Source organism: Opisthocomus hoazin, chromosome 1, assembly GCF_030867145.1.
Source record: "Opisthocomus hoazin isolate bOpiHoa1 chromosome 1, bOpiHoa1.hap1, whole genome shotgun sequence".
NCBI lineage: Eukaryota > Metazoa > Chordata > Aves > Opisthocomiformes > Opisthocomidae > Opisthocomus > Opisthocomus hoazin.
This window is the reverse complement of record NC_134414.1, coordinates 142,505,633-142,630,727: the sequence shown is the minus strand read 5'-3', so window position 1 is coordinate 142,630,727 and position 125,095 is coordinate 142,505,633. Positions and strand designations below refer to the sequence as shown.

The 125,095-nt window shown below is 42.1% G+C and overlaps 4 protein-coding genes across 15 annotated transcripts; 2 read left to right on the top strand and 2 right to left on the bottom strand.

The window, feature by feature from the left end:
• Window positions 1–9,287: 9,287 nt before the first annotated feature.
• Window positions 9,288–49,255, top strand: IRAG2 (inositol 1,4,5-triphosphate receptor associated 2). The gene is made up of 39 exons (XM_075416249.1): window positions 9,288–9,882; window positions 10,657–10,767; window positions 11,526–11,706; window positions 11,927–12,003; window positions 12,083–12,161; window positions 13,071–13,229; window positions 14,413–14,530; window positions 15,990–16,040; window positions 17,153–17,230; window positions 17,763–17,819; window positions 19,966–20,025; window positions 20,134–20,198; window positions 20,287–20,386; window positions 22,215–22,346; window positions 22,648–22,749; window positions 26,081–26,244; window positions 27,861–27,975; window positions 28,401–28,563; window positions 31,374–31,435; window positions 32,356–32,421; window positions 33,404–33,512; window positions 34,600–34,747; window positions 35,549–35,630; window positions 39,089–39,126; window positions 39,212–39,276; window positions 39,403–39,519; window positions 41,662–41,744; window positions 41,884–41,956; window positions 42,745–42,799; window positions 42,886–42,913; window positions 43,473–43,613; window positions 44,054–44,188; window positions 45,020–45,167; window positions 46,038–46,081; window positions 46,747–46,824; window positions 46,929–46,993; window positions 47,434–47,535; window positions 47,721–47,825; window positions 48,477–49,255. The coding sequence occupies exons 1-39, from the start codon at window positions 9,288–9,290 to the stop codon at window positions 48,718–48,720; spliced, it is 4,395 nt and encodes a 1,464-aa protein (XP_075272364.1). The 3' UTR covers window positions 48,721–49,255.
• Window positions 49,114–74,076, bottom strand: DNAI7 (dynein axonemal intermediate chain 7). 7 transcript variants are annotated; one of them, XM_075439499.1, is made up of 16 exons: window positions 74,008–74,076; window positions 72,621–72,641; window positions 69,129–69,213; window positions 67,307–67,392; window positions 65,974–66,075; window positions 62,937–63,074; window positions 60,895–61,041; window positions 59,621–59,724; window positions 57,884–58,163; window positions 56,036–56,138; window positions 53,677–53,843; window positions 52,556–52,700; window positions 51,590–51,804; window positions 50,741–50,908; window positions 50,422–50,535; window positions 49,114–49,458 (listed from the first exon to the last, which is right to left on the bottom strand). In XM_075439499.1, exons 1-16 carry the CDS (start codon window positions 74,008–74,010, stop codon window positions 49,183–49,185), a joined length of 2,154 nt encoding a protein of 717 aa, XP_075295614.1. In that variant the 5' UTR covers window positions 74,011–74,076; the 3' UTR covers window positions 49,114–49,182. The 7 variants fall into 7 exon arrangements, with proteins under 7 accessions (XP_075295614.1, XP_075295649.1, XP_075295632.1 ...); XM_075439534.1 differs by having other exon boundaries at window positions 58,103–58,163; XM_075439517.1 differs by lacking the exon at window positions 74,008–74,076 and adding an exon at window positions 73,578–73,732.
• Window positions 74,077–74,135: 59 nt separating this feature from the next.
• On the top strand, window positions 74,136–75,118 carry ETFRF1 (electron transfer flavoprotein regulatory factor 1). 3 transcript variants are annotated; one of them, XM_075439470.1, is made up of 3 exons: window positions 74,136–74,223; window positions 74,623–74,726; window positions 74,833–75,118. In XM_075439470.1, the coding sequence occupies exons 2-3, from the start codon at window positions 74,682–74,684 to the stop codon at window positions 75,043–75,045; spliced, it is 258 nt and encodes an 85-aa protein (XP_075295585.1). In that variant the 5' UTR covers window positions 74,136–74,223; window positions 74,623–74,681; the 3' UTR covers window positions 75,046–75,118. The 3 variants fall into 3 exon arrangements, with proteins under 3 accessions (XP_075295585.1, XP_075295594.1, XP_075295602.1); XM_075439479.1 differs by having other exon boundaries at window positions 74,221–74,309; XM_075439487.1 differs by lacking the exon at window positions 74,136–74,223 and adding an exon at window positions 74,326–74,349.
• A 1,667-nt stretch (window positions 75,119–76,785) lies between these two features.
• KRAS (KRAS proto-oncogene, GTPase) lies at window positions 76,786–106,144 on the bottom strand. 4 transcript variants are annotated; one of them, XM_075439435.1, is made up of 5 exons: window positions 105,996–106,144; window positions 104,787–105,029; window positions 98,443–98,621; window positions 95,972–96,131; window positions 76,786–80,347 (listed from the first exon to the last, which is right to left on the bottom strand). In XM_075439435.1, the coding sequence occupies exons 2-5, from the start codon at window positions 104,895–104,897 to the stop codon at window positions 80,231–80,233; spliced, it is 567 nt and encodes a 188-aa protein (XP_075295550.1). In that variant the 5' UTR covers window positions 104,898–105,029; window positions 105,996–106,144; the 3' UTR covers window positions 76,786–80,230. The 4 variants fall into 4 exon arrangements, with proteins under 4 accessions (XP_075295550.1, XP_075295556.1, XP_075295565.1 ...); XM_075439441.1 differs by having other exon boundaries at window positions 104,787–105,025; XM_075439450.1 differs by having other exon boundaries at window positions 104,787–104,909.
• Between the last annotated feature and the right edge of the window lie 18,951 nt (window positions 106,145–125,095).

Below are 125,095 nucleotides of genomic sequence, written 5' to 3'. Positions count from 1 at the left end.
TCTCACTCTCCCAAACCAAGCTGCATTGCCAGAGACCCACTCACCTCCTCGTAGAGACTGGGGCTTGTTTGAGGCTGCCCAGAGGGCAGCAGGAAGCTGAGCTGGACAGGTCAAAACCTAAACTGGCTTATTGCAGCATCATGTGGTCGTCAGCTCAAAAGCAAATGCAGGGCCTTGACAGCATCCTCTTAGAACAGAATAGAATGGTTTGGGTTGGAAGGGACCTTAAAGATCATCTGGTTCCAAACCCCTTGCCATGAGCAGGGACATCTTCCTTCAGACCAGGGTGCTCAGAGCTCCATCCAACCTGGCTTTGAACACTTCCAGGAAATGGGCAGCCACAGCTTCTCTGGGCAACCTGTGCCAGTGTTTCACCACCCTCATGGTGAAGTATTTCTTCCTAATATCTAATCAAAATCTGCCCTCTTTTAGTTTAGAGCCGTTCCCCCTTGTCCTATCACTACACACCCCTGTGAAAAGTCCCTCTCCATCCTTCCTGTAGGCCCCTTCAGGTACTGGAAGGCTGCTGTAAGGTCACCCCGGAGCCTTCTCTTCTCCAGGCTGAACAGCCCCAACTTTCTTAGCCTGTCCTCATAGGAGAGGTGCTCCAGCCCTTGGATCATCTTCGTGGCCCTCCTCTGGACCCGCTCCAACACATCCATGTCCTTCCTGTGTTGGGGGCTCCAGAGCTAGATGCAGGACTCCAGGTGGAGTCTCACAAGAGCGGAGTAAAGGGGCAGAATCACCTCCCTCGACCTGCTGGCCACGCTTCTCTTGATGCAGCCCAGGATATGGTTGGCCTGCTGGGCTGCAAGCGCACATTGCTGGCTCATGTTGAGCTTCTCATCCACCAGTACCCCCAAGTCCTTCTCCTCTTAAATTACATGGTTTTAATGCAGTACCACCAGATGTCTCAATGACAGTAAGGTGTCCGGAAGTGAAATGTTTAGTTTCAAGCAGTAGCAAGAGACAGGCTGCCTTGCCCAAACATCATCCAGGGCACCTGAGATATGCCACATGGGACTGCCAGCTGTGGCACAGGGCCTGCAAGAGACATGAGACTTGTGGAGAAGCAGCTGAATGATCCCTAGGGCATCTAAAATGTTACTAATTGATTTTGAATAGGAAATAATCACAGTTCTGTGAACTACAGAGTGGAGGGAAATGGGCTTCAAAGAGCACCCTCTGGCCGCAGAGTGTAGAGCATTAAAAGAGTAGGACTGAATTCCCCTCTTGAGATGTCCATGTCTGTTCACTGGCTTCAGACAGCATTTTACACAGACAACATCAGGTGAAATGAACCCAATCCCAAATTGAATTTATATGATTTTTTTTCCAAAAGGTTTTTATTTTTCCCTTAAATTCTCTGTGCCTTTTTGAGTTAGGGCCCTAAATTCATTTATTTCTATTATGACCAAGGATTCTAAGTTTCACAAAAAGGAAAAACAAATTCTAAACCACCTCCCTGGAAAAATGTATGCAGAACAAAGACCTCCAGGTTTGTCAATTCTACTTTAGTGATTGAAACTTAAAAGACTCCTCCCTTCATAGCTCTTTCTTGTCATGATCCTATGAGAAGGTGGTGATCTCACTCTTCCCAGAAACCTAACCACTTCTAGGATGGCATGTGGGACATGATTTATTTGCAAACAGTAACAGGAGGCAATACTTTGGGAAGGAAATGCGTGTACTGAGAGTTTTTGCATTCACAAGAAACCATGTGGATATGTAAGGGCATATGTAAGTTTCTACTCTTGAAAAATGAAGCAGCCTATAATTGGGTTATGGATCATAACACACCAAAAAACTACAGCACTTCAGGATGATGAGCTGTACTTGAAACACTCATTGTCAATCCTGCCATTTCTCAGGTGATTCACGTAAATGAGGAAGCAGCTTTGGCATGTAATCAATACCCTAAAGTGAGGGAAGTAGAGTGAAGCTTGCTCTAGCAGCAGGACCCCTTATTAGAAAGAACATAACCTATGCTTATACTTAAAGATGATCTAAAGGGCAGAGACAGCTTATCCTGACATTGTAAATGATAAAAAGCCAATTTCTGGAATTGAAGTTCAGTGCTGAGGTGGGTGAAAAAGTTCTCGTGTGATGGAGTTTTACCTGGTGAGGTCAAACATACATCACTGACTTGCGTCATGACCATGCACTTTCCAAAATCTTTCCCTGAAAATAAAGGCTACACTCACTGTGCCTATCTATTTTAAACTGCTGGTCAGGATACCAGTGATCCATTGCTTGCTCCTGAGTAAAAGGTGTAGCTGTTGTGTGTAGGTGGACAACGGGTACGTCAGCAAATACGGTATTCTGATGGTGTCGGATTATGAATCTCCTGAGATTTATGATCTTTGACTCTTGTGCTTATTTTCATTTCCTTTGTGCTTTCCTGCTAGTTTGTTCACTCTTTGGGAAATATTTCTCTCTGGCATCCGAACAGCAAATAGCACAGTGGAGTTCTGGCTCGTACATGCCAACCAGAGCATCTTAAAAGGCTGTGAACTATCATGGCAGAGTCTGACAAACAGGAAACTGCAAACAAAAAATTTGGTGTTTAATTCATAGTAAGGGAATTTAAGTTAGGTAGTAATGCAAGCTTTCTAACATAGCATAGTGAAATATAGATTGCCTTAAAAGGCTGTGGATCTATTTCCACTGAGAAACTCAGAGAATAGATTAGCCAAGCTCCTCTTAGGACTTGTTGGTAAACTGATCTTGCCCAGGGACAGGATGATGAACTCTATGACCTCTGAATATCTTCTTTTGGGCCTGTTTTTATATTTCTGTGATCTTTCAAACCTGACTCTGGACTTTAACCCCATACATCCCACTCAGACTGGGGGGAACTTTGTGCCAAGTTTCATATCTGCCTTGTAAGAACAGTTAACTAAGCAAACCTCATCTACAATCCATCAACACATTTTGTGCCATCCATTTTATGTCACACAAACATGGTTTTCGTGTTATTTTTCAGAATAGACTCTAACTTCTCTGGGAAGCTGCATTTTCGTGGTGCAGTTGTGAATGGAAGAGATGCTCTCTGATGTAAGCCAGACGTGTGATTACAGAGGCGATTAGTTGCTGTCCCAAAATTTCTCTCAATACTCTGTTGCACATTCAGCACCGTAATACCGGTGGGCCTGATTTCAGCACTGCTGCATAGTTACTAGAGTAATTTTTCTGCTTTTCTCTAGGCTTTATGAGAAGAACTGAACTAAAAACTATTAGAGGTACAGGACAAGCTGTAGAAAAGCCAGTCTGCCAGGGATCATGTAAATGCCTCACACGACAGAGATAACAGAGCCTTTGCTGAGGACTGTGGTGTGATCAATGCTACGTTCAGATCCAGGCACTACTGTTCTCAGACGAGTATTGATAAAAGAGGAGCAATTTCAAGGGACAATTATAGGTAAGAGTAGAAGTTAAATATGCTATGTGAGATGCGGGATGCCTAAAAGTAGCAGGAAAGAGTAGAAATGTATAAATATTTCAAAGGTGTAAACATCACAGAAAGAGGTATCACTTCTGAACTTCAGTGACCCATTGGATGGTACAATGTTTTTTTCAGTACTGGAAGAGTCTGGGGCAAATACCAGGAAAAAAAGAGCAACTGAAAGACAGTTTTCTCCAGTTTGCAAGCTGGAAAAGAGATGTGACCATCTAAGTACAGGCATTTATGAAGTACGTTAGGAAAGCTGTACAGCCCTTCAGACAGGCAAATACTACTGAACATATGTCACAGAACATACCCTTCTGTAATGACAGAAGCACCAAAGGCCAAGGAGTCATCTGACCTTTTCTTCCACCCCCATGAACTTGGCAAAGAGGATTTTTGTCTTTGTCAAGAAGCTACCTAGCAGGCTACAAACTATGCTGAGCATTATGGATGCAGTTGTCTCCTCTTGGCTGAGCAGTACGTTTGTTGCACAGTCTCACCCACAGAGCTGGGCAAGAAATACATGCTGTTGCTGAGCAGCTGGATGCCCACGTTTCGTTGTAAATAGTGGATGGAATCGGGAGAGATGAAAAAAGGCAAGCTACATTGAGAGACTGCACGGTAACCAGACAGTCAGGTGTCAGAGACTGAAACAGCCTGCTCCATGTTCTTGACAGAAAAAGTGCCCAGCCTCTGCGAGCATGGTCCATAAAAAGTGCAGCCTCTTGGGCTTGTTTTCCTTACCCATGCATATGGTGAGTGGTGGGGAGAGGTTGATACATTTATATAGAAATACACATATTTATATGCAAAATACATAACTTCTGTAAAGAAAATGTTGTTAAAGGCAGAACAGGAAACCCTAGGGAGCATTTTCAAGACAAACCAAGTAAGTTAGGAACTCTGCTGCATTAACATTTGTTAAAGTTTGAAAACATTTGTCAAAGTTTGAAAACATTTGTCCTCAGTATTTGCCTATGCATACTGAACCCGAGACACACATTACCCTTAAATAGCATGTATTTTAATCCCACCATGCAGAGAACAGGAATCCTACTAAAATAAGAGTATGTTTTTGTGCTACACTGTTGTAACAACAAACATCATTGTTTGAAACAAAGCTTTGTTCTAAAGGTAGAAGTCCAGTTTAGGGGAGAATAAATAGCTGTACCTGATGCACCAGGTCATCAGAACCGACAGGCATTTCAGATGCTCCCAAAGTGGGTGGGAAACCACTTCAGCCAGGTCTGTCTGTGCTTACCTGTCTCAGTCCACAGTGGAGCTCTAAGCAAAACACCGTGTAGCTCAACAAAGATGGTCCGTGAGCCACATGCACTTGAACTGCACACCGGGCAAACGGGGAGGGTGGGAATTTCCTGCTGTGGGATCTCTCTCACATCACTGACGTTACACATACTTCTTTTTCTGCAGAGCTGAATAAAAGGGCACAAAACCCACCAGTTGATTCAGTTGTGATTCCACCTGTCCTGAAGGAATACAAAGGAAATAGGCTTTATTCTGAATTTTATATGACAAGAGTTTGTGCTCATGTAGTTAAACTGTTACACGGTTACACTTAATTCTTTACAAGGTCCCATGTCATTTGTCATCTGAAGCAATGTGAAGAGCAGGCAGACTACGTCGACTGGACATTTAGGAGTGTATCAGGCACCTAGTTTATATCTCAGACCCTGTGAATGAAGCACTGCTTCCTGTGCCCCTGCTTTTCTCTCCATCTTTCTCAGTCTAGATTGCAAGGTCTATAGGCAAGTATCATTTGCTCTGGCACCTGAAACAGTGCCTACTCTGCTAGCTGTACAGCACCACAAATAACATTGGCGTCTGGAGGAACTTCCCTGAGTAGATGTCACTTGTTCCTGTCAAGGTATGACAAAATACGGGTTCTTTTTTTACGTGGGAGGTTTTCTCTTCAAACCAATGAGTTAAAAATCTTCCCATACACCTAAACCTCTGAAAGATAAGAGAAGAGAGAACAGCTCCTCACCTGGACTGGTTTGATCTCAGAACTGTTACGTCTGTATGACTATCAGCTTTACTCCTGGGAGAAAGAATGTCCAGTCAAAAATACTCATCTGCTAGTCAAACCAAAACTGACTGCATCAGCGCCATGGTCTTTGTTAGTGCTGCTGGATGATAATGCCAAGTTTTCATTTTCATTTAACAGTTTTCCCACGAAACAAGGAACAGCAATGTCAGCTCACTTCCACATTTCGGATTTTAACCACAGAGCATCTGTGAGAGCACTTCTTACATTCTTTCCATGAGTGCTGAAATAGCCTGCGGTAGATTAGGAAGTGTCATTTCTCCAGGTGTTTGTAGCAGTCTGATGAGCTGTGCAGTTAGTAGGTTACTGGGCAGGCAGTAGTATTCCCTCAACAATATTATTTCCAACTATTTCCATTTATTTTTACAGCATATACCTAAAGGTCCACAGTGTTAAACTGCAAATCTTGGTTGAGAATTTAAGAATAAAAGGAGGACTTGGTTAACAGTCCTAAAGAAAAAACTCTTTTTTTTTGCTCACAGAACCAAATGCAAAGCAGACAGTAAGATGGAGACTCTTTAATACCCCATCAGCCCAAGACATTTCAACTTTTGCCTTCCTTTAAAAAGTGGTAAGAGCTATGAAATTTATGCAGTTCCTGGATTCTCTGCTGAAACTGTCACAGGAGAAAATAGGAGAGATCTGCTCCTGCTGAAAGTTTGCAGCAGGTGGGAAAAGTAAGAAAGAACTGCCAACAGAAGTGAGAAACATCCCAGGTACCTGACTTCAGATACAGCAGTGAGCTCTATCAGTATTTTCCTCACTGTTTAAAAAATAAGGGTAAGGTAGTAGGGAGACTTCAGGATGCCTTAAAATTCTAGTCAATTCATTTAACAGCTGCAGGAGAGATGTGAGAAAACAAGTAGAAGGGCCAGAAAGCTGGAGACTGAGGGTTGATTTGCACCTCCTTGTCCCCGCAGCCTGAGAGCTGAGTGGCAGGCAGCACCAGGTGGACCTTGTAAAGCTGATGTTCCAGCTCTTTCCTCTGCTAATTGGAGTGCCAAAGGTCATTTAGCAAGTCCTCCTCAGAGGAACAGCTAAAATAGCTTTTGTCATCCTGTGCTTTCTCTACCAGAGAGGACTAGAAGGTATTTTTCCATATGTTGTTGTAAGTATAAGGTCTTGAACTGTTTTTTTTTTTTAATGGGGAATTACAAGCAACATTCGATTCTTTAATGAAGGGTTACTTATATCTGCTTGAAAGCTCTTGTGCGCTTGGAGAACATGCTTAACTGCAATGTTATTAAGTTTTTCTTCTGAAAGGCATTCTGTATCTCTAACATGGGAGAGTGCTTCAACTCCCTGGAATTTATTTTTAAGAAGAAAATCTTTTAAATCAGCCATAATAATAAAACATAGCTTCTTCTCTAAAATTATTCTGAGATTATTACTATAGTTTTTAATTATTTTTTAAGTATTCCTGTGTCTAAGGACATATTCATTAAGGTAAATATTACTACTCACAGAAACAATGGTAGAAAAATAACCTTGGAGATCTTGACTCTGCATATATAAAACCAAGCTGCTGGTATGGAGGAAGCTTGTAATAAACCCCTTTACGTAAAACATTGACTATTGCAATCTGGACTAATAAATACTTACATGTGATTTTCCTCTTCACAAGATTATGCAAGTGGTAGATCTTATGTTAAATGCTAATGAGTCATATTTAGAGAAAAGAACTAATTTTTCTACCTAAAAGAAAAGCAGGGAGCTTACTTCTTGGGGAACTTGCTTCATTTTGTTTCTTGCTGCACAGTTTGAGTAAAAGGACACAGTTCAGTGAAGTCTACATCCTTCTGGGGCAAGCTGGTATTTGTACTGTGCAGGGGGAAATCCCTTCAGGGTCAAGCATTCTGGTGCTTTGCTCCTGAATGGGCAACTGTGTCAGTCCCTCTCACATGCATGCACCATATTGTGAGCTCTAGGTATAAAGCTGTTGTTTAAGTTTCCTCTCCCTCTACTCCTAACAGAAGTCTGATCTGTGATGGTGCTACTCTGGTAGGCTGGCTACAACTAAAACCCAATCTTGGAGGCTCTGAGGATGGCTGTTGCCAGTCATGTAGTTATACAGTTAACATACACTGGACTTCTCATTGCTTCCCTGCTGCTTACTTTAAAGCAAGTGTTGTCTTTTCTGCCTATTTTGGGTTTTGTTTTTGGACGTTGTATATGACCTTGTGGAGAGAAGCAATACAGTGTATCTTCAGAGCTGAGGAGTTGAAAGTGATATAGTGGTGGAAGGTAGGTTTGTAGCTGCAATATTGGGTGTTACTAAATGTCGCTTAAAATCTGATTCTTGGGAGCTTTAGCTAGCTTATCTAGTAGATTATTTATTTATTGTTTAATAATATATCACTTATAATCATCTAACTGTCACAGCTAATTTCCAGTAGTATTGCTTGTTTCCCTCTTGTTTTTGTCCAATGACAACAATTCAGTCCAGCTGCTGATCCCTGTCACAGAGCTCTGTTCAGGTCCAGTTGCATTCACTGAGTGACACTGGCTGGTGGACGGCCTTTCCCAGTGCTGTTTCAGCAGATGCTTTTTTTGGGGTGAGAAACTGTGAGTGAAGTCCACAGTGGGACAGTGTCAGATAAAAGCTCCCAAATACTCAGATCATAGAAGGTGGTTGCAAATTGTAGGGTAGAGATGGATACCTTACTTGAAATATGGCTTTATCCCTGCAAAATGCATCTCCACTGCCTTGGTCACACGCACGTGGTTATCTTATTGGAAATAGCTTTTAAAATATTGACTTGGACAATAGATAAGAATACAAGTGAAGTGCCTCTGTAGAGCATGTTTCTTGGGTAAGCCCCTGTGTGGTAGAATGACAGCTGTAGTTGTGGCTAATTAGTAAAAGAAACAAGTGGAGTTTGTTTTTTTGTTCTTGTACACTCACTTAAATGCTGAAACTCTTGTTGCGCTTGCTTTTCCTGCCTCCCCACACGCCCCCAGCTTGGTGCCCACAAAGAGCAAGCCCAGAAAGACAAACTAATATTTTTCTGAAAGTAAGCTTCGATTAAAACCTGGCTTCTGAAACCTGTCACGAGATGGTGTCAAGAAAGCTGCATGCTCAGAATACTTCAACTGGCTTGTGTAGCTGTGGCTGCAGGGTTTTTAACTGGGAGGCCACAGAAAGAGATTAGAAACTGATAATGTCCACAGCTGTAGGAGATACATTCGGTAAATAGCTCAATTATTGTTGGTGTTGGACCTAAGCAAAAAGCCATGGAACCAGGGAAGGAAGTACATGCTACAGAAGTAATCAGAAGTAATAGCTACGAGAGTTATGTGAGGTTTTTGTTTCTTTTTAATGAACGCTTTTTATATAAAAAAAAGAAATACCCTATTTGGGATAAATTAGTCGAAGTAATATTGCTTAGTTCTTCCTTTAATCTAAAAAGATGGTCAGCTGCTAGTTTGCAGAGAGTTCTTCAGCTTTTATTTTTGTTCCACCCCCCACCCCAACATGGCTGTTGTATTTAAGAATAAGCAATGAGATTTCAGAAAGTATTTATTTCTTTTTTCCCCACCTTTACCAAATCCATATCACTTCTATTTCCCTGGAGAACTAAACATCATGATTGAAGGTTTCTGTCGCAGCTAGTATGTGGACCAAGGATTTTCAAACCACTTGATACCAAAGCTCCAAGTTCTCTGCTGAACAGAAAAATTGGTGATGCAAAGAATGTGTGCATGTTGATCATCCTGACTCTTATATCTTGTCCCTATTCTTTCCAGGTACTTTGTGAGAGAGGGTAATTGATAATGTCTTCAGAACATGGAGCTAACAAACGGCATCATAACCCAGTGGACAGTATATGCAGAAAGATCAAATCTATCCAAATGATGGACCAAGTTTCTAACCCTGCTTTGCAGATACCAAAATTTCAGTCCCGGAACTTTGACAGTCCACAATGCAATATCAAAAAAAATCTAGAAGAAATACTGAAGAAAAGAACTTTTAAAAGTCATGATAGTACTGGTCCACACTTAACCAGTTCCAGCAGTGACAATGTTTTTTCTGGAGACTTGCAGTTGCTGTCGCCTTATCCCAGGCGTATATCTGACTCCTGCTCAGCACATGCCACCTATTCAATTATCAAAAGTGATGAGAGATCCAGCAACCCATGGATGCCAGTATACCCCATGGAGAACTGTTCTCCACCCTACTTCAGATCTAGAGAGGCTAATACCCAGAATAAACTGTGTGCTTTATCAAATATTGAATATAAAGACATGCCTCGTGAACAGAAGTATCTTACCTCAAGTCCAAATTTATATTTCTTCACATCTGATAAAAGGCCAGAAAGTGCTGTGATCCAATCTCCTGTGCCAAAGAGATTATCTTTGAGTGAAAGAGGTAAAAATACTGGAAAAAAACCCCTCCCAATTCAAAATTGTAGACATCTGAACATTCAGCCTACATGGATGACATTTATTTACTACTTGAACTAGTAGCAATACGTTTTGGAATCACTCAAGTCTAATAAGACTGCAAAAAGAGCTGAGTAACACCTTAAATTTTCTCTAAAAAAACTTATTTTGAATGTAAAAAGCGAGGAAGTAACCTGTCAAGTCAAACTTTTTCGAATTTGACAATTCCTTTTTGTGGATAAGAGATTTGGCTATTAATTTAGTCTGCCTTTAATATAAAAAGATCTATGCATTTGGGTATGTTTTTTGTGGTGGTGGATTTTTTTAAGGATTTTTTTCTTGAAAACATAATCTGACTCTGATGATTTCGCTATATTCTATCTGGAGGGGGAGGGAAGAAATAGCTGGCCTTTTAAAATATTCTAATATGTTTTAATATGTCCACTTCATGTGAAAGAACAACCAGAGTTCCTAAACCTGCATATGTAGAAGTAGATGCATGAGCTGGTTCCCCTCAACGTGGAGGGTCCAGCTATGAACACTTCCTGGCATTATCTGGTAGTAAAGGCTCTGGTTCTATTTGGGGGAGGAAGCAAGGTTTGGTTAGGTTTGGGTTTTTTAGTCACCCTGGAAGGAAAAGAAGTGTGTCATTCAAGCTGTGGTGTGCTATTACAAACCTAATGTTGTAGTTAGAAGCTGTGGTGTGTGAAAGTTACTATGAGCAAATAAAGATGGACAATAACAAACTTATTCTTTGTAGGATGGAAGCAGTCGCTGGGGCACAAAGCTGACAAAATGTATGATGTGAGCTTGATCTGTGAAGAAGACTTACTCACCACTATCTTCTGTGCATGTGACGTAGAGCATACAGGTTTGCCAGTGGCTTTTCGTTGCCCTATTTTATTCCCCTCTCAACAAATTTTCAAGGTTGAGATCATGTTGCGATTCCTGAGACTAATAGCTAGTTTCCGAATCCATAATATGCTTAGACTGACTAGCTCCCTTAGCTGGGTGGCTCTGTGTGTGGCAGATGCAGAATAAACATCTGTGCCTCTTGCATGGTGCCTGTCTCTTCTCTCCTCCCTGCCCCAGCTGATCTCCACTGTATGTTAGGAAAACAGAGGAAGCAGAGGAGCAGCATGCTTCTAACAATCAACCTCATTGGAAATTACTATTTCTTTTAGGTTTTTTCCTCTTAGAAATTGAGACTTTTGGGAAACATCAGAGCAAGAGATAATTCTTCTGAGTTCCACCTCAAACATGACTAGAAGTGGTAGAAAAAAGGAGCAGTCCAGCAGAATACAATAATGGTAGTCACAGGGTTTGCTCAATTTGACGAGAGGCCTGAAAGTGGTAGCATAGCAAATGTGGTGAGATTGAAAGTCCAGTTTACTGGTTTGACAGACTTCAGTTTGAAAAGAACATACTTCTGTGTTAGAAAAAACAAACAAAAGGTCTAAACCGTTCCTTTCCAGGTCACATTAGAACTGCAGGGGCCAGTGGCTTGTCTACAGCTTTTGAGGGCAATCAAATATGTCCTAGTGCAGATCAGTAGTGTGCCCTTTCACAGCTTTTTATGGTGGCCTACTAGATATCAGCCTGGTGTGTGGAAACCTGTATCTGTTTTAGGAAAAGTAGCTGTTTCCAAGATCGTTGATTATCTCAGACACACAACTAGTCGGGGATCGGAAGACAGTGGTCTTGAAGAGTTGTGCAACATGCTTGACCCAGATCAGAAAGATGTCTCTGTGGACCTGGAAACATATCATGCCATCATGAGAGAGTGGATTGAAGACTGTAAGAGAAAATGGTAATTACGTTTTATCAATTTGTGTCATAAAAGCTTATGTGAAAACAGGAGAGTAGAAAGTTGTTCTGTGGCTTGTGCTTTCTATACTCTGGAACAAAGATGGTGTCAGGACACTGTGACCACAGTGTGGGTTTTGGCTGACAGCTTTTGAATGTTACAAAGTTGGTAAGCAATCCAGCGTCATACTGATTTTGTGGTTCTTGATGCTTCCTTGTTTCAGGGAAGATGGTGCCCCCGAGGAACCAACAGCAAGCATGGAAGACGTGGAATTTAAAGTGCCTAAAAACACCCCTGAAGGTGGAGACCCCTTTATTCTCTTTTTATTTGGGAAAACTCCACTCTCTTACTCTATAACCAAAATCCCCACCTTTTTCAGCGAAAAAGACGCATGTCCGGATGAATGTTACATCAGGAAGTTTGGAGGCCTTTGGGGGTGATGTGTCTAAAGGAGACATGTAAGTCCATTTAAGCAGTTCTTTCTCAGAATTTAGTACTCCTAGGTTTGAAATACTTGAGAGCAGTTCCTAGAACCGCTGTTTCAGACAACTATCTTGGCAGAGTTTCTAATGCTGACCTCAGTCTGCACTAGCTGTTGATGCTATCATGTTCTTTCTCACAGCTTCTGCTCAGACTTAAAAACACACTAGTAATTTTTCCTACTGATATGTTGGTCCTTCTGTGTCCATTTGCCTTTTTAATTTCCTGTGGTCAGAGTTTTGCTATGTGTTTCTTTTCCTTTTTAAACTGGTTCCTTCCCTCCCCCAAGTTCTTCAGTTATGACAATAGAAGACATTATCTTCTGAAAATCTGGTCTTTGGTTTTGTTTGGATTTTTACATTTTTTTTTTATAGTCATGACTCTGACTTGGATTCTGTTAATAGCAAATCACATAACAAACATGAGAAGTTTCAAAGATAATTTTTGCATTTTATGCATAGTCAAAAATCTAAAGATCTGCTTTCTGGTGCTTCCCTATTGTTTCTCAGGATCTCAAAAGGGTGATCCTTGTTCAAGTTGTAGTTGAAAGCGTAAGCGGGGGATGTTTTAGGGGAAAAGAAAGGATGCAGAAATTGCGGAGCTAATACAAAAGTATTAGTGGTGGCCTAAGAGGCAATTAGCAAAGGCTTAAGATACTGTCATGCAGACATCTAGGTGTGGCATTTGTCTGGTGGCATACTTTAATTGCAGAGAGCGTACGAAGTGTTTCAAACAGTTCCTCTGACTGTACGCAGCAGTGTTACAAATCCTCTGTGGGCTCTCCTCTCACCTCTCTAATCAGTCCAGCACAACATCAGAATTTTTAAAAAGTCTAAATTAGATCCAATCACATTTTTCAGTCTTTCCTGGCTTTGTTACTGGAACAGGGAGACTTCTGACTTGATAACCTGTGTTGCGGACCTACAGTACAACAACCAGAAGCTTCAGGAAGAGAACAACAAGCTAAAGATCACACTGGAAGCTGTAGATGAGACCAACAACAAGCTATTGGCAGATAATGAGAATCTACGTCAACAAATAAAAAGGTGGGAGACCCTGATGGCACCAGGTTTACAGTGTAATGGACATTGGCAGACCTATCTGCTTCAAAGTGGTCCACCCTTGCTTTCTGCTTTTAGCCTCACCAGTGCTTCATGGCAGCAACTTTCTTGACTTAATGTAGTATCTGTAAGGTTGAACGCTCTTGCCCAATTGCTCTGCTCCATACCTCCTGGTTCTTATAAAATCAGTCATTCATCTTACAGCCTGGCTCTTGCAGCATGAGGTGCTGTGGGTGCACACAGGCAAAATGTCAGGGTAAAGTGAAATCAAACAAAGCAAATTACCAAAGGAAAAAAAAAAGGCTTAATGTTACCAAAAGAGCAGCCAAGCACTGGAAGGTTCCAATCCTAGACCGCACGCTTGCTGCCAAGCAGAAGGGAAATGAGCATGTAAGACCTATTTTTCTAGTCCCTTGAGGAACGAAAGTGAGTGGTCTCTAGCTTAGTATTGCTGCAGTCTGGGGACACATCAGTACCACGAATATGACTCTTTCTTTACAGTGAGTTCATAATGCTTATCTGTTGTAATTAATTCCAATGTGATACAGTTATGTCAACTACCAAGCCACTCCCAGTATTTTCTGGGGATATTAAGGCAAGAGTCCTGCAGCGTAGCTGGCACAGGACATGTGCCCTCATGTTGGACCATGTGCTCTGGGGTGCTCTGCAGCCTAGAGCTAGCCAGGAAAAGGGCCTTGCCCCCATTCAGTAAATATATGATGTTTGGGTTATCAGATCTGGACAAGAAAATGATGCAGAGCTTATCCTTGAAAACTGAACTGAAATTGTTTACTTAACTGCTAACAATGAAATACTGTGAAGATGAGTGCTCAGGTAGCCTGATAGATTTGACTGTAACAAGCTAGATTGTTAGGTGGATGCAAAGAAAAGCATACTGTCTTGGATAATAGGTTTGCCTGGGGTTTCATCCCTTACTAGGGCAGTGGAAGGAGGTGATAAACAGAGGGTAAGTCCATGAGCCTTTTCTTACTGGACAAAAATGATGGACTTGAACTTGATTGTTGATCTTCTGTCTCTTCTGTTAAGTATCTGTGCCAAAGAATAAGTCCCTGGTGGCTTCTAAAAATACTGTTCTTGGTATTTCAAGCCTCTCTAACGACCAACAGTAACTCACTAAGTTTCCCTGGATTTACTTCCCGCAACACAGCATCCAGCATTCTGTGCTGAAAGCCAGATCACTGGAAGAACAACTAGAAGAAGCAAAAAACAACCTGAACCTGTCAGAAGAGAAGAGACAACAGATTCTGTGCCAGAATAAACAGCTAGTAGGTGCTCTTATTTCTTGGCTTACATCGTACAGCATCTTATACCTTGCTGTAACAATAGCATGACCACTTACACTGTAAAAATCAGCAGTATGACCTTCACTGTACCAGTAGGTACTGAAGCTTTTTGAGGATGTTTGAAATGTGATTTATTAGTGTTACAAAAATGCTGTGAAGTTCTTGCGTGGAAGTTTCTTTAAACTGCTGTCAGTAATAATAAAGAAAATAATTAAAAGGGCCTGTCTTGCATATAATTATGCTTAAAGACAACAGCTCTCATGCTGCCATTATTGAGCCCTGTCTGTTTTCAAGTTGGTGATGTCCTGCCAGAAATTCACTTGACTTTTCTAGAACCAGCAGGGACAGGAGACTTGGCTCAGATGTCCACACAAAAGAGTCATTTTCCAAAACACCCCTAGGTTATTGTCAATGTCCATATGGGCTGGCAGATGACAAAGGCCTATCAGAAACCTGTCCATTCTGGACTGATAGCTGAAAGCCAGTCAGCACACCTTGGTGTGTCTCAAAGGGCACGAGCTGCCTGCATGAGAGCATCTGAATTGCAACCCAGGTGTCTGAGTAGCAAAGCCTGTGTGACTGTAAGCAGTGTAAAGCAGCCTGGTAACAAGGCTGATGTGTCTGCAGCTTTAGCAGGTGTTGCCTGACACCAGAGCATGTTTGCGTCGCCGCTATGCGTGTTCACACTGCAGTGGCATCTCTGCGTCTTGCTATGTGGGCATAGCTGTGAACTGGTGTTCCTTAGCTCTATGCGCTGCTGATGCTGGGTATTTAGAAATCAAAAAAAGTCTTCTGTGCTGAGCAAGAACACAAGATTTTTTTGGTGCTATCCTGCTGCAGTGTGCATGTATTTTTGTTTTAATTTCAGATTACATACATATTTTCATATAATTTTTACATTTCAGATTACATACATAATTTGCCTTGTGAGAAGGAGATGGGGTGGGAGAAATATTATTGGAAGTTTTGTAGTTGTGCTTGTAAGTCCCTGAGTTACTGTTCCCTGTGCACTGGAGGCATGAGTGGAATACTACTATCTTTCTTCACGTCCAATGTGAAAAAGTGTAGTGTGGCACATAAAGCTTTCCAGATTTGTCTTAACTCTAGCATGAGCACAACTAGACTTGCTCACTCTGGCCTTGAATACCTCCTTCCTGTCATCTCGTGGTCAGAGTTGTACTCCGATTTGAAATGCCTGTGCCAAGCCCTTCAGTTAGGGTTGATGAACTTGGACCAGCCTCAGCATGCTCCTTTTTGCTGTGCTCTCTGAAGCAAAGGAATGCAACGCTACAGCTTCATATTGGACCCTGGATGTGTCTGTTGCTTTTTGGCTTAGTTTGGCTTTGAATGTTGAACTTCACATACTAAAAACAACCATTTTGGTTTTCTCTCTCCCCCCCCCCCCCCCTTTTTTTTTTTTTTCTCAAATGAACCTGATCAGGAAAAAGAAAATCAGTCTCTCATCATCAAAATTACTTCTCTCCAGGAAGAGGTAAAATAAATAATGACTTTGCAAGTACATGTTCTTTGCTAGTTAAAAGCTCACCATTAAGAAATTAAATGTTTGTCAGACTTTGAAGCCTGACATGCTAATTAGATTATCAATATATTTTATCTTTTACAAGGATGACTTATCATAAAACATTTAGATCTTGAAGTTGCACTGTGTTTCAGACTTTCCATTTGCTGGGTAAGCAAGGATACGAAGTTGGAGAAGCATGGTGAACAGGCACAAACAGCTTTTTTCCCTCTCTTTTGAAAGCATTATAGACAAATACAAAAGATTTCTGGTAATAACAGCTATAAATATACTAATTCTATACTGAAACAATCTCCATCTAACATTTTTTTATTTGATTTTCACTTATGTTTCCCTCCTTTAAGTTCCAAAGGAGGAGCCCTGTATAGAGCTCCAAAAAAACCCAGTGGCTGTGGGCTCCGCTCACAGGTGGATCCATTGACCTAGAGGAGGCTTGTAGGGAATATACTGCTAACAGATCTGTATCTCTAGGCACCTTTTTTTTTTTTTTACAGAGGAGAGCTCTTCATTCTTACTTTGTTTCATTTATTTCATTAAAGTAAATATTTTATGAAACAGTTTTTATCAGGTGATAAAATGTTTTAAAAATTGCTTACAGCCTGTATTTTAGACTATTTAGGATGAAATAGGGAAACAGGCTAAATATACATAGTAATGAAAAGAAGCACCTCATGGATTCAGGAATCTATTATCATAGCATGGCAGTCATTGTTCTTCGCATGTTTACTGTGCTCAAGATTAGTCTTTCCGAAAAGCTTGTAAATCCAAATAACTATTAAACTGCATCTTTCAAAAACTAATTCTCATGATGCAGGCCTGAATGCTTTTCTCTAGCTTTCTAGGTCTGGTAGTGCTTATAAATCACGTTTTGAGGTTTTCTTTTTTAACAGTGCTGTGGAGAAACAGTTTCAGTGGGGCAAGCACATAGAATGTATGTGCATAAATGCTGGTAGTGTTTTACAGAAGGCAGTAGCTTGGGGGTGGAGATGTCATTTTGCCTAGTTTCTTCAAGGAGCAGCTGTCAATCTATTCAGATGTGCCTAAACACTCTGTATCTTGCTCAGAATATTAAGAATAGCATGGACATCGATGAACTTCAAAAGAAGATTTTGGAGCTGTCTAAAAATGCAGCAGAGCTTCAAGTAAGCATCTCAACTCTGCGAGAAACCAAAAGACAGCCTATAGTTTACTCGGGGTCTAGTGAGGGGAGTTTCTGCCTCTGTAAGGTAGACAGCCCTGGACCTGTCTTTATTAAAGAACTGCAGTACAATCATAGCTTGGACAGTGCAACAGCTTTGACTAAGAAAGTTGCTGTCTGGAGGCTAAAAAGTGGCCTAATAGAAATAATCCACAATTTCATTCTTTTTTCTAAGCTAAACTTGTAGGAAACCTTTTCCCCACAATTTGAGAAAATATGTTAGAAAGTCATGCTCTGGCTGATGTTGCTGAAACTGTCAGCCTGGACAGACAAGAGGAAACAAAGGTGACTGAAAGCTGAGAACGCTTTCACTTTAACTGGGTGCAAGATGAAGAATTTGATTTTTTTTTTTTTTTTTTTTTTCCTAAGCAAGAAATCTTGACACCCTTTTTCCCTTCCAGCTAAGAGATAGGAGCAGACTTGTATTATAGTGAAAACTGACGGCTGGAATTATTTTTGATCTTTTCATTCTTTAGATCCAAGCACACATCTGTGAGACCACTGTGGTGAATAAAGAGGCAAGCTTGATCCAGGTTAGTTGCTTTTGCTTCACTACTGTCTGGACTGAAAATACTGACTATAGGATGACTTGTAAAAAATCAAGGCAATTATCTTCACTGTGGCACTTTTGTTCCTACTGTTCCCACACTACAGAACCTGATCCTATAAATGGCTTCAAAGTAGGCGAGATCTGCTTTAGGACCTGGTTATGAGTCAGCATAATTAAAGGTTTCAGGATTTTGCTTTTATTTGAAAAAAATTAAGAAAAACACCAAAACCCACAACCTATTAAAATAAAACAAACTTGCAAACTTCAGAAAAATGTACAGAAACTTCTAAAGGTTACTTCCTTCAACAGTTGGTAGAAGAATATACCTGCATAAAATCCTTCCCTTCGTGTCTTTAATTGCTTAATTTTTCTGTCAAACTAGAAATTGTGATTTAGAGTCCAATGGAAAAGCAGATTTGTCCTTTCTCATTACTGACGTGTAATTATCTAGGCTTTGCTGAAGAATAAAAATTTCTGATGTTGTTTTTGAATTTGTATTTTGTTTTCTAAAATAAAGACATAAGACTACATAAGGGTGTTGACATTCTCTGGATTCGTGAATTATGCAAATAGCCTTCTAGGCTAATGAAGTTTCTATTTCGCAGAACATGTTCCAAACTGATGAAATATTTGACTGTTAGGCTGTCTGCAAAAATGAGTGTAGGTAAATTCAAACAGTGACAAGAGAGAACCCAACTTCAATGTGATCCAGCTGATAACTTTGTAGCCAAGTGGTTTTTAATAGCTTTTTTTGCCAGAAACAGCTTAAGGGCACAAATGAATTAATTTTTTTTTTTTCCAAAGCTTTCACTTTCTCCTGCTTGAATGATTCAAAGCTTTTGTGGCCTCTGTAGTATCCTTTTATTTTAAAAAGGCTTTTTCAGTCTATTGACTAAATGGCAATTTTGAAAGCAGGCTGCTAGATTATATGTTCTTGTAGCTAAAGGTGACTCTTCTATACAATTGTGAAGAAACTGGTGTGGAAAACTGACTTTTCTTGTTGGCATTAGGATCTGTGCGATAAGGCTTTACCTATAAGCTAAAAAAAACCTCTCATAGCTCTTTGTCCAAAAGCAGATTGGATAGGATTAATGGTGACTGAAAATTATTATTTTTTTCCAGGCCTGCAGAAGGTATGTGATGATAGAAAACACTTTAACTGTTTTTCCTTCAGTGGTTGTTTGTTTTGGTGTGTTTTGTGTTTTTGGTTTTTTTTTTGCGGGGGGGGGGGGGGAGTCGAGGAAGGTAGTTTTAGTTTAAAATCTTCAGCACCATACATCAGTTGTCTACGCCAAGGCTGGAAACCTGGTTCTTAACCTCATTTCTCCTGTTTCACTTTCTGTGTATTTCATGTTTATCAAAAACCTCAGCTCTTTTTAAAGAGGAAGAGTAGGAAGAAGTCCTAAAAGGGGTGAGAGAACCAGAGCTCCTGCCTGAAGTTCCTGTTTTCTCTAAGAGATGCTCTGCATGTCTGTGCAGCATCTTCTGTTGTAATGGCATAACATGACCAAAGCCTATTGCTAGTTTGTGATGCTAAGAAAGCTACAATTTCTTTTAACTCCTTAGTTTTACCCTGAGGGTTAATACATTCTCTATCAGCCTTTCCATTAGGCGGTGTTTAATCCACAAAGTGCTGCGCTCTATGCCTTTAATCATGAAAACTGAGAGTAAACTCAGAACATTGCAAGTTGTTTTAAGGGTCAGTCAGGGTTAAAATTCATGCCAGGCATAATATAGTCCAGGTTTTCAGCTAAAACTAGACTGCTTCAGTCTAGCTTAATCTGCTACTGCTGGTACAGAAACTAGGTAAGTAATAAATTAAAACACAGCACCTGGGAAGAGTTGTTCTATCTCCTTAATTCCAGGAGTTACATAGAAAAGGTCCTCTGAGTGCTTTCTGTTAGTCAATATGCAAGGTAATTGTATTCTTTCAAATTTGCAATTATTTATGTTACATAATCAGATTGCTACTCACACCTAAATCATACAGCTTACTACTAAGCTGTAGGGTTGAGTACAGTGTTATTTTGGTTACAAAGCATCATTGCCATAAGTATTACAAATGCGCTTCAGTGTGCTAGGTGTTGGGATGTGTGCTTGAAAGGTTCTTTTCTCCCCAATCTCTGCAGAAGGAGCAGGACATCAAAGAACTGAAGTTAACCATTGTGGAGTGTTCCTCAGTAATAGAGGTATGCGGCTGAGTTTAGTTTTTCACTATGTGAGGAGAAAGCATGCATATCCTATGTCTGTTCTGCATGGCAAACTGACACGCTAACCAGGTCTGATGTATGTTTTAGACTTTGCGGGCAGAAAAAAATAAGCTACTGGAGAGCATGCAACACATGCAGCAAGAGCTAATCTCGTGAGTATTGTGAACAAGTCCCAGGAAATGCAGCTCATCAAAAGTCAAAAAGGCCTTGTGCATACTTTTTTTTCTCCTTTTCTTTTAGAAACGGGTTGAGTTTCCCATTGTGGTGTAAATTTAACAGTAATATTCCTGAAGGGATGGATTCACTGCACTGTGAACTGGAACTTGCTCAATCTTCTGAGGTATGAATCAAATCTTTATTGAATCTCATCCCAGTTGCCTTGCGTCAGTAAAGGAAGAATAAAGCTCATTCCCTGTAGATCATTAGATAACACTGGAATTCAAAGCCAATTAATCCTAGCATGCAAGCATAGAATGTGAAGGTTACAATATCACACAGAATCACAGAATGGTAGGAGTTGGAAGGGACCTCTGTGGGTCATCTAGTCCAACCCTCCTGCCAAAGCAGGGTCACCTACAGTAGGTTGCAGAGGACCTTGTCCAGGTGGGTCTTGAATATCTCCAGAGAAGGAGACTCCACAACCTCCCTGGGCAGCCTGTTCCAGTGCTCAATCACCCTCAGAGTGAAGAAGTTCTTGCTCATGTTCAGACAGAAGAAAGTCCAAAGAAAAGCAAAAAAAACCCTCAAATCTGAAAAATCAGACCTGCAGAGTGAATCTGGAAGAGCTAGGGTCATTCATTTAGCTGGCAGAACAACAGCCTGGGAGGAGGAGATACAAGTTTTCAAGTGTATAAAGGCTAGTACACTGAAGAAAGTAACAGTCTGTTTCTTCTTGTACTGCCTACACCAGACACGAACAATGATTTTTCAATTGCAGGAGGGGAGACTTTCACTACACTAGATCTCAAGGAAAAAGAAAAGAAAATTAAATATTAGAATAAGCAGCTTCACAGTGTTGTAGAGTCTTCATCTAATTTATTCGTTAGAAACTCTGATATGCATCTGTCTGGAGGTACCGTTCCCTTGCCCCTCAGCAGGTACAATGGAGACTGATCTGCAGAAGTCCTGTCCAGCCTTTTTTTTTTTTCTTTTTTTTTTTTCCCCCCTCTACTTTGAGATCTTTGGATAGTGACTCGGAGTAGGAGAGGCATCCTCCTGATGAGTCTGGTACAGGTTGACAAAACCTTAGGACTGCAGCTGAGCCTGTTGGCTTGGAGTTATAGTGTCCCTATGTCCTCTGCAGAACACCTGGCAGGTAGTTTGGTGACTTTTGGGAGCTATGTTTTTGATCAGACACACTTCATATAACACTGGAACTTTGGTCTCTAATTTGCTATTCTTGTAGCTTTCCAGCACTTCAGTGCTAGTGGAAAAAAAAAAAAAAAACCAAACAAATTTACATGTACATTATGGATTTGGTTCACATTTTTCAGAGCTGTTCTGTACTCATTTCCCTAAAGACATTCTATGGAGTCCTGTCCTTCCCTATAGTGCTGTCTACCCTTCAGAGGCAAGCTGTGCAGCAGAGCTGATAACAGATTATTACAGTGATTCTTCTTGTAGGACTTCACCGTGCTGCTACTTGCTTTTGTGTGTGGTGCATTTGCAACAGAAAAATCTACTAATGAACTAAAACTACGGGCCTAGAAATGAGAGATATACTTGGCTAGGCAGGCAGCTCTATGTCAAAAGTAACATATTGTCCCCTGTTGCAGCTCCCCACAGCCACAGTGAGTCACTGTGTTTACCTCTCAAATGCTGTAATGAGAGACAATTCCACCAAATCATCTGTAAAGCAAGTAAGGGCTCTGCTTGTTCATCACTTGATAAAGGCTCTTCTGAATAAAGATAAATAGTTATTCACTTCCTCTTGCGTACTCCTGACATGAAAATTTACATTGGATCACTCGGAAGCTTAGCTGGCTTACTTTTTTTGAAATCCCTGTGACACGATGGTTTTGAAAAGCTTTTACAAGCTTCCAGTTTCAGTAGCTCTGACCTTCTGGTAAATACAATGCAGGGATGCTTTTGAAAAGTCTAAATGTCACTGCTGGTTTGTAATAAGGAGAAGTCAAAATAAGCTAGCTGGCTCTTCCATCTCTTCAAAGATTCCCAAGACTGAATGGATGTCCCTGGATGAAACACTGGACCGCGAAGTGCTTTTTTTACTTCAGGGACCTGAATATGCAGGAGAAAAATTTAAGACTATCATGAAAAACCTGGTCAGTGGCACAGCTTATGTGAATAAGGATGTAGTCTTCTATCAGCCTTTAAATTAGGATTTCTCCAAGCATTGCTAATCAGATCATGTTTACTCCTTTTGAAAAAGTAAGAATAGCTTATTTGGGGGTGGAAGGAGGGGAGGGGGGTACTTACTGTAACAATATTACTTCGCACCTACTCGAACACTAACTTATAACCTGGGTAACTCTGGGCAGCATTGTGTCGGACTAGTACTAGAAATGCCAGGGTTTGACTCTTTTGTTCCATACCGCCCCCCCCCCCCCCCCCCCCCCCCCCCCCCCCCGCCCCGGCCTTCAGCAAGAAGAAGCCTCTGAAGCAGAGGAGCTTGTCATTACTTCTTTACAATGGATAAAAGGTTCTGATGTGGACATGCAACTGTCTTGGGAAAGAAAACTTGTGGTAAGTCACTGTTTCTCTGAAGCTATTATATGAAATAGTGGTCTGTGCAGAAACTTCAGGTGGGTATCTTTCTGCTGTATGCTATGTATATTAATTACTTGAGATCATAGCAGTCCATTTGGGGTTACAGATGACTGTATGGAGAGAAGTATCTTTTGTAACTTTTTTGAGGAAGGGGATGATTGCTTTTTACTTAAAGGCCATGCTTTTCCTGACTTGTCTTGTGCAAGATCTCGCTGCTTTGAAACTATGCTTGAAGGAAAGGGTAGATGAAGCAAATCAATATGAAGAGGAAAATGAGGTTAGACGACAAACTATATTGTGTGAACTACGAAGCTTTTCTTCTCACTTCATGTTTCTGTGTGCCTTGAGCACCTATTTTTCCCTGTGCTATGAATCTGACTACGGTAGTGTATGGTTTCACCATCAAGAGGAGGAGGGAGGTAGCTTTATAAGCAGACTTACAAATCAAAACCTTCATAAGATTTGCATTCTTTCAAAAGGAAAAATGTTCTGCTTTTGCTGGACACAGTCCACAGGAAAAGTCTCCTCAAAAACATATTTTACAACCTAATCTTACATGTATTTTTACTATTCCTCATACCTCTTGTGAGGCTTGAAATTAAAGACTTTTTCTCAAGGTAATGGGCAAAAATAACTTCCCTGTGTGGTAGCACCAGTTTGTGGACACAGGTCAACTCTCTTGTTCCTTCTTCCTCTCCTGTGCAACAGTGCCGTCTCTGAAATTTTTGCCTTACTGGATGTAGTTTTACTCTAACCTGCTCCTTCTTACTAGTTTGTTGCTAGGAACACTGAAAAACTCCACCAAGCAGTATATTAATGCTGTCTTTTGGCTGCTTAATAGATGCAAAAAACTCAGTTCATCCCTTGTCTCACTTGGGTAATAGCAGGTGGCACCACAGTAAGTGCTGCTTGAAGCTGTTAGCTTTTTCAACAGAAAGCTATCCCTCTTTTGTTCTAGTGCTGCAAAATGTTGTAGCTGGTCCTCTTCATCTTTGCTGGGTAGGCAGGAGAAACTACTGGAGCCATCCAGTCTTGGAGCGAGCTTTTTTTTTAGGAGTGTTTTTTCCTTTTTATATAAATTATGAAAGTCTCATCACCATGGTGTCACTTTGGGTAGACTCTAGGAAACAACTGGCTTGTGCATTGCTGTCACTTTTTGATCTTGACTAAAATATTCCTCCTTCAAAGCTGTCACAGCTGAAAAATGCTTGTTAACTTACCATTCATGTTGGGATCGTATTCCTGTTAAACATGTGAAGCTAAAAACTTTTGGCGTGGATGTTGGAGTTGATCGTGGCAAATGAATCCTATTCTGACTCCTGGAGAGTGATGCATTTGGAAAGTAAGCTAACAGAGGACCAGGGAAGAACAAGATTCTTTAAAAATAAGAGGTTCCATCCTTCTGGTCACTCAAGTGACTTCACGTCAAACGTATTGTATTCACCTAGCTAGAACAAGCCAAATATGTGGAAAATATGGTATATGGAACTGAACAACAGTAGATTCTGAAAAAGAAACATTCAATGTAGCTTCTTCCAGCCTTAGAGAAACCTTCTGTAGAAAAACTAATTAAATATTGGACCATGCACTATCACTTGAAGCCTAAACACTTCCCCACCATTTCCTGTGGAATATTATGGACATAGCTTGATGGGGTTTAGTATTTTAAAGCAGGTTTTGAAGTATATTATACGTAAAGTAAATTTAAGGGTGCCTGTGTTTTTGTGCGTATATACACATACTTAAGCACGTGTAGATTGTAACAGTAAAACCTCGTTCAGCCTTCCTCCTGCTGGAAGATAAGACAGTGGCGCATGTGCCCTGACAAGCCTACAGCAGTTATGTGTCAAAGCCATGCTATTTCTAGGAGCAAGTACTGTCTGCCTTGGCTGAGAAACTGATCTTCAGGATGTGGGCATTTGCACAGGGTCACATCCCACGTCATCCTAGTAAACATATCTAGCAACACTGCTCAGGCGCTTTTTTTTTTCTTTTTTTGTGGCATGATATACTACGCGCTTTTTTTTTTAAGCTCATGAACAATATTCAACTCTATCTTGCAAGTAGATAACATGGCCTGTATTTGTAGAATTTTCCCCTTTTGAACTAATGTAAAATCCCTAAAACATGAACCTCATTCTTACCTGACCTCTGTTTGACTCTCATTAAGCATTCTTTAAAAGCTGAGGACTCTCTTCTGTATGTTCAGTTGAACGAGGTCAGAGAAAGAGGACAGGATTCTTCTTTCTCAGTACTTTATACTGCAAGTCACTGTTCAGAGAAATAGAGATGATGCAATGTTACTCAAGGCTTCATTTTTACCTTTTTCCTCTTTTTCTTCCTACAAATTGGAGGTAAAACTGAAAGCCTTTGTCACAGGGGTCATCCCCTGGACAGATTTCATCTGCTAGGCGTGTACGACAAACCGAAATACAGACTTACGGGTTTGGGTTTTTTCATTTTGCTGTAATACAAACTTAAATTAGTGCAAATGGACTTAGTTATACCTTGAGGAAAGGGTCACAGAAGTCTAAATTATTGATTTTTAGGGCTTCCTGCAAGACAGTGATTATTAAAACTTCCCCTTATGAAATATGGGTTTTGTTGCTGTATCTGGGCATTTTGTGATGTAGTTTTTCTGGGGTAAGTTGTAAAGACTCCCTTGTGCACCATGTAATCTCCTGCCACGCTTGCTATAAATACTTGCTAACCATATACTTCTTTACAAGGGTAAAGAGGAAGAGGGCTTGCTGTGTACCCTAGATCTGCCCAGAAAGCAAGGCTGAGAGTGGCTTTTGACTCAGAAGTAACCTTTTGAAAAAAGTGGGAGCCATATGTCAAATTGAACTAGCACGTGGAAGGCTTACATTTTCTGGTGCATTGCTCCATCTGAGAAAAAAAAAAAAAAAGTCTTAAAGTACTAACGCTTGATAGGACTCTAGCCTGTCTCCCCACATCAGTCAGATCCAGTAGTTAGAAGGCACAGGTCTGAAGTGTTGGTAGCTGTGTTTATCTACTGGACTGCAGAGAACAGTTCTGTACGAAACAAACACACATTTCTCCTTTATAATGTCTTCCTTATTAAGATGTATTTTTCCTCATTTCTCTCTCCTTCCCCACTCAGATGCTGAGTGAGTAGATTATAAAATGTTGTCAATCATCCACCTTCTTTATTGCTGAAGTATGTGATGATACTAAATGGGGGAGCAGGGAAATCAATTCTCCTTGTGTAAATTGGGGTTCAGGTTTACTCTCTGGCTCTGCTCCTCATCTAACCACATGGCAACTCCATTTCAAAATTGCCCAGGCTCTCAAGGAAGAACTAGGAGAAAGGAGATACCTTTGGATTCAGAAACTTCATCTCTTGGAAAAATACAAAGAATCCCTAGAGAAGGATTTTGTTCGAATGGCAGGCAACCTGAGGAGAACCAAGACAGAGCAACTTCATCTAAGGAAAGAGCTCTCTGCCAGGTACCCCTTCAAAGCACACGTGTCTCACTGTTTTGTTGGTTGGTTTTTGTTGGTTGCTTAGCAGTTTGGTGGGGTTTTTCTGTTTTGTGTTTGCTTTGGATTGGGTTTTTTGTCTTGTGGAACAAAGTTTATTGAATTCTGCAGGCTTTTCACTGAGGAAATTATCTGCTGTTTTGGAGAGTGGATCTGGTTTTAGCATGATGCTTATACTACGTTAAGGTTTGCATATGAAGTAACATATGACCTTGGAGATGTCTTTGAAAACACCAGGGAGGCCACAGACTGAGCAGTTAAAGCAAGAGAGCGCTACCTGTGTAGCAGGTGCAACCCTTAAATGAACTGCTGGTTTTGTGTTAAATGGAAGACCTGTAAAATATGTGCCTGCAGCTATTATTGCTTTGGGAGAAAATTCCTAGCCCCAGATGACATAACGTCTCAGTTTCTCAAGGCCATAGTTTCAGTGACTTATCTCGTTAAATATGAAATGTAAGCTTAAAGTCTAGTTTACTGGTATGTGGTTCCTGCTATGACTTTTGATGTTACAAATATGGCAGCAAAAGACAGCAGGTCTAAAACTTTGCCTGTCTGTCCTCCCTCCTCTCAAACATCCAGGAAAGTAGCTAGCCAAGTTCTTTTTGGCTTTTCTGTGTCGGGTTTTTTTTCCCCCAGAACAACTAATCTGAATTTGTTGTCTTTGTGGAACCCAGGTTTACTCACAGGGTTAGCCTTCTGATATCCTATGCTAAATATAAATTTTTGCACACATGCCTTTACCCAGGTATGGGGTGTAAGCAGCTTCCTCGTGCTTTACATCCCTGAGAGCTCATGTGGAGCTGTCATACTGCACTTTTGCCTGACTTACCTTCCACTTAATGCTGTTAATGTAGACTGTTAATGTAGAACTCCCTTCACTTGGAAAAGAGCCGATAAAAATACTGATGGCTTGATTTCTTTAATCTGCCTTTCTGTATCAAAATTGTCTGTGGTGTTAGTAACAAGAAAAAAATATACAAGGGTAAGTCAGGAAAGAAAGAACAAAGGATTTCTGTAGTGGAAAAGAAAGGGTTCCTGGGTTCTGGTGGCATCCATTTGCTGTCCAGCAAGAATACCCTCTGAAACTCTGGGAGATTAATCTGATGAAGCAGTGTACCTCCAGTAATAGCTCCAGGGTCTCTTTTCTAGAATGACTTACTCTCTATTTGATTGCTGTTTCTCCCAAACCACGAGAAAATGCATTCTTTTTACCAAATTGCAAGAGTTAGCCCCACTGAGCTCTTGCTCTTTGAGAATTCTCTGGATGTTCCACAAGCTTCCACTATGGTACCCAGATGGCCGGGGCTGGCGCAGTCGCAGCACTGCTCAGCTGGGCAGAAAACGGGGAAAACCTCCATCCCCTTCCTTATTCTGCAGTTACTATGAAAAAGCCTTGTCTGCCCACTGGGTTGAACTGTGCTTAACAAGAGCTAAGTTCCTGGTGCTGCATCCTGGGGAGCTGTGATACGTAACAGATGAATGTGGTTCTTGATATGTGTCTCAACTAGCATGTGTCATCTCCCAGGCATGCCTCCTCTAAAATGTCAGTAACGGATTGCGGTTTGTGCTCTCTCGCCCCACAGGCAATGTGAGATAGAAACTGTCAAGCAGTTACAAGAAGAAACTGCCAGTCAGGCAGAAGCCCTTGGTTTAGAGCTGCAAAAAGCTACAAGGCAGCTTGAGGATGCCAGAAAACAGGTAAGGGACAGTCTAGTTCCTTCTGTGAAGGAAAGAAGTAGGCAGATGCAGAAGGCTACATGCAATGCATTGCTGCTTTAGGGAAAGGAAATTGCATGCTCGGAATGGAGTGCCTCCTTGCAAAAGTGGAACCAGCAGAGGAAGTAAAATTTGAGGGGGTGGTGACAACAGTTTGCTGATGAAAGAGGCAGCATTGCATATTTGTGGTGGCTTAAAAAAAAAAAAAAAAAAGAAAAAAAAACCCAAAAATAGCTTCCATACACAGTCCACCCCAATGTAAAAATGCAGAAGTTCAGAGGGAGCTTTATCGCTTCCTGAGAAAGAACAGATGCCGTTTGGTTTCATTTGCATGAACTGTAGCCAGGCTGCTTTTATATATATTTTTTTTCCATTCCCTTTTTTCTTAAATATTGTTTTATGCTTAGGCGGACGATCGAGTTGAAGCCTTTCACTCTGCTTGTGAGGAAGCTGCATCCTTGAAATGCAAGTTAGAGGAAGCCATTTCTGAGCAGCAAAAACTCAAGGACGTGAATGCAGCTTTAACAAGCACTTGCCAGTTGCTTCAAGAAAAGGTGGAAGACCAGAAAAGTGAGTAACTACTGGCAGTGTGCCAGCATTCACTCTTGCACGGGCAAATCCTTTACGGTTTAGTTATGGCAAGGGGGAGTAGGACTGATCTGCAAGTCATCTGGTAAATGATCTGTGGAGGGTTTTTTTTTGGTGTGTGGTTTTTTTTTTTCCCTTTTTTAAAAGATCTGCAAACACAGCATCTGGGCTGAGAATCAGGTGGGATCCCAATGAGTAGGTGCTGGGTTGGACCAAAGCTGCAGAATCTCCTAAAAAAATTCTCTAGTTCTAGGATGAAGGGTTAGTAACTCCATGGGTGGTACTGGCACTCCTTTACCGAAGGTGCCGTTCCTACACCTGAGTAGCCCACCTTGTTCCAAAAAAAGTCATCTCTCTTTCTTAAGCTTCTTGTGTCAAACAGACCTGACTTTTATGTTCTGCTTGCTGCTTGTATTTACTCTTTGGTTTTGAATAACTGCATGGTATTAGGCTGTTCTCTTTAGTAGAAAGCAATCATGTCATTGCACCAACTTTTTCTATAGAAACATAGAAACTTCATACTACCTCTTGCTCATTTGCTAACATCAACACCTCAAAAGCCTGGGCAATCAAAGAACGCAGTGATTTGATTCCAGCATGTGTGGCATTTTCTTTCCAAATTCTGGAGCACGTATCACTTCATTACAGGAAAAAAACTTGACTGACTTTAGCCTATGGAATGCTTTGCCTCAGGCATGCATTTCTCAGGGCAATGTGACTGATGCTCAATGTTGTTTACAATGTACATAATATGTGAAACTACAATTTGTCTTGTAAGAAAAATTTGTCTTGTCAGTGTGGCCAGTAGGTCGAGGGAGGTTCTCCTTCCCCTCTATGCTGCCCTAGAGAGGCCTCATCTGGAGTACTCTGTCCGGTTCTGGGCTCCCCAGTTCAAGAAAGATGAGGAGCTACTGGAGAGAGTCCAGCGGAGGGCTACGAGGATGGTGAGGGGACTGGAACATCTCTCCTACGAGGAGAGGCTGAGGGACCTGGGCTTGTTCAGCCTGAAGAAGAGAAGGCTGAGAGGGGACCTTATAAATGCTTACAAATATCTGAAGGGTGGGTGTCAGGAGGATGGGGCCAAACTCTTCAGTGTTGCCCAGCGACAGGACAAGGGGCAATGGGCACAAGCTGAAGCAGAGGAAGTTCCAGCTGAACATGAAGAACAACTTCTTCCCTCTGAGGGTGACGGAGCACTGAAACAGGTTGCCCAGGGAGGTGGTGGAGTCTCATTCTCTGGAGATATTCAAGACCCACCTGGACAAGGTCCTGTGCTGCCTGCTGTAGGTGACCCTGCTTCGGCAGGAGGGTTGGACTAGATGACCCACAGAGGTCCCTTCCAACCCCTAACATTCTGTGATTCTGTGAAAAAATACTTGGTACCCTATGTCTTAGCTCTAAAGCACAACTGTTATGCACTGGTGTGGCAGAAACAGCTCCAGACTGTGCTTGCTGACTTCTGACCAGTATTTTGGCATCGTTCGCATCTATGTGCTCATGTTGCTTTCATGCTTGCTGCTTCCTTCAAACTGTAGAGTTGTTTTTTTAGCAAGAGGCATAACAAGGGATATAGTGTGTCATTTTCCAGTTCCAAATAGACAAAGCTCTGCTGCAAAGTGAGCTAGAGTAAATGAAAAGAAAGAACCCTAGACTTGTGGAAGAGACTGATGTTACTGTGACTCAAAAAAAAAACAAACCAAAAAAAAAAACAAAAAAAACAAAAAAAAACCAAAAAACCCAAAAACCAACAACGAAAAGAAACAAACAAAAAAATAGAACCAAATAAATCGCCAGAAGATACCACCCCCCTGAAAATGGCTGAGACTTTGGCTTTAAATGACTCCAGGTAGTCTGCAGAATCTCTTTCTGTAGATAAACAGAAATAAGCTGGTAAATGTGTAAAGAAGTTGGAAGGTGTTATAATGAACAGGGCTGACAAACAAGGATGGGAGCGCAGGAGGACAATGGTCTATATGAGTTCCTGCAGAAAGCCAGACAGGTCTAGTGCCCCTTCTGACGGAAGGACTGCCTTATGGTATCTTCCCCACCCACGTACTCGCTCCATTTCTCTACTTCCCCTACTTGCGTGGTAAAAGATGAGAAATTAGGGAACCTTTTGGCCAAGGAAGCTACTTCAACCTAAGTCAGCCTGGCACAGCTCCTATGTTTCATATGTCTAATCATGCCTTGCCACTAATTGCTGCAGCCCTCATCCAGTGAAAAAGCTGAACAAGTTACTGAGAGTTGCCTTCAATTTTTGCTTGGGCACTGAGGTGACTGTTAATGGAATCTCCTTCCCCCCCCCCCAGTCCCTTATTATTAGCTCTGGTATAAAAGCTATGACTGACTTATATCAAGGTAGAAGTCACCAGTGGCAGACCCTGGCATTACCAAACTTGATCAAAGAATATTTCTAAATATCATGTAAAGCACATCAACTTCTGTACAGGATGTCAGATTAGAAGGACAAATGCTTGCCTTCCAATAAGTTGTACTGGAATCATCCATTTCCACAAAGGACTGTGGCACCTTAACACTGCTGTCAGGAAGTGTTGCCTTCCGTGTAGCACGGGGAAACATAACCACAGGGAAGAAAGAGTGCCCAGTGTTTTCTGGAACTCACAAAACAAAATGCACTTTTAAAATTCTTTCCTGTGTAGGTACTACTGGATTAAAACAAAGCACAATGGGTTTGTGATAGGCGGTAGTCAGGTTTAAAGCCACTATAACATCTGATTACTTGTTACCAAATTATAAGGAACCCTGTAAGATTTGTAAATATCTCTTCTTAGTAACTGTTAATACACTAAGATGGGAACTGCTTCAAAGGCGACTCTGTGAACTGCTGTGTCAGGTATGACGTGTGTCTGGTGGGAGAAGAAAAGGTAGGCTTGCACAGGAGGTGCTCTGGTGGAGGACATCTACAGCTGAGATGAACTGCAAGTAATTTGGCAGTATCTGATTTCTTCTTTTCTAACATGTACACAACTGTGGAGGCGGTAAACTGTATGTAGTGATCTGCACGTTATTCTTTTCCTTCATCAGCCTTCTGGAAAAAATGGGCTAGAACATACAGGTGTGGTGTTGGTCTTCACTGTAAACAGTTGGTGGTGAACATACCAAATGGGGCGGAGGGAAGCTTTCCCTGATGCGTTGGTGTGGTTTGTCCCCCACGATCAGCCCTTTCTTTTGCAGACTGTCTTGAAAACAAATGTTTAAAAACTTGTTATAAAATATATTCAGGCATTCAAATAGGCAGTGAAACGATTATTACCTTTGTGCCCCTCTGTGGAAACATGTTGGGAAATTATGTAACTCTGGAGTACTTTGTTTTGAACAAAAATACTGTCTGCAAGTTTGGAAGGGGGTGGCGGGGGAGATGATGTGGGAAGACTTTTTTTCCCCAATCAGCTCTAGCAAGGAACGCTATAGCTCAGGGTCTGATTGGTCTGGATTTAACACAGAATAACAAGGTATTTATAAAGACAAGCAGAAGATCTTTAAAGGTATTGTAGGTTGTAACAGGGGCATCAGAGGAGCAGAAGCTAAACTGCTGACTAGTTGCATGTGAAGAAAACTTGTATTTGTGCATAAAGGTCTGCAGAATTAAAGGCTGAAAGTAGCAAGGGAAAACTGCATAATTTTCCTGATAGCTGAAAATAGTTCAACTGGAAAGATATAATTCCATTCTGTTCATACTCAGTAGTAGTGTTCCTTCTCTTACAATTTTTTTTCTATGTCTGCCTGCCTTGAACTATTTCTCTATTGCAACAGTGCTGTGCAGAGTTAGAATCTGAGTGCGGTCTGCTGCCTGCATCAGCTGAGCTGGTAAAAGGGAAGGTAAGTGCTTGCTGTGACAGCTGCTGAGCCTCTGAAAATGCAACATTAGTTTTGTTTGTTCTAAATTGCTTTCATGACCTAAAGGAAATAAACAACTTTCCTTGTAAGAAGCTTTGCCCAGTTAAACATTCAATAAAAATAATTTTAGAGATACATATTTATGTATATATGCATGCACATGTATATACACACACAAAAGTATACTCACAATCTTATTGCAAAACCTGTTTCCTACCACTTCTGAACAGTCACTGCGATGCTGTTGTACCTGTGCAGGCGCTTGACGAGTTGCATTTTGAGAAGGATCGGAGCCTGACAGTGGGGATACATCTTCCAATTTCTTTTCAGTTTTTCAACACTTAAACAAAGTTAGGTCAAACGCAGCTGTGCAAACATTGTTTCAGAAGTTTCCTCTACCCTTCTTCAGATGACACCTCCTCAGAGCTAAGCAGCAAGCAGGCAGTGTGCATTCAGGGGAGGGGGCAGAGCTCTGTCCCCAGGCTCCAGAGCTGGAGCTGCCCTCCTGCCAAGGGGAACCTGGCCTGCGTAGTAGGTGCTGAACACTGGATAAACCTTCCCCTTCTCGGTCTGGCTGGTGTGGCTGGAAGATTTTTTTCTTTTCTTTTTTTTTTTCTTTGTTTGTTTTTTTTTTTTTCTATTGGGGTGGGTTTTTCTGGGTGGTTTTGGTTTTTGTGGGTGTTTTTTGGTTCTTTTGTCCTGCTCATTTTTCCTGGCTTTATAGTACCTAGTTCTAGACCTAGCTTGAATGAACACACCTGTTGCAAATGTAAAGTTGAATTATTCTACCTCATCCTGTATCTGTTCTGCCCATTAAGGATGTGAGTTTTCCAGCAGATGATGTATTTGTATAACTGTTAGTATTACATCATGCAGATGCAGCTGTGCGTGTGGGGCGGAGTTGGTGGCATTAATATATTCAGTGTGATTGAACAACAGCAGCACTTTCTACTTTTTCAATTAGCAGCTCTACTGCCCTAAACAACTGCGGAGGGACGGACCCACCTTGTGCACCGAACTTCACAGGACGCTGCCCTTGGATAGCTCATACTGGCATCTTACGCCTCTACTAGGTAAAAGCTGGTAGCAGTGGCTCTCTTTCTGTCTCTCCTGAAATATAAATAGTATAGAACAGTATGACTGGTGCTAAACATGCTGGTAGAATGTGGCAAATGTATCTAGCATATTTTTGCATGTAATCCGGGAGGCTGAATCAAGTTTCTAATGCTTGCAATTAAAGGCCTGAAAAGGTGACTACCTGTCAGCCCAACAGGAATCCCCAAAAGCTTAAGGAACTATTGGTAGAAGTCATACATCCACATATATTACTGGCAAGATGCTTGCCAGTCTGCATCAAGGGGGCTTGAGTGAAGTTCTTCCCATTCATCCTGTTGACCGGCACACACTGCCATCGCAAGCTACTTTGCTACTGAGCTGAGGTCAGTCCTGGTTTAAAAACCTGAATGGATAAGATAGCTGCTGAGAATCAAATAATTGTATTTGCTGATTTCTCCTGCATTCATAAGCTGTCTGTACTTCCCTGGAACTCTTAAGCCTTATGAATATTAAAAGCAATCACTGGCAGATACACATTTCAGGGCTAGAAAACTGCGGAGTGCACTTGGGATTTCATAGACAGGGCACTTCTTCCAGCAGTAAACTGGTACGACACAGTGTCTCTTCTCACACAAGCTACAAAATGCTGAAATGTAACATAATGTAAATGTGAAATGTAAATGACTGCTTCAGTGGGTTATCTCAGGGTGATCTTGCAACTTGCTGTGATACTGCAGTCCAGCCACAAATACGGCCGGTATTCTCAGCTTGTACCAATCAAGTATGGATGCAAAAAAAAGATCCATTTCCCAGCCCTCTCTGCCACACAGAACAGTCAACTGCAACAAAGCTGTCCTCCATGGAAATTTCTATAACCCGAATGACAGAAAATCCCCATCGCCAGGTGCTGCAGACTGTCTATCTGCAAAATATGCGAAGGCCACATAACCTAATGCTTTCATACCAAGGTGGAAGCCGCCTTATTATGAATCTGTATTTGGCTGGTCTGCTTCTTGATTATTTTAGACTTGGTCAAAAATTGACATGTGACTACATCCAACTTTGCCAATGACCGCCACTCTTCACACTTGTCTCTCTCAACAGATGCTCTGACCTTGGAGACCTCATGCCCAAATAACTGTCCTGTGCACGGCTGGGATCGGCCTTGGGGACAGAGCTCTGGCAGCCGCACGTTTGAAAGCTGCGATCTGGGACGCGCATTCACTTCAGATGTGACATCAGTGGGGTGCAAGTAAGACAGCAGAATAACCTCTTTGGGGTGAAGGGTGGAAGAGTCCACAGCAGGTTCCAAGGGAAAGCTCTGTCCCCAGCACAAGCTGAGTTCACAGCAGGGAGTCTCTCATAGGAAACACTAGGCACTCAGCAGTCAGCTAATAGTGTTATGGGGTAACGTTTTGCTTCTATTCACAAACATAACATTGAAACTTTTTACTGAAACTGTTGGTATGACTACCAGCCAAATACAGTGATGGTGTTCCACTTCATGCTGGAGAACTGAGGCATGATGTGGGCGTTCTTGTGTCTATTTTCAGTATTTAACTCACAACCGACACTCCCATTTAGAAGCCAAAATCCTATTGGCTTGGAGGAATCACATCTTTTTGCAGAGTTTAGAGCCAGGAGGTCTGAGGTCTTTGCTTATCAAGCTGCCTCCTGAGCTCTTTAAAACAGAGATTGAACTGCCTGAGATGATGAAAGCTAGCTAGCTATTGTCGATGAATATTTTCAAAGGATGTTCCTGAAGATGCAGAGGCAGGCGGTCTGCAGCAAAAGACTCAGCAGCTCTTGAAATTTTTGCCACTGGCTTTCTGCAGAGCTGTGCAGTGTGGAGGAGGCTGGGAGAAGGACTGGTGGTGGTTCTTGCTGTTCGGGGGAGGAGGGATAGTTGGTGGTGGTGAATTTGTCTTTCTCCGAGAGACCAGCTGTCTGACTATACAGATAGGGGTGACTGCAGTTGTTATGTGCTTAAGGAAAATGGGCACTATATCTTACTGTTGTATGGGCAATATGCAAATAAAATGTGTATTGCCAGGTGGAAAATATGCTCTGCTGGTAGCTATACTGATGCAGACCTTCCTGTTTCCATTACAATGGTGGACTCTTCACTGCTGGAGGTGAGTGCTGTCTCTGATCCCCAAGATGTGGTTTTGAATGGGTTCAAGCATTTAGTGCCTTACTCAGATCCAGGCAGAGCAGCTCTAAATCAGCACTGCTCCTAGGCAAAGGGAGCATCAGTCAGCAGGGTGCTGTGACATCTTGTTGTGTGGGGGGTAGTCCCTTCTCTCTGGGCACGCTTCTGGAATACTGTAGTTATAGACCTAAATGTCTTGATGTTCAAGTGCATCTGGGTCATGCTTTTAGCTGTATTTTAAACACGGTTTCAAGGCTTGAGACAGTGCTGTTTCTGCAGCAATACTCGGTTCTGCCAGGGAAGTCTGAGTGATTTCGCTCTCTTGATCCACCTGCAAGAAGCCACAGGATGTTTTAGCTGTGAATGCTGCCTTTCTCAGCACTTTCTCCCACAGCTCCCATGTAACAGCTGAAAAATGACACCTTTGTTGTGAGAAAACTTTCCTTCAGCTGATGTGCTCAGAAATGCCTTCACTGCTGTATTGAATCCTGCATCTACATCTTGAGCTGTCGGTCGGCTTTCTTGTGGCAACAGCAAGATGAGCTGCACCTCAGCACACCAAGTTGTGCTCGATGCCACAATACTCGCTGCTGAAATCTAGACCTCGGCCCTGCCATGCAGGGCTTCTAATTAGCTTGATAAACTCCAGTGTTGATGTTAGTGGTGACAATGGAAAAATATTGGTCAGTGGTTTCTGTGAACCTGGAATTAACTTTTGCAAGGCTGATGAGCAGGCAACCTCAGACCTACCCTAGCTGGTGTGTGGTACCTGCAAGTGCAGCAGTGGTCCAGTTGTAGAGGCAAATGAAGGTAGAAAACACAGTGAGGGTAAAAAGTAAGAGTGATGGGGACTGCCTGTAGTTTCAGCACGCTGCTTGGTTGGGCTAGAGCAGATGAGGAACTCCTAGCTTGTGCTGCTACTACTTCAGGTACCTTAAAGAGGATAATCTCAAGGGCTTTTGCTTTATCTGGTCCTTCTGGAAAGTCACAGCCTTGCAAAGTTGTCTGAAATGCCTGTGCTTCATTGCTCTGGAACTTTCTGTAATTCCAGCTGGGTTCAGAAATGTCATTTTCCGTCTTTGCTTTTTTTTTTTTTTATATAAACTTTCCGTGTGAATATTCTAGAGGGAGAAAATTGAAATGTTAAAGCTTGCCCCAGAGAAAAGGCAAATGGGCTGTGTCCAGTATCTGTTCTAAAAACTGTGACGTGCAGCAAAATTTGAATATCCTTGTCTAATAGGAAAAGTCTTCCTAGTTTGTTGGGGTTTTTTTATTACACTGTGGCTGCAGATACATTTGAGCAGAGTGAGCCCTTCAGCATGTAAGTAACTCAGATTATTTTGTCAAAGCATTGTCATCATAGGATTTTAGGGGCTATTTAGTAAAGGAGCTCTTGTGAGAGCTAGACAAAGCTTGGGCTTTTTATAGTCATTTTGATTTATAAATGTGAAAGTCGTATTACAATCTAAAAACCAGATGATGGGCCTTTCAAATGTTAATGCTTATTTGGGAGGAGTTATACAAGACTCTGGCTGGAATTTGTCTGCTGTGATAGAGTATCCTTTGATTATTATGCTAACCAAAAGGATGGAAAGGAAAAAAGTGATTAGGATTCTACTGCAGGATCTTCTTTGACACAATCCTTTTATTAGGGAGAACAACCATCCTCGAAAGTCCTGTGCGAACAGGTTTTATTAGGAAATCTAGAATGTGGTGGTGGTGTTTTTAAGTGTACGCTGTGCAATCCGTGGGAGCTCACAATCCTAATAGTCAGTATGGGGTTTTAAAAACTGAACTGAGGATTTTCCTTCATTTCAAACAAACCACTGACTGAGATTACCTGGGGATGGAGAGGGCATGTAGAATAATGATTTGCTTTAGTCAGTTCCAGGTGATGCAAGCTTGTTTGTTTGTTTGCATGGGGTGGCGTGCGCGTGTGTGTGCACGCGCGCTAAAAGCACTTTAGTTTTCTCTTGTTTTCATTCCAGCATGCTATTCATTTTTTTTCACCTTCTTCCCCAGTACTCCTGTAGACCCAATGGCCTGAACAAGGCAAATGCACTGCTGTACTTCCTTAAGCTTAATAGAGAATTCAAATTAGAATAAAAATAGCCTGGATTTGCATTAGAGGAAACATCCGGCTGGCTGGGGCAAGGCTCTGCGAGTGCGGTCAGGCTCTGATGGGTGGGGGAGCAGGGAGGAGAGAGAAGGCACTTGGTGATGCTGGGAGCAGTCAGCCGCTCTCAGGAGCGACCGAAGCCTTGGTCGCCCCCTTTTCAACTTTGTTGGGTTTACTGGGTCCTTTGAAGATGTTTGAGGGGGAAGGGAAGATACCAGAACATAGATGATCACTAACTGACATGGTTTCTCTGTTGTTTCCCCCCACATTCCCCAACTTCAATAGTGCTCTTGAACACTTGATGTGTAGGGAGTTACCCAAAGCTGGCCAGCCTCATACCTGCTGTGCTTGGAGATAGGTTTGGGGCCTTTTTTTTTTTTTATTCAGCACCCCTCTTCAGCAGTGGGTGGAGTTTATCACAAGTCAATACCAACTTAACCCTTCAAACCTCTGTTTCGCCCTGTACTTTCACCCTTGAAGAGAGACCAATCTACCAATTGAATAAGCAAGCTGGAGTTCTCCAGGGTGAAATGAGGATGAGATCTTTCCTATTCCGAATCCCCTTGCCACATTAAAAGACTTAAGAGGATGTTGGTTTTGTCTGTGATAACACTTGGGTCCAGAACTGCACTGTAGTAGCTAAAGGAACATGAGCAAAGCTACGTACCAGCCTTTAGCTGCTGAATTCCTCTCTGCTGTTTGCACACAGAGGAGGAGGTCTGAAGCAGTCTGAACTGCTAGGTAATTGTTATATATAATACTGAAAACTAGTGTCATTCAAAGACACACGCTAAAATATACCACGCAAATGCAAGTTTTCTTTGTTCCAAATCATCTGCTCGACCAAGCAGATAATAGTTACCTTTTTTTACCTAAATGAGCCTGACAGCTGTAGCAGAGTGAAGCACTGTGTGCCTCGCTCATGGGGTTTGAGGTCAAGACCTTGAAAATGGACCTATCTTGATGCACAGCATTAAGATAGAACAGTGGTGTGGTAACACGTACGTCGGTCATTTGAAAATGTGCGTTGGGAGCAAAACATGAAATCAGGAACCAAAATACATATCTTGGTATGATATTCCTGAGATAACATTTCTGTAGATACGTAGTTATAGCTCCTAATAATGCTAACATACTAAGCTACGTACTGTATGTATGGGTGGCTTTAGACTAGCAGATGAATCTGCCTACACTTCTTGTCTAGTTCTTCACTGCTGAAATAATTGAGGCACAGCTGGGGAAAATATTAAAACTTTGACATACAGATTTTCTGTTCGCACAGCAACCCTTTCCCTAATACTAACTCCTCTCTTTCTTTAAAGATTGATTGTGCAGAGCCTTCGTGTCTGATCCCATCCAGGTCAGTTTTTGTGCAAGCTTTTAAAAGCCTGTACCAAAACTGTGTAAGATATGGATGAGTATCTGAAAGAATTTTGCTTTGGCAGTGATCTCTTAACATCACCCCAAGAAGTTCTTGCATCCTCTCTGGAAAGCACTGTACCAGTAACAGGTAAGCCCTTAATTTGAGGCACAGATATGCAAACTTTTTGCACTGAAAGTCTTAGAAATAGATGCGCTCAAGTCTGCGCATTTACTGAATAGTAAAAGCTCTGTCTTTTGCTGCCTGATGTTATAGGCTGCCTTGTTATGGAGGAAAAATCACCCAAGTGCTCACGTGAAAAAGAGGAAGATGTGCCAACTTCTGTAGCAACGGAGAAAAACAACGATAAGGATCCGGCTGGTCCTGTGTCAGGTACAGTAACCGCTGCGGTACGCTGGCGCTCGCGCAGTGAGGAAACGGCTTGCTTCCAGCACATCTTTGAAGTGAGGAAGCTGAGTAAGAAAAATAACTTCATGATATCTTGTGATTTTTCTGTTGTTGAACATACTGTTGCCTGCGAGTACTCTCAACCCTCCCTGAAACTCTGAGTAGGAATAAGGCTTCACCCACTCGCAGGAGGCTGACAGCCTACAGCACTGCAAGAACTAAATGTGAAATGACCGAGTGAAATCTCAATGCTTGCTCAGCTGGCAAACCATTGTGTGGGCACTAAACCCCAGGCTACTCTGGGAGGAGAGATAATGTTTTCATGACTTGAGGAAGCTTAGGGACACAGCTAGGCTAAACAGCATTTTACTCTCTTTCCAAACTGATGCTCAGCGCACAAAAGCTGGGATGGGTCAAGAGGAGAGCTGAGGAGAGAGGCCTTTGTCTATGGTTCTGTCTTCTGCTATAGCTGTAAACACCCAGAAGAATTATTTTTACCACATCTACTGGTGCTTCTTTTGCTTAGAAACTAAAAGCAAAACCCACTGTGCCCATGTACTCCAGTTTTATTTAAGCTATTATTTAAAAAGCTGATCTGAATGAGCAGCACAGAATAGGCATGCATGCTTGTTTGTAACCGGTTTTTAACATTTACCTAAACACAAGACTCTTTGTCGTCATTTCCTGTTTGGTTTTATTTCTTTCTTTAGTACTATCTTCCTGAAATCTAATTTAGTCCCCTCACTGCAACCTATTTTCTTTCTACTAATTTGCCTCTACTGTTAATTTTCATATGTGGCCTTTGGCACGAAGGAAACAGATATGCAAAACAGGTCAGACAGAGTCCCGATAGCTTTAAAGTCTGCGAATCCTCTGCCTGCTGCACCTGTCTGAATAGAAAGTGTTTCTAGTATTAGAATGGAGACACTGAAGAATCTCCACTTGTGGTTTTTGCTAGTACCATGCAATGTCTTCTAAACGTCCTTGGAAGCCAGGTCAGATATGTAGGGCTGCTGCAAGAATCGACAGGAGCAGAAGGCAGTGCTAAGCAGAGGTTCGTGTGAAGGATGAAAAGAGCAAAGACTTCAGCCCTGGAGGTGGGGTATTTTCTCCTGTGCCATTTCTTTGGCTTGCATCTGTGTGGGTGTGTGTGACTACATAATCAGAAAAGGAAGAAGAAATTTCTAGATGTTCTAAAAGGTATAAATAGCTACCAGAGTTACTGCTACACAAGAAATTAGTGTGACTCTCAAACCTTCTTCAGTTTCTTAAATATTATCCTTTTTAAGTCTTGTTAATAGTTGTCTTCCTGGAGGTTATTTTTGCCTGCTTTAAAGCTGTTCTAAACTGTGGCACTTGAAGGTTTGTGTTGCGTTTTAATTGGCATCATCAGTTCCTGAACTTATCGCCACTCATCTTCTGGGAAAGAGTTCTTTTGTTGGCTCTGTCAGCACCCTGCTAGTTCAGTTTTTAGGTACAAAGGACAGTCCAAGTGTCAGACTATGTTTGAAGCTTATGCGCACCTGAAATACCACAACTGTATGCATCTCGTGACCTGGTTGTGCTCAAGCTCCTCTGTAACAGCAGCTAAAGTAGCATCTGTTTCCTGACTTCATCTGATATTCGATATTGTGAAAGAAGAGAATTACAAATACTCCTCGCTTCTCCTGTTAGTTTGTGCATGGAATTTTTTTTACATACTCCTGTACTTCCAGAATTCCAAATAAAAATGAATTATAAACTGCCTCTTTAAATAGCAAACAAACAAAAAGAAAATACCATGCTGGTAGAAAAATTATGAAATTCAATTATCCAAGGGAATATTAGTGTAACTGCTGCAACTTCAACTAAAGCGGCTACAACCAGGAGTAATATTCTCACTTGTAGACATGTAACACTTCTTACCCTGGGACTTTTTCCAAGCCAAACGTTATTATCACATTTCTTCCTGCATGTCTTTATAGTGCTGTGCTGTACAGAGTGCTGCTGCCTCTCCTTCCTGATGCTCTCTCCTGGCATTTGCTGCAGTTTTTCAGCCCTGTTGGTCCATGGCTGGTTCAACACTGGGTGTTGGGGGCTTGTTTCAGTTTTATCGTTACATTTGGTCTTGGGAATGTTTCTCCCCAGGAGTGGATCTAACCAAGAAGGAACTTGGCCCCATGATGGAAGAAGATAAAACCGCATTTCAAAATGTTTCAAAGCAAGACCCGGTAAGAGCCCTGGTGACAGTGAAACGTAGAACTGGTTTGGCTGAGCAGTGACAATGAAAAACACTGCGGGAGGGGACGGGCCCCTCCAGTGGTGTTGAGGCTGTTCCCTTGCTATAGCTACTCTCTAATATGCCTCTAGGAGGTGGACCAGCAAAAGAAAAATAATAAAGAGGAGAGTGAGGAAGCACCAGCTGTGGTTCCCAGTAGGAAAGGTAAGAGGGTTTTGCTGAACACGTTCATGTAACTCACGGGAGTGCATGCCTTGGCTGCCTGTGTCAAGACCTGTGTAAAGAGGTGCAGAGAGATACCTGCCCCACACCAATTATTGTGAAGGGTGTTTGTTTTAAGGAATAGTAGATCAAAATGGTTTAGCAGTGGACAGAAGGAATATGTTATCATGCAAAACCTGCTCCCTGATTTCTACAGACACTGATCTAGCCAGCTCCATCCTCCTCTAGACAGGAGGGAAAATTTCTTAGGAGCTGGGATATTTGAAATGGTTCTGACATTCCTGTTCTCCCCAAAGACTTGTAAGCGGCATCCTCTATGCTAGCTACAGCCTGGGGGTAGTGCCATCTAGATAAACAGAATGATGTGTCTACTGAACTGACTTGGACATCTCTACTCGTCCAATCGCCTCACCTTTTGCCTTTGGAGTTCACTAAAAGTTAGTGATGTAGAAACTCACGTAACCTCCTGAACCCATGGGCTAGGGGCTTAAACCAAAACCTATAATGAACCTCTCCTGTACTAATTAGAGGCCAGCTGAAGCCAACTAAGCTACTAACTTTTGGGGCTTTGTACAAGTGACCGTGCTGTGCTATCTTACTGACATTAACCCTAATGTACTCCGAGGTATAAAAATTGCTTTTATTGGCAAGAGCCTGACACTAGAAACCTTTCAGTGGCTTCTGTTGGAGCTTAAAAGACTTTCACAAGCTGGTTTTGGGAGGCTGTTTTTTCCTTTTTGTCTAAGAGCATTTTTTTTCTCTCTTCTCAGGGAGTTCACCCACTGCAGGTGGCATTAAAGTAGAAAAAACAAAGCAAAATGAGCCGTAAGTGCCTTGACTTTCAATGATCACGTGCATGTATGAATTTAAAGCTGCAGTCTGTTACATGATTGCTTCTTCTTATCCTACAGTGAATCTCCTAATGAGAAAGAAGTGGAGGTAAGTCTTGACTGCTTGTATCCTCAAGTATCTCGGACAACAGAAAGATCTTGCCGATCAGCTCTGATTAATATCTTCTCCTATATAAAAGCGTGATGCTGAGTAGTTTAAACTGGATGTATTTCTGCAACTTGGCTTCTGAAATTTGTCTTTCCAAGCCCAATGGAAATTTTGGATGGGAAAAGGTGGAAATCTGTGAAACCGAACAAAAGATTTGTCACTACTAAAACACTTGTTTGCAAGCTTGAAGGAGCAGAGCTGTGACGTCCTCCCAGGCAGAATGTGCTGATTTCAGCCTGTTTTGTCAGAAGACGCAGATGGCACGCTGCGTGCTGCCAGGATATCAACTGTTCTGGCTGCAGATTATTTCCCCCATCCCTAGCGATAGGAAGACTGGCTTTGTGGATGTCGCCGGTGTGTTTGCCTTCTCTTTCTGTAACATTGTTCTGTAACTTTTTCCACGGGGTATAGTCCCAAATGTCATGTCAGTATCTAAATCTACTTTAAAAGCTGCTGCATCACTTGAATTATTCTGAAAACTTTTCCTCTCCCACAACAGGCTGAATTTTTGAGGCTGTCTTTAGGTTTTAAATGTGACTTGTTTACCTTGGACAAGAGAGTGAGGCTTGAAGAAAGGTCCCGAGATTTGGCTGAAGAAAATTTGAAAAAGGAGATCACAAATGCTCTAAAGATGTTGGAGGTTAGTATGGGCCGAGGCTGGTAAGGTGGGTGGGATGAACGGCTGAGAAAGTGTCTCTTAGGTTGGCTCTTTTTAGGATGCGTGTGTGTGTTTAATACTTGAAGCAAATCTGAACGAAGTTCTTAAGTGACACAGTTGAAACAGGAGACCTAGCATGTGAGGGGTGACCTTCACCTGAGTCTGTTGTGTGCGTAGGCAGTGGGGAATTTTTCTATGGCACAAACTTCTGACAAGAACCACTGTCTTCAGCTGATTTTCTGCTAGGTAAGCAGAAGTCTCTGCCTGCTGGAGGCCTGTATCAAGTTACACTGCTTGAGGGTGTTGGATGCTGATCTTCCGACTGTGTGGGCATGAACACAACCTCTGGTGTCATCAGTTGGGTTCACTCTTCTTTCTCTACTAGTAGCTCACACTGTTTTTCTTACCAATATGCCTCTTAGGCTTTAGTTCCTTTGTGTGAAGAAGACAACCAAGCGCAGGAAATAATTAAGAAGCTGCAGAAAAGCTTGCAGTACCTCAGCCAGTACGCAGCCCGGGTTGCCAGCAGAGCAGAGATGTTGGGAGCTATTAATCAGGTAACCGTTTCCACGTAAATGTATCTCGTACAAAGTTAAAAGCTTCTGGATGTAAGAGGATAGCAGTGTCTGTTTGCTAGGCTTCTGGTTCCAGAATTAGATTTGGGCATCTTGTGTATGTAATGCAGACTGCCCAGTACAGCTTAGTCCCAGCTTTCTCTTCTCATCATAGTTTGTGGTGTTATAAGGAATCCCAGGCAGTGTGAGAGCAGCTACATTGCACCAGCATTGTGCAAAAACACACAACAGAAATACGGTCCTGATCTAAAACAAACAAAAACCCAAACAATAATCCAGAAAAAAATCTTTGCATTGGAGGAATGTACGCAGTAGAGAGCACAAGACGCGATGTGGTAGCAATAGTCTTGATGCTCTAATGGTAATTCTGTGCCTTATGGAAAGGGCAGCTCATTAGTTAAATCTATGGCAATTTACAAAGACCTGCTCCAGTGTTGTGTGTAATTGTGTATAATGCCAAAGAACAGCATGAAAATATGACTTGGCAATACTAGCAAATGCGTGGTGGCAGCTGAGACTGCAGATCGGAGAAAGCGACGAGGAGGAGTTGTTAGGGCTCAGAAAACAAAGACTAATTTATTTTAAAGAAGAGTACTTGTTGGAGAAATGAGACCTGTGTAACTTGGGCATATGTTGAGAGATGGGTTGTAGTAAAACTTTGAAAGGGTGGACAAAAATGAGAGAATACTGCATCGTGGTGATACGAGATGAGACGAGATGGCTAAGGGGGGGAAAAAAAAAAGTCTTTAACTTTAAACATGACACAGCCTCTCAGAGACGCTTCTTTATCCTATTGCTGTTGCACTCTGTCAGGAGAGCCGTGTCAGCAAGGCTGTGGAAGTAATGATTCAACATGTGGAAAACCTGAAGCGCATGTACGCAAAAGAGCACGCAGAACTTGAGGAGCTGAAACAGGTCCTGCTCCAGAATGAGAGATCCTTTAGTTCTCTTGGAGATCGAGGTAATGCTGCTGCGTCCTTTCTTTTCCTAGCATCGGCCATAGACCCCTATCTAACTGAAACTTAACATGTTAGGTGGAGGGGAGATATGACTGTTGTATCTCCTTTCCTAAAAATAGAGGAAAAATAGTTTACTAACACTATTAGGAAAAAAAACCTCTCTGACATTAGACTTGTATGTAAACTGTCATGAATGAGTGGGAAGGAAACACTGCAAGTATGCAGCAATGTTCTGGCTTTCAGAAAAGTGCACTGCACGTGGTGATGATAGAATTTCTTGTGACCAGTGAACTTGTGTGCCCACTCACACTGGAGCATTCCCAGTAGCTGTTTCTAGGTGGCTGAGCTCTGACTGCTCTCTACAGATGCCTCCTGTTCCCCTCTAAATCGGAATTACAGACTCCTTCAGTGCAGGGGCTCTGAATTTCCCCCTGTAAGTGGATGGTGTAGTGGTCAGGTTTTCAGATGGCACTGTGCACTTGTGGCTTAAATTCTTCTGACAAATAAGGCATGTATTTTAAAAACAAAGGGCAGTCTTGTGCACCACTAAAATCCTCGTAGGAGTCTTCTGAATCACGAGCTGTTCTTTCCTGACTGGAAAAGATTGTCCTGTAACAGGACACTGCCTCGATAATAGAAGACTACGTTTAGTGATAGCAGCAGAAATTGATGCTTGTAGGGGATGTATAATGCGTGAATATCATGAACTTATCTAATGAAATAGAAAGCTTTTTCCTGAAATGTCCTTTCTGCTTTCTGAGCGTACTCTGAAACGCTTTGCTTAAACAGATATTGCAAAAAGTCAGACCCTGAGTTGCAAATAAAGCTCACTGCATTCCCATAAGCCTTTCTGGTGTTTGATCTCTTCACAGATGAATCTACGAATAAAAAGCTGCCAAATTCTTTTAAGGTAATGGCATTCACAACACAACATGAAATTTCAAGTGTGCTTTTAAGTGTCTGTGTTTATGTGCTTTTCCATGCCTTCTTATGCACTGGTGCTCTGCTACATGCTTGACGTGGTAGTTTTTTGTGTCAAATCTGGGCTGATGTCATCAAACATGAGGATATATTTTTCAGTCAACCCCACCAACCTGAGGGAACAGCACGTGGCCCCACTTAAAAGATGAAGCGCTCACCGAAGCTGTGCTCTCATGCAATGGTTCAGCAATGTTGTTCGTGTATGGTGTTCTCATCAGGGCTGCAGAAGAACGGTTTAGCACAGGGAGATGAAAAAAAAAAAACAGATGGGAGCAAATCAAACTGACTGTAGGAACTCCTGTGAGCACCATTAGGAGAATTTAAATGCCTTCAGTTTTGGTATTTTGCTGGAAGCTGTGTAGCCAGGCTCACTTCAGATGCCTGGGGGGGAAGCAGTCAATGTGGAAGGAGGCCGCTTTAAAGAATGCGGTTTGGGCTGTGCTTCTGGTTTGATTCTTCTTTGTCTGTCACTTCAAGCTACGTGTCAACATCTTTTTTTTTTTTTATACAGTTTGTATTAAAACAGATGGTATTTTATGTGATCAGTGAGTAATCTAGTCATTCCTTGATAAGAGTCAGTAATGCCTCTTATTTGTGTAGCCACCATCATCCCTTCGAAGAGTTAGCATTGCAGCATTGCCTAGGAGTGCTGGAAATGCAGGTACTGGGTTGCCGCTGGTAAGTAAGGGTTCCCAGGTGGCAAGGCGCTCTACCTGCTCGAAACTGGCCGGGCTGAAGTGCAAAAGTGCCAGTGCAGTAAGTGCATCCAACTTCTTCTCCAGGGCCAGCTCCATGAACCTGAGGGAGAGGAACGAAGTGATAAATTCAACAGGAGATCAAGCAGTTGGTAAAGTTACCTGGGCCTGTCTTTGGATAGGGTTAAATATTTTTCAGCTCTAATTGTGCCTGTATTGAGCAGCTTAGGGAGCATCTTGAGGTACAGTAATGTTTAGGCTACACCTTTCACATTAGCTTTACATGCTTCAAGAGGTAAATGAGCCTTTGTGACTAAATGTTACAGGTCTTTTTATTATTGAGGGTTGAATGTTTTAAAAATTTACCTTTAGAACTAAAATATGAAATCTAGGCAGCTGGCATTGATGGATCCGGGGTTTTCTTGGCTATTTTTTTTTTTTTTTTTTTTAAAAAGATTCCTAACTTCAGGCAACTGATTTTGAAACTTACTGGTTTAAGGCCTGGCCAAATGAGTAGGCTGCTGCTGAATTTCTAATTTCCTGCTATATATCTGATGGGGGAATTAAGGCGAATTTCTGTAAAATATGACAGGGGACGGCTGGGAGCAAAGCAAAATGAGAAGCGTCCTTCACTGCAGCGGTTCATTAGCACGTATTCCTGGGCAGAGTATGAAGATGAACATGCTGAAACAAAGTAAGTTCACCAGCAATCTCCTCTGAGGTGTGTGTGTGTGCATGTGCTGGGCTGGTGGTTGTTTTTTTTTAATGGACTCTTAACTGTCCACCACCTGATCAGGGCTACAAGGTCAATCTGTTGTGAGCTCTAGGAAATTGAATGCTTGATGGAAAAGCTTTGGAACTGTTACTGCTTGCTTACAGAAACAAGCAGTCAGAATCACCTGCTGAAGTACAAGAAGAACCATCAAGGAAGGAAAGTGTCTCTGAAAAAGGAAAAAAATCATCAAAATGGAGCCTAGAGTCAGCGTAAGTTTTCTCATATTGTTGTGAGGTAAAGCAATGTTTGGGTGGTGGACATGGGAAGAAAAGCTGTAGCTTTGGTTTGGTTGTTAATGCCAACTTCTTACACAAACCAACTGGGAATGAGTAACCTCAGGTGCTGGAGACTTGCCCTACCAGGGATTCAGCACTAATCCTAAACGCTGAGGTGAAGCATGCCTCATGCTATGATCCCACCTCTCTTGGTTACCATGTGACAGCTGTCACAGCTAGGGTAAGACTTCTCCCTAACCTCCAGGAAGGCACCAAAGCCCTGGGAAACAACAAACCACCAGGCCAGCGCTTTTCAGTGGTTTCTACAAGCAAGACTTCTTCATAAGCCGCAAGGCAGCCTTTGCGAATCCTCCTCAGAAACGTGGTGGGGTACAGGGAGCATGGGTCAGGTCAGCCACCAAAACGGCTTGTTCAGAATTTGCGTACTGAAGTCTGCATTTCAAACCCAGAACACAGGCTGCCACTGTAGATGGCTCCTGAAACAGTAACAACCTTGTCACCTTTGATCGTTAAGGATCTGCGCATTTGTGGGGTCTGGTTTGCTTAAAGGGTTTTTTGGGGTAGGAAGAGGCCTTCCAAGCTTCAAAGAAAAACTGAACCACTCTGTCTGACTCTTCTGTGCAGGTGCAATTTAATGTCAGCGTGGGCATCCCATTTCAAGACTTCCTTTTCCAACGCTAACAAAACTCTCTGGGTCTCTGTTTCCATCCTGGTGCTGCTCGCTGCTCTTACAAGCTTCCTCACTGGGCTGTCTCTTCAAAGACCAGCAGATGCAGCGCCTGTCAGAACTGGGGACTCCTGGACTTCACTACAGCAGCTGTTGTGGCCATATACAGGCCTTCAACACAACGGACCACCCCCAGTATAACAAAGGTTCTGACTTTTGTAGTTATACTTCCGAGTTCTGGATGACAGTATGAGAAGCTGAGATAGTATATTTAAGGTTATATGTTTGGGTTTGTTTTGTTGGGCTGTGGGTGTTTTCTGGGGAGAGTTTTGTTTTTTTTTTTTGTTTTTTTTTTTAAAGCATGACTTGAAATTGAAATCCTCCCCTCCTGACAAAAGTCATCTTTACAAATACCTAAAAGGATCTCGGTTCTGTTCAGGTTTACAATAAAGCAGTTAGTAATTTTGAACATAGCTCACCATAAATCTAAGTGGTCTAGCCACAAGAGAATAAAGAATTTATTTTGCTCTAACAAAAATACCATGTTGGCATTTTAGTCATGGAAGCTGTTCCAGTGATTTGAATAGAATGGGATTCAAGACTTGAAATGGAACTTTATTGAAAGCTTTTGATAATAAAGTTTTAAAGGAAAGCATGCAGTATTTAAGAGTATGTTAAAACTCTTGTAGCAAGTAGTAGCTGATACACAACATCAATAAACAAGCAGCTAGCCGTTTCCACTTTATCCATTGCTTCTTTGCTGGCAAAGTCCTTCAGCATGTGGTAGAGTGTGGAGTGAAATTCAGAACCTTCTGCTAGCTCTTCTGAAAAGGTTTCACTGGTTTCAATGATCTTGAGCTTTTGTGCTTTCTGACCGTTAAACATGTAAAGAGCCCAGTCTTTGTCTTTGACAGAATCTGCTGTAAGGTGCTCGCTTACCTATTGCAGGCAAAAAAAATGTGCTGTAAGATGAAGCCCATGACACTGACAGTATAAATTCTAGTATGAAATTCTAAATTCTAGTATACTCGGAGTGTAATACAGAAACAAAACCAAGATGCTGCTTTGAACCCCTAAGACAATATTAGCTCTCTGTGCCTAAGAGACTGTGTACTAGGTACTGTACAAGCACCAAAGTCTTCCATCTGGTTTGCCTCTAAAATGCAAGCTTTGGCCTGACTCCTGGGGACAGAGTAGCTAGGTGCAACAGGCATCGGTTGTTTTAGTTCTTGCTCTTGGGATTAGGTATTACACTAAATATTTGTATGTCACATGCATTTAACTCAAGAAAGGGGGAGAGCTGCTCAAGCTGTTAACAGTGTGGTATGTTCTGTACCTACAGCCACAACTCAGAGTATTTTTCTGTCTGGGAGAAGTTTTTAACCACACCTGTTTTAGTTCACAGATGGAAACAGAGCAATCCTTAAGTTCCTTATTTCCTCCTTTACGGTAAGGAACAAATGAAAACCCATATGGACATGAAGAAATTTCCAGATATCAATTTTAAAACTTGCAGATCAGACTGCTACTCAGAAGACCCCTACAGTAGGGCACTTCAGGAAAATCAGCATCCAGCTACATCACTCCAGCTTTGGCTAAAGCCTCAACAGCTGACTGATCAGTTCTACACCCTAGCACATTAGCAAGTGTCTCTGCTACGGAGAAGTGTGGCCCATGAGCAATCTCACAAATGCATGAGCTGTGAGGCAGCAGAGCAGCAGGCTCTGAAGTCTTACTGACACACTGCACCCTGCTAAGTAGCCAGCCCCAAATCTTAAAACTGTTGTGCTAAGAGCACATGTGGGGGTTAAAGACTATGTTTGAGATAAGCATAACTTCTAGCAGTTAATAGCTTCTGTCTCTAGCTGGTTTTCTCTAGATGTTTAGTCTAAATCCACAAACCTTGAACACTACTTGCTCTTGACCAGCTTCCACATTCCACTTGCTCCAGGCAAAAGCAAAAGCAGATGCAACAAGTGCCATCTGTTGATAGGCCCTAACTTCTGCTATGGCAGACTGTAATGCAAAACGACAAGTTAGAAAATATATACATATCATTCAGTCTAATTCCCCCTGTTTATACAAATGTAAGAAAAAGCTTTAACAACACTTACGTATTTGTCACCTCATTCTGCACAACAGGTCTTCATACGTGAAAACGTTACTTAACTGAAAAATAGGTGGAAAAAGCAGCAGGAACACCACCTGCTCTTGCACTCACCTTATTGGTCATAGAGATGTACTTGTGAGAATACTCTCCTGGGAAAATATTCACACCAGCTCTTTTCAAAACTGCTCTTAGGTCAGCGGGACTTAGCCATTTCCCAGTGACATGGGAAAGCACATCCTTCTCTTCCACCACTACTGAAGACAACATACACTGATTATCCTGTTGTACAAACCAGTGACAGCAATTTACTGGTCATGAAAGCTATTTTCTGCTTCAGGCATCAGACATTAATATTGCTGCTATTCTGGATATTGCATACATTATCCACCACTCTGGGCTATAAACTTTCATTTCAACATCCTGAAGGAAGCCACAGAAACTACATGGGCCTCCTGGCCCACGCTTATTTATGCTTATACTAAGTCTTTTAAAATCATGCCTGTTACTGAACTCATTGATATGGCAATGAGCACATAGCTAATCATGCATAACTTCAACCACTAGAAGGAAGAAGTGACATTAGTAGAGATTGCTTGAAATGCTTTTATCTTTTGTGGTGTGGTTGGGAGGAGAGAAGAACAATTTTTAAGTCTCGAGCTGGTGAAAGAGTCTTGAATTCAGCGAGGTAGCACCAGTTACCAAAGCATGTACTGGAACTTAGCAGAGCAGTCATACGGATGCTTTCCTCTGATCAGCTCACAGAAAATAACTGAAATCATCACTACTGCTCCTTACAGCGTGGGGACAGGAAGAGATCCTCCCTCATTTTCAGAGCTGCAAAGTAAGATTCAAACTGCTTTTGTGGAAGCATCCCCAACTCTTAATAAGGGACACTAATAGTTCTATATTTTTTAAAAAGCCTGCAAACATTTTATAAAAAAACCCCAACATTTACAATACCTTAATTTGTATCTGAATTATTGCAAAGACTGTAGTAACTGTAAGCAGTGCTTCATCGGTAGTGGTAGGTTGCAATTCCCACGCCTGATAGGGCATGTTGAGATGCGCATCCTGGAGAAGCGCTATTGTGTAAAAGGCACCCATCTCAAAGGCGATTCTCTTTTCTTGTGCTTTGTACCTTACGTTGCTGATGCCATCGGTTCTCCACTGTTGACCTGTACAAAAGGGATGCAAAAATACAAAGATGTAGACATAAAGCTCCTGCTTGTGATAAGCACTGGGGAAGAATCAGTTAGTAAAGACATCCTAGGTTAACTAATATTCATAGTTAAGATAAAACATTAGGCACAAAATCAAGGTCATTCATTTAAGGCAAAAACTCCCTTCATTTTAAATGTCTTTAAGTACAAGGTTGGGCTAATTTTGACAGGAAAACTTCTCCTTAATCTCAAAAGAAATACAAATACTAGTGTAACTGTCATCTCTTTCTTGCTATATAGCAGGTCATAAGCTCATTGTCGAGAGTAACTTCAACACTAAACTCTTTCATGCATGTAAAGTCAGAGGTATGCTGTATTTATTTAGTAACTGGAATATCACACTTGATTCTTAACATTTAATTTTTGTCTTTTAACTTGGTACTAATACACATAGTTAGGAGCTTATTTGGTTCTAAGTGGACTTCACATGGCTTCACCCTAACAAAACTTGATTTGGGGTATACAGTTGTACCACCGCCCATTAAATGGTGCGTATTGTGCCAGTAAGAGTTCCTTTATTAAATGTGATGCAGAAGCAAAACAGAACAAAAAAAACCACCCCCAAATCAATTAACATTGAAGTCCCCAAATTATTTGTGGGGTCTGAATTGTCTCTTATCTTCGCAGCTGGATTCTGGAAATAGTCAAACTCAGGTACAAATTCCATTATTCCAACTCAGAATAAATTCATGTCCTAAGTTTGTACCTGCAGGATCCCATCGGGCTATCAGAGGATCCGCAAAATACATCACATTGTCAGGAAGCCTAAGGCTTATCTCAATTGGCGGTTGTGTGGCATCTTCAGCCTCTTCGGGGGGATATGGGTATGCCTCCAATCCAACATCGAGTAACTTTGGCAAGATGGAAAAAGTACATTTTTTTACCAGAAAAATGCAGTAGCTTACCTCCCCCCCCTTTAAGTCCACCTAAGCACTGCAGCATTTTCTAACACACCGTTTAAAATTTATTAGTATTAATGGTTTGCTAATAGTGCGCATGTCCAATGACAATGTTGAAGACAGCAGAAAGGCAACTGCCACCAGGCCTTTGAAACCTTCACGTGCTGTCAATGGCACCCTTAAGGCAGTGCCACACAGTAGGCATAGTCATTTTTTAATAGATCCATGGTCTCCAAAAAAACAAAGAACAGCTGAGAGGCAAAAGCAGACATAATTTCATTTTGTCCACGCGGTGTCAAAGGGAATGAAAAAGGTCACATGCAACTGGTGATGAGGTCTGTGTGCTCAGCTGGGAACAAAGATCCCATGCTCCCTGAGCTGCCCACAGTCCCTCTTTCTTAGTTCATATGGGAATTTCACTTATTAAGGGATTTCAGCATCACAGTAAAAGCTGTGATGTAGGTTAGCACTATGTCACACTCTGTGAGTGGGAAAACTAGAACGCATTGGCTATAGGCCTCAAATATCTTGCAGAGCCTGGAACTGAATTGGCAGCAATTTTGCTACCATCCTTCTTTAAGTGTACCTTTCACATATAAAAAAAATTCTAAAAGAACTTCGCTCTGCTTTTACTTTAGCCAAGAGCATTTTCCAGCACAACACTCTGTGCTAGCCATGCTGATGAGCACTGACTGAGCACACGCCTTGCCAAGCACAGGCTCATCTGTGCCCCGCCCCCCCCCCCCCCCGCCCCCACTCCAAAAATTTGCCACGTGGAATTGAAAACTGATTTGAAAACTTGGTTCTTTAGTTTGCTGCTCAAGAAATCATGTACGCTGCATATGTACAGTGGTGACGCCTGAGGAACAGCTCTGCAAGGCTGACAAGGAAGAGGCCGGCACAGGGTGTAAGCCCTGTCCTCGCTTACCTCCACCATGCTCCAGCCCTTGAGCTGGCTGACCCGAGGTGGAAGCTGCAGTAGGTCAATGTGGTACACCCCCCCCACTGGCACAAACCGCTGCAAATCGACAACAGGTTCATCAGTTAGCGCCTCTTCTTTTTCAGTCATCTCTTCCTGCGTCAGTGGCTCCTGAACTAAAAAATAACCAAATAAATAACACAACTTGGTGCTTAAAGACACTGAAATTTCCCACTTCTGTTATTTTTCACTTTTGCACTTCAAGCCCATGTGCATAAAGCGCTTCGCCCGCTGCAGCATTTCAGCACCATCTACTGGTGTTCCCAACTCTGCTAACAAGGGAATGAAACGTGGGGAAAGCCAGACAGCTGGACAATGAACAGCACCTCTTGTTTTGGTACTGAGCTTTTTAACAGATTAAGCTCTGCTCTAACTTTGTAATCAATTCAAAATGCTTTGTATAGGAATAAGGTTTTACTGACAAAAATAGTCACACCATTAATCACAGAAGAATTTCACAAGTACACAAGAGGCAAATAAAAGGACATAAAGCACCTACAGGTCATGCTGAAGGTGAAAAATGGTATTTATGAAGAGCAAGGGGGATTTAACATGAAACAAAATTTTCAGATAGCGAAGACAATTCATATTTCTTCTATGCATAATTATGTATATGTTACATATATGTACAAATTTAAGTTTTAATCAACTGGAAAATGTTATTAGAAGGCATCAATGCCATGGAAAAAAATACCTAGAAATATTTTCTTTAAAAAAAAACCACTAAAACACAAGCCCATATAAAACATTGCAGTGGATATTACAGAAGGAGGACAGATGTTACTGCTATCAGGGGGTCAAGAAAAAGTGTTCAATACTGTAAAAACAGCTGCTGTAAGTGTCATGAAATTTGTTTGAAAAGAGTGAGACAATAATCTTAAAAAATGACAAATATCTCTATAAACTGTCTTCAAGCTTTTAAAAAAAACAAGTGAAAATGGTGTTAATTTTATAAAGTTTGAGTTAGTTGCATTATGCAGCAGTGTTGTTTGTTTGACTGTATTCTCACAACAACATAATGGCCTTTGGCACCTATTTGTGAGCAAACAGTTTAAAGGATGTAAAGACCATTTTACTACCAGCCACAGTGGTAGCCTGCACTTTAACTTGCTTTTTAGAACTATAAACCCAAAATATTTAAGTATCTTCTAAACAAAACTATTCATTCTCCCAAGCTAAATTAGCTTTCTAACACCGGTACAATGAAGTTCAATCCAGAGACTTGCAGTAGTTCCCACTCTTTTCCCTGTTGTTGCACTCCTGGTTTTTCCCTCTCGGCTGCCTGGCTGCCTGTTTTCACTGAGTTTGTGGTAAACGAGCAGCCTTTCCAAGTCTGTTCCGAAAAGTGGTTGAATGGGTTTGCAAATCATTCGCATGCCAGCAAAAGCACAGTTTCACAAGCCTTCTCTCTTTATCAAAGCTAATAAGGATTCAGGTACAATTAGTTCACTTCTGTGCACATGCATTTCACCCAACACTAGAGTACGGATTTTCAAAGCCTTACTGAAATAAAATAGCAATTTCCTCCACATAAAGCCCAAGTTTTTTATACTCTCTTGAAAATCACCGTGTCTGCATGGTCTTTAGGGTCTAGTCAGACAACTGGTTGGTTGGACTGGGCTCAGCAGAAAGTGTTGTGAGGTGTGGTTTTGTTTCTTTTACAAGCAGAAGGCTGTGCAGTTCCTCTAAGCCATACTGAATAGTTTTCAATTATTACTTGAAAGAGTACTACAAGAAAATAAAGGACACCACAATACCGAAGAAATTTGTAACAACTCATGTGGGTCAGACAAACAGTTTTAGTTCCTAGAATTCGGTCCTCTTTCAGCAAAGTGTTCCAGCATGTATCTCACTTTAAGCACAAATTTAAGTAATGCTCAGTATCACCTACATTACCTGAGTGCCCACCATTATACGCACCTAAATAATTTTTCTCTGAGGGACTCAATCTCGCCAGACAGGCTGACGGCTTCATAAAGATTTTGTGTCACACCCACAAATCTGCATAAACATATCCATAATAATATACAAATGTACATAAACATCATAAATATGTACATGAAAATAAACATAAATAATACATAAATTAAGTGTGGGGACAAAATCCATTTTCCTATCTGTCCTATTTTCCCCCTGCACTTAACAATCATTAATAGAAATGTCAACAAAACTCAAGTGTTATCAAAACATCAATATGTTTATAAACTTTGATCTGTTCACTTGGAGATCTATATCCCAATGTTTCCATATATATAATATTTAGAATATGTACTTTTTGTAACGCTGCACATAAAAACTAACCAAATACCTTGTGACGGTATGTCCAAGATCTCTGATTTCTTCTCAGTTTCCTCCTCTGTCATCTCATTTCTATCAGCTCTGCTGCTGTTGTCTTTGAATGAGGTAGCGCTCTATAAAAAAAGCAAGAGACATCTTTTCATTACTCAGAGACAGACACAACAAAGAGAGTATCACCTCCTCCAAGGCGGTCCAAGGAGAAAGAGCACAGTCCCACTCCTCCAGCAACATTTGCACCGACCCTGCTACAGGGTCAAGGTTTTAAGAGAAATCACTTCTACCTAGCTAGCAAAAATAGTTTTGTTTAAAGGTACTCTCCAAACTTTGTAACCAGATATATAAATAGAGATAAAATAATTACTTCCTTTCCACAGGAAATTCCATCTCGAGCTCCCCAAGTACCATATAAGCACTTCACCTTTTTAGCAGCACATGCACTCCAACATTGTGTTTATGGTGACATTACAGATAGAAAAGTAACGCAAAGAAAACTTCAGCCAACGTTGAATCCACAGCCATACTGAAACTACCAGAACCCCCACCTGCAGTCTCAGCCGGTGCCTTGCCCGGATATTCATTCCCTTTCTCACATATTTTCTGTTTTCAAACCATTACCCCGGCTTCCCAGCCAGATTCCCGGCCCAGACGGGCAGGCGCCCCTGCTCCAGCAGACTGCCCTGGGAGCAGAGCAGCAGACGGACGGCAGTGCCGAGTACGAGGCCCCTTCTGCCCGTCGGCCAGTGCGTGGGAGCAACACACACCTCCTGCAACGGGACACAAGGCAAGGGGAAACAAGTGTTTCTGCCCAGCAATGTGAGGGAACTCTGGGCAGAGCCAGGCAGGAGGGGAGACTGCCGTAGCTGAGAGACGCAGAGTATTCAGAGGGAACAGGAAAATTCACAAAACTGGATTGAGAAAGAGAGAGAAAGACCTGGAAAAGAAAAAGAGAAGGAATGAAATGAGGAGCTTGAAGAAAGTCTGAAAACTGTAGGTGAAAACTGCCAAAACACAAGATTTGTCGTGCAAAAAATAAAAAAGGAGCCCAGCAAAATGGGATTTCAGGCACTGATTCACTACAAGGTCTCAAAGAATGAAAAGGAAAAAGGCAAAGATCGTTGCTCCAAACATATGAAGAAGGCATAAAACATTTTACAGTTATTTGTGCAGCAATTTTAGATAGAGCACCCAAGTCATTTATCTGCAGGTCATAGATGACACTGAAAGTGAGAAACCAGACCCAGTAAGAACACAAACCCAAGCAACCTCCACCAGGCCAACGCGTTCCGCTGAGGCGTGCTGCTGCCAGGAACCCGGCAAACAGAAGCAGTGCCGGGACAGTGCTTGAGTGGCAAAGCTTCAGCGTGCAGACACAGAGCAACCAAGTAACTGCACACCCAACACCTACTGAACTCCGAATCCTACTCTGCACGCAGCGAATTTTCCTAATATTGGATTTCTGCAGCGATTTTTATGGGGCTGTCAGTTTCTCCGACGCGGAATCCATTCATCTGGACATCTGTCGCAGATTTACAGAAATACCTTACAACGGCACCGGACGTTCCTCATGGCTCGATCCCACTCTTAAACTGCCAACCCAATGCCAACTCACGCACGCCAGCGGCACGGCAACCGTGACGCCCTGCCCGCACTCCCCTTCCTACCTGCTGTACAACAGTCTTTGGGCCATCCCCTGGAGAAGATCTATGACACAATATTAACACAAGTTGCCTCTCTCTACAGAACGTTTCAGAACCCCACGCTCTCAGGCACAAGCCATGCTAAGAAGCTGTTACGCTGCAACCAGGCCTCCAGTAACAGCAGCGTTGTAGAATACCCTCCGGTGGGGTTTTTCACCTACCTTCCTCCCATCAGAACACGTTTCTTCTTCAGCAGACACGCTGAGCTCTTCTCTGGCTTTCTTTTCCTCTTCTTCTGGTTCTTCTACCTCCTCTTTTGAATGCTGAGTTAACTCTTTGCTATATAAGACTTCCAATTTTGGCACACACTGACACTGGAGCCGAAGTGGAGATACATGATCATAATGAGTATGCAATATGCGAACTGCAATGCTACTCACAGCCAGTGACTTTGGAAGATCAAATCCATGCTGCACATCAGAAAACACGTGATTTTTCAACCTGTAAACAACAGTTTAAAAAACAATATTCCCTAATCAGATTGGCAGCACTTGTATTCATATTTCTTCTAAGTATTCATATTGATGTTCTACACTAAAAGTCACCTAAATTCTCTTTTGTTGCGTGGCACAGTCTTAAGAAATAAAGCGGGATGTCACGATACTCTGCCTGTCTCGTACTGACAGCTGTCTGTGAGCCCCTCCAGAAAAGCTGTAACTGCATTAAGGGAATCAGGAGCTGCAAAAATAAGGGTCCGGACAGGGTAACAATGAGGCAGGATCAGGCGGCAGCTCTTCTACGCAGTGCATTCCCGGTAAACTGACTGATGTAACGGGCAAACCCTACACACGTGAAGTCACCAGCTGTCTGTGTTACACCAGTGTCAGCAACTTCCACGTAAAATTCAAAGAGATACAGAGATATAAAGGTAATTTGGATAATGAACAGTACCACACAGCCACCGATCCTTGTGACAGTGCAGAAAACAGGCTAAGGGCAGGCACAGGAGGCCAACTTGTACCAAATCCAGCATCTGATTTGTGAACTTGGGCTCTTTCATCAGATACAGAAGCTTCTTGCTCATTGTAATTCCTGCCCAGCCAAAGCCAGAACAATTAAAATAATTCTTGTTTTCAGATAAGATCAGCTGGTCACAAATTCTAAAATTCTTCTAGTAATGCACCATTTATTTTTTAATTCTGGGTCGAAAATTTTAAGTGCATCTCTAAGCTGACCAAAAGGCTTTGGCCCTAACCCAAATGGGCTTTTCCTGCAGGTCGGTCTGAAGTTGCTCAGTACCCAGCCTTCTAGTTATCCTAGCAAAGCCTACAGCCACGGGCCTTAGTCAAAGCAAAGTCCTTTTACCAACTTATTCTTCATATTTGTGGAGTGGGAGTAGAAAGTCCGCTCAAAACTCTTCTTTTGAAAAAATATAACAGTTAAACGGTAATCTAATTTTAAAAAATAATCTTAGATTCAGAAACCACTATGCAGGATATTTATTTGCATCCCAGGCTCTAGAATCTTTTATCTAACAGAGAACTGAGCACAAAGCATCATCCACCACTTTGCAAGCAACAACAGCTTAGAAACTATTTAATGCATCAGCAAGAAACACTGCTTCTAGAGGAATTCAAGTTCTCTGCATGAGTATTGTTTTCCTTTAAAAATTGTTCTGGCAGTAACAGGGTTCTACTGTAGCATTTTAAGAAACAAATTATATATTTATATGTATATGTATATGCATATATAAACCAGTCCTGTTTCATTAATAAAACTCTGATGGAACCAGCACCTTCCTTAGCGACAGGCTGGTATGAAATCCATGAGCTGGGAGTCTGTACAAAGAATGCTATCCAACACGAAAAAGATTACTAGAAACCAGTTCTTGGTGTTTACTGGACTTGGGTAGAGAAGGCCAGGCCTCATTTCAAATCAAGAATTTCAGTATTCTGTACCTTACTTTCTTCTTCAGATTGGCCCAAACACAGAAAGTAACATTTTTATCCTTCATGACTGCCTGCATATTTCCAGTTTTAGAGTCTTCATACATATTAGCTGTCTACAAAGAAAAAAGCCGATTAAATCATGTTTTCTTATTTCTGTCACTTTGATTTACTTCCATTTACACTTGAATAAATAACAGGAATAAAAGTACACCAGACCAAGCTGAGGTACGTTGTATTTACGCATTAAAACATGACAGTTATAAACTCAAATTTCTTTGTTAAAATGTGAACTATGTTCTTTTACTTCCTCTGACTTCATCAATCCTATCAGTCAAATACTGCCAAATATGGGATATTCCATTATCGCCTTCAATGGTACGGCCTATCTCCCTTAATCAGGTGCTCTCGAAAATACTTCCTAGGACAAGTTAAAAAAAAACCAAAACAACAAACAAGATGGACTTGCTAAGCAATAAAGCACTCCTGTCCCACTATCAATGGACAGATTGTTTTATCATTCTGTCAGTATAAAATTTGTGAAATGATAATTACGTTAGGAGTTTAATCTTAAACTCAGTAAAGACAATAAAGAATTCAACATTTCTTATTTTGCAGAGGGTTTTGACTGTAAACAGACGACTTGTTCACTATTTCCTTTACGCCTTCACCTTCTTTTGTTTCCTCTAGCAATATTCTTTTGCTAAACATACTTACGTATGTATTACTTAAAATAGCAAGCAAGATCTCTACCCATACATGCAACCCAGAAAATCGATTACCAAGTACACAATCGTTTTCTTGTTTCAATGCTCTTTACTCTTCCCAAGACCTTATTTAAAAAAAAAACCTCAGTCATATGGAATTGTATTAAAAAATGTGTACAGGCTAACCTGATGACCTGCTTTTCACATTTGCAATTTTTTGTACAGTCAATCAACTTTAATTTAAATCACTCGGACAAATTAGGAAACAAATTTCACACAGTGCCCCTTGTTATGAACATCTCCAAATCCCACAGAATTTCAGAATAATTTAATCTTAAATGTCTTAATGATGGGAATTTCCACTGTAAAGCTAAGATTTTCAAGGGTTTTGAAGAATTACAAGTCTGGTATCCGATATATACATGATTTGGAATGTCAAATGCTAAATTTGGAAACTCACATAAGTAATCTCTATGACGGTTTAAGAACACACAAAGACAACCATCACAACAAGACATTTGTAGCTAAACTCACGTGCACTGGGCATATTACAATTTCCAAGCAGTTAATCTCACTTACTTTAAGCAGGTGCTCTGTAGCTCCATTGTACTTCTGATGAAGCAGATTCTGCAGTTCCAGAATAGATTCCTGGTACTGGATTGCTTCTTTTTCTGTTATCTCATTTGGTTGTGTGTCAAATAAAAGAAACTGCAACTTCTCAATTAACTAGAAGACATTATATGTAGGAAAAGTACCTTTATTTTGACATCACCCTTAATATACTGTGTGTTCTGTCATAAAGAAAGAGGCAAATTTGCTTTCTTTGTACCTAAACATTTCTTGGTCACAGAAATAATCTTTTTCTATTATATCCCTAGAAATTGTGCTAAGTCGGCATTATCAGAGAGGAATCCAGCCATGCAAAGTGCTGGAAATTCCAGGGCCGAGTCTGCCTTCCTTCATGTCTATTATAGTCCAATTCCTTCATTCCTTAACCTGCGGGCTGTGAAATCTCGGCTTATGAAACAGATCATTTATTGAACTGGATTGGTCATATGAGGAAACCTTTTGGTCAAAAACTGGTTTTAATGAAATGTTTACAGCTTTGTTTTGGAACCATATTTTCTTATAGTAATAATCTCAACTATGAACTCTTAAAAAAAAATAGAAAGACGTAGAGCAATGACTTTTTAATTCCCAGAGCAGTCCTTAGCATGAAGTTTGGAACTCCATCATAACATTGTTGTCCTCCACTACATGCTAATATCTTAACATCTCGTATAGAACTAAAAATTCCCAGCTGGCCAAAGTGACCTGCAGCACTGAGACGAAGGGAGGATCAGACTGTATTTTATGCCTCCCGTCCAGACTTACCAGGCTCTTCTGCCTCTTAGCCTGTGCAATCGCAATGCTACTGCTCATCAAAGGCGTGGCAAAGCAGCAGCAGAATTGTAACTACTACTGTCTTTTTTATATTGCACCTTAAACACGGTCTACCTCGGTATGATCTCACAGTTCTGAGTGTTTCACAGCTTCCTTTAAAAACATGCAGAACAGGAAAGAAGCGGCCAAGTGTTTTAGACCAAGAGAAGACAGATGATTGTTTTGACATCACCTTGCATTTCCAGTAGCAGCGAAACAAAAATGCCTATCTTCTAGTATCACATCACGCTCTACTGAATGTACCAGGCGAGGCAGCATACGTTTACAGGGCCTGAAGCAGCTGTACCTGCTGCAGTCATGGATGTGAAACACTCAGCATGGGGAAGAAGGGTGTTTGTGGGCCAGACGTGACAGCAGGGAGAAGAACGGCACAAAGGAACGCAAGTGGGCAACGGCCGGGCTTTCTGCTTGGGTTGCAGGGGCAGAAGCAAAAGGGTGGAGTTCTCTGCTGAAATTCTTGGGAAGGACCAGCACATTCCCCACTGGCTCAGAAAAAGGCAGCGTGCGGAAAGTGAAAATTGCAGCATCCAGCAAGCATTGCAAGATGGGACATCTGACACTCGGAACCAAACCAGCCCAATGAAAGTTGTATTACGCATGCAACTTTCACCCCCAGTTTCTGGAAGACCCCATTTAACTTTCCGGGAAAACACTATGAAGTTAGCATACTTCAGAGTAAAACCCTGCATTGACAGAGCAGCCACAAATTGCTTAAAATCGCCTCACAAACCATCAACGGTTGGCGGCTTGCATTTTGGGAGCCCCTGCTCTCACAGGCCACTTTACCAGCTGCAAGCGCTACACAATAAGGCCGCTGTCCTCTGAAGCATCTGTACATGGCACGAGCTTATACGTTCTGGCCCCAGACTGTATAAAGTGCACATAGCAGGGAAGATGGATGCTGGAACACTTGAGCTCAGCGTAGAAAGATTACACACAAAGCCCTTCGATGCACTGCATTTTTAAAGTCAACAGACATCTTCTGTAGAGTCAACAATAAATTTGTAATTTAAAAAATGTAAAAGCTGAAGAAAAAGTTCTGGGTTTTGAAGGGTATAGTAAATTTCAGGCATTTGGTCTCAAAAAGAAAAAAAAAAGAAAAAAGAAGGAAGGGGGAGAGGACTGTTAAGGATAGATTCTGGCAAGCTTAAACTGAAAAATACCATTTTAACACTTACATTTAGCACCTGTTCTCCCTTCTCCATCACAAGATGAATGTCCTCATTTTGATCTTCACGCCATAAGCTCATGAAGGTATTTATTTCCGGCAGTACACTTGGGTCAGGACTTCCATCACAACTGAGGTAATGCTCCCACTGCAGAAAACGTTCAAAGAAAAGTAGATATGGGCATGTGGTGCAAATGACTATTGTTTCTACAAGAAGAAGGAGGATTCTGAGAGACAAACATATGGTAGGGATACATTCACACCTGCATCTAAACAGGACTGTAACACCACCTGGCTTCTCATTATGCCAGAAAAAAATGGGTTACTTTGATTTTGTGTTAAGTAAGAAACTTCTGTCCACTTAACATTTGCTGTTTATACTTCCTCATCTATCAGGGATTTCTGCTCTGCTAGGTAGAGCTTGTGTGTCTACAAAAAGTAATGATTTCAGTACCTGATAAAAACATAGGGCTGAAAGAACAAATGACTGAGAACATAACTGAGGAACCGGTGCAGGAGGAAGAGGCAGATGGTTCTCAAATCAGATACTGCCAACAAAACTGAAAATTCCCACACTGGCAATAAAGCTGCTTCAGAACCTGCTACTCCAACAAGTTTATTCCTCCTTTCTCTGCCTCGGAAGGAAAATTCCTCCTCCCTACCAGCACCAATTCAGCTGCTACAGAAACGTCTGGTGGGAATGTCAAAAGGATTGAATGATTTTTTTTTTTAATAATTGTGTTTTCAAATCAATTATTGGTCATTGTTGGGGAGGGGAGAAAACATAATAATCAACAACAACAGGCTAAACCCACTTAACTCTACACATGAGCCTAACATTGGCTCATGGAATCAATTTACAACCTATAATTTTTTTCATCCATACAGTAAGATATTAAGGGAACCCTGCCTCCCTGTATACTGTGCAGATTAACAACGCAATGTTACTGAAGATTGCATTACAATGTAAAATGGATCTTTTAACGCAAAAGTGCTTGTATAATTGCAGTCCCAACCACTTCCATAGCCATTTCCACTGACTTCAAGAAAAGCAATAATAGGTGAGTTCTCAGTGCACTGGAAACTCCTGTATAAAAGACTGATCAGTCTTCAGTACTTCAAACATCTGATTTATTTTTTTGTACATATTTGCACTTAAAAGAGAGCTTCAGTTTCATCATCAAGAAAGCACATCCTTAAGAATAACAGAACTTGTTCCTTGAGAAAAAGGATAAATTTCATTAAAACCTGTAAGCGTATCTGTTAATCTGCACTGAAATTGTTCAGAAACAGATGTGGAAACAGCATTTGGTATTATATGTTTCTTTTGCCCTAAGTATTCATACCAACTGGCTAGTACAAACTCTGGTATTTCCCATAATCTACCAGGTTTTTATTTGAAGATTTAGTTTTATAGTTCTATTTTGCCATTACTTTTCAAAACAACAACAAAAAGTTCTGTATTTCTCCTTCTGGGAAATACTCTTCAGAAACACCCATGAACAACAACTGTCCCCTTCCAAACTGACCAACAGATTTTCTTGTTCACAAGGATAGCAAAGTCAGAGCTTGTCATCAACCGAAAAAGGTAATAAAAATCATCCAAAGGTGTCAAGACGTAGCTGTGAAGTTGTCATGCTGCACCCTTCTGGCAACGAAGGCTGAGTAAGCAGGCAGCCAGCGAGCCCACGACTGTTCCCTGCGCGGGGCTCCCAAGGCCACACCGGCACTGCTGTGCCCAGTGTTGGGCCCCCCAGTAGAAGAGAAGGACTGGTAAACTGGAAAGTCCAGACAAGGGACATTGGGATGGTTTGGGAACTGGAGGAAACGATGCGTGAGGAGAGGCTGAGCTTTGTTAGTCTGGAGAGGACCACCACAGCTAAGGGAGCAGCCAGTTGCTCTGTACCAGTACCTAGAGCGGGGTTACGGAGAAGACAGCAGCAAACTTTTCTGAGGTGCACAGAGATGATGTGTCACAACAAAGAGGCAAAGATCACAAGCTGCAACAAGGGAAATGCCGACTGGATTTGAAGAAAAAACATTACATTGAGAGTGGTAAAGCAGTCAGCTAGGTTGCCCAGAGATACTGTGATATCCCCATCCTTAGAAATTTTCAAAACCCAGCTGAGCACCTTCATCTAACTTCAGTGTTTGCCCTGCTTTGTGCAGGAGATTGAAGTATAGGAGTTTCCAAAGTCCCTTCTAATGCGATTTCTCCTATGATTCTAAATTTGTTCCACGCAGGCTTTATAAAGGATTGAGTGATATAGTGATACACAACACAAAGAGAAAACCATTGTGCCTACAAGTCTGTTTAACCTTACTCAGAACCAAACTGACCAAATATCATTATCAGCTACTGAATGATGTTTGATGGATTTACAAGAGTGAAACGTTGTATTAGAGTATTTCCATACCTTATTATTTAAACTTTAACTTTACAGTTAAATACTTTATAGTATTGTTGGATGGTAATTCAACCTCCATGTATGCCACCCTAAACTGCAGACATTAACTCTTTGCTGCACCTTCATGTACTTCAAGCCCTGATATCTGACCCGCATTTGCGCTGTGTCCTTCAAAGTTTTAGCCACCCTCTCTCCAAATGATGGCCTGTGATATCCAGGAACCACTGGCACAAAGTTGTCAATTGTCTCACATTCTACAGAGATATTTTTAATCCCTGGTAGAGCTTTTTTATGGAATGTAGAATGAATTAAACAAATAGAAAAGGAAAGACAAACAGTAGAACATCTGAAACTACAACTCCTCTTCACTGCTGTGGTAAGCTGCAGGGCTCTCATACTTCGATCAGCCAGACAGGCTCCTCTCTGGCCATGTTTCTTTTCTGTGTACGCCAAAGTACCGAAGACAGAGGAGAGTGAGGATGTCCAGTTACTCCCTTGAGTTGGAAGTTGACATGCAGTCACCAGCACATACCTAAGTCCAAGAAATGGAAGCATTTCTGGATCCTGTAACAGAGACATAGCCTGAAGCCTCCTGTCAAACCTCTACGACACTGGGCAGATTTTGAAAAGAAAGCTTACCTTTGCACGTGCTCTATAATCTGTTTTCCACTGCTGTGCAGACAAAAACTTCTGTTCCAGTGAACGAAGTTCTGCTAGTTCAGACTCCCTTCGTTCTTGATCCTGTTAAAATACATATATATCACATAGAGGAGTTAAATATTTGGTTTACTACTTGTAAATATTTTATACCAAAGAAAAAATTTAGGATATTTGAATGAGTTATCATTTAAACAAATCCAAACACTGATAATGTGGGTTTTTTATGAAACATTTAATTGAGAAGACTGCAGAAGTTCGCAGCATGTTATTGTCATCACGTGACTTACTGGGCCATATGATAAACATAACGTGTCATATGATTGTTAACCGCCTCCTTGAACAGTTTCCATATCCTCATCCTGAAACTACCTCTAATGAGAGCTGATGAAAAATGTAAGCCTATGTTGGGAAAATGTGTGAAAGACGATTTTTTTTTTCCTTATAATTTCTATTATGTTAAATGTATCCTCTCTAGGGGGAAAAAAAAATATTCTGTGAAGGACAAGAGGCACAGGCAAGAGTGACTTTTTTTCGGAGGGAGGGGAATAAATTGCAGTCAATCTCATTTTCTTTTTTTTTTAAACACAAAAATATTTAGATATTAACGAGCAATTTTTGTTCTGAAATCTGGTCTTCTTAAAAAAATAAACATATTCAAATACGCTCATACATATACACACATGCATGCACACAATTCTGTGCATCTGTCCTAATATGTAACCACTTCTAGAATTTACACCAAAATTTTCTTGCCACAACTGTGCTAAATGAGGAACACAAAAAGATATATGCAATTGAAAGTATAGTGGAACTGGAAAAACAGAGGTATTTATTCAAACTGGAGTATCACATATCCCCAGAGTTAATGTATTTAACCATAGCATCTTTATGTATCAAAACCAGGCAAGACTATCTTGTCTCAGGGAATTTTTCTGAATCAAAACAACACCAAGCCAAACATCGGCTTAGTTAAATAATACTATAGAAAAAAAAAATCAGCACTGTTTCTCTTGACTTTACATGTATTAGTGTGTTTTATGTAATTACTAATCCAGCTCACTACCTTCTCAACTTGTGGGGTCTTTGTATAGTTATACATATGTTCTACATACCTTTCCGTGACTTAGCTAGATTTTTCATTATTAATTTTAATCTAGTGATGCTAGAAAATTTCCTCTACATTGTTCCCAACACTAAGGACAGAAGGAAATTCCTTTCCATCCTCAGACTAAATTAACAGTGTTTTACAGACCTTGCCACAGGTTTAGAAACAGGATTAGAATTTTTCAGTAACTACTGAGTATGAACTAACTTTTGCCTCCAGCTTTTCCATCTGTTCTTGTTCAGATCTCTCCTTTTCAACTCCTTCTTCTTGCTGAGCTTGCAATCGGGCTTCCTCTGAAGATTGAGAAATATATCAAGAGCATAATTATATATTGCTTAATAAAACCACACAAATTATTTCGTTATTAGCTGTAACTACAAAACAACCATAATAATGAGAAACACAAAGGCTTATCTTATATTGTGCAGAAATCTTGCAAATAAGCCAAATTACATTGAGCCACCGTACTAAACCACACCATCTATGGTGCTACTCCTATCAGCCCGTGACAACACACGTGGAGACAGGGATCAGCACGCTCTCTTCCTCCCCTCAGAAACAGCAGCAGGAGTGCCCTCTTCTTTTATCTACAGCTGGAACAGCCCCAAGTTCTTACTCCAATGTCTACAGTGAAACGGCCTGCATGGTTCAGTCTCAAGTTACTCTTCTCCTCTCCTACAACCTTTGCTGGGTATCTCAATCTTACAGTTACTTCTCTGAAACCCTCTTCAAGCTCAGTTACTACTGATCACAGTTTTAGCTTTTCTTTTCTGCCACAGTGACTAGAAAATCAGAGAGCATGTGAAAACTAAAACCGATTTCAACTTCTAAGCCTTCAGTTTAAGATAGCGCAGCCTATGCATCAGTCCAGATGTTCCCAAACAGTGGTTTGAATGTCACTGCCTACACGTAAATCACTTCAAATATATCTGTGTTGCACAGAGGCAAGAGCAACGGCAGTTCCCAAATCTGCCTGTACTCACCTGAGTTGCTACCCCCATCCACAGAGGTTGCTAGTGATTAGCAGTCACTTACTAAGCTGGAGAGGGACTTTTTACGAGGGCACGGAGTGATAGGACAAGCGGTCATGGCTTTAAGCTGAGAGGGTAGATGTAGATATAAGGAAGAAATTCTTTACTATGAGGGTGGAGAGGCACTGGCACAGGTTGCCCAGAGAAGCTGTGGATGCCCCTCCCTGGCAGTGTTCAAGGCCAGGCTGGATGGAGCTCTGAGCAACCTGGTCTAGCGGGAGGTGTCCCTGCCCATGGCAGGGGGGTTGGAACTAGGTGATCTATAAGGTCCCTTCCAACCCTTACCATTCTATGATTCTACTATTACTAGCAGTCATAGCATGCCCAAGCCCTCACCAGGATGGACTAATGGCAGAAAGGGAAGTAGAAGAGATGATGTTCAGGCAGGGATATCGGGTTGTGATAGCAAATGGCAGAAGCAGCCACATTCAGATGGGGAGGACAGGTCAAGGCATGCAACTGGGATTTCATTTTAAGGGCTACAGTGAAGTACAGCCGAAAGAGCTTGAAGAAGTGGGGGGAGGAATCAGTCACTCAGAGACAGAAGAAGACCAAGCAAACTACACATTAATTGGTCCCAGTTTGTAGTCACCTTATCTGCTTACCCTTCAGAACACACGCTAGCCCCCTGCCAGCAGAAGCATTCTGTTGGCCGCCTTTGGAAAAAGTCCTTTTCAGACAATTTCTCCTGTCTACTGGTAACTAGGCTCGGGGGTGGGGGTGAGAACATGAAGTCTTCCAGCCGTCCTCCTTCTCAACTTCCTAAACGTGGTAGAAGTAACTAGAGAAAAGAGTATGGCTCTAACAGGAAAGTGAGACGTGGGAGGCAGTCACAATTAACACAGAAATTGGCCCACACAAGAAGAGAGGGATGAATCATCTGTATCTGTGAAATATAGATATTCATGCACATATAGTCTGGGAGATTACTTTCTGTCTGTTTAATGAAAATAAGTGGTTTGTGCCATCACATTCCCTGTAAACGGAGTGCACAGTACCTTCCTCTTTGAGCCTCCTTTCTTCTTTTTTCTGCAATCTCAGTCGTTCAGCTTTGCTCACTTTCTTTTTCCCACTGGGCTTAATCTTTGCAATAAATTAAAAGAAAACAAACGTCACTATTACTTTAATACATTTGGGGGGGGGGGGGGGGAGGTATTGGCCCTCTATAAGTTTGCCCTTCTAATGTGATCCGTGAATTAAGATTTTAGACTCCCTACACAGTCAGTGAATCCTCCAGAACGGCAATCCACACCCTGGACTCAATTTTCTTCTCATGTGCATGATGCAATATATGCTCTTACAGTTAATATATTACTCCGTGCTAGGCACTCCTGAACACAGCCACACTAGGGGAATATTAAAATCTCTTGATTTAACGTGCCAATTGAGTGATAGGTAGATCCGCTAAGAAAGTGGATGTTACAACTTCAAACGTTTTAGGAAATATTTGGAAATTGATTCTGGGATATAGGCGAGCCTGGCATTTAGTAGCATCTAATTCATAAGATAACTAACAAAGAGTTCTCTTTACTGTCATAACATCCTAACTGCAGCTCAAAACAGTTAACTGTTCAAGTTCTAGGTTAATCCTAGAATAACAATGTTTTAAATTTGGGTTTCTCAGGAATTATCTTCCTTATCAACTCTCTGCAGTTTGGGTAAATATTTAAAAAAAAATAGAAGACAAGGTAAGTAACGTTCAAAATCTGCTGTCATTTAACAGATTAACCAAAATAGAACACTTATTTTTGTCCTGTAATTCAGATTCCTCACTGATGATAACACATAAAAATTTGATAACTGGATCTGTGCGCATGAGGCCACGTTGTCTTCAAGAGACTTGCACAGCTAGGATGGGGAAAGCATAATTCTCCATGGATTTGAAGATTTGGATTTGGCCCCTCATGTTTTTCCTCACCAGTAAAAAGGAAGATGGGTTTTTATTTTTTTATCATTTCATTTGGTTTTTGTGTTCACTTGGTTTTTGTGTTCACTTGGTTTTTGTGTTGACACAGCCTTGGGATGTTTAATCAAACCTGTAGGATCAGCACTGCCAGTAGAAAACAGCACTTTACAGAAAGACACACAAGAGGAAAACACTGCTTTCCTGTTAATGCAGCAGTAAAAGAAGCCCAAGGTTGCAATTCCCACCAAGTGCGTAGTTACTAAGGACTAAATTTTCTTTATTCAGTTTTACTCAGTGTTTACACAGGTAACATGGCCATTGTATTGCACATGTCATAGACTTGCAGTCAACGTGCCTCTTCCACTATATCTGGGGCTGATGGTATGAGTCAGTGCTGCAAAGACAAGGCCTGAATACAGCAGATAGAAGTAGAAAAAAAAAGGAAAAAGAAAAAAAGGGGGGTTTGGGGTGGGGGAAGCTGGGCCAGGAACTAAATTACAACAAGTTCTTGGAGCTTGTGAAAACAAGGAGGTTGATTTTGTACCGAACTGTAAAATGAATTCACAGCCAAATGATACTATTGATGAGTGGGACAGACAAGGGTATTTTTTTTATATACATGAGAAAATAAACCAAGATATTTTGTATAGGCTCCAGCATATGGAGAAAACAAAGAGCGACAACAGTCTAATCTAAGGCTAAAAGCAAAGGTACAGATGACAAAAGATAAGATGTGAAGGAAAACAAATGACTTGCATCTGGTGGAGTATCTATGTACTGGCTGAAAAATAGTATTCTGCCACTGACATGTATAAATGAAAGAGAATTAAATTAAATCAAACGTTCACTTTTTTAAAACAGAGAAAATATGGAATGTAAATGAATTCAGAGTGTGAGGTGAAAAGAGGAGAAACACCCTCTGCCTGGGCACCTAACCTGGACGTTGCAGATCAGAAAGCTAAATCCCAAGTCCCTACGCCATCACCGGTGACAGACAAGCGCTTACAAGGACTCAGCCAGGTCAGATAAAATGACTAATGCAGTATGAGCTTCATCCACAGGTCAGCAAGAGAATATAAGTGGACAGTATCATAATGTAAATAAGCACTAAGGATCAAAGACATCTGTTAGGAATCCAGTCCTCCTCTCCCGCAGAGAAATGGGTACAGAATGGTACCAAACCAGCACAGTAGCACAGTGCCCATCTCGCAGAGGTGTAAATAAGGCAATAAAGAAAGAGGTCCAACAAAGCTGGCAGGGAGGACAAAAGACAACAAAAGAAGACTCGAGTCCAGACAGCTGCAAATGAACATGATGCTATTATGAAGTATTCCAGCCCACTCCACCCAAGTATTCCTGATAACTTGGTAAATACTGTTACAAGTAATCCAGCTGACAGGGAACGTAGAAATAATCAAGGAGAACCTTTGTCATCGATCACAAAAAAGTGTGTTACAAATACTATTATTTCACATTTTGCTTCCGAGTAGTATATTTTCAGACATAAATAACTACTTGGAAAGCCATTCCCTTTACACTACTTTGCATGGCAATAAATATGTACATAAATGTAACTTTAAATACAAAGGTTATCATAAAGCTTGAACATGAAAATACAGTGCCAACAACAAACATGCATCCACTAGAGTTAGCACTCATCACATTCGTTGCCAAAGCATTTACTTGCAAAATTCTCCTAGAACAGAGTCAGTAAAAACCACAGTTCTACCCATTAAGATTTCAAGGAAGAATCGGTTCCTTCAAGTTAAAAAAAAAGAAATATCTTTGATTATTTTTCTTCCAGTGAAGAGGGAAAATCTGATTATTTTAATTTCTTATAATCACTTTTTAGTCAACTTCTTTTCACATGCTTATGACTTCACATAGTACTGACAAATTTGAGATGCACAGTCCTCCAAGGAACACGTTTGAATGTATTCTTTTTCAAGGCAGCAGTGGATAATTTCATTATCACTGAATTAAGAATAATCCATGGGCATGAATTTATACAATCCAGTTTCCCGTGGACTTCTGTCTGTTGTCCCGCCTTGTCATCACACTCTGCATCCAGCCTGCGGCTCAAAGCCAGGACACTGGCCCTCTGCCTCAACATCCACTGCCAAGAAAAACATGCCACAGCTGCGCCCGCCACCTTCTCGCTAGAATTTCTGCAGGAATGGGACTCAGCCTCCTTGCAAAAGGCACATCAGCTTCACGTCCTGGAGACGCCTGTTCCTCTTTAAAATTTGATTGATCCTGACCAACTGGTGCAGAAGAAATACGGATTAAAAAAAATAAATTAAAATATTTGTCTTTTAAGAAACACATTGGCACATAGGTGTCACAACACCTTTATTATGAGAGATCCTCTTAAAAATATTGTTTTGTAGACAATAAAAATACTGTTTTGTAGCCATTAAGTCCCAGAAGTAACTGATGCTTACTTTAATGTCAGTACAAAGCGCTTTGTAATTTTACTCATGTAATTTCCAAAACAACAGAAATGTGCTGGCACGCTATCTACATGAACACTGCCAGGGTCAAAACGCTGCATGTGAATGACAGCATATTTCTGCCTACCTACCTTTTTTTTCTTTTTTGGGCCCTAGAAGATCAGCAGGCGGTGGGAAAACAAAAAAAAGGAAAGCAAGCGTCAGAGGACACCGTATCAAGTACTAAGGAATAATTAGAAAATATAACTATTCTGCAAAATTAGATGAGATTAACTACTGAAAAATTATCATGACATTAATTTCAATACTGCAGAAAATTAGCCGCTAATGCATGACTTAGACCATCATGATTTATCGGGCTGGATTATACTTATGGTTATAGAAGTATATCTGCTTCTTCACACTGTTAAAATTCACGTACAACAAATATATAATTTAATCCAAGATACAATTTAGTAAAAAAATATTTTCTGAACTGATCAACTGATACTGGGTGCTACTCCTAGTAACACTCAATTACATCATGCGATGACTTGGAAGAACACAGAAACACCACCGGAGTCCCTTCTTATTTGTGGAGAAACTGCACACGAAGTGCAGAAATGCACCTAGGGGACTTCTCCGAATGACCACAGGAATTAAGAACGGGTTCTAAAAGTCAAACACCAAACAGTGAAACCCTTTTTTGATCCACCAAACAACCACCTTCTCTGTGCGACACCCAAATACCGCTGTGTGCCCTTCCAGACCTCCAGTGCGGTCAGTCGCCCAGGCGAGGAAGCTCCCTGCGAGCTAGGGCAGAGGCAGAGACGAAGCCAGGCCGCACCACGCCACGCAGGGAAGCTGGTCGCGGTGGAGCGACTCTGACAACGAAGTTTTAGTTCCCTCCAAGCCGGCCTTTGCGCCGAGCAGCCACAGCACAAGAGACGAGCCCGGGGGGGCCTCTCACGTCCTCCCCTTCAGGCGATTTTTCAAAGCCTTAAATCGTTTTTTTCCCGTATATCGGTACCTCAGCGGCCCAGGCGGCCCGCTCCAGCCCAACCCTGACCCGCCTCACCACCTCACCGCCGCCTCAGAGCGCCCGTTACCGTCGCTCTTGCCTTCCGGCTTCACCCGCGGGAGCTCCAGGCCCCGCGGCTACACCGGCACCAGCAAACCGCCCGGGCGCACTGCCCAGGCCCAGGCCGCTCCCCTCCGCCCGCGGCAGCTGAGGGCGCAGGTGCAGCTCCGCCGCTGTCCCCAGCAGGCCGCGGCCTCCCCGCCTGTTCTGGCAGCTGGGTCACCCGGCCCCGGCCCCGGCCCCGACCCCGGCCCCGGCCCCGGCCCCGACCCCGACCCCGGCCCCGGCCCCGACCCCGACCCCGGCCCCGGCCCCGACCCCGACCCCGACCCCGACCCCGACCCCGGCCCCGACCCCGACCCCGGCCCCGGCCCCGGCCCCGGCCCCGGCCCCGGCCCCGGCCCCGGCCCCGGCCGAGCGGCCGCAGCAGAGACCCACCACCCCAGGCCCGCTCTCACCATGGCGGCGCCGCCGCCGCCGCCGCCGCGTTGCCTAGGCCACCAGCCCCTCCTCTCACGTGCTCCCCCGCTGCCAATGGCGGCCTTCCTCCTCGCCCCGCCCCTGCGCGCGACCGCGCTGGTGCCCGCCCCCTGCCGGCCGGGAGGAGGGCGCTGTGCCTCCCGGCACGGCTTTGCCGTAAAGCGGCGCCGGCGGGGGCCGGTGGAGCGGCGCGGGTGAGGCGCTGACCTTCCGCTTCCTCCTTCCCCTTCCTCTTCCCCGCGGGCCCGGCCGGGGAGTGGAGGGTCGGGGAGGATCGCGTGTGAGCGAGCGAGCGCTGGCGGCATAGGACACGGCGACAGGCAGCGGCCCCGTTGGCAGAGCGGGGGGGGGGGAGGCCTGAGGTGGCGACCGGCGGGAGGGGAGGGCAGGGGAGAGAGAAGAACCGGGCAGAAATACGAATTAAAAGAAGCCGAAATCGGGAGAGAGGGAGAGCGGAGGCAGAAGGCGCCGGAGTGGGCGCCGGCAGGGCCGCAGCAGGGTGAAGCCTGGGCACAAAGCGTGCCATTCCCGCGGAGGGGGGGGGTTGGCACCGGCTGCCACGGAGGACTAACGGCACACCTGTTGTTCCTCAGGTTAAAAATATATATATATATATCAGAGACGAGAATAAAGACTTCACCGAAATGTGAGAATGGCCAGATCTTTAAGAGGCGAAGTGTTGAATCTGTACAAGAACGTAAGTGTCGGAAATGCCACGAGCACTTTCCTTAACCAGACCAAACCCCGTTGCTGCGTGCTCCAGCTATAAAAAAACAACAACTTTTTTTTATTTCCCCTTCAAGCTGCTGTACCTCGGAAGGGAGTACCCCAAAGGAGCAGACTACTTCAGAAGCCGCCTGAAAGCAGCTTTTCTAAAAAACAAAGATGTGAAGGATCCTGAAAAAATTAAGCAATTAATTGCACGAGGAGAATTTGTTATGAAAGAGTTGGAGGCTTTGTACTTTCTCAGAAAATACAGAGCTCTGAAGCAGCGCTACTACAGTGACGAGGATTAGTAACTGCTGTTAATGGCTTCCCATGTAACAATACGAATCCATAAACAATAAAAGAGCTGTAACCTCAAAAGAAGTGAAACGTTAAGTCCTTCCAACCCATCTAAAGCACAAATTAGGACTTTGCTTCCCCTTAAGTCGTCGCTTGAAGGATTTGGGTTTTGTATTACACGGGTGATTGATTGACTGGTTTTTCTCAACTACTGACCTTCTTGGAGTAAAACTTCACAGATGAAGCACTCTTGTAGGAGGCAGCAGTGACACCGTTCTGTGCTGTTTCACTTTGGTGCACCCGCTGAGCAGCCAGCTGTTCTTACCCAATAGCTGCGTGTCCGCATGCTGACTCAAGGCGCTATGCTTCTCTCGTTACTTAGATGGTTAATCTCTCTTCCACCTTTAATGATTCCTCTCTACCATAAATGAGCAAGCTTCTCAAAAGTAAAGTAAATCCTTAAAGATTTCCACTCCATCTGCTCAGTGTGCAGGAGTCACCCTGGCAGGCTGGCGCAGCCGCTGCCTCACCGCGTTAGAAGGACAACGGGGTCAGGAAGGGGGTGAAGCTGAACCATAGTGGTTTAAGCACATGAGACAATTCCTGCTACTACCAATTTCTGATGTTGTGCAACTGCTGTAACAGGAATACAGAGCTTGATCCTCTCCCCCAAAGAGAAGCGTGGCCATGGATGTTTGTGCCACTTGATCCTCTCCCCCGAAGAGAAGCGTGGCCGTGGATGTTTGCAGCATGGCCAACGCTGTAGGCCGTGGCTCAGCTAGCACAAGCTTGTGCCAGAAGTGATGCTCGGCGCGTGCTAGGGCTGGTCGGTGTTTCCCTCCCCACCCAAGAGCTAACTAACATGGGAGACAGAACAGAAATAACCTCTGAAATATAGGTAAGTAATCACTGCAGTGGAACTGTTGGCAATAGCAGGTCTTGGCACATGTAAATTCCAGAACAGAATTAAAAAAATAAAAGATGGCAAATGAGAGAGAACACTACCTTGTGATGAAATCTATGCGCTTCAGTTTCTAGCACCGCGTTGATGTGAAAAACAGTCCTTCCACATCAACTTACCTCCTCTACAGTGTGTTGCAGTTAAACCTCCTCTGAATGAATACCCCTCTAAAGCAAAGTTGGACCCACCCTTCTCAGTAACTGAGAGCAGATTATCCAGACATGGCAACACGGGGCCAAGGCGTAAGTTTATAGGACAGCAGCAGTTTCATGCTTTCTTCCCCCTAGGACACAATCGGTACCAAAGAACGTCCTTTGTGTTTTCTGTAAGCTTGTGGAAGGCATTTGATAGAAGAAAACAAATGTACACCTGGGAATGAACACAGAATAGCTACTCAGAGTACTTGTAGACCAATTCCCGCCAAGTCTGCTGTTAGGACCGCTGCCGACACGGTCTCTGGGGCGGGACGGGGATGGCACCAGCCGGGCAGCACGCACCGGTGAACGAGAAGCGCACCTCACCCGACGCGACGCTCTGCGCACCGCCGAGTGTGAAAACAGCACAGGCCAAGGGAGAAGGATCGGTGCAGAAAAACGTTCTGTGACGCGCGGCGGCACCCCCTCTGAGAGGAAGGGAAAGCCAGCGGGCACAGCCGACAGCTTTGGGGCAGGCGGTGAGAAGTGCAAGACACAAACTGAGAACTGCCAAAGAGACGCAGGCCAGGGGATACCTGCTACAGAGAGGAGGCATCGAAATTCCTGGGAGAGAAAAAGCAAACTCGGACAGAAACTCACAATAACTATTTTTTATTACATTACAATAAATAGGAGCAGTACAGTTTTGACAAAAAAATGACAAATTCCAGATCACCTCACAGCACATACTCCTAAAAACATTAAAAATTTTAAAACAAACAGTGGTCTTGTTTTTTTTTTTCCTTTTTTTTTTTAACTTAATGTCTGGTATGACCAACATTCCTAGGTCACGCAACCAAATGATGGAAAAACTGGATCACACTGCATATGTTCCACATCAAATAAAGCACGATGTACAAAATGTGCATGTTTCAGTTTACACTATACAAAAATAGTTAAAATACATTCCAGGTAAACATATTACATTAAGAAGTCATTCTAGTAAGAAGTTGGCACTCAAGAGGAAAAAGCAGAAGTATTTTCAACATGAAAACACAAGACAGTGGAATAAAGAAATGTTAGGAAAGATTTACCATCTCTGTAGCTTTATGCAAACTTGAGACAAAATGATTTGTTGACAGTTTGATGGTCTTTGAAGGTAATAATTGTATTGCTTCATAGTACAGACAAGAGCAGAAGATTGTGTGTCAGCATCTACCCAATCCAGGGACCCTGCTACTGTAACAAAAATCTATATAGTGAAACTTCTTTTTAAGTTAGTAAAAATTTTAGGGCACTGAGACTGGTCCAGAGAATTACATTTCAGTTTTGAGAAAACCAATGATGAAGTTGTTTACCAGAGTTACATAAAGCTACTGTAAGAAGGTGTTACTCCCTGACACATGGCAATTTAATGTCTTAACGTGATAAGCGATTCACATGTTCGTTTAGTGGTTGCTATCCGAACAGACAGCATCCAGGTATGTTCTCAGAAAGCATTTCAAATAGGGACAGACAGAATAATTGAGATCAACTTGTGCAAGCTGCAATCCAACATGCTTCACCAAATCTCAACAAATATTAAGACAAAACTGCACAACAGTGGCAAGGGTGTGTATTTTTCCTTTTTTTTAAATAAAAGTAAATAAGGGCTAATCTAAATAGATCACATTTACTGAAAAAACCCTCCGTTTTACATGTAGCTTTATATTAGAGCTATAAATCCAACTTTGATGATTACGACACTTCAGCTAAAATTTCCCCGAACGGTTTTTGGTTAAATTAACATAAGAATTTTAGCCCAGCCCTAATTTTACATGCAGTGTGACTCAGTTACCAAAAATCTTAAAGTAACCTCAGAATTACTTGCATTTGCTGAAGGTATACTATCCACTTCTGCTCCATTCTTCATACAGGATCAAGAGTCTCTAAAATGTGCAAACCACTAACTGTCTCCAAAACGTCTGAACCTTGGAAGCTGTACAGTGTTTTGAGGCATTAAGAATCTGTTCATGTTCCTCACTGGTCCTTATAATACAATGTTAGGTTCTCCTATTACTGTTTTTCAGAATATTTCATCAGGTATATTTCACATCGAAATGAAAGGAGGGGAGGGGGTCTGGGGTGTGGTGGAGAATGGGGGGGGGAATGGGGGGTGCAGGCAGGGAAAGGCATGATTTCTCTCGACCACGCTGAAATTAAAGAACATGCAGCAATCCAGGCAGTATACGTCCCCTGCCAGCTTTGCAGCTCTCCACTTGCGAGAGTCTCTGTGGGGTTTTTTTTCCATAGAAGCAAGAGAGTATTTTCCTCATGCAGTTCCACCTTTGACATCATATAAATGGTCCAAGTTACACAGGTGTATGAAAATTGTACTGTGTAAAATTTCCACACAATTGTTTAGGTATACTTTAGGTCAGGGCAATGCTGCTATCCCCTCTTCCAAACTTTCCGGTGTCCTGAACTATCCTACTTCAATACCTTGTATTTTATTTTTTGGGGTACACCAGAGTCACATTTTCAAGTTTTACTCTGCAGCCGAGTTCGGTACTATGAAGCAGCATTCAAGAACCCAGGCCCTCGTGAAACAATCAAACAATGCAACAATTACAGTAAGACAACAGGAACTGGCAACACTGGAATTACTGGCTCTTACTTTCATGCAGAATAACTAGACTACTGCAGTACCCAAAAAATGAGAGCTTCTGCAAAAATTCTGCATTAATTCCAATCAGAAAAAAAAAAGGAGGGAGGAAATCACAAGAGAACTTAATCACAGAGAAATGTAATGTTAAAGTCTTGGTCTAGCTTCCTGACAGTCTAGACCCTGGAATGCCACTCACCAACCATTTCATCTGTGCAACAGAACTAGTACTTTACGAACATCACACAAACAACATTGAATCTGGAAACCGCATGTTCTGTGCTGACGGTTCGTGCAAATTCCACACCATTTTTATGGCATCGTGGATTTCCAAATTATTTCCATGAAGCAGCTAAATTCAACTCATTCACTCATTTGATGTTACTAGAATTTAAAACTCCTCCCCTATTTTGCACAAAATGGGCATCTGGAAATATTTAATGCCACTCTTGGGGGGGGGAAGAATGGTTTTACTTCACTATATAATTTAGGATTCATTCTGATTTAATTCTTATGGTAAATTCTGGATCCACGTATGAATTAACCTAAGAATTTGAATCAACTTATTGGTTAAGGTTTTCTAGTATTTCCTAGAGACACTAAGGGTGAAATCCTGTACCTGCTGAACAAAGCAAAGATTTGCCACTGGGGGTCAGGAGAGCTAGGATTTCACCTTGGTCTTCAGACACAAAAAGTTAGTGAAAGTCTTGAAGTAATGCATTAAAAATAGCAAATCAACCTAATTAGAACTTTTACTTTTTCCATTGCCAGATGTGCATTGTTGTCTTTTTTTAGTTTTTCTGTTTTTATAGAAAAAATAGAGTATTTAAGGAGTGACCGTGACTAATTGCAGTGAAAATTTTTTTTTTTGTGAAAGTTTTATCTTTACATTCATTAAAGTTGATCTGAAATGCTACAAGACTAGATGCCTAGAAGCAAAATCTACAGGAAGACTATAAAGGCTTCTGGTCTCTCTATATTGCAGTCAGTCTAAAATAAAAGAAAGGCTGAAATGAAAGTCTCTTTTGCTAACTAATCCTTTTTCCCAACCAGATCTGAAAACCAAAAAATTCAAGGGGTTGTTAGAACGTGTAAAGCATCATTTCATTGTTTGGTTTGCACACAGAACAGAAGTTCACAATCAGTAAGAAAAATAGGAAGTTAGCAACTGTGCATGCACCAAAGAGTCCGAAGACAGTTCTCAGGTTTTTGTGTGCAGTTTTTTTTGTTTTTTTGTTTTTTTTTTTTCACAGGCATCGCTAGTTCAAGAACCAACAGTCAAAGAATACTGGCACTTCAAGAGGAATGAGTTTCCACTGTCATTTAAAACAAGCATTCAGGTAAAGCTAACAGGATCATGAAGCAGAAAGCAAAGTAATGCTAAAACAAATGCTAATAATTTAGTGTAATGTACAAAAATTACTTAAGTACTTCTTAAGAAGAAGGATAAATTGTATTTACATAATTATACACTTTGTCTTTGTCTTCTTTTTCTTCTTTTTACCATCTTTGCTCATCTTCTCTTTGTGTTTTCTGATTTCTCGAACTAGTGTATAGAAGGCATCATCAACACCCTGAAAAGACAGATACACACACACATGAAGGGCACATTAACAGACTTCCATGCCTGCTCAGGGGCAGCCTGTTTTCAGCCGACCTGACCCGGTGCAGTCTGTTCAATCAGCTGTTGCTTTTGCTGCCCACCAGGAAAGCTTACACTCTCTTCTCCTTTCTGAGGCTTTCATAACGGCCCCGTGGGTAGACTGTGGGTTGGAGGAATCGCCGGGGCAACAGACCTCTCCAGCATTCCTGTTCCTTGGCAGGGGGTGTGCTGGGAAAAACGTGCTCAGAGGGACAGGGAACTACAGTCGTCTCCTGTCGTACAGGAGGAACACGTCTGACTGAATTACTGTCCACTGGCAAAGGGGCCTGCGGGAGAGAAGCTTTGGGGCGTGGGCTTCCACCCTTTGAACAACTGCTCTGCGGTACAGGCAGAGTTGGGCACAAACAGGTACAGGTTTGAGTTGGGCACAAACTGAAGCAGAGGAAGTTCCATCTGAACATGAGGAAGAACTTCTTCCCTCTGAGGGTGACGGAGCACTGGAACAGGCTGCCCAGGGAGGTCGTGGAGTCTCCTTCTCTGGAGATATTCAAGACCCTCCTGGACAAGGTCCTCTGCGGCCTGCTGTAGGTGACCCTGCTTCGGCAGGAGGGTTGGACTAGATGACCCACAGAGGTCCCCTCCAACCTCCAACATTCTGTGATTCTGAGTTCCAAGGAGCACTGAAACAACAACTGTAATGAACTCAGGCCAGCAACGGCTTAGCAGTTGCCTGCCCTTTCTCAGCTGTTCCCCCAAGCGGGCTGACAGCAGCCTGCGGGCAGCTTACCGCCCAGGGGCTGCCCACAGATAGCCCACGAGTCCGGTTCCATTCCTCATGTGGGAAGAAAAGCGACCTTGTGTACTGCCCTCTTCTCCAGCCAGAAGAAGGCACGTTATCCCACCTCAAACTAGAAAACTCTAAGTATGCATATTACTAGTACAGAATAAAGTTCTGAAGCATTAAGTTAGCTTTGTTTATGTCTTAATAATCTTATGCGGCTTTAAAAAGTAAATATAAATATTTGTGTCAGGAATTGAATACCGAAGAGACCGTTCTGATTAATCTACACAGTCAGGTCATTTCTCAGGCATGCTAATACAGTAATCACATCACAGTTTCATACATCTTTACATATGCAAATCAAATCAATCCCATGTTAAATTATTATTTGATAAATCATTCCTTTCAAATTAAATACAGACATATGGAACACATTATCTATGGTGCTGTATCATGTACAGTCACTTAAAATCTCCACGGCTCCAACAGTTAAGCTACAGACACAAAAGCTAATGTTTCTTCACATTGAGTAGTTCTTCATTCTGGGGGGAGTAATTACAGCCGACAAAAATGAATTCTGGTCAACAGAGTCCAGCACGTCTAAAAGCCCAAGATGAACCACTATCAAGTGCAATCTTATACAGTTACTTTGCAACAACCTATTTCTGTGAAAAAATTTATTCTCTTGCCTAGCTTTCAGGTTGCTCCAAATTCCAATCAAGTACCCATGTTCTCAGTCAGCCTTTACACTTAATAGTTTGAGTACTGACACTTATAAAATCATGAAGACAAAACCTGATCTTGATTCTTCACTGCCTTACTCCACCACTATAGAACTGGGTCTAGAAATTTAGCCCTACAGCTGGCAGGCAGCTTCCTACCTCTTGTCAGGTACAGAGTTTGCCTTCAAGCTGCCAATAAAAATTAAGTCTATTTACTCCTGTATGCCTACTTCGGTAAAAGAACCGAAAGTGAACTGTGAAAAAAACACAACAAAAAAAGCGTCAAAAATCACCTAATTCATTACCGTTTCAGTTAAACACCAAATAGTGATGAAACTTCATATGGAAAGTACAAACAACAGCGAGGTGTTAAATAGCTTCACTAATAGATCAATGCTCCCAGTATAACCTAAATTTACTTAAAACCTTCACATTCAAGTTCATAAAACATTTACAAATAACTGATGTTTGATCAAAGTCCTTTGCAGCCTGTCTCCTAACACTAATAGCATAATTTTGCAAAGTCTTGTAATATACAAAATACACTTGCAAATAACTTATTCTACATTTTCAAATATTATTGATGAATATAAAATTGATGTAGCATGCCTAATAGAAGAACAGCCTTGGTTCTGGAAAAGGTCATGTGCCCCATGAATCTTCTGAGAATTAGAAGTGCTTGGTATTATTTTACAGAGAGCTACTGTATTTTCCTTATAACTTCAGCATTAACACACAAAGTGGACATTTAGCAACGTTCATGTAGGGGAGTGATCTAGAAGCAGTGACAGTTCAAACTACCTACTGCAGTTATCATCTCAGCCAGCCAGCTAGGAAAAAAGCAGTAAGAATCAATCACAACAGAGAGAAGAACAGTTTCACTCTTAGAGCAGAAGAATGGTGTAAGGAGAACCTCTGCACGATATTCTGCGATAAGACTATTCACATTTCCTTACAAAACCACCTTTCAGTATTCCACACTCATCATTCACGTGTCAGAAAAATAATCATTACGAGGACAGTCACCGGCTCTCAGCAGTGAGACACGCTAAACAAAAATTGCAATTTACATCTTCAAACAAGCAACCCTCTCTTATTAAAGTGGTTTTAAAATAAGTACAAAGTAACTTGTACAAAGTCATATCCAGAGAATACTATTGACCTTTAAACACATGACTTCACAATTAAGCCTGAAATCTTTATACTACCTCGTAAGACGATGATCTTTTAAATATACTGCATGCTGCAAAATGCTAGGGAATGGAGTTAGCTTTCATCCTTGCATTTACACCTTTGTGTATCAAGCCTTTAAAATTCTTATTTATATACTCAGTAGTTATATCCTGCCACAATTCCTCTTAAATTCAGGTAATGAATGTAACATGAAACACAAAACTATGTTTAGAATATTTGTGAACTAGAACTGAAGAACTCAAGACAAACTGCGGTCTTTCACTTTTCAGTCTGTGGATTAAATTTTAAATGTAAGTAGTGGATGCTCTGTTTACAGAAGGTCCCTAAAGGCCCCAATACTGTAAGATCAAAGGCAGTCAGCCTTTCCAGTGACTTCTTTCAGCAAGAAGGGAGTGCATGCAGCTGACCTTCCCCACCTCTAACAATGGGGTTACTGTGTGCGAGCTTTTCGGAGGTACTGAATGAGTGCTTGAAATCCAGGCTCAAGATCAGAAACCCAAAATTCACTGTGCGTGCTCAGACCTACACCAGACTGCCTCAGTAAAGGTGCACTGATGGAGCTTGCTCCTGGCACTTGTTTTTCCAAAGGGCCACTACAAAAGGCAAAGGGAACAGAAAAATCAGAACTGTTCCCACAGAAACAGCCTGCTCCTGGCTACAGCTTTTCTTTGGAGCACCACATGGTCCCATGGCCATACAGAAGTCTGGGTATGTGGTTGCGTGGTTACCAGCACGCAGGAGACTTGACAACTAACCTGGTGATCAGTAAGCAACTCTAAATTCATAAGGAATCGGGAATTCCTTCATAGCCCAGCCCCAAAAATGGACTCAAACTAAATTGTAGAAAAGAGTATTTTTAATACTTTTAAAAATATATAATACATACACATATGTATCAGTCCCAAGGAAGAGAAATTATTGGAACAACTCTGTAGTACTATGGAAAAAATCTTTAAATTACAGTTTTAATCAAGAATTGAGAAATTTTTTAATTCAAATCTAGAACTTCTGTAATTTGAATTTTTTAATATTAACCCAGCTCAATCAGCATTACATTTTCTAGATGTCTAATTCATACCCTAGAGAAACTTCTTGTTTTGGTATGCTTTTTATGTAAAAAATTTAACACTTTCAAGAAGGAGATCTTTTGAGGATTTTACATTGAGTTTTAGAAATTTCTGCTTGCTAGTTGGAAATTACAAGTGGAGCAAAAGATGTTATGTACTTTCTGCCTTACTGTGTTACAGCCAAAGGGATGAACCTCCTGGAAAGCATCAGAAGTTAACAGTAATCTGGGTAGCCAAAGTTTTCAGTTACTTGTACAAGATTAATATAACTACGAAGGCATCCCACAGAAGATAAACTGAATATTCCAAGAGGTAGTAAAACACTCCAAACCATCAAATTTGATTATCCACAGACAGAAAAGGAAAATAAATACTATCATTGTGAACTATGTTATAATGAATATTTCTGAAGTCTAAAATCCCAGCTGAAAGACTCGAATCATTAGATGCTGCTCTCCGTTGCTATCTACTATGCAGACTGAAATAAACACATATCTTCTTACTGAATGGAAACTAAAACAAGCCAGACTGTTTTAAATGCCAGATTTCTTATTCCATTAGAATTGCAACTGAACTACAGCTGTACCACAATAATTCTGGGATATGCTTTCTCCAGTTTAACCTCCCCTAAGTACAAAGTTGCTGAAATTACTATCAATACAAAGTAGAATTCACTTGAGTATAAAGACAAATGTTTTCTCCCCTGAGCAGACACTCTTGAAGTTCTAGAGTCTTATATTCAAGACTATTTTCTAAATAGGTTATAGGGGAAATCCACAAAAAAAAACAACCAACAATACTGATTGTTGACAAAAGAGATTCCCCCCATCTGGGAAACACAAACAAAACAACACAACAAAACCAAACTATACTACTCTTGAACATAGACTGAAAGAAGATAGGAAGCTGGCAGAAAGAAACCATATGCTGAGCTATCAAAAAGAATCTTAAAATCTGAAAAGATGTTTCCACTGAAAAAAATGAAAAACACAGTTTGCACCATCCCACTCTCCTTCTCCCAAGGAAGTCCACACAGAGCAGACAGAATTCAGTATCTTTAAAGTCCTAGTATACAAAAAGAAATTCTGCTTTGAGGTATGGCTACAGCAGCAAGACAGCAAGAAACAGGAAAGCTGGTTTTCAGAAAGCTACACAAAGGAAGCTTAAGCAATTTAATTCACATTGCTGTCATCAAAAGTAATCTTGCCAAGCTGCTGTTATTTTTTGATAACAGGAAACAATAAAACAAGGTATTTTGATGCCATCAATTTTATTGATATTTGGATGCAAGACTGGGGAGCTTAGTAACTGAAGTTCCCAGTTTCCTGCAAAAGAAACCTTTGATACAAACTCTATCACAAAGCATAGCTTCTTTAAGGAAACATCTAAAGAATTATCTCAGAGCAGTCATTCATCACTTGAAAGTGGAAAATGTAATAAGCCTGAGACGATCCAGTAAAAACTGATGTAAAAGCACTGAACCTGATGAAGTTCAAGAAAGGCAAGTACAGGGTCCTGCACCTGGGGAGGAACAATCCCATGCACCAGTACAGGCTTGGGGCGGACCTGCTGGAGAGCAGCTCTGTGGAGAGGGACCTGGGTGTGCTGGTGGACGACAGGTTGATCATGAGCCAACAGTGTGCCCTGGCTGCCAAGAAGGCCAATGGGATCCTGGGGTGCATCAAGAGGAGTGTGGCCAGTAGGTCGAGGGAGGTTCTCCTTCCCCTCTACACTGCCCTAGTGAGGCCTCATTTGGAGTACTGTGTCCAGTTCTGGGCTCCCCAGTTCAAGGAAGATGAGGAGCTACTGGAGAGAGTCCAGCAGAGGGCTAGGAGGATGAGGGGACTGGAGCATCTCTCCTATGAGGAAAGGCTGAGGGAGCTGGGCTTGTTTAGCCTGGAGAAGAGAAGGCTGAGAGGGGACCTTATAAATGTTTATAAATATCTTGAGGGTGGGTGTCAGGACGATGGGGCCCGACTCTTTTCAGTGGTGCCCAGCGACAGGACAAGGGGCAATGGGCACATACTGAAGCAGAGGAAGTTCCATCTGAAGATGAGGAAGAACTTCTTCCCTCTGAGGGTGACGGAGCCCTGGAACAGGCTGCCCAGGGAGGTCGTGGAGTCTCCTTCTCTGGAGATATTCAAGCCCTGCCTGGACAAGGTCCTGTGCAGCCTGCTGTAGGTGACCCTGCTTCGGCAGGGGGTTGGACTGGATGACCCACAGAGGTCCCTTCCAACCCCAAACATACTGTGATTCTGTGGAAACAAAATTCATTCTGCTTCCCCCAGAAAAAGGAATAAAACTCCCTTACTGAAAGGAATATTCCTAGAGCTGTGACAGTCTCTTTAGGATAGAAGTCAAATTCCACTACCCCTCTGCAAGATGTTCTGAAGTATGAAGAACACCCTGAAAAGTGAACAGTTTTTCTTTTAGACAATGAGAAATTCCTGGTTATCCTCCTGTTGGGCAAGTACGTAAGGAGTAATAACCCACTCTCTGCAGTGGTGCAGTAACAGGTAAAGAATTAGTGGGATAGTAATACATGCAAGGAGATATCCAGACTGTTTGTTCAAAAAGCACTGGAGGTGATTTAGACCTAATACTTCTTCCATATCACTGTTTCTTCTTCCCTCTCCTCCTCCCTTCTATTCTTACAGGATTGCACTGACAAAAACCCCCAATTTTGGGACAATATGCCTATTGATTTTTTGTCAATGGTTGGGTTTTTTAGGGGTGGGGGTGGTTTTATTGTGTGTATTTTGTTTTCTCTCCAGTTTCACCTCACTGTTGTTTCTCCCCTCGCTTTGTACAGGCCCTCAAACCAACCCAAAACTCTACCATATTTTGTCCAAACCCGAATCACTCATGGCATTATAGTTGACAAAAATAGAAAAGTAATGTATTTCTGGAAATGGTAATAGTGAATTTTTTAAGCTGGGGGAAAACAAGGGGAAAATGCCATGGCACGAGGAGAATTAAGAAATCCTGTACATCAGCTGCTAGCCAGATACCGCTTTGCTGGATTAGGAACCTCCTGTTTCTGCACCTAAGCAGCACTGTAAATGTTATGATCCTCTCCCCTCAGCTCATCAACCTGAAGGTCCAATCAATATTCACTTCAGTAGTATCTGCAGTATATCTGTAATAAAACTTTTTCCTCTAAACTTCTTCACACGCAAAACTAGGTCTCCGTTTCACAGACTGAGAACTCAATATGCAGTAAAGACTTCTTGTTAATCTATTTATCAAAAACCCACGAAACAATGCAAGTCCATAGTACTTGGGTGTTTGCCAGGAATATTATTCAGTACTACTATACTGAAGTCTGATTGATTTTGTATCTTAAATTATGTCATCAATTAAAGATAAAATGTCTGATTTGCAAGACACTGTCAATCATTTTCATTTGGCAAGTGATTTGTAAGACTTACCCTGTTACATTACAAAACTTACCCTGTTACATTACAAGGCATTTTTTAATTTTCACACACCCTGGAGTCTTTTCTTCTTTGCTGATTTTTTTCACTCTGTACTGTCGAATCTCTCGCACCAATGTATAAAAAGCATCCTCCACTCTCTGCATTGTAAAACACAACTCCTTAAAAACTGCTTCATTAACAATTGTGACATATTGGGACAGCCATGGCAGAGGAAAAAACCACAGCAAAACCACTGAAATTATGAGCTCTACTTGAGACAAGTATATGGGTGTCCATTTATATATTTAAAATGCTGAGCTTGCACATTTGCTACTTGATAAATACTTTTTAATGCAAGCAAAAGAGGCACGGCTCAAAGAATTTCTTGATTGCCTATTATTGTGAATAAGAATGGTCTTCCTCCACTGCATACCATGCTGAAAGTAACACCATTTGTGTTACTGAATCTTTTCAAACATTTTTGTGCGCATGGATGTATTTAGCAGGTACAAAACCTTACTGGATTGGTAACTGGAAGTTACTTATAAACGCAGTTAACCACCTATCTTCACTTCTTAGACAAAGCAAGAACCTGTTACTGTTTGGCCAGGCAAAGAAAAGTAAGCATGTTTGTATTCTGTTCTTTTATAAGATGATGTACTTTCTTTGCAAAAATCTGTGGAACAAACTAAGAAAATTTCCTAAGAGATTACAAAGAAGTAAAATCTAAGAATACTAATTTTGGGGCAATACTGTTTAAGCTACTTATTTTACAGAGCAAGCACTATGCTATTAGGTTTAGGAAAAGGGATATTTGAGTCATGGCAAAGTGCTTTTAAGAAGCACCTTAAGTATATTGTATTTTGGAGTAACTTTCAAAAGTAATTACTTATTGTAATCACAGAAATTATTCTTCCATGCAGAAAAAGCAACAAGTTCATTATTACCACGTTGAAGAGCTTGGTTCACATCAACGTACAAGGCACGTCTAATCTGTTCTCTCTAGGCCAGACTCAGGCAACCATGAGGAAGGTCCCATAACAACAACTCAGAGCAAACAGCCTGCGAAGTTCTGCTGCTCAGATTTTTTTCTCTGGTTGAGGAGAGCTCTTCATGTACTCCAAGGATGCCACAGTGCTAGGTGTTTTACTTCTCTGCTCTCACACCCTACCTTTCTGCAGCTCTGTGCTTAGGCTACTTGGAGATGAGGATACAATAAACATTAAAAAAAAAAAAGTATGGGGACTGAAGATATCTTTAAGTAAATACAAGATAGAGGTACAGCACCAGCTTTAAGTTATAGTATCTGTTAAACTGACTATATCTGTGCATAAACTTAAAAATTTTGATAAATTGGTGAAGATATTCTTTTTGTAACAAGATGCAAAACGTTTAGCTGCAGCTTTTAAAGAGGAGAGCAAATCTCTCCTCTGCCTTACTGTCAATCACATTACTCGTCTCCTCAGTCAGATCAACTGGGTTGTTAATACGAACTTATTATTTGCAAATAAAACCAGAACAGACTGATGATCATGTAAAACAGTACAACCATTTAAGCCTCAAAACTTTATTACTACCCAAATGCACAATCTGGGCTTGTATTTGGCAGGTTTTCCATCAATTATCTCTCCAACTCTTCTTTATATTACGCACCTAATAACAAAACTAGCTAACATTTACCGCCACGGTTACTGGGTCATTTTGCATTAACTGTGCCATAGGTTATCACATTTAAGACTCATTCTTAACACACTGCTGCTTATTTGAGGGTTCTTCTGAATTTAAAGACTAAATGAATTAGATTTATTTCTTGGATTGTATTTCTCTGGTACATACAGCATGCCCTGGTAGGATGTAGTGAAGCATTGACGAGGTGACAAGTCTTACATTCCAGGTCGGACAGTTTACAAAATGTAAAGGAAGCCATTAAAAACCAGCAAAACCCAAGTAAAGCTCATACTTTCATGTTTTCTTAGAAGGAATGGAAGTTTATTCCTGAAGAGGAAACAGTAGACGTTGATCAGCTGCTACGTGCCAAAGCACAGGCTGTAAAAGAATCAACATTTTGGCAAATCTACTGTTCTGCAGTACAAACACTTTATTTGATTATGGAGCTTTCATATGAGTAATTAGATAACAGTTCTTCAGTCAATGTTTATTGCCAACTTTCCCATCACCAATATGAGCTGTAATTTGCTTTAGGAATGCAGAGAGAGGAAGAGACACAGAGTGAGAAAAAAATTGCTACTACTGCCACCACCAAGAACAGCCTTATGAACCCTGTTGAAAGAAATTATTCTGAAAGAAAATCTGTACAGAGACACATTTGCTAATTTCATTAGCTCAAGGTGACATTTTAAAGAGCCAGGTGCCAGTCTTATAAACTTCAGAAGTCATTTCAATACCAATTTCTTTCAGGATTCTTCAGTATTTTTTCCTTAAATAAGCATGGACCATATATCTAAAATACGGATAACTAGTTCTTTTAGCTGTCAGATCTGGAAGCAAAAATATCCTTTGGCAGACACGAAAAACTTGAAAATCTAAGCAGCCCCAAGAACTCCGGACCCTGAGGCAGTGTTTTCAAAATGCTTTTGACTCCTAGGATACAGCCAAACATTCAATTTAAAATATGACTATGTGCAAAGAAAGACTATTTCACATTACCGACCAAAATACAAACGGGAGTTTTCACATGTTCTACTTCTGCAAACAGCACTTAAAGGAAACTAATGAAAGTTAGCCTTTACGTCTCAAGAGTGTTCTGTGTCCACCTTTATACATTTCATTAGAGTTGATCTCCTAAAACCAACTGTTGGACCAATAAAGTTATAACTATTCATGATGACACAAGCAAAAAGAATGCTACTCGTACATGAAAGCACTCACAACATAGAACTTTGTAGTCTTAAAGTCAGCTTAGCCAATATTGGAGAATACACAAACCTGCAAAAATCTACTAGCTCACCTAACATTCAGCTTATAGGTTAAGGCTCATGTTTTGCAGTCTCCAAAACTGACATAATACTTCCAAGGAGTGTCTGGAAACTGTTCCTGCAACTCGGCCACATGCAGAACCTCCACTAGTTTGGGGAGGGAGAGTGTGTCAAGCTGATTGTGTTGTTATCTTACAATGGTTAAATACCAGACATACATCAGTAAACTCATATTAAAGATTGAACAAAATAATGATTAAAGTTACAAAGTTCATCACTCCAAAGTTAAGAAGTGCCAGAATTACAGCTGTCTGTCCTACCTGAACTCCACCCACTGTGCACATGGATTTTTTTTTGCTGCACCTATTTATCTTTACATTAATAACAAACCTGTTTCCCCAGCATCCTGGAGTCATTCAGCACACAAACCAGATAACAGAATTTGTTTCAACACTATCAAATTTTTCTTTTTCTTGGGGCCTTGTTCTTGGGAAGGACTAAGCTTTTTTGGAAAAGTTGTACCTTACAACAGGCAAGTAACACGAAAAAACTCAACCTGCATTGTGAAGCCTGACAAAGTTATAACTAACTGAAAACGAAGTTTTAAAATGGAACTACATTAAAAATGGCTTGGAGTGAAACACATACAACATCATTAAACGGATCTGAAACTCCTACAAAAAAAATGGCAAACTGGTTCAAGCAAACTGTCCAAATTATCAGTTATTCATGAAACTTATTGAGATGTAGGAATGAAGTTCTGCAAATACCGCACTGATCACTTCATCGGACTAGCACAGGCTCTCAACTTACTTTCGTCACAAGTTTGGGGCCTAACCTATTGTACCATCAGACAGCTGAAATAACTACCATGCTTTTTTAACAGCATTCTTGTGATTTAGATCAGCTTCTTCACTAAACACTTAAAAAGTGTGTTTACGTTCTCAATGAGACCGAAGTCTTTCAGGAATCCTTTATTATGCTTCCAATAATGCCCATATCTGCTTTTCCTTTGAATTCGATACTAACAGGACAGTTGAAATGTTCTGAGAAAAACAAAATCCTACAGTCAAACCACATTTGGGGTACAGCCTTACAGCTTGTCCTTGCGTAACTCACAGGCAAGTGGAAGCCCAGTAAAGAATACAGGATGCACGCAGCCTTGGCAGGGATAAATCAAGTGTGCCTCATCTCTCACTGACACTACTGATAATCTTGGGAGCTATATGCTCATGTGGACAGGGAAGAACTGGAATTTAAAGCTTCTGTCAGACAGAAAAGCAAAAACAGCTATCAAAACAAACCTAAGAAATTCATACCCTTCTGCATAAGGATTGTGAAAGGATGAGTACAAGTGATGCAACATGCCTTACAAGGCCACCAGTATTGACACGTTTACATTTAGAAATAGAACTATCATCATTTTTCATAAATTCCATTATACTCATTTCAGTCAGTGATCTAATTAAAAAAATTAATAATTAATAATTTTGTATTGGCCAGGCATGGCAGGGCTGCTTGTAGGCGTAAAGTGCAGGTAGGGCAAGGAGAAAAAAAACCTTTGAAAACATATCATTCTATCAACATACTTTTATTAAAAGTGGCTATACAAAAGCGATATTTCCTCAAAGCCTGACACACTGTAAAACAGGCTGAACAAAGTAAAAGCTAGATGTTAGTACAAAATCACAGAATGTTCGGGGTTGGAAGGGACCTCTGGGGATCATCCAGTCCAACCCCCCTGCCAAAGCAGGGTCACCTACAGCAGGCTGCACAGGACCTTGTCCAGGCGGGTCTTGAATATCTCCAGAGAAGGAGACTCTACAACTTCCCTGGGCAACCTGCTCCAGGGCTCCATCACCCTCAGAGTGAAGAAGTTCTTCCTCATATTCAGACAGAACTTCCTATGCTTCAGTTTGTGCCCACTGCCCCTCGTCCTGTCGCTGGGCACCACTGAAAAGAGTCTGGCCTCATCCTCCTGACACCCACCCTTGAGATATTTATAAGCATTTATAAGGTCCCCTCTCAGCCTTCTCTTCTTCAGGCTGAACAAGCCCAGCTCCCTCAGCCTCTCCTCATAGGAGAGATGCTCCAGTCCCCTCATCATCCTCCTAGCCCTCTGCTGGACTCTCTCCAGTAGCTCCTCATCTTCCTTGAACTGGGGAGCCCAGAACTGGACACAGTACTCCAAATGGGGCCTCACTAGGGCAGAGCAGAGGGGAAGGAGAACCTCCCTCGACCTGCTGGCCACACTCCTCCTAATGCACCCCAGGATCCCATTGGCCTTCTTGGCAGCCAGGGCACACTGCTGGCTCATGGTTAACTTGTCATCCACGAGGACACCCAGGTCCCTCTCCGCAGAGCTGCTCTCCAGCAGGTCTGCACCAAGCCTGTACTGGTGCATGGGATTGTTCCTCCCCAGGTGCAGGACCCTGCACTTGCCCTTGCTGAACCTCATCAGGTTCCTCTCTGCCCAACTCTCCAGCCTGTCCAGGTCACGCTGAATGGCAGCACAGCCTGTCAGTGTATCCACCACTCCTCCCAGTTTTCTGTCATCAGCAAACTTGCTGAGGGTACACTCCGTCCCTTCATCCAGGTCATTGATGAATAAGCTGAACAAGACTGCGCCAAGTACTGACCCCTGGGGGACACTACTAGTTACAGGCCTCCAACTAGACTCAGCGCCACTGATGACAACCCTCTGAGTTCTGCCATTCAGCCAGTTCTCAATCCACCTCACTGACCACTCATCCAGCCCACACTTCCTGCACTTCCCTAGGAGGATGTTATGGGAGACCGTGTCAAAAGCCTTGCTTATGTCAAGGTAGACAACATCCACTGCTCTCCCCTCATCTACACCCAGCCAGTCATGCCACCATAGAAAACTATTAGATTGGTCAAGCATGATTTCCCCTTGGTGAATCCATGTTGACTACTCCTGATAAGCAAGTGCAGGAAGAGAAGGTTAATGATGACATCCAGAATGAGCTGCTCCATCATCTTTCCCAGGATGGAGGTGAGGCTGACCAACCTGTAGTTCCCTGGATCCTTTCTGAAGACAGGAGTGACACTGGCTTTCCTCCAGTCCTTGGGCACTTCTCCTGTCCTTGGGCACCTCTCCTGTCCTCCAGGACCTTTCTAAGATGGTGTGGAGGGCTCAGCAATGACATCTGCCAGCTCCCTCAGCACTCGTGGGTGCATTCCATCATGGCCCATGGATTTGTGGGTGTCCAGTTTGCTTAAATGATCCCTCACACAGTCCTCCTCAATCAAGAGAAGGTCATCCTTTCTCCAGGCTTCCTCTCTTACCTCCAAGGACTGGGATGCCCGAGGGCTGGCCTTAGCAGTGAAGACCGAGGGAAAGAAGGCATTCACTAACTCTGCTCTCTCTGTATCCTCTGTCACCAGGACACCCACCTCGTTCAGCAGCAGGCCCACCTTTTCCCTAGTCATCCGTTTGCTGCTCATGTACTTGAAGAAGCCATTCTTGTCGTCTTATACATCCTTTGCCAGATTTAGTTCCAGGTGGACTTTAGCCTTCCTCGTTGCACCCCTGCATGCTCTGACAACATTCCTGTACTCCTCCCAAGTGGCCTGTCCCTCTTTCCACATCCCACCGACCTTTCTCTTCGGTCTGAGTTCCTCTCCTTGCTCATCCATGCGGGTCTCCTGCCTCCTTTGCTAGATTTCTTACTCAGGGGGATGCACTGATCCTCAGCATGAAAGAAGTGATGCTTAAACAGCGATCAGCACTCTTGGACACCCCTACCTTCTAGAGCCCTGACCCACAGGACTCCAAGCAGGTCCTTGCAGAGGCCAAAGTCAACTCTCCTCAAGTCCAAGGTTTTGATCCTACTTATTGCCCTGCTTCCTCCGTGCAGGATCCTGAACTCCACCATCTCAACTGGAGCTGAGGCTGCCCCCAACCTTCACATCTTCAACCAGTCCCTCTTTGTTCATTAGTACAGGGTCCAGCAGCATGGCTCTTCTCCACCGCTTGCATCAAAAAGTTATCATCAGTGTTCTGCATGTGCCTGGCTGTGTGGTCTTTCCAGCATATGGCAGGGTGGTTGAAGTCCTCCAGGGCCTGTGACTGCGAGGCTACTTTCGGCTGTCTGTAGAAGGCCTCACCAACTTCGATTATTTCAAACCTCAACCGTAATTTCAGAGTTCTTGCCTTTTTATCCTAACATCTCAATGGCAGCCACTAACACAGGACCTTCCAAACAAGAACACTGTAATTATTATAGTCCGCTTACATGCCATGTTTTTCAGAACACTCTTGAGGCCTACTTTATTCTCAGTCATTAAAGTTGTGTAGTTCTGTTTTTTTAATCCTACCTTACAGAGACTTCCTCTACTGCCAAAAGTTAGCATTCCTTTGATTCCTCTGTAAAGCTTTACTAATTAGTCCAGGTTTCAACTTGTCAGAAACTTGGGTGGGTGTAGCAAATTTGCACTAATAAAATATTAATTCCTTATAACCAAAAATAACTGTCTACTGTCTATGAGGAAATTCTGCCAAATGATGCACTGAATCTATTTAGCAGTTACTTTAGGCAGTTACTCAAATTGCAGTATTCTGCTCTCATTTGCCTCCTTCTGCTATACCTGATGCCCGATTCATAGCTTGCACATAACACTTCTGATTATGCCAAGAGTGAGAGTTATTCGGCCACTCAGGTCTGATGTAATTTGTACTGATAGTAAGTCTTTACTCTTAAAAGAACAACCACAAATCAGCATTTTGAGAAAAGAATGCTTTCTTACAGAAATACAGAACCCGTTTCATCTGTATCTGTATAGCTTATCTTCTCACAAATACACAGACGTACCACTGCATGCACCTTTGTCCTACCAAACCTTGAGGGAAGCACTGGAAAGGACCCTAACGGCTGCCTCTTTCACCTATACCAGTGTGGTACAACGAACCAACAGTGAGCTCTAATGTCTTAAGAGTATCAGTTTACACAAGCAATTAATCCAGTAATTTCAAAACTGACTTACGGTCAATTGCTTAGCTACAAAAAGGCACACGAAGCACGTCCCACTAACTCTGAATCAACGCCTCAAAAATTCCCTTTCTTACTAATGAAAAGACTTAGAATAAACTAATTAGCTCTTTGTCTACTTAATGCTCTTGCTGAGGAAAAAAAAGCATTTCACCTCTAAGCAGAAGTGCTTTTTATTCTGTTAAAACCTATCACAACATTAGGCATGCTGCAATCACCTGACAGTGGAGAGCAATAGCAGGCCAGGTCTCATTCTTTGAGTTTGCACAACTGAAGCAAATCACTCCTTAATAAACAATTACCAGTTGTCAGTGAGTTGACAGAAAGGAGAGACACCACAAGAATACCCTGGAGAAATATATCTATTGATATGACCAAGCAGTTTGTCAATGACTAGAATAATTAACATTATGATAATTCAGATGGGAGTTCTGTATTTGTATCTGGTAAGTTTTGAGCTTTACCTGTCTTGTCTTTGCTGATGTTTCAATGAAGGGAATTCCATAACTTCTTGCTAAATCCTGAGCTTGTTTTGTGTCTACTGTTCTGGAAGGCAAATCACATTTGTTTCCTACTAGCACCATTGGGACATCTTCAGAGTCTTTAACTCTCTTTATTTGTTCCCTAAAAAGAAAAACAAAAAACCAGACACGCTGTATTTAACAGATTAATATTAATAGCTTATATGGTAGATTTTAAAACAACAACAACAAAAATTAACAGATTCCAACATCATTCTTTACATGAATTTACTCTGCATACACTATTAGAAGCCATCAAAAAATAAACTAGCCAATTCTGTCACCATCAAGTTTATAATCTTGTTTAACAAAATTAGGTTGACATTTTCAAACTACTACAGATTTTGATGTCATTACACTGTTTTCTTTTTTTTCTCTCTTTCAGTTTTTAACAGCTAATGCCAGAGCAAGGCTAAGAAGCTCTGGTATAAATCTTACTACTTACCTCTCATACTCCGCACTCGTAATACTCAATTTTCTAAGACAAAACACTGTCAAAAGCCCTATGCATGCCATCTCGATTTTGGTTTGTTTGTTTGCTGGGGATTTTTTTTCCTGTTTCTTTTTAATTAAAGACAGCATTACAAACTCTGCATTTAGACAGGTGTATTTAAACTTTGAAGACCACTGGTCTAGTTCTCTACAAAGAGAAACTTGGTAAGAGAGTCCTTTCAAACACCAGTTAAAAAGCATCTTGAAACACTAGTTAGAGGTACTGGTCAAGAATCTCAAATAACAATCATTAATTTCATTACTTTTGCCTTCCCAAATAATCTAGCAGTATGTTCCTTAATTTAGTCACCATTTTCAGTTACTCATTTATAAAGCCTTCAGCTTCAGTCTGCGAGGTCATGCACAGGTGTGCACACGCACAGTAGAAACTCCAGCATTCAACTCACAACATTCCCTGAAATCAACTGGGAAGGCCTTCATACGCGAATCTGCAACTCTCTCTTTAAAACGAAAAAGTCCACATAAAAATCTCTATGCTCCTTCTTCCCCTTACATCAGCATCTATCTTACCTTTCTCCTTTCTTCCTCTATAACCAGAGGAAACCCATTTGTAATAATCTGGTTAGATAATGAAGTGAAGTTTACATTTTTTGTGAGAGCAATAGATGTGTTCTTTAAATTTGTCATCCCTGCTGTGCTCTTAACTGTTTTGTTTTGAAGTTACCAGTACCAATACATTCAATTAGAACATTTTATATATAATGGAATTTATACAAAGGTGGGCTAGCTCAGTTTAAATATAAAAAAGCAACAGTCCTGAAAGAAAGCACCCACATTCTCAATACTGATCTCTCCCTGGGTTACTATGCAGCAGTTTTGCACCTCTTCTTTGAAACAGTACTCCCCTGATCCCACAGCTGCTCCAGGGAGATGAGCCAGCAGTAAACTATTCCTGTAGGTAGGCATCTACCTGTTTAGCTGCTCACATCAGCACATGACACAACCAAGTGAGCTGACTTGCTGGCATACAGGAGAAAATGAAACTATGCCATCAGGGCAGGTGCACCCTCTGACTTTGATTACCTTCAACTGTCACAGTATCCCACCTTAAATAAGGAACTGTAACTTCTATTTGTAACAAAAATGTGCAACTTCAGCTTAGGAGCAGATGTTGGGTTTGTGGGCAATGTTGATAGCAAAACACTCCCCCACCATACAGCAACATAAATCTGACAGCATTATAAATGCCTAACTATGAATAGCTTAACGTTGCCTTCTAACAGAATACCCAAGGAGAATTCAGTATAATAGCGAGCTACTCGGTTATAAATCTAGTATGGTAATCATGAGAGACTGCTTCTATTTCTATGTTAGTGTAGCTGACAAAGAAAGCGTAAGTTGAAACTTTTTAATTAATTATTAAAAAAAAAAGAATGTAAAGAAACTAGTGACAGGTTGTTTTTTAGCAGTCATTGTAGAACTCTGATTTTGTGCAGGTCTGCCCTTCTTAGGCATCAGGGCACACACATGTTACTCTTCTAGTAACACTCCACAGGTATTTCCCCTCCACCCCCAGAAGAAAAGGTAACAACTGACATTATTGTCTGTACAACTTCAACTGCGTAAGTTTTTCCATCTTAGCACACAATTTTATCTATGGAACGGGCAGAGTGTACCTTTAGATAAGTATTCACTATGAACAAGCAGAATACTACGTCACATTAGTTTATACCAGAAGAGCTTTCAGGTATTTTGTCTGCCTAACTTGCAAACGAGGCAGCAGATTTTCAGATTACCAAAAATTCCAGACCTACAAATGCACAAATAAGTTGCAATATTGCTAATTTGCAAATTTCCCCTTAGATGCTATTTCATAAGCGATCACTCTATCATCGAGCGGAAGAGCAAGCAACGCATCCACCTGATACAAGAGTTAGTTGATTATCTTTCAATATACACACCTATAATGGTGAATATCTTCAAAAGACTTTGTATTGTTTATAGCAAATACACACAGGAAGCCTTCCCCTGTTCTCATATATTGGTCCCTCATTGCACTGTATTCTTCTTGACCTGCTGTATCAAGAATATCCAAGAGACAGGTTTCTCCATCAATTACTACCTGCTTCCTGTAGGAATCCTAAAGAAAGAAAAAAACATAAACCTTGGTTAAACACAAACAAGTAAAATTTTGAACACCTATAGCTCTGGAGATACAGACAGGCAAGTGACAGTAGGAAAACAGTATCCTGTATTTACGTGTATACAGTAACCCAGGAGGGGAAAGAGCACTGAAAGGGCACGTTATCTGCATTCTGAATCTTCAGTAACTGACAGTGCACGTGTGCACACAGAGAAGAGGACAGCGTTCTTATTTTGCACAAAAAGACAAAAAGTACAAATTGGATCCAGATCAAAAGCATCTCCCCTTTGTCTCTGTTCATAGAAGAACATAAGAAACCTGCAATCCTGAATTTTAAAGTTTTGACTTTGCGTAAGCTTACTCAATTTATCAATTTTTTTTGAAAAGTGAAATTTGACCTTCATTATATGGATGTTTACGAAAGCACTGTGCCACAACAACATAAAAAATAATAAAATAGAAAGAGTTCACTAGTAAGACGACTCTAAAAATCTATGCCACTGAAAAGAAGGTAAAGCATAAAAAGCCTTCAGACACGGAGTCATATAAAAGCCCAGATGGACTGGTTCACAGAGATGTTGGAACAAATTATTTCAATGCTATCAATTCAAAGTTTTCAGGTCACTGATTCAAGTGACTAAAATCTGTACGAAGTCCCAAAAAACTAGGTATTCATGCCTATATCACAGCTCTTTTTTGTTCTAGACTTCTACTATGAGTACACAGCTTTAGCGATAAGAACATAAGCACTACTTTCCCAATAACTATTTTCTATAAACAGCTATATATTCAAAATAAAACCATGTCAACAAGCTTTAAAAACAGGTCATTAAGCAGTGCCATAAATTATTCTCAGTAAACAATACTTGCAACAAACAAAAGGTATAAACACAAAATCTTGGTGTTCAGATCCCTTTGCTAGAGATTAACACAATATTGCTATCGTTCTTTTTAGCACTATACAGAAGTGAACCTAAGCTACTGGGAAGGGAATTAAAGAATTAAAGCTGCAATTCTAGGCAACAGCAAGATGAATTTCAGAATGACCTTCCTTCGTTTGTACCCATTTTAAGGCACAGTACACCTACTCCTGTGCACTTTCTATTTGTATTTTTATAAAAGGCTCTCTCCTTTCCTGTTGCTCACACTAAAAAACAAGCTGGAGATAATTGTATGGAATCAGTATCTTAAACTAAACAGACTCTGTAATCTCACATTTATCTCGAGCCTGGATGACATTTAACAGTATCAGGTAAAAGAATATTGACTGTTTACCTTAAAAGTTTACCTCCAACATGATTTTGGAAATATTTGTTTCACAGAAGTGCAAATTCAGTGTTCAAGTGAGAAGCAGACAACTTTAGAAATATATAAGCCATGTTTAAATATTGATACAGCTGAGACAAATACACAAGCTCCAAAGTGTTTTAAAATAAGGTTAATAATTCTATCTCATTGCTTAAAGGAAAAAAACACTAAAAAAAATCCCCAGAGGATGCATCTTTTCTCCAAGTCACTTAAATTCAATAGCAGATCCCCCATGTTCTATGATACCTTTATCACAGTTCACACAGTGAAGTCCTAGTAAAACTTCTATCATTATACCAGGCATATTTACAAAGCTTTCATTTTCTCTTCTTGCAATTTGACTGCTAGTTTAAAAATATGAAACACAGTTCTTGAAAAGCCTGTATTATTCCTTCACATCTTGGCACTTCAAAAGAAGAGAAATTCCCCTCAAGTGAGCTCTAAACAAAAGCTTTAAGTAATTGTCAAAGAAAATCATTTATAAGAGAAAAGAAAGTCACTTTTAAGACCTGCTGGCTTTAGCATGCCTCCATGTTAGCAACAGCAGTAAAGATGCACCAGCACAAAGCACAGCACAGGTACAAAAAGAAGGAATGCTTTGAGACAATAGTTGTTTTGCCCACTTCTGGAAAGAAAATTTTGCCACTAACTACAAAGGGGGTATGAGGTGAAAGGAAAGGACTGTCCTGGGAGGAAAAATTCAAGCTTATGATTTCCTTCCAAGCTACTGCAATAATAAACACTTAGCTTTTTTGGTCCCCCCCCGCGAAACATCAAGCGTGACAAATCACATTTGTCACTACAGGAAAGAAAACTGAAGCACCACACTAAAAGCTCAGGCTACTGGGAACGCACCGCCATCACAGTGAATACCAGTGTAAACATATCCAAGATCAAATTTTGTTTATTCGAGTGTTACCATACTGTAAAAAATTATCAAGTCCTGCAAAACAGAATGCAGGACGTAACAAAAAGTTATGCCATAGTACCATAGTGGTGACACAGTACTTGAGGCACTTCTGCTTCAAAATGCAAATACAGAATCCAAATGGCTAGACTCCCCTTCAACAACAACAAAACCGACCTTCTAATCAATAAATTTATTAATTTATAAAAATCCAGTCGCTTTACTGCAGGCTTGCAGTAATGAATGCAATGGAAGGAACAACGAAGAAACATCCAGTACAAGGCTATTAAGTAAAACCAAAATGCACACTATAAGTTAATTTCAAAGCAGTACCTGACTCAAATATGAATTTGCAATTATTCCCCCCATACAGACTCAGAAAATCTATATTAAAAAGTTTTAATTTCATTAATCACTTAACCCGCTTTTACTAGCCTTTCACAAGCCATAAAAATCATCATGAATTATGCTAAGGGAGTAATAATCCCATCTGTTCGCAAGCACTGATAAGAAAACACGCTGCAAAATCTCAGCTATATGCTACATATGGAATTTATCTAAAAAAACCCCACTGCTTAACAAGTCCCACCTAAGTGAGTAACTATTATTTTGTAAAAATCCATTACGCCAGTGGTTTAATGTTAAAATATCACAGCTACTAAGACTAAGCTATTACTAAATACTGGTGGAAGTTTCACAGGCATATAGGTCATTTAAGAACAGAGACTTAAATATCAGTATTCCTAAATCAGCTGAGGGATTTTGCTAATCCAATTGAAAAACCTCTGACAGGCAACTAGCAAAGCTGTTCTTTCTCTAGGACATTTAAAAGATGACATATATTTAGCACTAAAAACATGGTGAAGCTGTCAAAAAAATAAAGGTAAAAAATAAAAATTGTATTATCACACAAGCTATCACAAAGGAAGATTTAACAAACCTCGGCCAGAAGAGGGCACTAGTCCAAGCGCTCTGCGTACTAGGCCAGATTTACCAGGGTTAGCACACGTATGGTTAGAACCACCACTTAAAATTACTTAGCTATAAATCTGTGCTTGGACATCTACTTCAGCTAACACATGAAACTCTGAAACACATATAAAGCGTAAACATTTGAATAACAGTAGCCATCCAAACATGCTCTCGCTTTAATTCCTCCTCCTGCCCCCCGTCACCTGCTATGGTCAGATACATGCAAACAAAATACTCCAGCAGGCCATGAAACGACATTTTCCAAACAAGTTATTTGTTCAATCATTAAGTCTATTCCACTGAAAACAGCAACAACATTAACACTATAAATGCATCTGTGATTAAGTAACGTGTATTTTTTTCTCTCCAACTGCATCACGTCTTCGCAACATGAGAATTTTGGAAGTGTTAAATTTAATTCTGTTCATCACAGGAAAGATTTAAAATTATTCAATAACTGTGTAGTCATGCAATCCGCTGCAGATAACAAACACTGAACTCTTTTCTCTGTCGACCCCAAAATATGTAGCCTGGCTATTTATCTGCGAGGGAAAAAAAATTAGTATTTGGCAACAGCCATATGGCAATCAAGGAAACGGTAGTAAGTGAGAAACAATAGTAGTGACACTACTGGACCATCTTAACTGTTATTATTTACCAGTTAAAACAACTTTAGCCTTATTTCCTCATACAGCACAAAAAATACTCTGCAGCTATTGTCGTTTGATCCGCCCCTACCACCACAACTGCGTCTATACAGGAAGCAGAACCACGCAACCCTTCTCAGCTGAACGGCATCCCGCCCGGGGATCACTGGAAGCGTGCAGACCCGATTACAAGCCCACTCTCTGCAACCTATTTGCCACTCCAAATCACAGACCACTCTTACTGTAACTGAATTATTTCTTCCCTACAGGCTTACCTACATGATTATTCTATACCACTGTGAGCGCACACCAGGTGATTTACCCACCTCAGTAGGAAGACACAGTCTCCACCCTCAAGGTCTCAGAATTTACAAGACAAAAATGGTAACCGGTACTCAGATAAGAGCTTGCAGGAGTTGCAGAAGAGTAATGATCTTGCAAGCGGTAAGTTGTGGATGATGGTAAAAACCCATTAGGTTAAAGGTTTCTTTCTGTCAGAAGAACATACAGATTCTGGACCATACCACAGTGTTACAGTCACCCTGCACACTACTAAGTAAAAGCCACAGTTCTGGGATTTTAGGTTCTTTCTATAAGGAACTGTATCTTTGTTTTATTATTTTATATCAAAATGTATTTGGTACTCCTCAAAATACTCAGCTTCTTGATGCTCAAAATCCCTCAAGTAATTTAGGAATGCCAGCATTTAAGTTTTTGTGTTCCTAAGTTGTTCACACAGCTCCAGCTTTATATGACAACTTAGAATCATAGAATGGTTTGGGTTAGAAGGGACCTTAAAGATCATCTGGTACCAACCCCCCTGCCATGAGCAGGGACATATTCCACTAGACCAGGTTGCTCAGAGCTCCATCGAACTTCTAACACAGAATATCCATAGTACTTTTTGCAATGCATACACACACACCTGTAACCCAAGAGAAACCCAGGTGATTATGAACAAGTATTACAAACACCAGCAGCCTCCAAAGTTCCTTTTGCGGGAAAGAGCAAAATCCCGTTTTGTTTTTTCTTCGCAATGAGTTTTATACGTTTTCTGGCTTTTTAAGCATGTTTTGGGTTGTCGTTGTTTTAAGATTTCACATCTTAGTAATTGAAAGAGCTGCTCTCCCAGTACAAGTCACACACTCTTCCTCTCTCCATATGTCTATTCACAAAACCTTCTACGAGCACACAGGAGGTTAACTGGCCATGCAACAGAGAGACAAGATGACACACAGGCACGTTAAGGTAAACTCAAACTCGAGCCAACACATCTCTCTCTCAGGGACATTACCTCAGGCCTGTACTCTGCTGAAGTAAGGCAGCTTCCTACCACCCCAGGGTACTGGCTCCTTTTGCTTATGTCTACCTGAAAATGCCTACACAGCCATTTTCCAAGTCACCATTTTAAACCTAGATTTAAATCCCTGTGATTCCTTCAAGCGAGCTTGGAAGTGCCTCATTGTATAAACACATAAATGAAGTCATGAGCTACAGAACTTCAGTACTGGGAACACAAAAATCTTGGGTAAATTACAGCATCATTTCTCTTCTCAGACAGTCTGAGGCTATTAAATCAAATGATCCACAGGAGATTTCAGACAACACTAGTATTTTTCTTATATTTAAAAGACAGACCTTCCTTGCCTACTCATTAAAAACCTTTAAAATAGCGCAACTTTTAAAGCTTAAATACAGCTTCAGATTTCGAGGAACTGTGCCGTGTATTTGAAAGAATCCACTACAGCAGCTACCTTGTAACATTTTTTTCTACATACAGAAACAGGCACTGGTGTGTTTAAAAAAATAAAATAAACTAAAATCAGGCTCCAAATTTTTGCTTCACTCACCGTAACATTCCAGGACACATTTCTCACCATGTGAAACAGACCCTAATGACAGGAGCTGAGAAAGCTTGGCATATACATTTCAGAACTACAAATTTACCTTCTTGATATCAAAAAGGAAGGTCACATTTAAGAGGTTGCATGGAAAGCCATGAAGAGCATTGCCAAGCATTTTCAAGCTAATTTGGCAAATACTTTCGGTGCTGAGATCCTAAAAACACGCCTCCAAATGGTCCAACAAAACATGGCAATTAACTTTAACGGATCAAAACTGTTAATTTTTTACTGCAGCCGTTCCGCAGCCAGATCAAGCAGCACAGCTATTTCCTCTCCAACGCTGGTCCGATGCTGACCATTATCTTTGAGCTCGTTTTCTTATAAAGCCTTGTTCTACGTTTTTGTGGTAACTCTCCAAAAGCAAACAACTACCATTATCACTGATAATCTCTCTTCACAAAAAGCTCAAGATGAAATTGTTTACCTCTATTGTAGGGTCATATTCATCCACAAAGTGATTCTGAATTAGCTGTATTGTCAAGGCACTCTTGCCTACACCACCAGCTCCAACGACAACAAGTTTATATTCTGTCATTTTTTAGCAGACCTGATGACAAAGAAACCAACATTAAGCAGAAGGAGTCAGGCTCCGACTAACGAGGATGCTGTTGGTGCGTTCTCATTCAGCGTCACGTTCCTTTACTATTACCGGAAAGCAACTCCCTCCCTGAAAGACAAGACAAAAAGCGATGAGGGAACGCTGTTTCTCAAACAAAATCATACATAGGAAACGCAGCGCAGGCACTTGGCTGAGAGGCACCGGTTACGGAGTGACAGAAAAGCGAGGATACGCTAAATTCTGCAGCAGGTCAGAGAGCATTTCTCGCCAGGCGAGGAGATTCCATCCCCTGCTGCTTTCTCCCACAGCCCCGGCGAGTCCAGGAGACCGCCCGGGTTTTTACCAACGCCGGGCCAAGCCCAGCGCCCCTGGGGCTGAACCGCAGGGCCGGGAACCCGCCTCCAGCGACGGGCCGGGCGCGGCTGCCAGCACGGCTTCACCTGACGGCTCCACAGCTCCGCTTTTTTTTTTTTCCCGGGCGAGCCCAGCGCGGCCGCCCGCCCAGCTGGGCCGCGGGAACCCCCCACCCTCCCCGGGGCTCGGGGTGCCGCTGCCCGCCCCGCCCCGGCTCCCCCTCAGCCAGCGCCACGGCGCGGCCGACGAAACTTTCCGGCCCGGCCCGGCGCCCCGGCCCCGCGGCACGGGGGTTTTAAGGATCGGGGGGGGGCCGGGGGAATGTGTATATGAGGAAAAGGGGAGGGGTGCCGGGGGTGACTCGGCCTAAGCCGCCGGGCTCCCGGAGGGCGTTGGCCACCTGTCCCGCCGCGGCCACCGCCCGCGCCGCGGGGAGGGACGGCGGAGGGGCAGGCGGAGGCTGCTCCGGGGGATGCCGGCGGAAGGGAAGCCGGGCAGGGCGGCAGCAGGACGGGCGCCGGGAGGCGGACCCCGCCCGGTTACCGGCCCTTCTGCCGCTCCGCGGGGCGACGCCGGGAGGAAGAAGGGGATCGGTGGAAAAGGGGGGGGAGGGGGCCGCACCGCTTCCCCCCGCCCCACCTCGAAGGGAAAGCGGGAGGGGGGGGAGAAAGCAAGCGCGGCGGCTCCTGCCGGCTCAGCGCGGTGGGGATAGGCGGGTACCTGCCTGGCGCTGCCGCGGGAGCACGCCGGCGCCTCCCTCGCCCGCCCCGCCGCGGCGGCCGCTCCGCGTCCCTTCCCGTCCCGGTCTGAAATGGCGGGGGACGGGGAGGGCTGGGGCTGGGGCTGGAGCTGCCGAGGGAGCCGAGCGCCGAGAGGGCGGATGGCCGGCCGGGCGGGCGGGAGCGATCGATGCGCTCAGCGCTCCACTGCCCCTTGCGGCAGCCGTGGCCCCTCCCTCGTCCTCCTGGCGCTCCTCCCGCGGCGGGCGGGGGGGGGCGATGCGGCTGGAGGAGTGCGGGGGGGGGGGGGGGAGGGAAGGGGTCGGGGTCTCTCGCGGCGGAGCAGCGGGGCACGGCGCGGACATGTCAGCCGAGGCCCTGCGGAACGGCAGCCAAACGGCTGGCGCTCGTTTCGAAGCAAAACACCGGGCTTTGTTAGGAGCTACCGGGATGCGAAAGTTCATAAACACAGGGGGTTTTTTTGGAAGGAAGTAATTGCATAGTGAAGCCTGTTTCCAAGGCCAAAAAGCATAATTCCCTGTAATTTAGAGGCTTTAATGTGTTCATTAATATACCACAGTGTCCTTTATGCGCCTGTGTTGCATCCCAAGCAGTAAGATTTTTCCGAAGCCCATTGCCAGGTCCCGGATGAGGGTAGTGAACCTTGTCCCGAACAGAGCTCATTCTGAGGGCAACTCCAGCGACGTCGACCGGCTCAGACAAGGGATCAATTTGGCCGGTTTTCGCCTTCCCTCTTTGAATTGGAAGGTCAAAAATAAATACATCTGGTGCACAAAAGTTTTAATTTAGGAGAGGAGCTTTGTTCTCTGCGTCTGCATGCGACAACTTCCAGCTTCTTTCATCCTCCGCGCGCATCCAAGGGGCTCTGCTTCTGAGCCGTGCCCAGCTGAGCACCGATGGCATTAACCCTCTGGGACTGTGCTGTCCCATTTGGAAACTGTGTTCCCGCGATAAATTTGCGTAAATAAGCCAAAGCCCCTGTGGGGGTGTTCAGCGCTGCTCCCCAATGCTAAGGTGTTAAGGCTGTGGTGGAAGACAAACGCATCTCTGAGCTGTGGTGTGAAATATGGTGTCTCTTCAGGCAGAGACCGCAAATCAGACGAGCTTTTCTTGTATTCTTGAAACAAGTCTTTTCTGTCGATGAAATCAGTGAGAAAAGTCCTGTGGACTTCTATGGGAGCTTCTGTAAGAGTACTCATGAAGTGGGAGAGCATATACTGTCCTGAACTGCGGAGAAAATGAAATTGGGAAACTCTTCATGATCCCCGTTTCTCCTCCGAGGGATTTAGGTGTTCGTAACCTGGCCATTTTTGTGTTAAACATTATTAGACTTCTTCCCAACAGCCTCAATAAAAGAAAGACTCGCAAAAATACATGTGACAGCGTAACATGAAATCATCTCGCAAATTAGAGTTAAAACTGAGTGATTCAGTTTGCTTATTAAGTAAGCTACCTCACACGAGCAGATATGAAAGTCAAAGGAAAAACCTGCTTTCAAAGAACGAGCAGCCTGGTGGTAAAACCACAAGCTTGGGATGTGGGAAACCCACATTCCCATCTGTGGTGTGAAAGAGGCCAAGAAAGGATTTGCATGCAGATGTTCGGTAACTGAGGTAAACACTCTGATCAGCAATTTTAGGGCAGCCAGATCTCACTTTCGTATTTCGCCCGCCCTAGGAAAACTATTTGAGTGTTATGGTTCTTCCTAACACAGTGGGAAAATGCCTGCGTAACAGGAAAACTTGCCCAGTTCTGCACATAATGCTGGTGTTCCACAAACAGCTTTGATGGTTTGTTCTCATCTACAGGGCTCTATATGGGGAGAAGCCGTTCATCTTTAAACCCGCGCAGTCCCAGCTGTGATCAGCAGAGTATCCGGAGAGCAGCTGCCCCTGGTAGAACCTTCTCTGTGAAAACTTCAGGTCCCGATGGCAGCTTGAATCGTCGTATGTCCATATGACCTCAATGAAGTGTGCAAGCTATTGTTTTGCATATCATTGGGAGGGAATATGAATTGTTAGGATTCTGGAAACAGCTGAATGCAAAGCTTGATTATATATATTTCTTTTTTTGTGTACAGATTTGATTATAAATAACTATTATGAAATTGCTGTGTGCTTTTATTAAATTTTGTTGAGAAATATCTTCTGGGGCTTATGTGTGGTTTGAAAACAAGCTGAAAAGATGAGCAGATCAAAAATATGAAGTGCCAACCCATACACTGCAGTGATATGAAAGCTGGTGAAAAGTCAGCACAAGCGATGCAACACCTCCAGGATTTCTGCCGAAGTGCTGCTCTATGAGTTACCAGCTTCGTTTTAGTGATTGTTTCTTCAGCGCAGTCTGCACAGAGAATTCTGAACGCAGGCAAAGAAGATGCACATCCTCAACTCCCAAAACGCTTCAGTGTGCTAGAGCTAAGTAGTTTTGTGAAGTTAAAGCATATTCATCAATTCAAAGGCTTCTTCACATTTACATTAAAATATTGCAGTCCCAGTCTTCTGGATCCTGCTTGGATATGGATCTTTGAGGGCAAATCACCTGCCACAGCTCCTCACTCTGACAAGATGCTTCCCTTACGATACCAAGAACTAGGCCAGTATAATCCCATCAGCCACATATTTATGGTGCTCAGATTTACCCAATCCTAATCATTATATAATAAATTCAGTGACATTTTAACTTTGAGAACATATGAGCTTTCGCCACCCATCAGCAGTTGTGAGGTGGGGGGGAGGTAATGTAAAATACAGCTCCAGCCTCGAGATAAATAGTAAGCTTTCCCTGTTAACAGAGTGTCAGGCAAGCTGAGACAAGAGTTGATTTTCCTGTGGCTTTTCCTGGCATTGAACTCTATGCAAAGCAGATGCAAAGGCAATGGAGAGTTACTACAGGAAGAGAAGTGGGTTTGTGCAACTTCAAGTTTGCCTGCCGTCAGTTAGGAATATTAGTAAAGAGACTTTTTCTGTCACACGTAGATAGGCCAAGGGTCCCTGGCCAGTACGGCCAGCAGTGATGCATATGTTGTCAGACAACCACCAGTATGGATTCAGTCCTGGCCATGCATATGAGCAGGCAGTTATATCTCAGTTGGCTTAGCCAGAGGGCACAATACTGGCGTTAATGGTGGTTTCGTGTTTTGGGGGCACTGTTACGGCACTTTGGGCAAGGACAGACGCTACCTGATCAGCCTGCAGATGTGCAGTGTTTACGTGATAAAGTTTTTGAAGACATTTGACCGGGCTGCATGGGTTTATATGAGCTGTGTGTTTTGTTTTATGCAGGCACATTATTTTGCTCTGGTGTAAGATTCCATGTGTCACCCAGGAGCAGCATGTGAGACATTCCTGTCATTTGGGATGTACCAGCTTTCAGTTTTTACCTTCTCCTCTTCTCCTCACAGGAAAATTTAGACTTTTAAGGAAGACCTGCCAGCTTCGTTATGCTGCCCTATCATTGTTAAGACCACTTGCAGACCTACAGAAGATTTTTAAGTCCTATTTATCTAGAGCAGTTCAAATGCCCTTACAAATTTTTGTCTGCTGACACAGAGGGATACAATTTTATTCCCCAAGACTTTTAACTTACTAACTCTAGTCAAGACAGGATACACAAGACACATATAGGACAGCATACAGTGAACTTAAATATATAAGTATTTACATCCATACATAAAAACCTCTATGCAATTTTAAATATGTGAAGTTATATTAAAATAAAGGCTATAGTTCTCATGGGCTGTTAATTTTTGTGCCCTACCAAATTTCCCGTAGTGGTATGGACCTGCTAGTGATTTTATGTGTATGGACTGAAATTTAACATAGACGAACTCACACAGTATATGAACATTGCGTGTATGGACTCACACAGAATGCTAATGTGTTTTGCCTTGTCACTGCAAATCCTTTTCAAGTTATGTGACGGACCCCAAGAAATCCACAAACCCTAAACCAGAAGTTACCTTTCAAATGCTCAGCTATATAAAGCACAGGTCTAGGTTCTGCTCCTCTGGCTTCAGTGGCAGCTAGGTTGTACACTACCCAGTTTAAACACAAGACCAGCACAAGGTCCTGCAAACCTTACTTCTTTTTTACACGTAGGCGCTAAGAAAGCATGGTTAATGTATTTTTCTGCAATAACATTAGATTTGGCTTGAAAGTAACGTGCTAAGATATACCACATTACTGGTATTTGTAAATGGTTTGACTTTTGGTTTAATTCAGCTGTCTCTGACTTTTTGAATGTAGTTGTCCACTAAAAATGGGGTGGGGAGAGAGGAACAGCTCAGCTGTGAGCTATTCTTTAGAAAACTGCATGCTTTTGCCATCCCACTAATGTCATCTGGCATTAATTAGCATAGCATCTCTCTAATTATATTGTCAGCATGCAGCCACTAAATTAAAATACAAAGAGAATTGTTAAAATTTCCCAATTTAACTTTGGTATTTCTTTCAAAGCATAATTTTTCAAGTTTTGTGTATATAGGAAATCATCCAAAACCCACTGAAGTTAATGGGCTTCATTCCGATTAGGCACAGAAATGGTTGGAAAAATCAGGAGGGTGTCCAAATTGCCTCTCTTAACCAAACGACTAGAGGCCTCATTTCTATTATTGGCACCCGCAGCTCAGCACCCAAAACTATCTGAGTGTCTGCAGATCTAACGAGGTTCTCAAGTGACAGAAGACTACCTCGTGGGGAGAAAAAGAGAGCATTAGACACAGTGGAAGTTCACCATCCGCTGCACCCATGCCTTTAGGGTGCCAAAAAGAAACACCAGGAAGAAGGACTTCAGTCAGTAGATCTCTCCTACCCGAGACAGCGTGGAAGAACAGTGAGGGGCTCCACACCACGCACTTGCAGTGTGACTGGGTCAGCTGAGGCAAAACATAGTCCTGAGACGTGCCAGACATCTGCTCCTCAAGTGGAACATGCAGGAGGTGAACAGAGAATGCCAGCCCCAGCCTGACCCACTCCTCGCAAGCAGCTCCCACCTCTCTCCTGCCTGTGTTCCTCTTCCCATCCTCCTGAGTCAGCGTGTCAGGCACAGCACAGTGACCAGCTCTGCGTGCTGCCCCTCAGCTCTAGCCGGTGGGAGAAATCAGGTAGTTGAGGAAACATGGCAGTGCTGCATGGCTACATCCCATACTTTTTGCTTTGTCCTGGGGTCAGCTGCTCCCTGTCGCTCTCCTACAGAATTTTGTGCCTCCCTTTCTTTGACTGGGGAAAACTGTGGAGAATAACCCAGTGCCTTAGCAGAGCTTGTGCTCTTAACACAGAGCTGAGAGGCCTTGAGCAAAACCTTTGGTTCCAGCTAAGTCCATCCTGCCGAAAAGCACCCTACCTGTGGGCGAGAGGAATCTGCGTGTGCGGCTGAGCCAGGCTGGGAGCGACAACAAAGTAAAACACTGGGTTAACTTTTCCTTTTGATGTGACCTAGAGTTCAACCCTGCCCTCAGCAAATGGCAGTTCTGCCACTCACTTATGCCTGGGTTTACATGTCAGCATTGCGTACCCTTCAGCATCACTAGCCTCCACATATATCCCTTGGAATTATTAAAATCTTTGACATCTAGCTGATTTCTAGCTCACCAAGAGTTTTGTTTCTCTGGAGTTTGGTAAAACTATGCATCTCCCCAGGATGATCAGAAACACATGGAAAAATATTAAAATGGTGCATAAAAAGAAAAAGAATGAAATATTTTCTTTCCAAGACAGCTACTCTTTTGCTGCAGATTTTTCACTTCATGAAAAAATATCAAAGTGTTGTCAGCACTTTGGAAACTACGTCCCTTTTTCCAGCCCAAAAGCCTTTTGTCTATTTTGCTTAGACCTGTAAGCTGAGCACGTTGCTACAGCTCAGGACGATGCATGAAAACCTAAGAGTTTTCAAAGAAGTAAGAAGCATTTCAGGAGCAGCAGCAGTTCACGTTTTTCTTGCACAGGATGTATTTCCCCAGCTCTCCTGGGAAACTGGAAGCAGAATCCCAGGGCAGCCCCCTCACAAACCACTGTGCCTGGGAGTCAGCTGTTCTAGGGATATGAACCGGTCTGGAAGACTCAGCCACTGGAGACACCGGAAAACTTGCAGATTCAGGGAAGGCTGGAAGCCCCTGCTCTCGGTGGTCCACAGACCTCTTGGACAGCAGAAGAGCTCGGAGTCTGAAAAACTGAGGCACTAGGGCTTGCCGTCCAGGGAACTGCCTGGTGGGTTTGGAGCCCAAGATCCTGGCAAGGCAAAGGACAGGCAAGCAAGAAGCTTAAATTGAAATCACCATTTTCACACAGAAAGTTCTGACTGGCAAATCCCCGTTTCTCGATAGGGGCCATGGTCTGGAAGCAGCTGTTTGCCAGCTGCTGGGTAGTGCAGGGCTGCCTTAACTCCTGCTGGGACGCCCTGAATGCAATGGCAAGGAGCATGCTGGCATCATCTTACATTGCCTCTCCCATGGCAGATGTGGTGCTGCCCCTTCTATAAAGAAGCAGGCATATCTTGCTGCCATACCTTCAGGACCTGTCAATGATTTTCATTCACTGCTGTCCCAAATACTAAAATATGGCTCACTGAATGGTGGTTTTGGCCTGTCCAAATGGTGCAGGACTGGACTCCCTGTGCCCTGTGACTTCTGCATTCACGCACACCAGTGCCAAAATCTGCATAGGCCACTAAATCAGAGTGGTGGGATTTTATACAGGTAGAAGGGCAAGCATGCACCCACGTTTGCAGTCACAGGTCATTTAAAACACATTTGGTCTCTGAGCAGATTATTCTGTAAACTGAAAATCAATATATACAAATATATTGCTAATACAAATATATATATTACAAATATATAAGCTTTTGAATATACAAATTATTGTTCTCACACCTCTTGGTTACATAATGCATGAAGTTAGCTGGTAAACAGTCTGAGACAACCCCTGTCGCCAGACCCTCCACCAGCATAAAGGAATATGGTGTGTGTGGAGTGATACCAGTATACCCCGTTGCAGCCAGTTCTGGGCTTCCCAGGGCTGTAGGTGAAACTTGAGTTTTGCAACTCAAATGATACAGTGGCCGGAGGCAGAGAGGGCCTTGCCACTTCTGCAATGGGAGACAAGGATGTGTAACTGGGACAAAACCTCTGGCGAGCTGAACTGTCCATTCCCATTGCTGCCAAGGCACGGGGAGGCATGGGGCAGTGGTTGCTGCTGCTGGGTACGGCCAGCCCCAACCATATTAGTCATCTTGATCCCATATAACCAAGCTCTTCCTCAGCACAGCAGCTTCCACACAGTCAGAGCTGTGAGCAAAAAAGACGGTAGGGCCACACTGTTCCTGCCTCTTCTCTTACTGTCCTGGTCTGCTGTCCTCGCTCTACATCTAGAGCCAGCCCAAATAAATTATATATGTTAATATATGTATTTTATAGCAACCTACAAAACAATTCTTTGATCTCAGTTTAGGCCTTTGGTTGTCACTATGATACAAGCAGTAATAAGTAAATAAACACAGGAAGAAGAAATACCTATGTGCAGCAGCAGCAGTTTGGTTACCTGCTTCCTCACACATACATATGCTCCAATGCTAGAAATTCATTTTAAGAAAAGGTCGCTGTACTAGAGGATCACAGTTCCTACTTTGCCGAACTGCAATTCAGTTTCCATTTCATTTCATTTCATTTCAGGAGATACCTCTATACATTTATCAGCTTACACACTCAGAATTATTCGGGAATGGCTGCATCTACTCCAGACTTCAAGTAGAACAAGTTACAGCAAAGTTTGTCTAATGGTGGTTGGTACATCCAATAGCAGCGTACAGCCCTGGGAAATGCACCTAGAAGCACTGCAAGAATGTGAATACTGGGGGAAGTATTGCTGAGTTGTAACATGTATACTCAGAGATGGTTCTAAAAATAGAAGAAACTTCTGTTTAATCACAATGGTGGGATTTTTAGGATCGCTTGGTCTTGCAGAGGCAGTTAAATAGATCCTGACATAGAGTACCAAGGAAGGAAATGTACGTGTTTATTTTGGAGTGTTTGGATCATTGGATAGAAAGCTTATAGGAAAATGGAAAACACACAGCAGTAATTTATTTCTAAAGGGAAGAGGGAGAAAAGTCAAGGAAATTCCCTCACAGTCTGCTTGGAGCCAGGTTTTCAGCTGGCTAGGTTAAAACTATTGGAACCAGCTCGTGTTCTGTATCAATAGAAAGCAATACAGCAATGTTGATTGACATTAGGTGGTGATTTGAGGCCCTAAGGAGAGTCAGCATTACCAGACTCCTGCATCAGTGTAAGACCACGGCTTTGTCCTAGGATCAGATCCAGCTCTCATCTGCAGTGGGGCTGTGCGGCCAGGTAGCGGCCCCTGTCCCTTGTCAATAAACGTCAGCCTCTTCTGCTCTTTCCACTGCCCTGGTAAGTCCCGTCTCTGAGTACATTCAAATAAAATTTAAGCTTTGCAACAACGATTCCTGTTTGCTTGTCCTTATGTCCCTACACTCAGCAACTTTGCAGACCAAACGTGTATTCTTCTTGACCTCCTCAATATGTTTGCATTATCAGCTGCTACATTTTTTATTACACATCATTGAATTTGACACATCAAGACTTTTATGCAGGTTGCCCCTGCTCTCTAGGAATTTCACAGATAAATCACTGACATGCACTGCAAACTGTCACAGAGTTGCTGACATACTCTACAGTAGAAAGACACTGGATAACCTTTTGTGCCAGAATGCTATTTTTAAGTGCTTTAATAAAGAGCACTATTGTTTCTGAAAATACATGGCTATGGTGAAAGAAGTTAATGGTTTGCACATGATGTATCACCCCCATGATAAAATTCTTCACAGAAAAGTTAAAAATCCCAAGCAGTTACCACGCACACAAAATTGTTAAGGATACTCTGTGGGTTGAAGCTCTCGTCTTTGTCTGAGCTTTTAGACCTTTCTGAGCGTCCTTTGTGTAACAGAGCACAGATATAAAAGCCAGGCTTAATGATCCAGCCACTTTTCCACACCACAAGGTCAAAGCCTTGGGCAAAGATTTCCCCCACCCAAAGGCAGGGATGGAGGAGAGAAAGGGGTGCTGGATGTGTCTCACCAGCTGCGTCTCGGTTCTGTGAGCGCCCCGAAAGAAAGGATACCAAAGCATCTGTTTCTTGGGACAAGGCCGCGGTGTTTCTGCAAAGGGGGAATGACTGTGTGCTGTTTATAACCACCCTTGTGGTAATCAGCAAGTGTCTGTGTGTGCTTTAAATAGACACATTACCCTAAGGAAATACCCAAGTCAGCACCTCTGTATCCTGCTCTTAGAGAGGAAACCTGACCTACAAGCCATCAAAATTTGCTGCTGCTTGGCGAAGGGGCAGAAATATTTTAGCTAAGGCCTGACTGCTGCTTGCTTTTCTTGTAGAGGTATCTGCATCGTGTTTGGTTCAGCTCTCACATATGTCAGCTTTACTCTGGGGTGACTCCAGTTACTTCGAGGAGTTGCTCCATAATTACACAAGTGGAAATGAGAAAAGAACCAAGCTTGAGGGAACTGCTTCCTAAGTGATGCAAAAAGGATATGATCGAGTAACTGATTATAGATTCCTCACTTATTCTCACTAATTGCTGTTAAATACAGAAATACTTATTTCCAAATATTTGTCCCAGAAAATTACTGTTCTTTTATCTGATACTCAAGTCTTACTGTATGAATTTAAAACCATACAAGACAAACCATCGGAGAGTGTGTTAAGCAAAATGAGCATAGAATTGCAGTTGATCAAGATAGATCTTTTCAACAGACAAGAGTGTTTTCCTCCTTTCTCAATGCCTACAGAAAAAAGTTCTGTACTAGAGTTTTTTTAAACTGACATGGTGCTTGGGGCAGTAATTCCAAAAAGAGCTTCACTGAAATACTTATCTCTAAAGAGGTCTTCATAACCAGGTGATGTCTGGAAAAATGGGACTTCCAAAATATTATACAAGTACACATTTAGAATAGAAAGGGAAAACAGAACAGAAGTGGGGGAAAAAAAAAAAAGCCACTGAAAAGGCGCTGCAAACTGTAGCATTACACACATCCATTAAACTGCATTTTGCTATCTCAGTGCAGTGAGAAACTTTGCAATTATAAACAAGAAACAGAAGACAGAGATTAACATGCTAGATTTTATACACAGTATTTTGCATCAGAGTCTGGTTGTATAAGCTAAAGTGAGGATATTGAAGTCAATGAAGCCACTTGGGAATGACCCTACCACGAGTGAGATCAGAACTAACTGTAGTAATATATTGTTAAAACTTCATTTACACCAGAATGAGTGGGGGAAATGAAATTTTTCTAATATGTTTCCTTTATTACATGGCAGAATTTGATCAGCCTTTCCTGAAAAACCTGCCATTTAGAGAAATACATATTTTGGAGGAAATGCAATAAATCAGCTAATTTAGTTTTACAGGAGATGTACCGAGGATGCACATACACATAAAGTTTTCGTAAGACTTAGTCTAGGGGAATCAGGTTTACAAACACACACTTCAGGCTGTCAACCGCTCACTTCCTCACATTATCCTCCTGCCATAAGGCCCATCTCAACCCAGATTTGCCCTTTGAATTGCTGGTTCACGTTCTCACTTTTCAAAGACCTCTAAATAACTCTGTGTGAACAGCTGACATCTCAATTTGTGTCAGAGAGAACTCCTGTATCTAGAGCAGCTCCTTGTCAGCAGACCTTCTCTGAACAGGTAGAAGGATGAAAAGTGCTGTGGTTAAGAAAGAAACATGAGTCATTTGGTTTATCACTCTGTCAGCTCTTAAATTGCTGTGTTCACACTCAGATTCAGCTTGAGATTGAGCATGACCAAGCAGTGGCCAAGCCATGCTTCTGGCCATGTCTTAAATCTGCCCAGATGGCAGGCATCCCTGCTCCTCACAGAGGCAAGATCTTAACTTCAGTGACAGGCCAGGGCTTCTGTGTGACTCACGCAGCTCCTGCTGAGCACAGCAGCCAAAGGGAGGTATAATCGTGGAGACAAGAGCATGTGCCAGGGACAGGAGCAGGGGACAATACCTGATAAAGTAACCTTCTTCCAGTCTGTAACCTGCCTCAGTGGGAAGGCTGAGCTGAGACCTTACCGGGAGCGGGGACCGGCAGGGCACTTCCCGGCGGGGCACTGCCAGTCCTGCAGGAACTTAGCACCAGCAGAGATGCTGATGGGCTACTAGAGTCCTGGCTGTGACCACGGGCCTGCTGTGTCCCAAGTGCAGGGAGATAAGACTGGTTCACAGGCATGCTTAGGGAATGCCACTTATGTGCAGTTTGGAGCTTTTTTCCACCCGGATGCAAACAGTGTTAAAACAACCTGGAGAACTGAGAGTCGGGCTAAACCACCTGTGTAGACATAGCATATGTGCTTCTGATGTGGACTTCACTATGTGAGATTCTTTTTCTCTTAGTTCGATTGGAAGATGTAGTCTCTGGTTACTAATGTCAACTAGTGTTTAAGGTGGAGAGACTGTACAGTTTTACAGAGGCCATAGACAAAGAGTTAATGAAGGCTTCAAATATTTTCTTTTTCTTCCTGGAACCACCTCGCACTTGACTGGGATGAGCTACATAACATAGGCACTGTGTAAGTGTTTGGAAGCCTTGTTCACGACAGCGAAGACAGGACATAAAGACGAGTGCTCCTGAGCACACTGGCAGCATAGGACTCTGAAGCTCTACAAGACTATTTCTGTGGCACTCTACACATGTGAGTTCTTTGTGGACAGGGAGTGGCTACCCACATTCACAGATCAGCCTGAAAGGGACAGTCATGGTTCATTTACACTCTCTGTTCCCAGCAGGTCCTGTGTGTGGGTTAGCGGCCCTCTGTAATCAGTAATCCTGTAAGCCGTTGATAGGCATGAGCAATACGACCGCTGTGGGTTGAACTCTCTGCATTCGCAGATGGTGGCCGGCCTGATCCCTCATGCAGCACAGAACAAAGCTCACCCAGACATTTCTGCGGCAAGTTCTGAGCTTGTCTATGAGGTTTTACACGCCTGTAAATAAGTCACCTGCTAGTCCCACTAAATCTTTCTTCATGCCATGGACTGATTTAAGCTTTGCAGTATAAAGGTAAAAAGCTGCTGAGGCAAATACATCCCTGTAGGAGATATATTTCTTATGTTCTTTTCCCCAGCACGCTTTCCAGGGAGGGTCCACCTGCCACCACAGCTGCCAATGCAAGGAACAGCTCTTAGGGAGAAGAGCAATCTGCTTCATCAGGGAGCACGCATGTGGCAAGGGGAGGAGTGAAAGCCTGTTGATGTGAAAGGCAAGGATAGCAATAGATCAGTGGAAGCGTACGAGCTGACAGGTAGATTTTCCATCAAGAAGACAAAGAAACACAGAGGCATAGCTCTGCCCTTTTGTGAAGAATAATTCTTCATATACAACGAATGTCACTTACTGACTTTTGAAGAATTCCTCTAAAATTCCTGTCGAGCATGACTGCTGGTAAAGCTTCTGAATCTGTTTGAGACCCAGTAAAGGAAGATGATATAGGACTGCAAGATGTCATTGTACAAATGGTGTAGTTCACCAAAAATAAGACCCTGAAGACTTACCCCTGTCCTTACCCTACAATTATGGGGAGGCAGCGACCGTGGAACACAGCATTTAGGACACTATGGAATATATTTAGCCTCCAGGCAGTTCTCAGAGCACCTTGCTGTTTATTTAGGGCTTGTGGTTATGCAAAATAGAACAAAGATTTTTGGAGGGTGGGCAATAATCAAGGCAGTAAAGTAATTTCTCTCCTCTCCTTGCCTTTTCTCTCAGATTTTCTGTCATAGAACAAATCGAACCCCACCCCTATCCAGTTAGTTCACTTAACTCACACTTTCTTGACAGCTAACACATGCTGTGCAAGGTTGATTTCCCACATTCCCTTTTGCCTTCTACCCTTCCATTTCATTCTTGCTGTATCATCTTAAAGCTAGAAGATCTTACAAATTTCAGACATTGTCAGTATACTCAGACTGACAGAAGGCAGCAGAGAATGAGCTTAGCTTGCTATTTTTCTCAATAGCTCTCTTTGAGATGAAAATTCCCCCTTGCCACATACAGTCCTAAATGAAAGAGCAATTTCTGACTTGCTTTCACAAGCCTTTTGATTTCCTTCTTCTTTAGTCTGCACATCTCACAGATATTTCTCCAGTCCCTGCTCCTTATGGAACAGTATCATCTTACATCACTCTCACATTTTTATCAAAGTTGTCCTTTTAACAGAGAGATGCTCCTTAGAAGAAGTTCAAACCTAAGTTTCACTGAGCTTTCTGAGAGGAACCAGCCTGGAATTTAATTTTTCTATGATGCTCAAGTCACTGCTTTTCTGGGTTGTTTTTTTTTTTAATTTGGAAGAAAACTTGGTTGGGTTAAAATTAACATTATTTTTTTTAAATATAAACTCATATTAACACCTGAACTTTGTAGCTTATGCCCATCCATTCCTTTAAATGTTCATTAGTAAAATACTCACTTACTGAAGGCAGAAGAATAATTAGTATCATCTGACATTACAGTCAGAAATAAAGGTTGTGTGTATATACCTGTGATCAAACAGTACAATTAGAGTGCATTACAGAAATCCAATTCAGCTGTCTTTATCTAAGCCCATTCTGCTCTGCAGTTCCTTTGTTTCAAGGAGCAACAAGATAGAGGCTGGCTAGGTGAGTAATAAACTTATATCACATACATGAACATACAGTAATCAGATAGTAAAATCTTATTCAAAAGGCCTATTGTGCAAGACACTGTACAAACAAAGACAAACATAGTTCCTGCCTGGTAAGTCAGTAAAGGCAAAAGGGAGAATGAATGAATTTTAACAGAAGTAGATCTTAACATGAAGCATAGTAAAGACAGGGCTGGTCTTTCCATTGACTTTCCTTGATTTCAGATCACACGTGTCCATATGTACACATGCATGTACACGTATGCACAGAAATTGGTTCCACCTATGTTTATAGATACACACATTTTACTTAGATGCAAGTCTTGAAGTGACACTATATATGCAACAAGAGTGTATGTGATCCTACTGAAAAAAGAATCCAAGTTTCACTTGGCAATGAAATCAATACCTACGTTGCTTAATTGCTGCCACTCTCCTGAAATGCATTTGTGTCTTAACAGTTGTACTATGACAGAAGCAGGTAGTGACGGAAGATCTGTCTTGAACAGAAGTAGAGAATTAGATTGTAAAAATAAGATATTTTTGTTGAGAATTACAGGCATGTATTTTCACTCAAACAAGCTGTTCTATGAAAAGGAGAAAGAATTTTACTATTTGAATGTTCTCGTTTTTACTGTAAGCTGAGGTACTCAAATCCTACACTGAATGCATGAGCCACAAAGGTTAAACGTAGCAAAGCAGAGTTTTAGCAACGTGGAGACAGGGTAAGAATGTATCTTTTCTTCAGCCGTGTTTCAAGAACTAGTTCTCATAAATTTTTGAAATATTTTGTGTGGCATTTAACGAAGTCACTTCGAGACTCCCTCCTCAGCCCTTAAGAGATGCTATTGTCTTTTTCAAACATGCCTTTTCAAAGCATACTCCTTCACTGGTAAACTTGTCGTGATAAAAACAAGCATGAAAGAGAAAACTTTGGATAAATTAAACACTCCATTTTTGTGGCAAACAAGTAGCTCAGAAACTTGAGGAAAGAAGTCAGTGTTACAAAGTCTAATACATGGAGGGCAATTTTCAAACTTCTGCTCAAGGAAATTGTGTGCCCTACCTCTGCACAAAGCTTGACCAAAACCAGTGTGAAGTGCTTATGTCAACGCGAACTTCCAGACACAGAATTTTATGCTTAGACTTAGCTTTTATTTGTGAACACTTGCTCCCTATTTGCCTTTTCTGCCATTGTGTAGGAGGCTGGCTCCTACATTAAAAATCACTGTACCTTTTACCCAAATCCTACATCCTAGCCTATTCCTAGCCTAGCAGGACTAATGTTAGTCTCAAAATCCTGTCCAGACTTCAGCAAATAAATGCACTCTGCTTACCTAGCTTTCCTAGTTTCAGTTAGAAAACACTATGCTGCAGGTTCTGTATCACTGTGCTTTACAAAGTCTGTACAACATAAACGTACTGAGTCTTTGTCGAAACGTGCTCTACTTCAGCCACAGCCACAAAAGTGGGTGAAAAATTTCTCAGTGCATAGTGTACATCGATGGCTCAAAAATCTCTTTGTGTGCAGGAATTTCTATAAATGATGTATAAATCTATATTTGTTCATTTAAAGGCATTTCTTTTTGTGGTTTATTGTCTCAAGCTAATGAAAGGTTACGCCACTGTTGTGTGTTTACAAATTGGGTTATGAATAAATAACAATTAAACTGTTTATACTTTAATTTTCAAATTTTTTCTTCTACTGGCACTGAGAATGTACAACTTAAAGTTGAATCCACAGCTGAGGAGCCACTATAATGGAAGGATGCACATGGCTAAGTACTGGGTTTATAACATCTTGCTTGCAGATATTTCCTTTTGCGAACTCTTAACAGGAGATGAGTGAAGGTCCATGTTTCAGTTTATCTGAACCACCAAAGTTTACAAAGAAGGAGAAGAGTGGGTGGGAGAAGAGGAAAAGGAAGGGGGGAGGCTGGGGAAAAAAAGCATTCCAGCTGTTGTCTATCTATGTTCTAAATACAGGATCCTCTGATCTACTGATATGTAATTCATACGAGCAATTCGATACCTTAAAAATGTTTTGCATAGACCTGATGATGTTATGGAATATTTTTCCTCCACCTCCTTTAATAAACAGTGCCATCGGATGATTTTCCTCTCTTAGCCTGAGTCATTTCCTCTTCCGTCACTTCAAGCTCTTTTAGCCTACAGCTGACACTAACCACCTCTCCATCACAGGAGTCCTTCAAGTCTCTGTCCTCAGCTGCAGTTAGCTTGCTAGAATTAGGCATTACTGTTTGGGGAAGCTATTGTGACACTTTCCAGGGTGTGAATCTAGTTATCGTGATTTAAATGCCCACGTGGACGCTCTTACTCTGTACTAGAAGCATGTTTCTGTGTTTTAACTTGACCCATTTCCAAAGTAGCTTATGCTAAGGCCACGTGGACATATCTACATGGAAAAATAACTTGTAATATCTTGTTATAGCTTGTATTCCTCACTACCTCCTATGTGGAGATGGTTATTCCCACCCTAATTATACTCTGGAACTGCTTACTTATGTCTTGGGTAGTTTTGCATGAAAAATCTATTTTGTGTCTTATCTCTTTTATGCCACCAACTGCCATCAATTTTATCCAGCTGTATAAAATTTGATCTTCCCTGATTTTCCTTTTCACAAGTATTTCAAAATGCCTTCAATGAGTGATATTTTATAGACTTTACTGTAATGCCACAGATAAACCACAGTTTTTTAGCAAAATTCATGTTGATGAGATGTTGCTATAGAAATACTTATAATATAAACAGCTTTAATCTGCAGCCATTGTGATGGGGAAAAAAATGACAAATACTTACAGCTTTTACGACTCCGAAAAGCCTCTCCAAACCAACAAACAAGGCTCTTGAAGAAAGCTACCACAGATCCAGTTTTTCCTCTGATGTGCCCTTTTCTTCTCCCAGCCTCCCATCTGGGTACACTTGTAGGAATGCAAGCTGAGCCAAGTTTTCTGCAGTTCCCACAGGAGCAGGTCCGTGGTTTTGGCGTTTATGGCTGAGCCTGGCAGGCATTAGTATGACAGCAGCAGGTAGCAGGCAAGGAGAGCCAACGTGAGGCAACAGTGTTCCAGCAGGCAGAGCTGGAGAAGCTGAGAAGACAGAGGCAGTGCATTATCAGTGAGAGGCTGGAGCTTCTGGAGCACATTCAGAGGAAGGGGTTTGGGCTTAGGAAGGAATGGAGTGTGCTGGTGGGGAAAGGGCTTTTAAGGAAGGACAATCCTGGGAAGGAGGGGAAGTAGGGAACTGGAAGGGCGGAAAGGCTCTGCAGTGCTAGAGGAGGGACAGACCTCTTTGTGGTAGGCAACCGAGACAGAAGTACTGGTGGATGGGCACTCTGGCTGGGAAGGGCAGGAGGCTCTGGAGACGAGATGGGTGGATAGCTGGGATACCCAGGGCGCAGACAAAGTTGGATTTGCCTGGGACATACTATTTTCCAGGCACTCTGAGTTACACAGGGGGTCTAATGGGGGGACAACCCAAGGTTATTTAATGTTTTTGACCTTTACCGTCCTCGTCCTCAATTTTACTATTAGAAATACAGTAGCTCAGTTCAAAACTCTGCGCTTACTGCTGGTGAGCCTCTGAAATTTGGGGACCTCAGCAACAGACTTGAAAAGACTTGCTGCAGCAGGCTCTGGGGAGTGGTTGCAGGGGTACTGGGCCACCCCAAGAGCTATGTAAGCCACATATCCAGGGACAAAGCTACTCATTAATGACTCTGTTCACTTTTGAATTCAGAGTTGAACACGAGCTATACAGGGCCACAGAGCATATGAGGTACCATGAAGATAGCTTTATGTGCTGGAAAACCACTGTAATCCATGGGGTTTCAGACTATGGCACACAGCCAGCACCGCCCCGAGGAGAACTTCAAAAGAGCGAAGAACAAAAGATGTTCTCGCCAGCGGTCCCACAGACCTAGAAAGTGAAATCTTTGTCCCACAGGCTGAAATTTTATTTGCAGAAAGGCAACTAAATGGACTCCCAAGCAACAAGTTCAATGCTGCTGCTGCTGTGATTGCTCAGGAGTCCACTTACTCACCACCGTATTTGGCAACACCATAAGTTAGTTTTCACATTATTTTGTTTAGAGCATGGAAGACCTTTGAGAAGCAGAACTAAATAATGAGTTGCTTTCAGTTGTTTTTATGTTAGAGAGCTTTATCTTTTAACAACCTGAGTTAGGACATATTTTTTAAAAGCATTTGTCTCCATACCTGGCTTTTACAGACAGCCTTTACAAGAGTTGGGAGGCAAAAGGGAGAACAACAGACATTTCATCTCAAAACATAAAGGAATCATGTGGATCTTGGCTTAGGGATGTTCAAGTTAATTTCTACTTAGGTGATAAATCTATTTTTCATGGATTTGTAACTTGGCTATAAAAGCATACTTGAAGACTTTAATCTTGGCAGTCAAAGCTTTCAGGTCAGGAGAATATTTTTAGCTACGCTACATTTTATTAAAAAAAAAAAGAAAAACATAGACGGTTGTTTTTAAGTTTACAAAGTTAAAGAAAGAGTTTTAAAAAGCATGGGTTGGGTCACATTTTGACATCCATGTTTGCTCTTTTTTTCCCCTTAAAGAAGAGCAGTAAAATCCCCACCCAACCTGCTTCCAACTTGACAGATAATAAAAGGTTTCAGATTCATCCTTGTAAAATTGCCCACAGCCCTCTTTCATATTCAAGAGTAAATAATCCATCTCAGCTAATAATCCTTAAAAACTGAAATCAAGGCATTGTTGTGAATTTTAATGGTTACATTTAATGAGCAGATCATCAGCTCATACAATTCATCACAACTCCAGGAATGGCAATAGCAGTACATCAATTAGCACTCACTGAAGATGTGGATAGCAAACTACACTACCTTCCTCAAAACACGTGACTAATTCAGTAATACTGAGGCAGTAATTAAAATAATTAAGACGTTAGAAGAAATGAAGAACCAACGAAAGGACACCAGTCAGCTCAGCATGCCACGTACAAAAAGCATTAGGACAATCTTGGTCAAGCATACTGGGGCAAACACTGCACCACAAAATCTTTGGGTTTACAGTTTCGTTCAACCTCAAAATTACAGAGGGACTGAGTCAATCCTGCCAGGATTTGAATTAGTGGTTCCAGGGAGGCTAGGAGCTAAGCCACCAGTACAGCTAAGCAGGGGCGCAGAAAAGGTGTGGAGCAGGCAGAGCAAACAGGAAGGTCCATTTCTGGTCTTTAACTTACACCCTCTTGTTTGCTTCTGCTGCACAATCTCCCTTCTATGATTTAGACTCCATTTCACATCGTGGGCCATATTCAGCTCTGGCTGCTAGTACTAACCTCTGTGTTGTACCAATAAGGCAAAGGG

Excerpts from the sequence above, each read along its gene's own strand:
- IRAG2 (XM_075416249.1), top strand. The coding sequence starts at position 9,288 with ATGTCTTCAGAACATGGAGCTAACAAACGGCATCATAACCCAGTGGAC. Across the intron at positions 17,820-19,965 it reads AAGAGGCAAGCTTGATCCAG|AAGGAGCAGGACATCAAAGA; the intron begins GTTAGTTGCTTT and ends CAATCTCTGCAG. Across the intron at positions 39,520-41,661 it reads TCCGGCTGGTCCTGTGTCAG|GAGTGGATCTAACCAAGAAG; the intron begins GTACAGTAACCG and ends GTTTCTCCCCAG.
- DNAI7 (XM_075439499.1), bottom strand. Across the intron at positions 63,075-65,973 it reads ATTATAGAGCACGTGCAAAG|TGGGAGCATTACCTCAGTTG; the intron begins GTAAGCTTTCTT and ends CGTTTTCTGCAG. Across the intron at positions 59,725-60,894 it reads CTACAGAGCACCTGCTTAAA|ACAGCTAATATGTATGAAGA; the intron begins GTAAGTGAGATT and ends TTTTCTTTGTAG.
- ETFRF1 (XM_075439470.1), top strand. The coding sequence starts at position 74,682 with ATGGCCAGATCTTTAAGAGGCGAAGTGTTGAATCTGTACAAGAAC. Across the intron at positions 74,727-74,832 it reads TGTTGAATCTGTACAAGAAC|CTGCTGTACCTCGGAAGGGA; the intron begins GTAAGTGTCGGA and ends TTCCCCTTCAAG.
- KRAS (XM_075439435.1), bottom strand. The coding sequence starts at position 104,897 with ATGACAGAATATAAACTTGTTGTCGTTGGAGCTGGTGGTGTAGGCAAG. Across the intron at positions 96,132-98,442 it reads GAAGATATTCACCATTATAG|GGAACAAATAAAGAGAGTTA; the intron begins GTGTGTATATTG and ends TTTTCTTTTTAG. Across the intron at positions 80,348-95,971 it reads CATCAGCAAAGACAAGACAG|GGTGTTGATGATGCCTTCTA; the intron begins GTAAAGCTCAAA and ends CTGTCTTTTCAG.